Consider the following 130,970-nt stretch of genomic DNA (forward strand, 5'->3'; position numbering starts at 1 on the left):
GTGGACTCTCTGGTATCTCATAGGTGTGAAAGCTTTTCCATGGTTTGGGAATTTTTGTCCCATTTCTTCCTGGATTTGAAGTTTTTTGCCTGTGGTTGAACTCAGAGAAGGCATAAATGGAGGGTTTCTTTCTCACACACATCTCTTAAACGTGTTACCTTTGGGATTTGGAGCTGTTGTCCAGTTGGTTGAACTTGGCACCAGAATTCAGGAATTACATTGGGATGAGGTTATGAGAGGAACATCCCTGGGCCATCACCACAGAAATTTCATTCCCTCACAAAATCAGGGTTCAAGTAAAAACTTGTTTCTAATTTAGATGGAACAGACCCCTACTGCAGGCCCTGAGCTTCACTCATTTTCCTTGCTGTGCTCCCATCTCCCTCCTGCACAGTGAGGCATGTTCTTATCCCAACCCCTCCTCCTGAATCCAGGTTTTTTTTTGGACACCAGGGCTGGTTTCCTCCCATCTCAGCAACACCGGGGTACAAACAGGGCCCGTCATTCCTTCACAGACACGTTAGAATCACCTAAGCCCTGCTTCCTCCTGAAACCTGAGCTGGTCCCACCCAGCAAAGCACTGGGGGGCTGTCCAAAGGTGGAAGAGGGAGGACCTGCCCTCACATCCCTATGGGAAGTTTGCCCATGGAGAAAGCTTGAAAACCCCACAACTCTTTCCCAAAAGCTCAATTCTAAGGAACTTTTTTCCACTTCCATTTCCATTTCCAGCTCTGAACATCATCTCTGGGGACAAACACACCCCAGAGCTGTGACATGAGTCAGCTCAGGTGGGCTAAGCTGCTGGATTAGCACTTTCTGGATTCCTGCTCAGGTGGGAATGCTCAGAGCCTTTTCCAGTCCATTGATCCATCCCAAACCTTTCACCAGGTACAAACTTTTGACTTGCAGCAGAATGAAGCAGCAGTGAATATAAATGGGATGTGGAAAGGTTTTTGAACAGATGTTTTAATGGTCTGTTTGCTGTTGTGGTCGGAGAGAAATTCCCTTCAATTTCAGGAGCTGGTGGGTAGAATCCCACTCCTCTGGCCCTCAGCTGGTCATTCCCAGGGAGCAGAAGTCTCCAGGTAATGTCCCAGCTGGTGCAGAGTCTCCTGGGAGCAGGGACGTGGGAATCACCTGTAAAACAAACAAATCTGTCTGCATTTCCAGGGTGTTTTAGATGTATCTGGCACTTCCCTGTGAGGGTGGGGAGGCCCTGGCACAGGGTGCCCAGAGAAGCTGTGGCTGCCCCTGGATCCCTGGAAGCATCCAAGGCCAGACTGGACAGGGCTTGGAGCAGCCTGGGATAGTGGAAGGTGTCCCTGCCCATGGCAGGGGTGGCACTGGATGGGCTTTAAGCTCCCTTCCACCCCAAACCAATCCAGGATTCTCTGATTCCACAGTGTCAGTCCCAGACCTCGAGCTTGGCTGGATCTGGGCACGAAACCCACCAGGGCAGAGCAGACCGAGCTCAGGCAATGTGAAATTCAACCAACATATTTTACACCCACACCACTAAAAATACGCCGCTGCCGCCAACTCTTCATCTGGAAAGAGGAACCACTGATGTCGCTGTGTCTTGGATGAGGCACAGCACTCAAGTCCTGACCATATTTAGCCATAAGATCATCTCCCACGACTTCACAGAATCATGGAATCACAGGATGGTTTGGGTTGGAAGGGACCTTAAATCTCATCCAGTTCCAAGCCCCTGCAAAGGGCAGGGAAGCAGGAATTTCTGCATGAGAGCGGAGTTTTAGAGAAAAATCTTCTGGCCAAGCGCCAGTTCTGCTGTTGTTATTTCTCCCTGCTATCTCCATACCTCATTTCATCCCCCAATTTGCTGTGTTGAGTTACTCAAGGTTGCTAAAACGCTGTCATGCTAAGGAGGCAGCAACAGGGAGGAAATTATGTCTCTACAAAATGCCCCACACAGCTGAAATCAGGCCACCTATTTAGGTGTCAGGTTTAGGTTTTGTCATTGTAAGCACAGAAACTTGAAACATTTTGCCCAAATGTGTTGAAAGCCATGAAGACATTAAACATTATTCATGGAATAAATATTCATTTGCAGGAAGAGGGGTTTTTTTTTAATGCATGAATATTTCAGGCAGGGTGTGCAGTTGCTTGAAGGAAAAGGTGATCATATTCTGAGTGCTGTTTAAATAGTTCCTAATATTAAGGCTATCAGGAATTAAAGGTATCAGGACACTTTAAGATTTAACCATGGAATAGAATCCCAGGATGGTTTGGGTTGGAAGGGACATTAAAAATCATCCAGTTTCAACCCCCTGCCATGGGTAACTTCTGCTTAAGTTAAAATCCTTCCTAAATTTTCTTTAACTGCTTATTATTAGTGAAAAATTCCCTCAGAATCAGTCCTCAAACTTTCCCTCCCAGCTGCTGTAGCACCATCACTTTGCTGATCCATTTTAACCACAAATGCATTGCACCTGTTGCCCTGAACACCAGAAAATATCTTTATTTTATTCACAGGTCCCGTCGGCTTCTTCCCTTAGAAAACTCAATTCCCTGTCCCAGCAGCACATTAAGACATCGCAGCTTCGCATCTCCAACTTTCCCTGGTTCAGAATTCCCATTTTTTGAGGTCGAGTCCTGGCTGAGCCTGTGTGGAGCTCTGGTACCATCTAGTGTTACTAGGGGAAGCCTCAGCTGCTGGATGTGGCTTTTCCTCGCTGATGTCGCGACAGAAGGTGGCGATTGGGGTGAGGAGACGCAGTGACAGCATTTCCTCCTCCAGCAGGACTGGAAGGGGAACAACTCAGAATCACAGAATCAGGGAATATCCTGAGTTGGAAGGGACCCCAGGGATCATCCACTCCAGCTCCTGGCCCTGCACAGAACCACGTTTCCCTGCTCTTCCCCTCGTGAGGAAGCTGCAATGAGTCTCCCCTCTCCTGTACTGGGTGTTCCTGGTGTAACTGGAGTAAGGGACAGCTGAATTATTGTGGTTACAGTGGAATTCTGTAGTGGTCTGGGTTGGGAGGGACCTTCAAGATGGTCTCATTCCAAACCCCTGAACAGACTTAGTTCCCTCAGCTCCTCCTCCTATGGCTTCACATCGAGGTATCATCTTTGTCTCACTTTTTTGGACGCTCTCTCACAGCTTAATATTGTGTATTCTGGTGACCAAAACTGCTCAAAATATTCGAGGTGAGGCCAGCCCAGTGCAGAGTGTGGTGTGGGGGGTGCTTACTAACGAAGTCTGTGACTAATTACAGTAAGAACCAATCAGGACCTGGAAGAATGGGTGTGGGGGTCACACTAATTATTTGAGTAATTGCTCTTCATGTCTACCGTGGCAACTAAATGTGAAAGGACCAATCAGCTACTGGTAGAAAGGGTGTGGGGGTCTTCAGTAGTTACAAGAGAAATGGATTTTAATATTTTCATTAACGACTAAATGTGACAAATCAATGAGGTTCTGGAGGAATGGGTGTGGGGGTTTAAGAAGCTCAAAGCGGGCAGGTTTGTAGTCGACTTGAGCATGGTCTGAACTTCAGGGGGAAACGTGCAGACTTAATAGACTTGTGAGTTTTAATTTCATCCAGGGTGGACTTAAATCTAACTTTAATCGTCATACAACGCGTGACGGGGGGGGCGGAATACGTATTAAAGAGGGAATATATAATATTTAGGACTGTACCTTTCTACTACCCCGGGCAAGGGGGAAAGGAGGAGGGAAACTAGGTCGGGAAATGAGGGTGAAAGGAGGCTGGAACTCCACAGACCCCACACAGATATGGCGCACTGGACTCTCTCCTTTATCCGAATAAAGCTGATTTTTGCAGGACTCCTGTGCCTCTTGGTGGACACTGGCCTGTCCCAGGGGGATTTCCTGCACAGGCTGGTGCCGCTCAGCGCGGTGTGCAGGGGGCACCTGATGGGACATGACAGCTCTAGGAGCACAGGAGCCACAGGGAGAGGAGCCGCAGGGCGCTGCGCGGATGCCGATTTTGTGGAGAATGCACGATTTATTGAAGCGCTTTATTTACAGCGTTTATTTAAGCTGTGACAGCCTCCCTCACCGTGCCCTCACCAAACATGGCGGGCGCCCCGCAGCCCTGAGGCAGCGCTATGAGGGCGGAAGGGGCGCGCGCGGCCCCCCCCCCCCCCCCCCCCCGGGGTCACCGTCCCGGAAGCGCTCGGGTTTTCAAAGAGTGGCGGGAGCGGGAAAGCACCGGGAGCTGCGGGAGAACACCGGGAATTCCGGGGCAAACGGCACGGCCGGGGGGGCTCTTGGGGGGGCGGTTGGTCGGGGGGGTGCGTTGTGGCGGTTGGGAGGAGGCGGTTGGGGCTGGGGGGGGGGCGAAGGGTCTGTGAGGGGGTGATCGGGGTTTGGGGTTGTCGGAGGGAGGGGAAGGGAATGGGGGCGGGGTGAGGTGGGGGGTGTTTGAGTTTGGGGAGGGGGAGAGAGGGAGTAGGGGGGTTGTGCTGGGTGTGACCGGAGTTCTTGTTAACAGGAGTTGTTACCGTGGAATTCTGGAATGGTTTGGGATGGGAGGAGTTTTAAGCTCCTTTCCTGTCAACGAAATTCGGGAAGGGGAAAAAAAAAGCCTCTAGCACTGTTTGTAGTGATAGAAAATCAGGCATTACTTTATTCTGGCCAGGATATGCCACGGAATCATATTCCATGTACGATGGCTTTTTATTAGACTTTCTGCAGATATATACAGACAAAACCCAAAGCGATTCCCGTTCATTGGTCCCAAACTGAAAGTTGTATCATTTCCAACAATGCAGTGTCGTGGACAGGGACACCTTTCACCATCCTAGGTTGCTCCAAGCCCTATCCAACCTGGCCTTGGACATTTCCAGGGATCCAGGAGCAGCCACAGCAGTTCTGGGAACCTGTGCCAGGGCCTCTCTGCCCTCACAGGGAAGGATTTGTCCCAATATCCCATTAACCCTCCCGTGTCAGTGGGAGCTCATTCCCTTTGTCCTTATTCCACTGCCAGTTTCACCAAACCCACCAGAAGAACAGCACATCTCATATTTTAAGGATTTTTTCTTCTTTTTTTTTTTTTCTCCCCCTCTCCTTGTTTTTAGGGTTCTCTCAGCTCTGGATGGAAGCTTCAGTGGGTTTTGAGCTGCTGAGTGCACTGAGGATGGAACATCTCTGTCTGTAGTTCAGTTTACCCAACAGAGACAAAGAATTTGGGTCTTGGATGAGTCTTTTTCTTCCCTTGTTGAGGAAAGCACATTAAAAGTGTGAATGGACAGTCTCTGTTACCCTGCTTGCTGCCAAGTAGTTCCAGTTTGGAATTTAGTGGCCATGTGGCCATCGGAAAAGGAGGAGGAAGAGCAGAACATAATCCTGATCAGTGATGATGAAGATGAAGTGGAGGGCACCCAAGGGAGTTCTGTCCTGTTTGTAGAGCCACAGGGTAAGAGCTGTTCCCTTGCTGCTGCTGCTGGAGTTCTCTGAAAGACTTTGGGAGTAAACTGAATTAATTATGAGTTGTGCTTAAAATCTGCCTGTATGCTGCACAAGTGAATAAAACCAGGTGGAACTTCCCAATTATTAGGCATATCTTTGGTGGCACTACTTTAAAGGATGCTGCTGTGAAGTTTTAAAATGCTTCAAATTTAGCTGAGACTGAGCCTTTCAATGTCAGCTGGGTCCTTTCTGATCTCATATCCTCTGGTTTGATAGTTCATGGAAGTTCTGCGTATTCTTCTGTCAAATCCCAAGGAAACATGTGCTTTAAAGTGTTCAAAAAGTAAATATCAGTCATTTCTAAGGAAATTTCAGCTACCTTCACACTGGTTTACACCTCCTGCTCTCTTTACTGCAGAGGAATCTCGCCTGGAAGAGAAGAAATCAGAAGAAATGGTGGATGAGGAAGAGGATTTAGTGGTTACCTACTGTAAACAAGCAAATGTGATGCCTCATGCAAGACACGACTGCACCACGCACCCCTTTGAGTATGTCCAGGGCTGGGCAGTTCCATTTGGGGTCTCATTTTCCACATTTAGTCCCTTTTGTCATTAGCTGGAAGCAGCAGTAGAGCTGGATAAGGCTGTGATTTTCCTAAATAACCTTCTGGTTTTCAACCTTGCAGGAGAACAGAGTGTGATACTTGCTCCCCCCTTGGGAAAAATGCGGATATCTGTGACCAGTGCTACTGCTACATCTGTGACAAACTGGCTGCTGAGGTAAGGGGAGGGCACAGCTTGCAGGGAACAAACAATTCTGATGTGGATCAAGTGAGAGCTTTAGACAAGCTCTGCCTTAGGCTCAGATTTTGGCAGCAGCTCCGCTCAGGTGACTGCACCTAAATCACTCCCACGTTCTTAGGGATGGCAGGTCGGGTCTATGATAAAATGAGTTATTTATTGAATAGACAGGAAAAAACAGACAAAAGGCTTTAAACAGTTACTTATTACACAGGATGAAGCAAAGAACTACAGCAGGTTATGTAAAGCAGTGCACAGTATCAAGGCAGCTGTATTAAAGCTACCAAAGAAACAGGATAGGTCAGGAGTCAGTGTAACTCAGCAGCAGATGTGTACACAGAGTCCTTCCCTCAGCCCTGCAAGGAGGAACCACAGAGCAGCGTCCCAACTTTGGGCAGAAGGCCCCAGGCGCTCAGGGAGTGTGCAGAAGATGTCTGCTTTGTGAAAGTTGGGTGTAGCTGTTGCAGTTTGTAGAGTGGAGTGTGTGTCAGTCAGAAATTCCAGCTTCTCTACACCTGCTTCCACAGCAAGATGTTTATTGTCAGCTGAAAGCATCAATCCCATGATGCTGAAATAACTCCCTACAAGGCAAGCTGTCCTGATTGAGTTATTCCTTAATTAGCAAACTCAGTGTGGAGGAGGGGAGATGCCCTGGGTTATTGCAGCAGCTGACAAGCACCAGGTAAACTCTCCTGTGGCAGGGGGTTGTCCTGCTACACCTCCCACTATCCCAGGCTGCTCCAAGCCCCATCCAGCCTGGCCTTGGACACTGCCAGGGATCCAGGGGCAGCCACAGCTTCTCTGGGAATCTGTGCCAGGGCCTCCCCACTCTCACAGGTGGAGTTAAGGGCACTGAGAGAATAAGTGATACAGGAAACTTGATTAAGAGTTCCTCATAACTCTACTAAAAGTGTGGTTCTGTTGGGGTTTATTTTTAATCTGGGCAGTTGTCGCAGTACCCATAAAATATAAATAAATGTATCTCCTGTTTGCTTTGGGCACACGGTGCATTTCATAAAATCAAATTATTAAATCAGGTATTTTTTTTTATAATGGATTAGAGAAATGTCAGCTTTTTAGACTGTCCTAACTAGAGTTAGGAGTAGAGGGAATTACGTGTGGGTGGTTTATTTGCTTGGATCTTCTGTGAATTTCAGAAGACTTTGAGCTGTGAGCAAAGTTGGGGTGAACATGCAAAGACAAGGCTCTGTTCCCAATTTCCAGTGGGGAGGGTGCCAGCCCTGAGGGTCTCTCTGAAGTACTCAGCAATGACAGGTAATCAATAAGAGGTTTTTTTAATGGTTGCCATGATAGCAAATTGTTGCCTGTCAAAATATTTCCTCAGGTGGGAGAAGGATGAAAGGAATTGTAACCCCTCAGTCAGTGAAGCTGAGGGGTAGGGTATGAAAATGCAACAACCTCTGCTTGTTTTTTGTGTTTTATGGCACAGTGCCCGCACTGGACAACCCCTTCCCTGTGTCACTGCAATGCCCACAACAAAAGCAACTTCTGGAAGGCCCAGAGAAACTTTGCCCTGGCCGGGGTCCTGGCCACGTTCAACCTGGAGCTGCTGGACCTCGACGCGGAGCTGCGGCACGGGGGTGGGTGCTCTGCCCCAGGCTGGCCTGGGGACCTGGGGCTGGAGAACACCTTGGCTGCTCCACACCAATCCTTGGGGAATTTTTAAGGAGCAAATTGCTGTGCCTGCTTTCTTTTTCCATGCTTGGACCAGGTATGGGTTTGCAGGTCCAGATTCCTGCTTTTTCCCCTCTGAAAGGATCACAGAATGGTTTGGGATGGAATGGAGCTTGAAGATCATCTCATTTCAATCCCTGTCCATGGGCAGGGACACCTTCCACTATCCCAGGCTGCTCCAAGCCCTGTCCAGCCTGGCCTTGGATGCTTCCAGGGATCCAGGGGCAGCCCCAGCTTCTCTGGGCACCCTGTGCCAGGGCCTCCCCACCCTCATAGAGAACAATTCCTTCCTAATAGCTAACCTAAATTTTCCCTTTTTCAGCAACAAAGCTTTCCTGAGAAATAAAATTGAGTGCAAACAATTTGCTAAATAATTTCACATGGGGAACTTTTTCTTTTAGCTTTGAAGAAACAGATGCAAAACTCTTAATGCAATTTTTTTTTTTTTGTCTTTTCTCTTAGGAGATCTTCTAGAAAAATTTATCAAGGAACTTTCTGTAGCATATAACAAATACCTAACAGGAGAAAGGATGCGTCTCCCAGGACAGGAATGCTTCTGCAAGTCAAAGCTGCCCCCTGGGCAGTGCAATGTCTGCAGCTTACAGAACATGGAGGTCGTGTACACGTAAGTGACAACAGAATTGGGTTTGTCATGGCAGCTCTGATTTCTTTAATGAATGACAGTCAGAACTGTGGCACTTGAGACAGAAGAAATAGAGTTGAGAGAACTTACTTGGCCAGCAAGATGTTAAATTGCACTTGGCTGTAGTTTAAAATCCCTCTTAAATGTGTCTTTAAATAAATCTCCTGTGCTGTACAGGACACCTGATGATCTCTCACTGTTATAACCTGGGAAAGTGTGAACCTAAAGCCTGGGCTTTGGGGTGGGTTTGGATGGGATATTGGGAAGGAATCCTTCCTTGAGGGGGTGGGGAGGCCCTGGCACAGGCTGCCCAGAGAAGCTGGGGCTGCCCCTGGATCCCTGGAAGCATCCAAGGCCAGGCTGGATGGGGTTTGGAGCAGCCTGGGATAGTGGGAGGTGTTGGGATTGGAACTGGATGATTTTAAGGTTCCTTCCAACCCAAACCATTCTGGGATTCTGTGTTTTTACTGATTTGTTTCTTAGAATGAGTTTCACCTCAGTGTTAAAAGCCTTTAAAATCCCCAAAGTATTGGTTGTGCAAGCACCTTCTCAGAGGGTTGGAGATCCTTTGAAGGCAGGGCTGGGCTCTTGGTTGCTGTCAAGCTGTAGGATGGCCACAGTTACTACTTGTTTAGGTAGTCCATCACTGCAAACCCCTGATCTTACAGGCCACTTGACTTTCTCAGGTATTCTGATGTTTTCGAGCTGGTAACAAGATTTTTAAATCAGGCAGAACAAGAAAGCCCCAAAGCTGCTGCTGTCATGCTCCTGGGAGCAGCTAAACAGATTGCCCTGCACAAAGACCCTGCTCTGTAAGTACCCGGGCCCACAGAGAGTGGGGATCTGCCTTTTTTCCTCCAGGGGAGGGGAATTAGTGAGACAGTCCTGGGGTTTTGTTTATTAGGGGTGAGCGGTGTAAAACCCCCAGCGTGGGCTGCAGCACAGTGAGAGGAAGATGAACACACTGAGGGAGAAGTGGGATTGGGTACAGGAGGGATTTGGGAGAAAAGAGGTTGAAGGTTGGATGTGAGAGGGAGAAGTTAAGCAGCAATGAATGTTTGAGATCACTTTAAAAATCCCTGCCAAGGGGATCAGCAAAAGCCAGACTTAATAGTAAACAGCAAAGTTGGTTGGCGATATTCGCTGTACTGCTTTCAGGACAGTTTACACACAACAAGGGAAAACAGCAACAAAACCAAACGTAATCCAGGCATTCAAAAAGGGAAATGAACTGAGAACTACCGTGGGGACTGTGTGAGAGAAGGAATAGTGAGGGCAGAGATAAAAAGGAACAGGGCCTTAAAAGCTTAACAGCACTCACACTTACCAGTACTGTAACTTAACTTACACCTTAAGCTTAACAATTCAACAAAGAAACAGCACTCAAACCTAACTTAAGCTTAACTTAAAAGTTAACCTTAACAATTTAAGAGGAATAACACTTAACAGCATTTAACCTAACTTAAAACTTCAAAGTTACACTTGGCAGCTCAGCAAAAGAACGCTTTTCAACAACACAAAGAGCTTTGCTTTGCAAAAACCTGAACATTTTGGGGCTTATATTCAGGGGGTTTGGTAAAAGAGAAAGAAATGATGTCTAGATTGGTTTGACAGGCCAGAAGCAGCAGCTCCCCTGCAATTCCTGCTGAGGAATTACCCAGGATTGCAAGGAGCAGGCTGGATTTGTAATCTGGGAAGGTCTTTCCTTCTACACTGACAGTGGTTGAGCCCTGCTGGAAGCACTGGGAATTTTGCACTGTGTTTTGCACTTTAGCACTTGTTTCACTCTTTGCAGTAATTTTCATCAGCATGCCAGCTTCCAAGACATTTTCTTCAACAGTTGAGTACAGAGAAGGGGAAAAGGCAGGAAAAGAAGCCAGGCATTAATTAGTGCTGGTTTTTTCCTGTCTTAGGAGCTGTCAGAACCTTGGCCACACTGCTTCCCTAAGGATTGCTGTCCCATTTCTGTTCCAAAGGTAAGATTGGTTTCTTTGCTGGCTGCAAACTTTCTGCTTGGCTTTAAAATTTTTTCCAGATGACAAATCTTGTGTTCAGGGGCACATGGGGTGTTGTGGGAGGCCAGAGCAGGTTGTGGTTGTTGCACCAAGGAGTAAATAGTAGCTGGGAGAGGTCACAGCAGCAGCCTGGCAGCACTGGGATGGAGCGTGGAAAAGTTCTTCCAGAGGCTGGAGAATGAGGACACCCAGCTCCCTTGGCTTAATTCACTTCCCATTTTAGCTCTATCCTTCACCTTTCCCCCCAAATTGACTTGCCACAGAAAGCTGATGAGTGAAGAATTAACTTCTTTCAAACCCAGTTCTGTATTCTCACCTTCTCTGGAACTAATGACAAATACAACCTAAATCCTTCAGCAGCTTTCATTTTAAAGTGCTGTTCTTGATTTTTATAATTTCTTACTTGGAAAGAACAGGGGGAGAGTTTCTTTACTTCCCTCCCAAAGTTTTAAAGAGTAAACTCTTCTTCCTTATCTCCACTTACCAGTTAATACAGAAACAGTTCCAGTAGCAGGGAAGGTGCAGGAGCTCAGGTCCAGCACAGTTTGAAGTGTTTCCTGTACAAATTCCTTGGAGATCTTTGTTTTAAAGCTTAAAGCCCACAGAACCTAGGTTTTAAAAATAACAGCACAAGAATCATTTCATTATTCACTACAAAACTTAAAGCAGAAATTCACAGATCCAAACAAAAAGAAACCCAAACTCATGTAGTTTCCCATATGATTAAACAAGAAAATTTGTTAGTAACTCACCTCAGTTTAAAAGACTCTTTTTAAATTGTTTTTCTTCTCAAATCACAGAATCACAACCCGACTTCAGAGGATGCTGGTGTTGTGTGACTTTCCAAAAATCCTCTATGAAAAGTTTGTTGCATTTTTTCAGTCCATCTCCCTTCCCTGCCACTGTTACGCCTTCTCAAACAGGTGAGTTCTTGGGCCTCTAAATATATTTGGATCCAGTTGCCTGTGGAATGTTCTTCCCCTGATAATAAAAGTGGGAGCATTTTAGAGGAATATTTCAGTATTTGCTGCTTTCCCTGTTTGTTGTTTGATGCTGTGACTGAGCTGTGCTCCCTAAAGTTTTTTTTCCCCCAGAATTGAGCTGTAAACCCCAAAATGTTTTATTAATCAAACTTCACGATCCTTAAAGGAGATAAAGTGATGTACAATCAAAACAGTTAAAACTGACTTTCTTTTTGTCTTTCCAGCTTGAATGTTGTGCCCTGGGACCACGTGTTACTGACCACAGTTTTAAAAGGCCAGAACCCAACTGGGCAGAGGAGACAGAAAGGAAGGAAAATGTACCTGTGGGAAGCACTCCCTGTCGTGGAGGCTCGAGTGGAGAAGCTGCTGGACAAAAAGAAGTGAGATTGGTTTGACTTTTTCATTTTGGGAATTCAGTTCCTGTATTTTGGCTGCTCTAAACCTCTGCACTTTGGGGAAACACAAAACAAAGATTGTTTTATATTTTTTTCATCTCCCAAACAAGGCCAGGAGCCTTTGGAAGTTTCTCAAAGCCATTTGAATGCCTCAGGACCAAAAAAAGATGGCTGGAGTTGGCCCATTTCTGTGTTTCCATAAACCCTGCAGGTTTTGCATTTTGACTTTTCAAACAATTTCTCTTCATGACAAGTAGAAGACAGCCAGAAAAATGTGTTCTGGGTCTTCAGAGGGCTGTGCTCCAGAAAATCCAATATTCAAAAGAACCCAGTCCACTTAAAGAATTCAAGTGAAAGGCAACCTCTGGTTTGATTTTGCCAGAGTTGAGATAATCTGGGAATAACTCCTAGGAATTTATTTCCAGCTGTCTCTTGCTGCCAGCTGGGTTTGTATCCTGCTGTGCAATGTCTCTTGTGTGGGAAGCTCTCCTGCTTTGCTTCATTCATTGTAGGAAATATTTGACCTGTGCAGAGTTTTGCACTTTCTTCCCCTTCCTTCTCACCTTCTGTTTTTCTCCCCAGATACAGAGAAGTTGTTCGGTACCTGAGAGCTGTGAAATGCAATGAAAACCAAAGGTAAATGGCTTTTCCCCCCTCTCTTTTCCCCCCTCTCTTTTCCCCCCTCTCTTTTCCCCCCTCTCTTTTCCCCCCTCTCTTTTCCCCCCTCTCTTTTCCCCCCTCTCTTTTCCCCCCTCTCTCTTTTCCCCCCTCTCTTTTCCCCCCTCTCTTTTTCCCCCCTCTCTTTTCCCCCCCTCTCTTTTCCCCCCCTCTCTTTTCCCCCCCTCTCTTTTCCCCCCCTCTCTTTTCCCCCCCTCTCTTTTCCCCCCCTCTCTTTTCCCCCCCTCTCTTTTCCCCCCCTCTCTTTTCCCCCCCTCTCTTTTCCCCCCCTCTCTTTTCCCCCCCTCTCTTTTCCCCCCCTCTCTTTTCCCCCCCTCTCTTTTCCCCCCCTCTCTTTTCCCCCCCTCTCTTTTCCCCCCCTCTCTTTTCCCCCCCTCTCTTTTCCCCCCCTCTCTTTTCCCCCCCTCTCTTTTCCCCCCCTCTCTTTTCCCCCCCTCTCTTTTCCCCCCCTCTCTTTTCCCCCCCTCTCTTTTCCCCCCTCTCTTTTCCCCCCTCTCTTTTCCCCCCCTCTCTTTCCCCCCCTCTCTTTTCCCCCCCTCTCTTTTCCCCCCCTCTCTTTTCCCCCCCTCTCTTTTCCCCCCCTCTCTTTTCCCCCCCTCTCTTTTCCCCCCCTCTCTTTTCCCCCCCCTCTCTTTTCCCCCCCTCTCTTTTCCCCCCCCTCTCTTGTCCCCCCATGTGTTGTCCCCCCCTCTCTTTTCCCCCCCCTCTTTCCCCCCCCCTCTCTTTTCCCCCCCTCTCTTTTCCCCCCCTCTATTTTCCCCCCCTCTCTTTTCCCCCCCTCTCTTTTCCCCCCCTCTCTTTTCCCCCCCCTCTTTAGTGGTCAAGCACAATCAGATCTATCCATACATCCTATAAAAACCTCATCCTAATGAATCCCAAACCTTCGTTTCCTCTTCCCAGGCTACGAGACCTTCAGGATATGATCCCCTTCTACCTGTGCAAAACTGGGAATTTCCTGGATGCTGCCCATTCCCTGCTGTTCCCTGTGAACAGCCTGGCCTCCTGCTCTGCCTGCAGGATCACTCCCTGCCAGTTCAAGGTTTACCTCAAGATATTCAGGACAGGCTGTGTTCCCTCTGGGAATGACATGCTGGAGACAGGGCCCTGGGTTACAGCTGGCAAGTGTCATTTCTTCCTTCCTTGCACTGAGAACTTCATTACAGCTTTTAATTGGCACTCAAATGAGTGACATTCTGAGCCCAGCTAGGAACTGGGTGAGGGTGGGGAGACCCCTGGATCCCTGGAGGTGTCCTAGGCCAGGCTGGGTGGGGCTTAGAGCAGCCTGGGATGGTGGAAGGTGTTGGGTTGGAACTGGATGAGCTTTGAGGTCCTTTCCAGCCCAAACCTTGAAAACACCAGGCAGGAAGGATGACTTTGTACTGGAGGATGAATTTATTCACTCAAAGTACTCATTTTGTCAGCTGTGAGATTCTGCTGAAAGCAAAGTAAGAGAAAGCATTAAAAGAAAATCTAAAGCCCTTCATTCCCTCCCAGCGTTGCTGCTGTCAGTGGGGGACTTGGCTTTATGTCTCAGCCATGACCTTGAGAAGAAAACTCCCTGCTGGGAAATGTTTCATCATCAGAGTCATTAACTCAGCCTCTGATAATTGTCATCATCTGTCCTGGGGATTGCTGCCTCTCAGGGTGTCTTCTGCCATGAAAGATTTATTTGGGAGTTGTTCCCTACTGGCAGAATTTTTGGAAGTGTGAGATCCCCGAGTGTGGTGTGATGTCCACAACAAACACTTCCTTTGGGATCACCTGCTGGGATGGCTCGGTCTGGACTGTGTCCAGTTCTTTGCAGCTTTCCAGAACTGTGTTTTGTAGTTGGGATTTATCTATTCTCCCAACAAACCTGTGTAAAATAGCTGTAAACACTTGGTGTCTCTGTGAGGTTCCTGTAGAAACAGATTTGTGACTAAATTAATACCCTATCTGTGATCCTGCTGTGGAGTTATGAGGGGTAGGGAAGATCTGGGTTTGATTCTTTTCATTTCCACTCCTGCAGGCTCTCCCCTGAAGAACAGCATGCTAATGAAGCAGGCACTCAAACTGCTGTACAGCAGCAAGGCACTCTACAGGAATGTGAGTGAGGCCAAAATTCCCTCTTCTGTCCTGTTCCCACTCCTTGAGAGTGCAAGGATTTATTCTGAGACCCCTTTTCTCTCTGAATTGTTCACCCCTCTGAACAGATTTCACTTTGTAAGACAAAAGTTGTGTTGTTTTCCAGGTCAAATGTTGGAGTTCCTTCATCATGATTTTGGGCAGTAGCGATTTGCTGGAAAAGAGGGGGCACCTCCTTCCCTTACCCTTGGAAGAGCCCCCACTTGGCTTCCAAGAGGTACCAACCAGTGCTGGGAGGTGGGAGAATCTCTTGGCTTGGGTTTAGACAAGATTCCACAGGATGTGGGAATTGGCTGCTTCTCCCAAATGCCAAAGTTAATTTCCAGTGCCTCGTGCAGTGCTGCTGTGCCAAGGGTAACTCTGCAGGCTGGTGGGATTCAGGAATGTTAAAGGCAGCTGGAAGTGGGTTCGTTCTGCTCCCAGCTCAGTGCCTGGAACTGATTCTGGATCTATTGAGATGGATCAGATCATAAAGGGCCTGGAGAAGGAGGAGTGGATTCCACTGCCAGAGGGCAGGGAGAGATGGGATATCGGGGGGGAATTCCTCCCTGGGAGGGTGGGGAGGCCCTGGCACAGGTTGCCCAGAGAAGCTGGGGCTGCCCCTGGATCCCTGGAAGTGTCCAAAGCCAGGTTGGACGGGGTTTGGAGCAGCCTGGGATAGTGGAAGGTGTCCCTGCCCATGGCAGGGGGTGGCATGGGGTGATTTTTCCAACCCAAACCATCTTGGCCCTACAAAAATGAAGAGTTTATTCGATAGGGTTTGGTCGGTGCTGGAGAGCCTCAACTTCCCCTGAGTGTGATGTGGAACAGGGACCATCATCTGCAAAAATACTGAAAAAAATCACTGAAAAGCACCTTAAACCCCCATCTCTGGCCCTGTTTGGGGTTTGTCTGGGGAGGATCTGACATCCTCCTCCCTCCTGTCTCCTTGCAGCGTGTGCTGGCTGCCAGTGCCAGCATTTTGGAGGATCTCAGGGCTGGAGTTAATGTCTCTTTACCATCTGCTGTTTTCTCTGCTCAGGTGAGTGATGGCAGCAAGGCAATTTATCCCTTGTGCTATATTTAAGACACAGCTGCAGTGAAAAATGTTGGGGCATTAAAAAAAGCTTTTAAGAGGGGCCTGGAAGGTATTTTTTGGGAGGAGGATCATTTTAAGATTAGCACAGTCTAAACTCTGGAGCAGATTTGAAGGTGAGAGCTGAGAGTCTGTTCTGCTCTAGACATCTTCAATCCAGGAGGAGTCTTTATCCCTGTCCAAATTTATAGATTTATAAAGGAGCAGGGCTGGAAATAATTGATTGTGTCTTAATATCTCCCAGGGTTTGGTTCAAACAGGACGCTGTCCTTTGGGGCTTGTCTCAAAACTCAGAACTGCCCAAAAGTTCTAAATTTCTTTTCAATTAAGGGTTTCAAGTATGTGGAACGTGTTTGAAGGTGGCAAGAAAAATACTCCATATTCAATGCAGTCATCTAAGGAGCTGCCTTATTCTTTTTCACTTCTTTGGAGGAAATTTTAGTTTATTCTCCAAATACGTAACTCCTGAGCTGAATCTTTTCCCCTTTAATTCCCTATTTCTGCTCTTGAGCTGATTTTTTTTCCCCTTTAATTCCCTGTTGCTGCTGCTGCTGCGTGAGATTTCATGTTTCTGTGAGCACTTTGAGAGCACCAGAAATAAATGCTGCAGAAACAAAGTCCCTGTTCCATTCCCATTTTTAACTCTTGGTACGGTTCTTGTGGATTTGTTGTGTGGCCTCCAAGCTCTCTGGCCGAACTGGAATCACTCAGTGCTGGTTTTAATGGATGCAGCGGATAAATAAAGGGAAATAGGTTTTTAAAGAATTTCTTTCCTTGTTGCTGTGTCTTGTGTAGCTGGAACACGAGGCTTCTCTCATCCTGGCAGTGCAAGCAATGCAACAGATGCTTTATTGTGAGCTTCCCCACCTGACTTCCTTCTTAGAGATTGTTCTGGCTTTTGGGGTGAGTCCTGGAAACTGATTCCTGTTCTAAGACATCAAAGGAAATGATATTAAAAATCTCCATGACACCATCCTGGAGGTTTTAGCCACGTTTAACTTGGCTTTGCTTCGATTTTTATGTCATTCTTGACACTGAGGTTAAATCACTGACCATATTTTGTCTCTTCCCAGAAAAACTTCTGGGCTCTGAGGCTGTTGCTGGACCAACTTTCCTGTGAGGAGCACATCCTCTGTGGCACTGCCAACCTGCTTTTGAGGGATTTGAGTCAGGAGAAAGCCATGATGCTGCGAGTGTGAGTCAGCCCCTGCTCCCATTGCCTGTCTGACCACGGAAATCCAGCAGAGGGCTAATCCCGAGCTCCTGGGAAGCCAGGCACTTGGGCTGAGTCAGGGATGCAAATCCCAGGAATGCACAGGTGGAGCTGTCCCAACAGCTGCTGGTTTTGTCCTTCAGGTGGCAGAACCTGGGCCCCCAGTACGTGGGGGAGTTCCTGTGCCTGTTCCTGACGTGCAGACACAAGAGGATGCAATCCGTGGGGCTCTTCACCCTCAACGTGATCATCGAGAACCTGCACATGTGAGTGGCGGCTGCCCCAGAGCCACCTGCAAATCCTGCACTTGCACCACTGGGGGGGGAGTTTTTATCCCTCCCTGTTCTTAGCAGTGGGAAAGACATGGAATATGATGGGTTTTTGGGGAGATATGGAATTATTCCTGTTGCAGTTTCGCAGTGCTTAATGTTACGGAAAACGCATTGGGAGCTCTTGGCAATCCTGGCAGCCGTCAAATGAGGAGATTTTAAATATCTCTGTTGCCACCAACAGCCAAAATTCCTTGAGTTAAGGCTTAGAGCAAAGCAGTTCCTGGGTGTGACACTGGATAAAACTTGCTTTAGAGAAAAGCAGCCCAAAATGTTTATTCGTGTGTCTCTGCACAATCACTCTGGGTGTGCAGGTGTCTTAAACTTGGAACAAAAATCAGGTGGTGGTGAGAGCAAACCCCCAGCAGAGAGGAAAGATTTGGGAATATATTGATGCTCCTAAAGGGAGAAGAGCCCTCTTGGCTCTGCAGCAGCTCAGAGCCTCAGTGGGTGAGGAAACTACACTTTTTCAGAACTCTGAGTGCTTTTATAAATGATATATATTATAAATGATAATAAACCAGTGAAAGCACTGTCTGTGTGGGATCCTTGCTCTCCTGCATCCTGCAGGGAAGTTTTAGAGTGATAGATTTCAATATATTGATAGAACAGTTGGTAAAATCAATTGACTCTGTGGTTGGGGGGCAGAGAATTTGCTTCTCTGGCACTTAGGAGCTGATGGCAGCAGAGAATTCCCCTCTTGGTTACTGTCCTACGTGAAATGATGGATGTGCCATCCTCACTCACTCATTGTGCACGAGCTAAGCTGCATTTAACTAATTTACAGTTCCATGAATTTTCCCTTTTGGATTTCTTTCTTATCTTTCAGCAGTGAGCCAAGAGAATGTGATGAAATTCTCTTTCTTCTGGTTTTTGTCTTAATTATTTTATCTTAATTATATCTGAAACCACCTTGGTTTGGAACTGCATGAGAATTGTTGGGGTTTTGTAGATTTTTGAGTAATGCAAAGCCAGGAGTGGCTGCACCTGTGGCCAGCTGTGTCCCTGAGAGGGAGTAAGTGGGAATTTCTCTCTGTTTCAGATGTTCCTGGATTAAGCAGCTCTGCACCTTTTTCCATGACTCGGTGAGTATCCCAGTATTTGTAGGAGTTAACAGCAAAGCAGATCAATGACAGGGATATCCCTTATCAATGAGATATGGAAATGCATCATTTTGTATAAAAAACCATTCCTGAAGGGAACTGATTGTGTTTTGTCTCTTCCCAGGGGTTGAGGCAGCTCCCCTTTGGCACCACAGTTCACCACGAAGTTTCGAAGTTCGTCAGTGCTTTTGAGAAACTGTAGTTCGGACAAAACCCTCGGGAATATTTTCCAGTTGTTTTCTGTCCGAGCAGTCTGTTCCTGGAGTTCCTCGGGTTTGCTTTGGTTGTCACCTCCAGGAACAATCAACTAAGAGCTCACTTTCCTGGCTTTGGAGTGGGAACAGAGCCATTTTGGGGAGTTTCTTGCAGTTCCACATATTAAGGAGTTGTTGGAAGAGGCAGCAGGTTGGAGTTGTTTTCAGAAGTTGATCCATGGGGATCCTGAGGAAAGCAGGGAAACACGGATGGAGCAGGAAGCACCAAAGAGTTTTTCCTCATGTTGGGGCACAAACCTTGCAGGAGGCAACTGCTGAGAGGGAAAAGCTTAAACCAGGAAAACAGGGAGTTTAAAACTCCCTCTGCAGCAGTTTGGGGTCAAGTGCTGTTGGCACACCTTTGATTTTGGGTTTAATTCTAAACCAAGAGCCACTCTTGAGGCTGAAAGATAAAACTGAGCTTTACTTTCTTCAAACATGAAAGGTTAAACTGAGCTTTACTTTCTTCAAACAACCCCAGTGAAGGAGGCCGTGGGGCAGTGAAGAGCTGAGTTTATGTGTAAATAATCCAGATTTCAGGCTGGGCTTATATTTTCTGCTGAACTTAAGGTTTAGATTGGTGCTGGTGGCTCTGTGCATTTCCCAAATCCTAATTCTGGTGGGAATTTTGAGTTCACTCTGAGCTGGGCTGGTGAAAGAACTGTTTGGAGCCTGGTTTGGGCTGTCTGCCCCACTGGGATCCCTCTCTGCACTGCCTGGGCAGGCAGGAAAACAAACCTTAATATGTGACCAACTGCACTTTGCACATTTCCAGGGGGTTGGGGGCTTTGGCAGCTCTTGTGAGCCCCAAGTTTTGTACAAAAAAAAAAAAAAAATGCAGCTGGATCAAAATTTGACACCTTGTTAATTAAAACTGTGCAAGTTCTATTGTTGCATCGGGACTTTGGGTGGTTTCTTGCTTGTTTGCTTGATTTGGGGTGGGATTTCTGGGGTTGGATTTTGTTTGGGGTTTTTTTGTTTGTTTGTTTTTTTGAGTTTATTATTTGGTTTTTGGGAGGATTTTTAAGTCCTGTTTTTTGGGGGGGTTGGGTTTTTTGTAATTGGTTTTTTTTTTTTTTTTTTTGTTTAGGGGATTGGGTTTTGGTTGGGTTTTTGGGTGGTTTGTTTTGTTTTTTTTTTTTTGAGGAGTTGGGGTTTTTGGGTTTGTTTAGGGGTTTTGGGGGGTGTTGATGGTTTTTTAGGAAGTTGAGGGGTTTTAGGGGGGAGGGGTTTTTTTGGTTTAAGGATTTTTTGTGGGGTTGAGATTTCTCTTTGTGCTGTGGTTTTGGTTTGGGGGTTTGGTTTTTCTTTTGAGGTTTGGATTTTTTGCTTTGGGTTGGACTGGGCCAGGGTGAGTCTCCTCCAGATCCCCCCATTCTAGAGGTGCTTTGTCACCCCTTCCAGCCTGGATTCCTTTCCCCTGGCACGGAAAAGTCTGGGAAGTGCTTCTTTCCTGTAAGTAAACACATCTCCATTATTTATCCCCTGCTGAATTTTAATGTCTTAGAGCAGCCCTATGGATCCTATAGATAATGATTTAATCTTTTATGGATGAGAAAAGCCTTTTCTGGAGCTCTGCACTTCACTTTGGGCTGCTGGGGAGCATCTCCCTGAGCCTGGAGTCATCCTGAAGGGAGGCTGAGCTTTGCTCCAGGTAAAGCAGAGAGGAACAGAGCTCATTAAAAATGGAAAAGTGGCCTTTGGAGCAGGAAATGGGCCCCTGGAGCTGCCTCATCCCAATATTGGAGCAACCACAGCTCTGCTGCTTCAGCAAGGGGCTGCCAAGCAGGAAAGAGCAGAGCTGTGAGGAAGTGTCTGCACCAAAAGTGGAATTTCACCAGAAAATGGTGAATTTAGGGGATTTTCCTCAAGTCAGGAGTGGGAATGTCCTCAGCAGCTGCAGGGGAGGGCTGTGCCTGCCCTGGCTGGGGGGAGCAGTGTCCCCTGTGCTGGGTCTGTGCACACCCTGCAGCACGGAGAGGGTCCTTAAACACTAATTGCTCACGTTTCTAATTAATTGCTTCAAATTGCAGCACTTATGCCAGTATAGTGAACAGAAATCCATCCACTCTTGGCACATTTAAGAAACATTTCCACGGAGTCCTGCCCTGGCAGGGCTCTGACACCCTCAGCCCAACACCTTCATCTGCTGGTAGAGGCTGTGATTGGTGGCTGGCTCTCCGTGAAAACTCTGGAATGGGGGATGGAACATTCCTGGCATGGCACAAACAGGAGGGAGCTGGGAAAGGGGCTCAGCCTGGAGCAAAGGAGGCTCAGGGGGGACCTTGTGGCTCTGCACAACTCCCTGACAGGAGGGGGCAGCCGGGGGGGAGGTGACAAGGGACAGCAGGAGAGGGAACGGCCTCAGGCTGTGCCAGGGAAGGCTCAGGTTGGATATTGGGGAAATTCCTCCACAGGAAGAGCTGGAAGGAAGGCAGAGCCATCCCTGGAATGTTCAGAACAGGAGGGAATGTGGGCTCTGGAGCAGTGACCAGGTGGGGGTTAACGAAAGGTTGGACTTTGAGGTCTTTTCTAACCTGGGCCTCCCCTGGCACAGTTTGAGGCCGGTCCCTCTCCTCATGTCCCTTGTCCCCCCCGGCTGCCCGCTCCTGTCAGGGAGTTGTGCAGAGCCACAGGGTCCCCCTGAGCTCCTTCTCCACAGGCTGAGCCCCCTCCCTGGGCCCTGCCCCGACGGTGGCACCCCCAGCACCCCCTTCCCTGTCCTTGGCCCTAAATAAGGTGGGGACAGCGCTGAGCCGCGGGATTGAGTCCCTGCCCAGCTCCCTGGGATCACAAGGACTTTTCCAGCTGCCCTCCCAGCCAGAACTGCTCGGCTTTAATACCAGGACTATGGAAAATGCCAGATTAACAGATGGCTGCGCTCATTAATATTGCAGAACTGGGGGAGTTCATCATTCTGTAATCTCCAAAGCCCGGGGGGTGGCGAGGGGAATGCTGGCCCCATCTGCTGCTGGGGCTGCACCCTGAATCCCTGGAATCACACACCCTGCTCCTGCCTGGAGCTGCTCCTGGAGCATGGGATGGACCCCAGAATCCCTGGAATCACACACCCTGCTCCTGCCTGGAGCTGCTCCTGGAGCATGGGATGGACCCCTGAATCCCTGGAATCACACACCCTGCTCCTGCCTGGAGCTGCTCCTGGAGCATGGGATGGACCTGGATTCCTAAATTCCCTGTCCCGCTCAGCCCCGGCTGCCGTCAGCTCATGGAAAATCCCGGGAATCCAAATCCCGGGAATCCATCGCCCATCCCCGCGGTGACTTTGCCGTTAAAGCCGAGCCTTTCCCATGCCCGGGGAGGCAGCGCAGGGATTGGGATGGATGCCAACATCGGGATAATCCCTGGGATCGCGGACCCCCCGCAGCAGCCGCGGGATTTGGGATGTTCCCAACAAAGCAGATCCCAGGGTTTGCCCCCACACAGCTCCATGGATCCCGGCTGATTCCCAGCCTCTGGCAGCCTCCCGGCCAGGAGGAGCCCGCTGGCTCCAGGAGGCTGCCCGGGAGCTCTTCCATGGATCCAGTGGGAATCCAGGGCTGGAGGGGAGCCCAGGGCACCATCCTGCTCCTGGCACTTCACGGGGGCAGACAGGCGACATTATTTATTAATATATTTTAATATTTTATATATATAAATGTATCCTATATATGTCCTATAGGATGCCTCTTTCAGTAAACCTTTATTTATGTTTATGTTTATAATTGTTTATATTTATGCTTATATTTATGTTTATTATGATTCTTATTATATTTATTTTTATATTTATTTTTATTTACTATTTATATTTAGATCTATTTTATATGTATATATTTATCTTTTCATATTTACACATGAATGGAAACATATCTGTATACATTGTACATATATATGTATTTCTATACATTATATATTATCCAGACTACATAAAAAGCATTATAAATCTGATCTAGAAATGGGATCCTACCTACATAAACACCTATATGCAATAGGAATTTATTTTCCACTGCAATACATATTTTTATATATATATATATATATATAAAATGTGTATGTGTAAATATAAATATATATATATATACACACTCTCTGGTCTTTGTATGTGTGTATATATGCACATATATTTTATATTATTATATATACTAAAATAAAATATAATTTATATAAATATGTATATTACTTATTATATAAAATATGTATTATTTAAAATAGAATTATATATAATTAAAAATAGAATTATATATAATAAAAATACCAACCCAAACCATTCCTTGATTCTGTGATTCTCTTATATATATAAAATATGTTATAGTAAAATATATATATTATGATATTACTTATTCTATCACATTTATAGATATGTAGTTATATATACATATAATCTTACATATATGTTATAATATAGAATATATGATTTTTATTATTTTTTATATCTATTTCACCCTTGTTTCATCTCTTCTCCCAGGGAATTTGGTCCCTCAGGAATCCAGCCCCAGCTGGTTTGGGTGGAATTAGCCCAACCCAGCCCAGGTGTGATGCGGGGACACAAAATCCTATATTAAATGCGTATTTATAGGATTTATAGGTATATAAATATCACATATTGATTCCCCTGGGGGCGATTTGGGTGGGGTTTGCTTTGTGCAAACCTTGTTTGGGATTTTTTTAAGCAACAACTTTTACCCAAAGTTTATTTTCAATACGTTAATGGGGGGGGGGGGGGGGGGGGGGGGGGGGGGGGGGGGGGGGGGGGATGTCACACCTCTGTTTTCCCATCAGTTATTTGGCTTTAATCAATTCCCAACTCTTCTGGGGTTTTTGTCCTTCCCTACAACTCCCCCGTCAATAATTCTGTAACGCTGCCCTTCTCCCCTCGCACTGCCCCTGCCCTTTCACCCGCCAGATGTTCAGTCCCAACTGCTCCCTTTTGCCATTTCTCCTTCTTTTATTTGTTCCCTTTTTTTATTCCCAGCCCCTGTCCAACCTCTCCAGCTCCTCCAGCAGCAGGAAAGTGGGAAGAACCACAAGATCCAGGGGCAGCAGAGAGGGAAAGCCACGGCAGGGACGCGGGCAGCAGGGATGCGGGCAGGGATGCGGGTAGCAGGGATACTGGCAGCAGGGATGCGGAGCCTCCCTGGGGGTGTCCCACACCCATCCCCTCCTTCCCTCCGGTCCCTCCGGATCGTGGGGAAGCCGGGATAACCCAATTCCGGCGCCCGGCCGCCGCGTACCAGGATGTGCCTTCATCCGGGGCGCTCCAGCGGAGCCAAATCCCCCGGGAGCGGCGGGGGGAGGACGCTCCCGTTATCCGGCTCCAGCCGCACCAGCCGTGCATTAATAGATTATCCCGAGCATTTGGGATCGCCAGGAGCCAGGGAAGCGCTCGCGGGAGGAGCACGGGCAGGGCCAGGCCGGCGGACACGGCCCCGTTTGCCTCTGCTGCCGGCATTCCCAACACAGGTGGGAGCGGGACGCGCTGGGAATCTGCCGGGATGGCTGGAGCGGGATCGGGGTGCTGCTCCCGGGGAGGCCGGAGCGGCCATGGGGCTGATCCCGCTCCCGGCTGGAGTTCTGGGGGATGCCAAAGCTGGGATGGAGCGGGGCTGGGATGGAGCCGTGCCCGGGACAGGATTTCACCTTCCCAGCACCTCGAGCCCTTGCCTGACCTTCTGCCGGAGCTGGGGCACCCCTGGGCTTCATCACCCCGGGCTGGGGAAGGTCCCCTTGTGCTACCAGTTTTTGGGGTGGCACAGGGTGCCAGGTGCTTGTCCCCCCAGCTTCTGTGCCTCAGTTTCCCCATCACACCCGTCCTCCCCCTGGGGCACTGCTGGGGGCAATGGGGTGGGGGATACAGACGGGTTTGCTCTGCTCCCCAAATCAGCGCTGGCCACCCCGTGAGCCGTGTCCAGGGCTCATCACCCAGCGTGTGGATGCCTCAAATCCCTCCTGGTCCCGTCAGAGCCGTGGCCAGGGAGGAAAAGGACAAACTCCCCCGTTCCCAAACAGCCTCTGGCTGCTGTTTGCTGCTCCCCACCCCGAGCCATGCCACCACCCAAATTTCAGTCAAATCTGGCTCAGTCCCTGGGTTTTGCATGAGAGGGGCACCGGGCAAACTCTGACTCAACCAAAACAACCCCAAAAGCTCCTGGAGCCTTTGACCGCTCCATTGCGGGGCTGGAAACCTCCCCCAGAGCCTGGGCCACGCTGTCCCCATCCTAGGGGATCCTTTGGGGTGCAGACTTGAGGGACCAGGGCAGGACAAGGCACCAAAATCCCTGTTCCCAGCCCAACGGAGCCCTCGGAGAGCGCCATGGACGAGTGGGATCTCCCACAGTGGAAAAAAGAGGTGGAAAGCCTCAAGTACCAGCTGGCCTACAAGAGGGAGATGTCCTCCAAGACCATACCTGAGTGAGTGGCTGCTCCCCTTCCCTTCTCCTCCCCACCCTCCCTCCCATCCCTGTGTCCCCAAGAGCCGAATCCACCCCCAATATCCCCCCTCAAAGCCCTGGGTGCTCCCAGATGAGATTTTCCCTTTATGGATCTCTAAACCCTCCAAGCCCCAGGGGCAGAACCCCCCTGCTGGCCCCAGAGCCCCCCTGTGCCGACCCCTTTCCAGTGGTGGCTGGGATGTGGCAGCACTGTGGCACCTCCTGACCTGTGGATGACCCCAGCAGCCCCCCAGGGTGCAGATCCCCCCTTTCCAGAGCTTTCCAGAGCTCAAGACTCAAAACCAAAGTCATGGATGGCTCTTTTCCCTCCCTGCTGTGTCCCAGAGCTGGGAACACCCCCATTTCCACCCCCCCCCCCCCCCCCCCCCCCCCCCCATCATTCCCAGTGGATCAGGGCCCATCCCAGGTTTCCCCCCACCAGAGCAGGATTTACCCCGGCCCCAAATCCCCCTCTTGGCTGCCCTGAACCCCCCTGGGGCTGTGCCCACCCTCCCTCCCCTCTCTGCAGGTTTGTGAAGTGGATCGAGGACGGCATTCCTGAAGATCCCTTCCTGAACCCGGAGCTGATGAAGAACAACCCCTGGGTGGAGAAAGGCAAATGCACCATCCTCTGAGGGCTCCCCCCTGCTGAGGGGATTTTCCATTAGTTAGTTCCAATTCCAACATGAGAACCTGAACAAAAACCCTGCCCTCACCTCGTTTCTTCTTGTTTAGTCCTAGAAGGGGTTTTAGAAATGGGGGGGACGTGGGGAAAGGCCCCTGGGATGGGGCAGGAGCACAGCAAAGACTGCTCCAAGGTTTGCTGGGGTTTCATCTCGCACTTCTGCCACCAAAAAAGGCAGATTTTGCAACTTGTAAAGAAGCTTTTTATAAAAAAACCCCTTTTTCAGTGATTTTTAGATACTTTTGTAGGATCTCAGTTTGCAGTAAAACAGGCACATCGGGCACCTCAAGCTTTATTAATGAAATAAACAGAGCAATAATTCATTATGAATTTTTTTAGAGATATTTTATTTCTTTTTTTAAACAAAATACGTGGGTAATACAAAACTCTACACCAAGATCATGGCCACACACCCCAGCCAGGGGTTAGAAAGCCAAAAACCAGCGGATCCCTTCACTTTCAGCTCCAGAATTCCTGGCTCCCCCCCAGCCCTGCTAGAGCAGGTCCCTGATGTAAAGATTCCTCCTGACAGCGTTGGAGAAGCCCTCGTTGAAGCGGAACCAGACGTCGCTCTTCCCCACGGCCTTTCCCATCTGGCTCTCCAGGGACTCCTCCTTGGACACCTGAGGGGCTGCACGAGGAAAATCCACCTCAAAAATGTGCAGGAAACCTTAAAATTACAAGCTGTGCCCTGGCTGGAGAGGGGGGATTTGGGGAGCAGGGAGAGGGCTTGGAAGGGTAGAGCTGATGATTCCATATCCCAAATCCTGCAAAGCCTCCAGCACCCAAAATTCCCTTTGGCTGGGGCCAGAATCCACGGATTTGCCCACAGGAACTCCCTGCCAGCTGTGCTGGTGTCTGTGTGTCCAACCACACCACTGCTGTCCCCTGGGGCTGGGGCTGAGGGACAGGAGCCCCTCTTTGCTCCTGGCACTGGGAATGGGGAGAGCCCCCAGTGGCACCCGGGGCCCCCCTGTCCCTGTGCCACCCACCTGGGGCTGGGACCCCCATCCCTGTGCCACCCACCTGCCACCCCCTTTGTCCCCTGTGCCACCCACCCAGTTCTGAGGCCACCTGTGTTACCCACCCGGGGCCGTGGCCGCCTCTTTCCGCTGGAGTGGCCTCCCGAAAAAATCCGTCTCAGGCTGTGGGAAGCAAAAAGCAGGAATGGAGTTGGCTCTGGAGCACCTGCACTTGCAGCTCCCGCTCAGAGAGGGACAAAACCATGGCAGGATCGTTCCTGGGCAAGGCTCAGCCACCCCAAGGCACTTCTGAGGCGAGCAGGAGCTAAATGTAAATCCTGCAGGAAGGGCCAGTGGGCTGGGAATGCAAACGGCATTCAAATTTGTGGGAAAGACAAAATTGAAGGCTCGTGTGGGCTTTTACACTCAGGAAAGGGCTGGCAGCTGAGCCCTGGAGAGGGGCAGAGCCAGGGAATGATCCCTGCTTCTCCTGGAACCCAAGGATCCCCAGGGTGGGATCATTCCAGAGCAGCTTTTCCAAGCTGCTTTCCCACAGAGCCCAAATTCAGCTATTTTAGCCCAAATCTCCATAGCTCTTCCCTCCCCCCACCACGAAAACTTCCCAGGACGCATCCAAAATGTCACCCAGATCCAATTCACCCCAATCCCAGAGCTGCCTTGATGGGACACACGGAGCTGAGCTGGGCTATTAAAGGAAACTGGACTAAAAAAACCAAATTCCAGTGGAGCCAGGGAGTGTCTGGCAGCCCGGGAAAGGGCTGGTGGGAACTGGGGCAGGAACTGGGGCAGCAGTGGAGCCCCTGACCTTGTCGTGCAGCGCCGCTCTCCTCACGATGTGCTCCAGGCGCTGCTGGTGGTTGGGGGACCCCGCTGGCTCCGGGTCCCCTCGCTCCTCCCCGAGGCCATTCCCAGGATCCTGCAGGGAGGAGACACCTGAATGAGGCTCCCCTTGGTGTGTCTGAGCTCCAGGGTTGGGCACTGAGCATCTGCCACCCCCATCCCAGCCCGCCCTGCTTGCTGCCAGGTTGGATTGCAATATCCCATGGATTTTTCCATCATTTTGTGCCTCGTGGGATCACCCCCAGCTGAAGGCCCATTCCCTGGGACTCCACATGTAAACAAGGAGCCTTCAGAGATGTTTTTGCAGCTTCTCTTCATCCCACACATCCCCCAGGAGCCCTTCTCCTGCTCCAAGGGGCTCCCAGGGATTAATTATCCCGCTGGCACCAGGGCAGGGCAGGCAGTGGCTACACCTGGGATGTTTCTCCACCTTTTCCACCTGTTCCCATCTTTTCCTGCCTCCAGGGCAGTGGGCAGAGCCACTCTGGTCCTCCTGGGGGCTTTAGGACCTTTGGAAGTGCAGCAGGCAGGGAAGAGTTCACCTCCCACACGGATAAATACAAACCGCAGCCAAAAATTCCCACCTAAAATTCCCACCTCCTCACAGCCCTTACTGGAGAGTGGAAAGGTTCAAAGCTTTAACTGCCTCCAGAATTCCTGCAAAAAGCTGAGCCCTGCAGCCCAGCACAGCTGTGCAGGGAACCAGCTGCAGCCAGGGGGGTTAATCCTGGATTTCCACTCACGGAGCCAAAGCCACCGACTGCTTTGGAAAAAACCACATCCCTAAGGATTTTCTCCACATCCCCAGCCCTGCCACCCCTTTGGAAATCCCCACCTGGCCCAGGCTCCGTGCCTCCGTCCTCCTCATCTTCTCCAGCTCGATCTCCCTGGCAATGAGCTGCTTGGCCTGGTAGCTGAGCTGCCTGCGGGCCGGCAGCGCCGGGAAGCGGCACACGGCCTCCACATTCCTGCAGGGAACAGGGACTTGACACTGAAAATAACCCAGCACTGTGCAGCCTGGGAGCCCCAGCACCTCCCAGCCCTGTCCCTCCCAGCATCCCAGCGCAATTCCAGCCACGCTGCCTCAGTTTCCCCCGTGCAGAGCCAGGGAACTGCGGGAATGGGAATGTGGGAGGGATTCCAGGGGTGGAATCTGGGTGAAAGCAGAAAGAGGGAACTGCAGAGGGTCTGTGCTGGACAGATTGCCCTGAAAAGCCCATGGGCACAGCAGCAACACGACCTTCACAGCCACCCCGAGGTGCCCCTGGGGACAGGTTTAATGGGAATCCAGCCAGGAACAGTAATTTGGGATCGTCAGAGCAGCGGGATCCTTAACAAGGCTGGGGGACCAGGTCTGGAGTTAGGCCTGTTTCAGTATCCCCAGCACTGAGGAGCCACCAACCAGTCCCTCCACCAGCTCCCAATATTTCATGTTTATTCACTATTTATTCCCTGATTATTCCCTATTTATTCACTATTCATTCACCATTATTGCCCCTAAAATGCAGGGAGCAAAGCCCCGTGTCAGGGGGCTCTGCACCCAATCAGAAATCAGCTGTCACACCAATGATTTGAAAAGTTTTAAAGAAAACCCCACAGGTTTTGCTGGTGACATCAGAGGTGTTTGCCAGAGAGATGCTGGGACACAACTCCCAGGTGCCACTGGGATGTGCCCAGGTGGGTCAGCCCTGTCCTGCCACCAGCCCCTCCTCTGGTCAGAGACAAAGGAAACTGCTCCCTTCCCTTGAATCCATTAAAGCTCAACCTGCTCGGCCTCAGCCTGAGGGAGTGATGGGGCAGCTGGATCACACTGGGCATGCAGCAAAGCCCAGAGTCCCAACTCCTTCCTGAGAATCATCACAGAATCCTGGAATGGTTTGGATTGGGAGGCATCTTAAAATCATCCAGCTCCAACCCTGACACCTTCCACTTGTTCCAATCCCTGTCCAACTTGGCCCTGGACCCTTCCAGGGATCCAAGGGCAGCCACAGCTTCTCTGGGAATTCCATTCCAGGGCCTCCCCACCCTCCCAGGGAAGGATTTTGACTCCCACACCCTCTACCCAGCCCTGGGACTCACGGATCCAGCTTGAAGGTGTACTGGCCCTCAGGCAGGCGCTCCTGCAGGTACGTGAGGTTATAGGTGAGCATGGTGCTGATGAGCTCAGCCAGCTGCTGCTTCTCCTTCAGGCTGTAGAGCTGCGTGTTCACCTGGCCAGGGGACAGCAGACAACTTATAAACCCTGAACAGCCCAAGCACAGTGTTTGTCTCTGGGTGAGGAAGGACCCAGATCAAATTTAGCTCCCTCTCAGGGACACACATCCTTCCCAGAGCAGGGACAGACCCTCTCCTGGGTGGGGGTGACTCTGACACCTCCCCAAAGCCCTGCTCAGCCAAGCCCACCCCAGGTGGGGCCCAGGACCCCTCCCCACAGTTGGGCACCTCAGCACCCCGTCCTCAGCTTCCCTCCAGCTTCTGCACCGTGACATCAAACCCACCCCAAACCTGGGACAGAGATCCGGGATCGCTCATCAGGGTGGGGTTTGCAGAGGGGTCACAGCAGCCAGGCAGGGCCCCCAGCAGGGACAGGGGCTGGGGACACTCACAGGCCGCAGTTTGGGGGCAATGATGTCCAGCAGCAGGCACAGCACCTCCAGCACCAGCGCCTGCTGCCCCGCACGGCTCCGGGCGCTGGGCGCGATCCCCGACACCATGGACAGCACCAGGTTCTGCATCTGGGTCAGCTTGGCCAGGGCCTAGGGACAGGACAGGGCAGGGCCAGCTGAGCCAGGTGTCCCTGCAGGGGCAGAGCTGTGGCCAGGCTGTCACCCTGCCCTGCTGGACTTGCCTCGTGCTGGCTGCTGGGATAGGCCAGCCGGGGGATGGAGGTGGCCGCGAAGAGCAGGTGGAACAGCACGGGCAGGAAGGGCAGGTACCGCAGCAGCTGGAAGTTCTGCCCCTGCAGCACCGCCCGGCCCAGCAGGTCGGAGAAGCCCAGCCACTCCAGGGCCAGGCACACGGAGCCCAGGCTGGAATCCCGCACCTTCATCTTCAGGAAGTTCTCAAACAGGCCCTGGAAGGGGATCTGGGATCAGAAGGGTGTAGGGTGCTCCAGCAGAGCACCTCGCTGGGATTCTGAGCTTCCCGCTGAGCTCAGCTCCAGCACCCGGCTCCCCCCCTCACCTGGGCCAGCTTCTCCTGCTCTCCCGAGGAGATGGAGAGGTGCAGGATGTGGTGGAAGCGGTGGGAAGAGGAATTGAAGCCAGCTGAGCCCCCAGGGTGTGACAGGTCCTCATCCCCCAGCAGGAGCTGGGCTGGCAAAGAGGGGTCCATTCCTATCCTGTGCCTGGAGAGAGCCCGAAGGGAAGAGCTGAGGGTTTCCCAGTACTGAAGGGGCCAGCAAGGAATATTTGGATCCTGGGACACTGCACTGGAGGCAATGCCAATGCCGAATTATTGGGAGCTAAGTGGAGTGGCAAAAAAGCTTTAGACTGAGAGAGGAAAGGTTTAGGTGGGATATTGGGAAGGAATCCTTCCCTGTGACAATGGGCAGGCCCTGGCACAGAGTGCCCAGAGAAGCTGTGGCTGCCCCTGGATCCCTGGGAGTGTCCAAGGCCAAGTTGGACAGGGCTTGGAGCAACCTGGAATAGTGGAAGGTGTCCCTGCCCACGGCAGGGGTGGCACTGGGTGGGCTTTAAGCTCCCTTCCAACCCAAACCATTCCAGGATTCTATGATGGACACAAATCTCCTCAAAAAGCTGCTCTCCAGGACCTTGCAGGTCATGGAATTATAGAACATTGGCCCAAGCCCCATCCAGCCTCCCTCAGACACTTCCAGGGATCCAGGGGCAGCCACAGCTTCTCTGGGAAATGGGAATACCACCGCCCCAAGCACTCAGCAGATCTAACAAACCCCTCCTTTTACCTCTGGGCCCTGGGGAGCTGGAAGATCTCTTGCCAGATGGAGAAGAGCCCCTTGTTCTGGTCCTTCAGGCCGATCCTCATGGTCTGCACCACCTGCACACTCAGCTCCTTCTGCCCTCGGCCGTGCAGGAACTGCAACAGGAGCGAAGGCATGGAGATCCCAAAACCCCTGGGAAAAGCTGGACACAGCGACCCCCCTCCTCCTCTACGTGTAGGGTTAAAAACACCCCAGGGAACAGGGCAGATGTTTCAGGGATCTGCCTGGAAGGGAGTTTTGTCCCCTCTGTCCCAGTGCGAGGCCGGAGCTGCAGCAGGAGCATGTCCCCAGGGCCATCCCTGTATCCCCAGAGCCATGGCCATGTTTCCAGGGCCATCCCCGTGTTCCCAGGGCCACCCTGGTGTCCCCAGTACCTGCAGGGTGTTGATGCAGGAGCGGATGTCGTTGTCCGTCTTCTCGCAGAGCGCCAGGAGCGCGCCCATGTCCGCCCGCATTCCCTGCCGGAGCGCGATCTGCGGGAGCGGGACAGGCCTCAGCGGGGAGGGGACACTCAGCCAGGGGGACAGGGGGGCCCTGGGACACCCCAGACCTCGCTGAGGCGCTGGGCGAGCCGGGAGGGAGCGGTGCGAGGGAAGCTGAGCAGGAAGGATTGCTGCCGGAGCGGGCGCAGGGCGGGCACGTACCTGGGGGAGGGAAACACGGGGGTCTGAGAGAGCCCAGCAGGGAATTCCATTCTTAATCATGGAATTACTTAGGCTGGAAAAGCCTAGAGCACTGAGTCCAACTGTTCTCCCAGCACTGCCACCATGAAATGATGTCCCCAAGTGCCACATCCACAGAGCTTTTAAATCCCCCCGGGGATGAGGACTCCAATGCTGCCATGAGCAGCCTGGTCCACTCAATACTTGACCATCCTGTCCATGAAGGAATTTCCCCAATATCCAACCTGAACCTCCCCTGGCACAGCCTGAGGCCGTTCCCTCTCCTCCTGTCCCTGTTCCCTGGGAGCAGAGCCCGACCCCCCCCCCGGCTGCCCCCTCCTGTCAGGGACTTGTGCAGAGCCACAAGGTCCCCCCTGAGCCTCCTTTGCCCCAGGCTGAGCCCCTTTCCCAGCTCCCTCAGCTGCTCCTGGTGCTCCAGCCCCTTCCCCAGCCCCATTCCCTTCCCTGGATACACTCCAGCCCCACAACGTCCTTCCTGTCCTGAGGGACCCAAACTGACCCCAGGATGTGAGGAGCTCCACTCAAACAGAGACACCACCAGCAGCCACCTCCTGTCTGGGGGCAGGGTCCGGTGTCCCTGTCCCCCCCAGGCAGGTGACACTCACTGGTCGTTGCAGATGCAGATGATGGGCCGCAGCAGGATTCCCCCCTCGCGCCGCCGCCGCCGCCCCGCGCCTGCCTCGCCCTCCGCATCCTTCCGCTGGATGATGCCCAGCAGCACATTGATGGAGGCCTGGGGGGAAAACAAAGATGGAAGGGATGGATTCTTGCCCGTGGAACAGAGCAGAAGCTGTTAATGGGGTGGTATTTAAGGGGTTGATGCCGAAGGAGTCAGTCCAGGTGTGCCGGGCTCACCGCGGGCGCGCCGTCGATCTCGTCGATGATGAGGCAGTTGGGCCTCTCGTGGGAGCCCAGCACCGACCTCATCTGGGTGGCGGCTTCGATGCGGGTCCGGAACACCTCGGGGCTGCGGTCATCACTGTGAGGGGACACGGGGATGGGTGAGTGTGGCACAGGAACACCTCGGGCATGGGGACACCGCCAGCATCACCCCAGGGACACCATCACCCCTGGGACAGCATCACCTCCAGAACAGCATCACCTCCAACACGGCAGCAGGCGTTGGCTCCCCTGGCACCCGGGGCTCCCCTGGCACTCGGGGCTCCCCTGGCACCGAGGGCTCACCTGGCACCGAGGGCTCCCCTGGCACCCAGGGCTCCCCTGGCACCCAGGGCTCACCTGGCGTTCATCTCCACAGCGTTGTACCCTGCGTGCCTGGCGATGACGTGGGCCAGCGTGGTCTTACCCAGGCCAGGGGGGCCACAGAGCAGGGCCACCTGTGGCACAGAGAGGAGGTCACCCCTGCAGGCAGTGAGGCAGGGCATCCTCCATGGAGGGGACGAGCCTGCTCCTCAGCTGGTGGCAGGAGAGGGACCCACAGCGACATCCCCTCCTGCTCACCTTGTATTTGGGTCTCTTGTGCTGGTCCAGCTCGGCCTCCAGAATCTCCTCTGTGAGCTGGACCTTGGTTTTCCACTTGCTGGGATGCTCCTTGGGATGGCTGAGTTGGGGATGAGCTGCAGGGCTAGGCTTGGCCTTCTTCAGAGCCTTGTCCTTGCCGAACACCACCGTGTCCCACAGCTTGAGCCACTTCAGCAGGCAGCGGTTGGTGTACTGCAGGGGGGGGGCGAGGAAAGCAAGGAAAATCCATGAACACTGGAAAAAATCCGGCTGAGGACAGAGGAAGGCTCTCCTTCATGGAGGAGGCTGCTCAGGGTTCCACCTGGCATCTCCCTGGGACAATGTGGGAACGCTTCCCTTCCCAGCTCAGCCCCCATTCCTCAGGGAAATCTGGGATAAGTCACATCAGCCCCATCCCTGCTGTCCCTGATTCCCTACAAAAGTTTTACTATTCCCAAAAAAAATCAAAATAGCCAACAATTCCTGGCTAAAACCCTCCCAATCCTTTTCGTCTCATTTTGGTCACATTCCATAGTTTCTTTAGTCAGAACATCCACAGCCTCCAGTGACAATTTGCCATCCCAACCTGCCAGGGACTCAGGACTGATCCCAGGCAGGGCCAGCACGGACACAGCCCTCCAGCCAGCACTTCTAAAGCCAATTCCTGATCCCATGGCATTAAAGGAGAGTTACAGAGGTGCCAACCCCACCCATCCCAAGCCCCACTTATCCCAGCACCTCACATCGTCACTGAGCAGCTCCATGTAGCGCCGGGGCATGAACTTGTCCACCCAGAGGCAGTGGGATGCAGATTCTTCCTCGGCTGCTGGATCCGTGTCCATGCTGGGATCCGGGCTCTCAGTGCTGGGCTCGCTCCCAAGGCAGCTGCAGGAAGGAATTAATTTACCCCAACCACCCAGGGAGTCACGGCAGGGCTGGGAATTCCACCCAGACTCCCCAAGCTGGGGGTGATGAGAGCAAAAAGGCTCCTTTGCTTGCAGGTCCCCAAAATTGATCCCAAAAGAGCACCTAGGAGTCAAATCTGGATTGGAGTGGGATTTCATCCCAACACCTCACCTGTTTATGATCTCTGTCAGCTGCTGTGAGGCCTCCAGAACCTGCCTGCGACGCTTGAGCACAAACACAGAGAGGGGGGTCAGAGACAGCCCCCAATCCACAGCTGGGGGAGCAGGAATTTGGAAGCCAGCCCCGTGGCCAGCAGGGGTGGCAGGAACAGGGGAAGGTCAGTGGGAGATGCGGTACCTCCTCATCCACCTGCTCCTTCAGGTAGGAGAAGGGCACGCCCAGCAAGTGGAGCGGCCTGCGAGCATTCCAGCCCAGGGAATCCGGGAGCTGCAAGGACACAGCACAAACAGCCCCTCCTCAGCCACCTGGAGGCCACAGAGAAGCAAACCCAACCTTCTGATCCCTCCTCACCTCCACCCCCGTCCTGCAGGGATCATCTCGCAGCACCAGGAAGACCCTGGTGCCCTCGGTGGACGTCACGTTGATGTAATCCTCCAGGATGGGGGGTCTCCTGAGGACCCTCTTCTTTTCCAAGGGTGGTGTGGTCTGCAGGGGGCTCATTCCACTCATCTCCAGGTGGTTCGAGCTGGAAAACATCAATTCCTTCAGTAGGGCAAGGGCCCTTTCCCTCGCTCCTGTTAAAAATGCGGTTCAGGGTGGCCAACCTGCTATTGTGGGGAGCAAGAGGCGCCTCTGGGCCACCATCCCAGGAGACATCCGGAGCCAACTCATCGTCTGCGCCAAAATCGAGCTTCTTAACAGCCTCCAGGCGCTGCCGCTTCGGCTTCGGGGCTGGGAGAGACCAGGAGGGAGGAAGGGGAGAAGCATCACCGATGGACGGTGGCACCCATGGGATGCTCCAGCACCCTGCACCGCTCGGGGCGGGGGGACAGGGGTGAGCAGCACCGGGGGAACCGGGTCAAACCTACTGCGTGGTTCGGGTGCTGGCGGGGACACGGCCGGGACACAGTCCCGGTGCCTCTTCTTGGCATTGGTGTCCCCGGGAGAGTTCCCGGGGGAGGCGGGCTCCTCCGGCGGCTGCCTTTTGCCCCGGAACTGGGAGGTTTTGGGCCCGGCGGGTGGGGATGGCTCATCTGCAAGAGGGGCCAGACCACGGGGCCGGTCACCGGAGAGAACCCGCAGTAGGCGCGCAAACCACGATCCCGCCCGCTCCCTCCCTCCGCCGCAACCGCCTCCGGTCTCAGCGCCGCAGCAGCGCCCACCTCCCAGCTCGGCCAGCACCTCCAGCTCGGCGGCGAAGTGCTTGTAGAAGCCATCCTCGGCTCCATCCTCGGCCCCGGCCTCGGCGTCCGCCATGGGCCGCACCCGCCCTGCCGCCGCCACCGGCCTCGCGCCCGCCGCGCTTCCGCCCGCGCGCGCCGCGGAGTCGCCGCTGATTGGCCACGGCGCGCGCGGCGGAGGCGGGGCCGGCGCTGATTGGGCGCGGCGCGCGGCCGGACGCAGCGGGGGCGGCGCTGATTGGACGCGATGTGAGCGCTGCCGGGAGGCGCTGCGGGTGCGGGCGGGGCCGGGGCAGCGGGGGCGCCGCGCGGGTCCCTCAGCAGTGTCCGGGGTCAGCTCCGTCCTGTCTCGGGTCAGCTCCGCCCTGTCCCGGGTCACTTCAGCCCTGTCCCGCGTCCTCTCCGCCGTGCGTGTCCCCGCCCCGCGTCCCCTCCGTGCCGTGCCCTCCAGCGGAGCCGCCGCGATCGCGGCTGGGCTGCAGCGGGGAGCGGGGCGAGGCCGATCGCCGCCGTGGGGATGGGCAGAGGCGGCACCGCGCGGCTGCGGGGCCTCCACGCGTGACAGCGGGACAGGGATGGGCCATCCACGCGTGATGTCGGGGCGTCCCGGGACAGCGGAACAGTGCCGCAGCCGTGCGGTGTGACAGCGGGATGGCCGCGGCTGTAGCGCTGCTGTAGCATCCGTACCGCTGTGGGACCTGCATCCACATGGTGTGACACCGGTGAGGCTGGGGGACACGGGCAGGGTGACAGCGGGGTTGCAGGGTGACCCTGGTACCTCAGCAGCACCGGTACATCTCCATTCCCTACTGCGATATCCCTCCTCCAGGCCCTGCTCCCTGCCCGTCCCGTCTCTCCGGGACTGCTGTGCCCACCCCACAGCTGCAGCTCTCGCTCCACTCACCCCAATCCCCCCCGTCCTCTCTCTCTCCCCTGCAGGGCACTGGCCATGGAGCCGGGCACCATCGACAACCTGTCCATCCTGTACCAGAGCTCCGACTTCATCGTGGTCAACAAGCACTGGGACCTGCGCATCGACAGCAAGATGTGGTACGAGACGCTGACCCTGCAGAGCCAGCTCAAGCACCGCTTCCCCGAGCTGGCCGACCCCGACACCTACTACGGCTTCAGGTGAGCAGCTGGGCACTGAGCCCGGCTCTGCTCTCAGCTGGGGACACTTCTGAGATCCCCAGGATGCTCCTCAACCCTCGTGCTTCCCAGGTTCTGCCACCAGCTGGATTTCTCCACCAGCGGGGCCCTGTGTGTGGCGCTCAACAAAGCGGCGGCAGGGAGCGCCTACAAGTGCTTCAAGGAGCGCCTGGTGACCAAAGCCTACCTGGCCTTGGTGAGCCCTCCGTGCCACGGCCTGCCTTGGCCTTCTGCTGTGAGGGAAATGTGGGGGAGGTGAGGGTGTTCAGCTGGAGAAGAGAAGGATCCAGGGAGATCTTAGAGTCCCTTTTTCAGAGCCCTAAAGGGGCTCCAAGAGAGCTGGAGAGGGATTTGGACGAGGTCATGGAGGGATGGGACACAGGGAATGGCTTCCCACTGCCAGAGGGTGGGGTTAGGTTGGATACTAGGAAGGAATTCTGGCACAGGGTGTCCAGAGAAGCTGTGGCTGCCCCATCCCTGGAAGTGTCCAAGGCCAAGTTGGATTTGGGGTTTGGAGCACAGTGGGATAGTGGAAGGTGTTCCTGTCCCTGACAAGGACTTGGGTTTTGGGAAATGGGTGGACTTTAAGGTCCTTCTAACCCCACCCCTTCTGTGATTCCATGATTCCTGTCATTGAGGGGTGGGTGAGGGCCCAGTTTCAAACCGTGTTCCTGCCCCCAGGTGAGGGGCCACGTGAGCCAGAGCCGGATGACGATCCGCTACGCCATCGGGAAGAACACCACGGAGGGCATGACCCACATGATGTGCATTGAGGGGACAGAGGGTGAGCAGCCCCATTCCCTGCTCTGCCCACACCCCCTGGGATATGCTGGGGGATCACAAACACCCTGTGGATCTCGTTGCAGGCTGTGAGAATCCCAAGCCGTGCCAGTCAGAGCTGATCGTGCTGGAACACGGATTCTATAGCGGAGACCCCGTCACCAAAGTGCTGCTGCAGCCACTGACAGGTGGGGACAGGGGCGGCTCTGGCACAGAGCAGAGCCTGGAAAGGGATGAGGGAAGCTGAGAACTGCCATGCTCAGGGTTCTCTGCCTCAGGGGACAAATGCCATTAGGTGCACCCTGAAGGAGGGGTTCAGATATTCCCTGTCCTTGATTCCCACTCTCCCCCCAGGGAGGACTCACCAGCTCCGGGTTCACTGCAGCGCCATTGGCCACCCCATCGTGGGGGACTTCACCTACAGCCAGAGGCAGGACAGCAATCCCTACAGGATGATGCTCCACGCCTACTACCTGCGCATTCCCACCGGGAAGGAGCTGATCGAGGTGTGCGCGCCCGACCCCTTCGTCAACGCCATGGACAGCAACTGGGTGCCCCAGCACGTCACCCAGCGGCTGGAGGACATCATCCAGGAGCTCAAGGACAAGGGGACGCAGAAGGAGGAGGAGGAGGAGGGCCGGGAAGCCGAGCGTGCTGCCGGAGAGGAGGAAGCGGGGAGTGAAGGCAGGAGGGAGGAGACGGAGGAGCAGCGGGCGCGGTGCGAGCAGTGGTTGGCTGAGTGGGCTCTGGAGTGAGCACAAAGCACATCCCTGCACTTCCAGCTCCATCCTTGTCCCAGTGGATCCCCACGGAGCCCAGCGCTGACTCCACACCTGCACTCCCTGTATGGCTTCCCTCGCTCCTGGGCTGGGATCAGGCAGATTTTAGGAGCGGTTGAGGTGGGGTTATTTTGTAACATCCGTCATCCATCTGGCCACGGGATGTGCCTTTCCCAGTCCTGGGCCTCAGCAGCACAGTCAGTGTCACATTCCAGCTTAGAGTGACCCCAAAGCTTTCCATGCCTGTCCTGGGGCTCAGGCACAGCCAGACACTGCCTTTGCCATGGACATTCCCAGAACCCCTCTGTGCTTGGATGTGGAATTGCAGCCCAGCACAGGGAGGGGAGAACGTGTTGGGTGCAGCTCTGGTGTCTGTGTCCCCCATTCCCACTCCCTTCCCTCCAAGCTGCTGTGTCGTGTGGGAGGAGGGAGATTGGGGGCTGGAGCACAGCCTGGGGACACTGGCAGCCCTGCAGTCCCGGGGTGTCCTGTGGAACTGGACTGGGATGGGCATGGAGAGGTCCCTGCCCCTCACCCCCTCCCTCCCTCAGCCCACCTGGGGGTTTTTTAAAGGTTTGGTGAAGGTGAAGGTATTGATACCAATGGATTTTAAACTTTTTTCAATTTTCTAGGAAAAGAATCTAGTCTTTTAGGGTTTGTAAAATACGGGTGGTCTCAGGAATGAGGTATTTTTAGTACTTCTGTGGTTGGAGAGCCAGCAGCCCAAAGCTTTTTTAATGGATTTTATTATTCCTTCTACTAGCACTGCCTTTCCTGCTTGTATCCCTGCTGAGACAGGTCAGGGGACACGAGTCCCTTTCTGCTCACCCACATGAGGAGGGATAAGTGTCCTGTGTTGGTCCTGTGGGGTGGCTCCTGCCTGGCAGGTTTCCAGAGGGTCCTGGAGGCAGGTCCTTCAGGTGGGCAGTTGGGAAAGCTCTGGAGCAGTAGGAAAAGGATAAAGCTGAAAGAAAGGCTGAGAACTGATGGGAAGAGCAGGCAGGAGCTCAGCTTTGACAGATGCCAAGAAATTTCCTTGGAAGTGCCCTTGCTTTGCTGGTCATCCTGCTTTGCTTTCCCCTTTGCATCCTGCTCATCCTCTGCAGCCCTTGGGGGACGTTTGGAAATGAGGAGAACAGGACAGCTGGGGAGGGACAGAGGGGCTGGAGCCACACAGCCCCAGCCCAGAGGTTTCAAGGACCACATCAGCACATGCCCAGAGTTATTGTCACCTCACCAGTCCCATCCCATACAAAATGCACCTGATGGGGTTCACACAACTGATATTCCCACCCTGAGGGGGAATAAAAAGTCACAGGCCTCTCCTTGTGGATGAACACACCCTGCAAGTCACCAGAATCCCGGGGGGAATTGGATCACCTGTCCCACGTATCCCTTCCTTTCGTGGCTTGGTGCCACCACTGGAGCGTGGGGATGGCCTGAGGTGCCAGCCTGGGCACTGGGTGGCACCGAGGGCTCTGAGCTGGTGCCAGAGGGCTCGGGGTGGGCTGAAGGAGCAGGAGCCCCTTCTCCTTGCTGCCAGGCCCCGTCCCTGCCCGTCCCCTGTGCCGGGAGGGGCCGGGAGGGGGCAGGCGGGGCGGGCAGGTCCCGCAGCTGGGAATGAGCACAATGAACGTGTTTGCCAAAGAACCGCGGGGTGATGCGCCCGGGAGGTGCTGAAGAGTGACAGGGGACATTTGCCCGTCACAGGAGGGACTCGGCGTTCCCGGAGGCCCCGCTGTGGGAGCGGTCCCTGCTGGGAACACAGCCGGGATGAGGGGTGGGGACATGGGGATGTAGATGGGGCTGGCACCCCGAGCCCACCCTGTGATTGCACCGAGGAGCCCCCACACCCCACTCTACCCTTCGTGTGCTGCTTTTCCCCAGCACCACAGGTAAATAGGGACTTTCCTTACCCGGCAGAGGAGGTTTTCCAGGCGCCCTTCCCGGGCGTTCCGGGGCCGTGTCCCCGTCCTGCTCCCTCCTGCCCACGCGGCTGTGACCCGTCTCGTGCCCCGGGGTTGTGGCATGGCTGTGATGTCCTGTGCACTCTGCAGTTCCTGTGTTGGTGTATTTGCTGTATTAAACGTGTCTCTGCCCTTCGCTCTCCGGTCTCTGGATCCGTCCCGCGCTCCCGGGGGCTTCCAGGAATGAGCCCGGACCGGCCCCGCGGGAGCGGCCCCGGGGCTCGGACCCGGCCAACCTGTTGTGTGAGCGGCAGAATTCCTGCCCGCCCTGCTGGAACTGCCCCGGCCGAAACCGCCGAGATGAGCGGCTCCAGAGCCCTCCCGGGTTTGGTAACAGGTGGCCGGGGCTGATGGAGGAAGTGGGGCAGGTGTCACTGCCCCGTCCTGTCCCTGCCTGTCCCCAGCCACTGGGATTGTCCCAAACCAAAGAGCAGAGCAGGAGAAAAGCTCTTGATTTGGGAATACTGCCTGGCAAGGAGGTGGGGAGCAGCCCCAGGGCTGAGGGGGTTTAGGGGGTGCACAGGGAAAGCTGCCACCAGGAACGATCCATTGATGGGATGCTCCAAGGGCCAGAGCCCCTCTGTGCTGGAACCAGCCTGGGAGAGCTGGGATTGTCCAGCCGGGAGAAGGGAATGCTCCAGGGAGAGCTCAGAGCCCCTTCCAGGGCCTAAAGGGGCTCCAGGAGAGCTGGAGAGGGACTTGGGAAAAGGGGTAGAGGGACAGAACAAAGGGGAATGACTTCAAACTGACAGATGGGATACCGGGAAGGAATTCTTTCCTGTGAGGGTGGGGAGGCCCTGGCACAGGGTGCCCAGAGAAGCTGTGACCCCCCTGGATCCTTGGAATTGCCTAAGGCCGGGTTGGATCGGGCTTGGAGCAACCTGGGATAGTGCAAAGTGTCCCTGCCCATGGCAGGGAATGGCACTGGATGAGCTTTAAGGTTCATGCCAACCCAAACCATTCCATGTCTCTGTTATTTCTATATAACACAAACAGGTTGGAGCAGTGGGAAAACAGATTGAAGACCCAAAGGAATTATTTGCACTCTTTAGGACAGGGAGATTTTTTTAAGATTGGGGGATTTTTTTTTAAGATTATGAACCTGACATGGGCAGGGAGCAGCTGGTTGAGGGGAGGGAGCTTTCCCAGCCCACCTGGCACAAGGAGATGCAGTTGGAGCCCAGTGTGACCTGGGACCTTGGGCAAATGCTCCTCCACGTGTTCAAGTTTAAGGAGGATCCTCCTGTAGCAGCTCCTGAGGGGGTTTCGGGGCCAGTTTTGATCTCCACAGGAACACAGTGGACACGGTGACCCCGATGTGTCCCTGCCCTCCTGCTCCAGCCACCTCTGTCCAGCCAGCCTGGGGCAGGGGCCGTGTCCCTCCAGCAGCCTCATAGCAAACAAGTATCTGTAATTTTACCGCCCCAAGAGGAACTACTTTCACAGCAAATCCTTCCAAAATAGAAACCAGCAACACCCGTGGGCGTCGGCCCAGCCCTGGAGCTGCAGGACCAGCTGGGAGGACAGGGCTGGGGACAGGACACAGCCTGGAGCTCCAGGGGTGACAAACCCTCATGGCACTGTGCCAGCAGCTCAGTGAGGGCTGGGACCCCCAAACTTGGCCGAGAGGGAGGTGCAGCCCTGCTCCAGCCCAGCCACCTGCTCTCACCCTTCCCTTTTCCTAGGATAAACGCTCAGATCACGTTTGTGCTCACGGCTCCCCCAGGCTGTCATCCCCGAGCCTCGGGAGGGATTTGATTCCTTTGGTGTTGGTCTCCTTCTTCGTGGCATGTGCTGGACAGCATTTTTTGGAGCACGATCAGGGAAAAAGCTGTAAAAAAGGGAATGGGATTGGCTGTGATCTAGGAGAAAAGGAGAGGCACAAGGGAAGCACCTCCCAGAGAGTGCTGAGCCCATCACTGAGCACTCATCTGTTCTGCACCCCAGCTGCCCTATAAAATAAACCCCTAAACAGCTCTAAAGAGCTGTTCACCCCTCACCGGGAGCACCTTTATCCCCCTCAGGAGCACAGAAACTCCCAAACCAGAGGAGCTTAACTCCTTCTGGGTTCACTTTGGGTTCACCTGAGCCCAGAGTTCTTCCTTTACCGAGGAATAGGAAACAACCCCAGACCCAAACCAGAGAGAAGGAAAGGAGCCTGACGAAACAAAGTTGAGAAACTGCCCCGTCACACCCCATGTGCGGAGCAACAGCAACATCCCCACCCTGCACAGATAAAGTGCCGAGTGCTCCCGGCGCTGCCCAGCCCCTGCCCCAGCCCCGGGAGCACCTTCCCGGCCGAATCCTCCCGTCACGGAGCCAAACCCCCTGGACAAGGAGGAGGACGGCTCAGCACCGCCACGGTAGGATTTGGGGGGCGACGGGGGGGAATGAGATTATGGGGGGGAAATTGCTTGTGTTGAGTTCAAACAGCGATAACAGATTGCTGTGGGCAGCCCCGAAGGAATTGCGGGAGCAGGGATTGATTTTCTATCAGGGGATCCCCCTGAGGGCTGTAGAGTGGTGGGGAACACCTGCTGGGCTCCCTCACTGGGTTACCCTGGGTTTCTCCCAGTCTGTGCTGGTGAGGAGCTGGGGGATGGAGTGAGACCCTGTCCCTGCAGGAGCGGAGCACTGGGTGTCAGAGGGGACAATTGTGGAATTTCTTTTAATAATGGGCGGGGAAAGTCCTGTTTTCTGTTATATAGGATTTAAAAATCGCTCCCTTGGTCGCTGGGGGTCTGTGCAGCCTCACGGAGTTGGGGTGGGCACACTGAGACCCCCTGACCCCACAGCTCCGGCCCCAGGGTCGGATGACAGAATCAGCCCCAGGACCTCCAGCACCTTCCAACGATTCCAAGTGTGGGATACGGCTCTCCAGACCCGCTCCAAGGACAAAGCCCCGGCACCAGCACCATGGCACCTGCCACTCTCGGCCTCCGTAAGTCATCCTGTCCCCCACTCTCGGCCTCCGTGAGTCACATCCCCTGGTCCCTGGCACCAGGGATGCTCCAGCTGTTCTGCTCTTCATCCCAGTCCCGCTCGGTTCGGCACTCCCAGCGCTCTGCCTCCTGCTCCCCTCAGCGTCCACAGGCTTTTCCCGGGGACAGACCTGCACAGATTTCCAGGGATAGATTTATCCCTTTTTGTCTTCCATACCCACCTGGAGAGAGCCAGTGTGCTCGGGCTGGGGGCTGCTCTCTGCACAGTGATCCCCAGCATTTCCTAAACATGAAATCAGCAAAGAAAAGGCTCTTCCCAGGCTTTAAACCTGGCTCTGCTTAGAACAACCCCGACCAGCTGTACATAATTCATGGATGTTTCCTAACCTGCTCCTGCTTCCTTGCAGGTGTCTCCTCAGACCTGGTGAAAGCCGCAGCGGTGAGTCCCTGCCGGCTCCGCTGGCTCCCGCCGTGCCAGGGCTTCCCAAAACTCCACAGCTGGTGCTGGAGCTGCCACCATTCCCCCAGTGCTCAGCTCCAGGGACGCACAGCCACCACCTCCCACTGTCCCCCTGTGCAGAGCGTGGCCCTGTCTTTGTCCCATTCCTCACCCACTGCCCAGCAGCTTCCTTTCCCTGCTCCCAAACCTGCTTCAGGGAAGCAGGGACAGACCCACCAAAGCGTCCCCACTCCTGAGAGTGGCTGTGGTGGCTTTTGTCCCCACATATAATCCAGAGGCTGCAGCAGTTCCTGTCTGTGGCTCACGGGCAGCAGACTGAGTGCTCCAGCCGGGTCAGATCCCATTCCTTGCATCTCAAATCCCTTCTTCCCATTCCTTGCTGGGGCTGAGCATTCCCCATCCTCTCCCCAGGCTGCCCTGATCATTGGAGCCGTCCTGGCCAACGCTGAGCATCCCCAGTAAGTGCTAGCCCCGGCGGGGGCTCTGAGGATTGGTGGGTCCGGCGGGGTGAATTTGCGTTTGTCCCCACATCTGCTGCTGTGCCGGGTCACCGGGGCGGGGAGGATTTACAGCCCTATGCAGCCGGTTCCGCGCTGGGATTCCGGCGGGTTTTGCTCCCGCTGAGACACAAACACACCGAGAATTCTCCTTCCCTGACGGGGATGCAGCGGGAGCCTCCCCCCGGCTGAAATCCAGGCGCTGCTGTTTCTCCCGCACGCAGATCCCGGGATATGGTGGGCACCCACCCGGCTGTGGGGACGGCAACACCCTGGCACTGATGTTAGGGGACATTTTAATGACGCCCCCCGTTATTCCCACTTACCGCGCGCAGCCTTGCTCAGGGCAAAGGGCTTTCCCAAGGGAACTAGTGGATTTGCCCTCCAGGGGATTTTGGGGAGCTCAGGCGGGTGCTGAACCGCAGCCTCCCATTCCCGCAGCTTCCCATCCTCGCTCCCGGTGGAATTCCCGTGCATCCCGACCAGAGACGCGCCCGCTGCCGACATCCTCGCGTTCGCCCGGGGATTGCAAAGCGAACCAGGGGAGCTGAGCAGCGCCCAGGTGGGCAGGGCAGGAGGGGGCTGCAAACCCCACAGAGCCGGGGGGTGCCAGGGGTACCGGGGGGACTCTCCCCGCCTTGGCATTGACTAGCCCGGTCTCTGTGCCCAGCTCTCCTGCCTGGCCCGGCTCCTCGCTGCCAAGAAACTGACGGCCGATTTTGGCAGCTTCCCACCGGACCTGCTGCTCTTCTTCCAGTGAGTATCCAGGGGTATCCTGTGGGTTTGGGGTGGAATCCCAGCACCCAGCGCCCGCTGGCGTGGTCCCTGCACGCCCCAGAGAACCCACCTGTGGCTGTGGGCACTTTCCAACCTGCACAGAGCATTCCCAGCCCCGTGGATCCCCCGGCTGTCTCTCATCTCTCAGGAGCCACGGGGCTGGGCAACACCATCCTGTGCCTGAGACCCCCCAGCTCAGTGAAAGAGTTTAAAACCCCCGTACCCACCAAAATCCCTCACCCCGCTCCCCCCACCACTCCTGGTCCCCACAGCCCGTCCGAGGTGCGCGCTGGCACCTGCAGGGAATTTTACGCGCGAGCATCCCGCGGGAACCTGGATCTGCTGCCCCGGGGCTCATCCCGGAGGAGGCGGCTGCTCCGCGGGGCACTGACCTGCCTGGTGAGTGGGGATGGCACGGGGGGCGACCAGGGACCCCCAGCCCTCACCTGGCGCGGTACGAGGCTGGTTGGTCTCTCGCAGGGAGTGCGGGGCAGCCGCCTGGAGCCGCAGCAGCTCGGCAGCCTCGGGGCGCTGGTGTGTGACCTGGAGCCGGCCACCATCCCGGCCTCGGGTCCCGCCATCCTGGACAACCTGAAGCTCTGCCCGGCGCTGACAGGGGCACAGCAGGACGCCCTCAATGCCCTGCTCCTCACCGGGGACACAGCGTACGGGTGAGGAACCTTCCTGCTCCTGGAGGGGTGGGCATCCACGCGGGTGCTGAGCTGGTCCTTCTCCTGCTGCCGCAGGGATCCTTCAAGCTGGAATTTACGGACTCTGCAAGATTTGGGGCCGCTCGTGCTGGCGTTGAACCAGACCACGCTGAGTTTGGTGGCCGAGGTAAGGTCCCTCCTCGGGGGGAGATGTCCATCAGCCAGGTCAGCTCCGAGGCTGGGGGACCCAGCACCCTCTGTCCCTGGGCCCTTTGCCCCCCGGTCCCAGCACCCTGTGCCCCCGCAGGCAGCGCGGGAGGATTTCAGGAGGAGCATCGTGGCCGCCTACAGCAGCCAGGGACATTCCCAGCGGGAGAAATCCCTGATCCTCCTCAGGGCCTTTGCAGCAGCATCAGCTGCCTCGCACCCCAGGCTGAAGCGGAGTGTGGACGTGGACTGTGAGTGTTTCCCTTCACTCTCACCAGTCCAGAGCTCTGGGAAGGGAAAATGCCCCGGGGCTTGTTGGCATCTGGGGGCTCCCAGAGGGACCAGGCAGAAATCTGGGGTTCCCATAAACTGGGGAAGTGGGGAAGTGTCCTTATAGCACGGTGGGGGGGTTGCTCTTACCTGGGAGCAGGGATGTGGTGGCAGCACTCGGGAAGGAGCTGGGACAGTGGGACACTCCCCAGGCAGGGCCAGCACCAGGGCAGGACGCTGCAGGATCAGAGGATGCTCGTGTAGGGGACATGGAGCGGTTTTAGTTGCTTTTAATAAGCACAACTGGGCTGCAAAACATCACCGGGTTCTTCAGGAATAACTTTAAGGAATGAGAGCAAATGAGGCACCTCCGTGGGCTGGGGACCAGGGGATGGGAGGAGGATCCACGGTGGGTTGAGCCACGTTTTTGTGATTCCCTGTGCTTCACCAGAGCTCTTCCAAGGGGCTCTGAGCCCAGGGCCAGGTGGGAAGGGGACACACAGGACACACACCCTCTGTCTGATACAGTTCCTTGCCCTCAGCCTGCCTGTCTGAGCCCATCACTGTTGACTGCATCCCCTTCCTCACCCCTGAGGAGCTCAACCTGCACCTGAGTGGTGATTTCTTAATAAAAAACCTGGAGGCTGTGCTGGAACTGCCACTCATCACAGAGTCTTTCAAGATCCTGAAAAAAAAGGTGGACCAGGTAAGGGGTGACACAGGGCAGGAGCCCTCCAGCAGCATGGGCACAATCTGGGAGGGGCAGGATGCACTGTGGGAACAAGGATCAGTGAACACAGGGATGAAGGTGCCCGAGAGGGTCCTTTACACCCATTCCTGCCCTATTTTCCCTTCCCTCACCCTCTTTCCTGCTCCACGGGCTGGGCTCCACAGTTTTTCCCGTCGGGGATCCCGGAGGAGCAGCTGAAGCGCTTGGGGTTTCTGTCCCGCCTGTACACGGAGCAGGAGATCAGCCAGTGGACACTGAGATGCAGTGACACCCTCTCAGCCCTGCTCAACCCCTCGGAAGGATGGTGGACGGATTCCCAGGTAAATCCATGGCAGCAGCAGCAGGGAATGGGTGCTGGGGAACACAGACTGGGCTCACCTGTGCCCCAGCCTGGCTCAGGGTGAAGGCGTTGTGGGGTTTTGGGGGGTTGGTGGCACTCCCATGCTTACCAGGAGCATCTCCCTTCCCTGCCCGTATCCCCCACGTGCCCTGTGCCCCTCAGCTGCAGCAGCTGCTCAGCAGGTTCCTGGCCCTGGGGGGCTCCCTGACCGGGCCCCTGCTCCAGCAAATCGGAGGTGAACACCTGTGCAAGCTGCAGGAGGAACAGATCCAGCAGATCCCTGCTGAAGCCATCCGGTGAGTCGCTTTTCAGGGATGCTGGCCAGCCCTGGGGAGGTGGGTGCTGGGATGGAAGACCCGCAGCTCTGTGTGGATCTCCCCACTCCCAGGCAGCACAGTGGGATCGCTGTGTTCCAATCCCAGACCCCACCTGAGCACCAGGACGATGAGGAGGGACAACCCACTCATCCCTCCCAGCCACCAGAACACTTTTATCTGCAATTTGGGGTGCTGCTGACCTGTGCCCCTCCCTTCCAGGACCGCTGGGTCGTTAAACATTTCTCTGTGCTCTCAAACCAAGAAGGAGCAGTTCTACAGAAAGGCCCGGGAGGCCTTTGCTGGCCTGGCCAGCACCCCCACGCCCTACTACTGCAAGATTCAGCCATACCTGGGTAGGTGCTTCCCCTCCACCCTCCCTCCCACCACCAGGTTTGGGGTTTCTTCTCAGCCACAGACACGTCTGACAGTCTCCAGAACCTCTCCAAATCCTCCCCAGCAGTGCTGGAAGAGTTTGCACATCTCCAGGTGTCCCCTATGCTCTCTTTAAGGTGGAGCGCCAGCAGAGGATCTGAAGAACTTGGCTAATACTGGTGTGGCCATAAACATGGAACTGGCCACCTTCCTCACCCTAAATCCCAAGGAACTGCAGGTAGAGCCCCGGGATGGTGCTGTCCCTCTCCCCACTGAAGGGCAGGGCTGGCTGAGGGCTGAGTGGGGAGATCCGAGACCAGAGCCCCATCAAATCATCGATTCTCCACTTTCTCCCCTTTATAAATTTTCTTTAGGAAGTTTTAGCTGTTCTGCAGCCCCGTTAGCAAAGCACTTGGGGCTGTGAGGGTGAGGGAAGGGGCTGTTGTGTGTGTGTTGCAGAAACTCAGCGTCACCGACGTGAAAAATTTGCTCGGGAAAAATCTCCCTGAGCTGAAGGAAGCTGAGAACAAACCCTTGGTGGTGAGCTGGGTGAAGACACAATCCCAGTGGGAGCTGGACTGCGTGCTGGGCATTGGCCTGCAGGGAGGGCTGCAGGAGCCCACGGGAACTGCCAGCCCTGCTTGCCCCACCACCCCGGCCAGCATCACCTCCACGGCCACTGTCACCACCTCTCCTCATCCCAGCACCTCAGCCAGTGTCACTGTCCCCACCCCCACTGCCATCACCAGCCACTCGGCCCCTCAGCCAAGCACAGTCCCCCCCAGGACCCCCACCCCGAGCACTCTGAGCCCACCCCCCCCAGACACCCCCACATACACTGGGGGTCCCACTGTCCCCACTGCCACCCCCACTGCCCGTCCCGCTCTGACCACCAGGGCCCCCTGCTCCACCCACCAGGGTCCCACCCCAGACAGAGCCACTGCCCCTGCTGTCACCCTCCTCACCACTCTCCTGGCCCCCAGCAGCCCCAGCGCCGCCCCAGTCCCTGCTGTCACCTCCAGGGCCACCACCAGCGCTGGTGTTGGTATTAACCCGGCTGGCACCACCCACAGCACCATCACCCCTGTCCCCAACCCCTCCTCTGCTCCCACTGCCACCCCTGTCCCCAACCCCTCCTCTGCTCCCACTGCCACCCACAGCACCATCACCCCTGTCCCCAACCCCTCCTCTGCTCCCACTGCCACCCCTGTCCCCAACCCCTCCTCTGCTCCCACTGCCACCCACAGCACTGTCACCCCTGTCCCCAACCCCTCCTCTGCTCCCACTGCCACCCACAGCACCATCACCCCTGTCCCCAACCCCTCCTCTGCTCCCACTGCCACCCCTGTCCCCAACCCCTCCTCTGCTCCCACTGCCACCCACAGCACTGTCACCCCTGTCCCCAACCCCTCCTCTGCTCCCACTGCCACCCCTGTCCCCAACCCCTCCTCTGCTCCCACTGCCACCCCTGTCCCTCACTCCACCTCTGTCCCAGCTGCCACCACAGCCCCACACACGAGCCCCTCTCCCCACAAGCCCACCCCCATTCCCAGTTCCACCACCTCCACCCAAACAAGCCTCAGCTCCTCCACGGCCAAGCCCACCACCCCGCCGTGCCAGACCAGCTCCCCTCCGGGATTTCCCAGCCCTTCTTCCACCACCAAACCAACACCTGGAGGTGTTCCGGAGTCACCACGACCAACATCCAATGGACACATCAACCTGCAGCCTGAGCCTGGTAAGGTGGGAATGTTTGGAGCTGGGAAAGGCTTGGGAATGATGGTGAGGACAAAGTTGGCTGACCCCCTTGTTCCTGGCTGGATTCAGTGCTGGGGACGTGGCTCTGCCAGCTCATGTGTGCTGTGCACCTGGAGAATCCCACTCCCTGTGTTCTCTCTCCAGGATCAGGATCCAGGCTCTCCTCCTGCCTTGTGCCCGTGCTGGCAGCCACCATTGGGAACATTCTGCTGCAGGGACTGCTCTGACCCCACACCTCCGCACCACCCACCCACCACATCCCTCCCTCCATCCCAATGAAACAGCACTGGGAAATTCCCTGCTGGAAAGCAGAAACCCAGGAAAGGAAGAGAATCCATCCATTTGATGCCAGCATAGCATTTGGTTGTTATTTTTGAGGTTGGGCAGTGAAGGAGGACTGATTTTTCCAGCCCAAAGAAGCCACACTTGTCCTTACTAGCGATTTACTCCCTGTAGTACAACCACCAGCAACACTGACTGCTCTGCCAAGGCAAGAACACTGAGCCCAGCTCCACCAGGGATTTCCTGTCTATCCCATCCCGCTGGGATCTGCTAAGTAGTGGGACAACTCAGGGATCTGAGTCACTGGTGGCCCAGCACCGCAGCTGAGAGACCCCCAAAATCCTATTTAACTTTTTTCATTAACTGCTTTTGTATCAAGGTTTGTTCAAACCACACACAGACTCTCACGGGATGATTAGCTGGAGATAATTTATCTTGATTACTGTTCAGTGCTATACAATAAAATATCAATCAACTATTTTTTCCTAATCCAACGTGGTTTTTGAAGTGTTTAGTGCTTTATGGGGAAGTTTTTCCAGCATAAATCCAAAGTCTGCAGTGAAGGACAAATCTGTTCCCTCTCTATAAAGCTCAGATAATGAAGAATGATGAGATATAAAATAAATAAATCCCTTTTTCCCTCCCAGACTCTCCTCCTGGAGGAAAGGGGGAAGGAAGGAGCTGGATGCAGGTTGCACTGAGGAGTTTTTTTGGACAGATATTTCCAATGAGTGGGAAAAAAATATGGAAAACCTTGTACAAAAGTCCTTTCCCCTCCACATGAGGAATCTGAGAATGGCCTCAGCTCTCAAGTGTTGAGCAGCCAACCCCAAAGAAAAGTAACAGGCAGATCCTGGGATTCTGAGCACTTAATCTGGGGGGATTGCAGCAGAAGGAAGGTGAGGGCAGCCTCAAGGAAGAGCAGACATTCATCCATTTGCTTCTGGCATTTTTACTTCGTTCCAGGATTTATTTACAAGAAGCTGGAAAACTTCACTCCCACCCTGAGGTCTTGGCAGTGTCACGAGGTCAGGCTCTGAGAAATGTCACTTTTAACCTGCAGGACTCACCTTTAAACCCAGCAGTAAGATGTGGTTTAGCAGTGGTTTGGGGTTGAACTGGGCTTGGGCTGTACCAAAGGCAAAGATCCTGCTCCAAAGAGTCTGGAATCTTCCCTTCAGACAGAACTGGGGTTTTTTTATCAAGGGATTTGAAAGCCATAAGTACCTAAAAGTGAGTCCTGGGCTAATCCCAGCTGCTTGGAGCTCCAGGTCTCACCCCAGGTCTCAGAGCAGGGCACAGGCTGTTCCCCCTCATCTTGGTTCCTCATGGGAGGAGATGGTCAAGACAAGATGGACACCATGAGGAAACTGAGGAGCAGGGCATGCAGGAGGTGAAATGCCATGGCCACGGTCCCCAGAGGGGCTGAGGACACTGCTGGAGGACAAAGAGGGGGTTAGAGCAAAGAAATCAGTGACTGAACCACTTCTCCAGAGGAAAAACATCCCTCTGTGCCCCATCCAGGGATTCTCTCTGCCTTTCTAACCATGGCAAACACCAAGCCGAGTTTGGGGGTTGGAACTGGAGGATCTTCAAGTTTCCTTCAACCCAAACCACTCTGTGATTCTGACTCGAAGCCCAAATCCAACAGGCCTGAGGAGGAAGGCCTGGAAGTGCTCGCTCATTTGGGATATTCAGCCAGTGAGGCTGCTCCCAGTGGGATTCCAGGGTTGCTCCTCATGTTGAACCCAGAATTTGCCCTTCAGGGCTTCAGGCTCCTCAGCAGAGCTGAACTTGCCGCCCCAGTTTTACTCCTTGCTGCAACCCCAAAATAAACCTTTAAAGCCCAACCATGAGGGGTCCAAAAAAATACCTGGGAATTTGGGGGTGATGATGTTGATGTAGCCCTCCTGCATGCCCCCTGTGAGCCCGATGTGGAGTTTGTCCAGCTCCGACTGCTTCTGCACCTGGATCCATTCCCGGACAGGAGTCCTGTACTGCCACTGGGCCAGCTCAGGGAGGTTCATCCCCAGCAGGCCCTGAACCTCCGAGGGTGTGAGGCTCTAGGAGGAATCACAGAGCAGGGATTAGGGCTGGGAAGGCAGGGATGGAAATGACCCCGCTGGCCAGGGAAATGATGGGGTTTCCATTGGGAGAAGGGGGAAGAACAAGGACAAATTCCCATGAGCGGTTTCACTGGGACAAGCTTCCCTCAGGATGTGGTGGTTCCACAAGGGCTCTTTCTGTTGGCCTCTGATGCCAAATGTCCTACACTCAACTGGCAGTCCCATCCAGAAATCACTGGGATTTCTGCCCAGATTGGTGACATTATTTGTTGCCTTGTCTGGAGATCTGCAGTCTCGTGGGCCTATCCCCTGCTCCTGCTCCTGCCACTATGAGGACGTGCCCTGTGGGGTATGCCCAGCCTCTGTCCTGGAGGGAGGCCTGCTGAGATCAGGAGATTGCACAACCTCCCAACAGCACCCCTTGGAAAAGGCAGCCACCCTTCAGTTACAGCGAGAGAGGACACAGACTTGTGATCCTCTTGGATCCTTTGTAACCCATTGGCTTTTACCCTCTCACACCCACCCCTGTACCCCTATAAGATCAAGCCCTCTGCCCCTGTGGGACTGGAGAGCTCGTCCCTGGCCTCCCTTCATGGGGTGCGGGCTAATAAAGCTGCCTCATGCAGAGCTGCTAAACGAGCCTCCCATCTCTCTCCTCCTGGTCTGGCCTGGAGCAGAGCAAGAGCTGAAATCAAGAGCTGAGAACCACCAAAGAGCTGTTAACCTCTCTGCAAAGGCACTCCGGTGGCTGAGGGAACTACACGGACACCGGGAAGACGGTTCCTCACGGGACCATCTCTCTGGACCAGTTACGGTTTCCTGGGTCTGAGCTACAGACCCTACACCAGCTACCACACTGCCCTGAAGAAATTCCACCGGCTTTGCATCCAGCTAGGACTCCAAATTATATTTTTTAAAGAATTTCAGGCCGTTTCTCTACTTTCCATTGGTCTAACATCACTCTAGATTTGATGGAATCGCTCCTGATTTCCATCAGTGGACAACACAACCAAACCCAACCGCTCAACATAACAAAATGCAGGGAATTAAAGAATTCCAAGGTCCAGCTCACCATCAGAGACTCTCTTCTCAAAGTCACAAACGTGCTCACGTTCATGTTCACGTTGCCCTTGCTGAGAGCCTTGAGATCCGCAGCAGGAGCACTCCCTGGCACCAAAGCAAGGAGAATGTCAAGAAAATCAAGGTCCCAAAGGAGCCGTGCTGGGTGTCTGCACAAAATGAGGATTTCTCCACAATTCATTAGGCTGGGGCTGGTAACACAGTCAGGTTCAACTGCAAAATACATGGATGCTCCTCCTTTTTTTATTGGGAGTTATTTTGTTGAGCATTAAAAATCTGTGACAATGCCAGTGGAAAGAGGGGTGAGAAGAATTTGGAAAAATTCTTGGTTTAACATGGAAAAAAAAAAATCAGTTTTGTGACATGAAAAAGGGCTGTGAGATAAATCCTGAGTTTGATTTTCCCTGTGATGGTCTGGAAACTGACTTGGGCAACTTAAAGCAGGCACAGAATCCTTCAATAATATTTTATGCCATCTACAGGTTGGAAAGACAAACTTTTAACAATTTGGCTTTGAAAATTCCCAAATTTTAGATGGATTATGAATGATTATCATTTTGTTTTATTATTATGATTATTGTTTTGTTATATTTGGCTTGTGGCCAAGAGTTCTCTTTCCCCATAACATTCTGGTTTTTTACATACCCAGGTAAGGTAAGATCAGCTGATAGTAAGCAGGTAAATGGTGCTGGTCAGAGAAAGCCTTTTTGGCTTTCTCATATAAGATGTCCTTTGTCTCCTGTGAGCAGGCTGAAGGATCCAGAGATGCCAACCTGCAGAAAAATAAAGATTTTGAGTAAAAAAAGCTTTTATTATCTTCAGCCTGGTCAATTTTCACATATTCTGAGTGTTTCTCTGGGGTTCTCTGCACAGCACAGGTGATCCCTTCTTCCCAGATGTAGGGAGAAGCTGAAAAGAAAAAGAATGGCTCAGTTTCCTGCTGAGAATTTGTCCTTCAAGTGATGATGGCTCTGATGGTGCCCAATAAATCTGTGTGCTTGCCAAGCTGTAATTAATTAATTTCATTTACCAGTCTTTCAGAGGAATCTAAACTGGAAATGCTTAAAAACCACGAGGATGTGGCACTTGAGGACATGGTTCAGTGGCAACCATGGTCCTGGGTGATGATCTGAGAGGCCTTTTCCAACCTTAACCATTCAGTAATTCTATGGAATTAAATGTAATTAACTCTTTTGCAGATGAAATCATGCACAGAGTCAGATCTGCTGCCAGCTGAGCTAAAATAGAGTTTGATTGGAAATCTGAGCCCTGCCTGGCAGGACGGAGATCAGCAGGATGGGCACCAGCAGGTTTTAAACTCTGACACAGAGAGGGTTCTGAGATGCTTCTTAAATTTCCTTTCCCTGAGAGCAGAAAAAAGGAAAAAGCACTTGCAGATGGGAAAGGGCTTTTGGAAGAAGCCAAGGACACCCCAGTTTTTGACTCACTTGAGGCTGGGGGGGTCGATGGCCTTCAGCTCAGTGGCGTTCAGCAGGCACACGTATCTCTTGCCGATGGCATTCAGGGCCGTGGCATTCAAGGCATTGCCCAGCCCCACGTAGCGTTTAATTGCTGCTGAGGCCTGGAAACACAATTAATGTGATGAATTTAATTGAATCAGAACATGTGGCTTCATCCCCAAAAGAAACACGTGCAATAATTACAAAAATAAAATGGAGTAACTTCAAATCATTCGTTTGGGCCTCGAGGATGGGCGATGACATTGTGGCACCAAAGATGCTTCAACCACCTCAGAGCCCACTCAGTTAATCCTAAACCAGCCCCCAAACCAGGAAAGCAAAGCCAAGCCCCTACCAGGGAATCCGAGGGCTCATTTTTCAGGAAGGCAGCCAACGTGTCAGCTGAGCTGATCTTCCAGGTGGAGATTTCCTCCGGGGTGATGAGGGGAAGGAAAGGGCTCAGGTTGGAGAGCAGGCTTTCAGGATAACCATTGGGATACATCTGTGGAGACACTGCTGTTATGGGTACAGAGTGGGGCAGTGGGGCTGAGGGAGCTGGGGTTTACTCTGAGGGAAAGGGGAAATGATGATTTTAGTGCTGTTTTCAAACTCTCTAATGGGAGATTGGAGGGAGGATGGAGCCACGTTCCTCTCAGAGGTGCCCAGTGAAAGGCTGAGGGGAAACAGGCGAGGAAAACTCAGATTAGATCTAGAAATAAGAAATAAATATTTTCCCAGTAAAGCTGGCCAAACCCTGGGAGAGGAACCAAGAGACAGTGGAGTCACATCCTTGGAGATCCCAAATTCACCAGGTCCTGAGCAATCCCATCAGTGGTAATTTGACATTTTAGGGCTGGTATTACCTCATCCAGGTATTCCTTCAGCACAGCCAGCTGTGGGACGCTGAAGGGGTAGGTGGGGAGCTGGGACAGGTGATTTTCCAGGGAGACATTCCGGAGGCAGGCGTGCAGCTCCTCGGGGCTGTAGAAGGCGGGCATCAGGTCATTGTTCAGAACTGCCTCAGTTATCTCTTTGTCAGGTGGGCAACCTGGTGAAGCCATGGCAAACTCAGGGTTAAATTAAATCCTTTCACTCCAAGCTTTGAACCTCAGAATCATTTTGGTTGGAAAAACCTCCAAGATTGATCTGTGCCAGATCCACACTTTGTCACCAGCACAGAGCACTGAGTGCCACGTCCAGGAGTTCCTTGGACACCTCCAGGGATGGGGACTCCAAACCTCCCTGGGCAGCCCCTGCCAAGGCTTGACAAGCCACGGGCTCCAGGTGACCTCTGATCCCAGTGGGAATGCCTCTGGATCAGAGGGAGCTCCCCTACCATCCGCTCGCTTGTGCCGGCGAGGCAGCAGCTCCCCAACAACGGTGCCCAGCTCTGCCCTGGACAGAGGGGAATCCCAGGCAAAGTTTCTCAGCCAAGTGGTCAAAGCATTCTGCAAGGAAAAGGGATCATCAGGGGGATTTGGGAATCCTGGATGTGCCTCCAGCACAACCCCTGCTACTCCAGGCTCTGAGCCCGGAGATCTGGCCTTGCTGAGCCAAAAGCAATTGCTGAAATGTTCCAACTCTCCCTATCCCCCAACCCGTCAGTGACTGTAGCTCTTCACAAAGCACTGAGAGTTATTCCTGCTCTTCTCACAGTGACAGGAAGGGGATGACAGTGACCTGGATTTGCAGTTCCAGGTTGTCAGCCCGAGGAACCCTCACTTCTCACAAACCATCATCCCTTTGGCACCAGACTTCTTTTAAAAGGAGAAACTGCTGAAAGCAGACTGGCTCAGCAACCCCCAGCATATTTCACCCAAACTCCAGGCCCCAGGAGTGCTTCCCAAACTCCCCAGCCCTGTCTGAAGAACTCACCTTGGGAATCTGCTGCAGGATGCTGTGACCCAGCACAGGGATCAGCCCGCTGAGCTCACTCAGGGTGAAGGCTGACCACGCTGCAGGAGGCCTGCAGACAAAAATGAGCAGGGATCAGCTCTCAAGGAAGAGCAAAACCAAAATAAACACCTTAAAACACCCCAGGATTATGTCCTCGTAACATTTGACATTAAGAAAACACAGGGATTAAATCCTAAAACACCTGCATCACTTCCTGCTGCCCAAAACTTCATTGCAGCAGAGCAGAAGTTCTCAGGGACATGAATCAGGGCAGCTGGGTGGGAAAATGGCCTTGAACAAATACATTCTTTTCTTAAGCATGGAACCCAAAGAATTTCTGTTGCTCACTATGGCTCAATTCAGTGCCAAGATCACGGGGCAACTGTTACAGGAAGGAAAATATTTTGCTTCCGTCTGTGTTAGAATCAGGAATTTATCAAACATCTGTCACTGGACAGGTAGAGGCAGAATGTTTCCTCAAAGTCTGTGCCTGACAAACAGCTTGAACTCACCTGTGATCACCAGGTCAGCCAGAGAGTTTGATTAATGGAAAAATAAACAGAAGAAAAGCTTTTATAACTAGAGCAAGAGAGACAACTTATTTTTCAGGAGAATTTCACCCAGGCCTTTCAGCTGAAATAATTTCAACTAAAACAACATAAAAGACCCAATGGAAAGCTCAAAAGCAATAAATTTTTGGGGTTTTGATCAAGGTGGTTAGCTGGAGTTCACTCAGGTCTTAGTAGGACAATGGGTTTGATTAAGAAAACAGTTTGGTGATGTTCAGGAGAAAAACCCATACCCAAAGGTGGTGTTGCCACTGCTGATGACATCCCTGATTGCCTCTTCTTGGTCAGGCAGGAAAGATCCACACTGGCTCAAATCCTTCAGCAAACTCCCACCAGAACTCCTGATGTATTCCCCACCCAGGTCACAGACCAGCCGTCCCAGAATCTCGGCATTTTCCTCATTGATTTGTGTGCCAGGGATTTTCTGAAATGAAGGCAGAGGCATTAACCGGGATGGAGCATCCCTGGATCCCAGCCCCTGCAGGGTCCCTGTCCCTCCCCACGTACCAGACACGCCAGAGCCTCCAGGAGCAGCTGCTGCCTCCGAGGGGCCTCTCTGGGCAGAACATCCACGTTTGCCTTCCCAACATTGATAAAGAACTGGCTGCAGCTCCCTGTGGCTGCATAGTCCGAGGGGCTGGAAAGATAAATGCTCCATGAATTCTAGGGAATGAGAGCAAGCTCAACACAGAGTGTCCGATAAAACATCTTCCACACCTGCACACTGAACTCCAGGGGTTGTTCTTCCCTAGTTCTCTTCTAGTCCACATTCTTTAAAAATCAATTCTCACCTTAAGGAAACTGTTGTGAGAAGCAGCCTAAAACTCTTCAGGGTTTTGATACAGAACCACAGTGGGAAAGCAGTGGAACAAGGAAATCCACTTTATTCCCTGTTTTCTTTGATGTCGTAAGGGAAGAGCACATTCAGAGGCCTGGGAATGCTAAAACTTGGCCTTGGACACTTCCAGGGATGCGGCAGCCACAGCTTCTCAGGGAAATCTGGGCCAGGGCCTCCTCACTCTCACAGGGAAGGATTTCTTCCCAATATCTCATATAAATCTACCCTCCTTCAGCTTTCTGCAATCCCATTTTTTATTGCCCAGAAAGAGGCCTAAACAACTCTGAAATCAAACTTCACATTACCAGCCTGGTTATAAATTAATCCTGCTTTTCCCACAAAGTACGAAGGCAACACCATGAAAAGCACAGCACAGTTACCTTAAAAACAGCAACAGGTCTTTAGGGTAACTGTCCAAATCCTTGGGAATCCCATGCAGTGTCACCATCTTCAGTAAGCAGCTCAGCTGGAAGGACACCAGAGGTTGCATCAAGGTGAGAAACCACCATGAAACAGAAGAAAAAGATAAAATAAAGATCTTACTCTGCTCCAAAGAAAGAAAGGAAAGAAAAAAGGTGAAAAGAGACGAAAATTGGAGGGTTTGGTTCCCTGAGAACCAAAGTGGGTTTGGACTTCTCCTCTCTTTGGGGAAATCCAGAACTGTGGGAGGGACACCCAGGACATTTGTTCACAGGAATGAACCCACAGGGATCCTCCAGTGCAGTTTCTGCCCGGCCCAGACACCCCAATAACCCCTGCTGTGCCTGTGCCACCCTCTGGGGGAAGAGCCTTTCCCTAAAACCCATGCTAACCCCCCTGACACATCCCTGTTCCAGCCCCTTAACTCCAAGTGTTGTTCTGGCTGAACAATCCCCTTTGGAACCTTCAGGACAACATCAAACACTTGGGAATGCTGGAACTACCTGGTCCTGTCCCAGCCTGACGTTCTTCTTCCTCATGACTTTGGCCAGCTCCTGAAACCTTTCTGCTCCCACAGCACTGGCAGCTGCACAGGTGAAGCCTTGGAGGACAGACTGGGAAAGCCTGGAGATTTCCAGAAGGAAAATCAGAAGGGAAAGGCCTTCAGGAAGGTGTATTCAGAGCAGGACACTGTTTTTCCAGATATAAATCATGGTTTTAATCATTTTCATCTCAAATATATCAAAAGATACATTAGCCCCTCTAAAAGAATCCCTGGAACTGTCCTGTGGAAGGCTGGCATATTCCCTGATTGGAAATGCCTTCCCGAGGCAATCTGGAGCAAGATTCCAGGTGCAGCCTGAGCCAGAAGCATCATTTTAGAAAGAAAATGTGGCCTCTGGGTGTATTTTACAGCTGAGCCCTGGTAAATCTCAGTGTTCCATGTCTGTGTTTGGGTTCACATTTTATTTCCCATCTGTTTCTATGGATTCAACAGGGTGGATGTGCCATATGCACCACAGGAAACATGGGAATTGCCAGGAAAACACACAGAAAATGGAAGGAGAGGAGGAACATCTCTACCTGCTGAAGTCAGGCTCTGCCTTTACCACATCACTGAAAAACATGGCAGCCTGGGAAGCAAAGGCAGAGGTCAGTGGTTTTCCAGGAGAAACAGCTCCATTCCCAGGTGGATTTGTGGAATCCATGGCCCCACAGAGGCCAGGGCTGGCAGGGAGGGGAAGGAGGATCCCACCCCCATTACCTGCTCTCTGGTCCACGGTTTATTGTTGAGGTCCTGCACATTTGGCTTCTCTTCCCCAAAAACAAGCAGGGATTTTGGAATATAGCTGGCCAGAGCACTGGGAATGAGTTTAACCAGCTCAGCGGGGTGGCCAACACTGGAGGAAACCTTTAAAACACCCAACAGAACAAACCATGGAAATCTCACACAGTTTTAGTCCAAATCATGGCAATATCAGAACCAGAGAACTGTTTAGGCTGGAAAAGACCTCCAGGATCAAGTCCAACCTTGAACTGATTCTGCTCCATTTATATTCTTTCCCTGGGAACATTTACTGGGAAGTAGTTTCTGGGACCACCCCGTAAAACAAATCACTCCTGCCCATGTCCCCAAGAGGCTGAGCAGGCCAAGGACATCAACACAGGCCTGGTGACAGGACTTGAGTCACTTGTCCTGCTGCCACCCTGGCTGGCCATGACAATTCCCACAGCTAATGCTGTCTGGATGTGCAGCTGTGTCACACCTGGCCCCAGGCAACCAGTGCCCCCAGTCCTGCTCCTTTGTGAGGTCTGAAGAGGAAAAACGAGGTCACCTTTTCCACCAGGGTCCTTTTCAGAGCAGAGGGCAGCAGGTCCATGTGCTGGGTAAAGCCAGGCAGCTGGAGGGCCTCCAGGACAACTTTTGGGGGCAGGCTCCAGAGCGTGCTGCTGTTGAGGCCACCCACCAAACTCCCCAGCTGTGCCAGGCTCTGTCCATCCAGGATCTGCAAGGGAATCCCAGAATAATTTAGGCTGGAAAAGACCTTTGAGATCCTCAAGTCCAAGCGGTGCCTGATCCCCACCTTATCCCCAGCCCAGAGCACTGAGTGCCACATCCAGACATTCGTCGGACACCTCCAGGGATGGGGATCCCAAACCTCCCTGGGCAGCTCTTTCCAGTGCCTGACCACCCTTCCCATGAGGAAATTCCTCCTAGATTTGTGGGTCTCTGTACCTGGTAGCCAGAGCCGAGCAGTTTGTTGACAATAGCCCTGGACTGCTCAGCCTTCCAGCCACGGACACTTCCCAGGGCAGGAAGAGCTGCTTCCAGGTACTCCTCAGGGATGCTGTTCTGGATGCTGGACACAGAGAGCCCCAGGGCAGCCTGGCCCAAGGCTCCCAGGACTGCTGGAGAGAAATCCTCCAAGTTCCTCACCAGGAAAGATGCGACCTGCAAAGGCCCCACGGAGACAGAACAGAGTCAGGGGAGCAAGGACGGGAGATATTGGATCCCACAGCCTCTGGAGGTCTCTTAAATCCCTGGATTTCTGCCTCAGGTTTTCACGCTGAAGCCTGTGGATGGACCATTTCCAGCACTGAGAATTGTGAGGTGATGAAAACCCAGCCAGACACCACAATAAAGACACGAGATGACCTAGAGGAGTGTGACAGGAGGGGACACACGAGCTGGGCCTCAGCCCCGCCAGGTTTTGCGCAGGTGAGTGAATTCCCAGGGGCTCACCTGCAGTTCCTGCGCTGCCAGGGAGGAGGGAGCTCTCTTTCCAGGCATTCCCTTGGTCCATGGGCAGCTCTTCCCGAGCCTCTGGGCCACACCCAAAGCCTCCTCCCTGCTCAGGTTCCTCACTGCCGAGGGGCTCAGGGAGCAAATAAATCTGTCTGGGAGGCTGCAGGGAGAGGAAAGGAGAGGCTGCCAGTGAGAGAGTGGCTCCATCAGACCTTTCCCCCTTTTCCAGAGGGTGCTCTTTTCCAGGCACGTTTCCCCTGACTCCTTTCATCTCAGATGATGCCAGTGCTCCAGCTCAGAGAGCTGAAAAACTCTGGGTGTGCTGCTGGCCATCAGCTGGAGCTGGCACTGCAGGGAAACCATCTCCCAGGAAACAGAACTTGGGATCTAGCCCTCCTCAAGACCAAGGGCCGTGGGATTCTTTGAAAATGAAACCCTTAATTAGAAAATTAATGGAACCTTTCAAGAGGTTTAAATGAAATCCCCACTCAGACTCTTGCTGTGTCACAGTCCCATGCTGAGCCATCCCAGGAAATCAGATCCCGTCAGATCCATACCTTGACAGTGGAAAACCAGGAGCAGAGGTCAGGAGGAAGGTGTAGTACCGAGCAGTGTCCCGGAGCAAGGTGAGGTTCCTGACCATCTCCACATCCACTGGATCCCTGGCAAATTTTTGAAGCTGAGGGTGAAGAAAAACAAAAAGGGAAAATAATTCAGATGGATCCTTCAATCCTGACAGTGACATGGGTTTTTCACCTGGGTTTAAAGTTGTGCTGAGGTTTTTTTTTTGTTTTCAAGTAAACACTGGGATCTTGATCAGGTTTGGGGTTGTTCCTCTTACTGACTCCAGTTTGCTCCCTGCAGGATTCCCTTTGTGAAACCAACTCCTGTGCAAGTCCCTCATCACGTGATGGGGGAAAATAATTGCAGTGAATGTTCACCTCAAATTAACAGGAGAAATATTCCTGCTGGCAGCATTCCAGGAATTTCAGGGCCAGGTTGGATGGGGTTTGGAGCGCCCTGGGACAGTGGGAGGTGTCCCTGCCCATGGCAGGGGGTGGAATGGGATGGATGAGTTTTAAATCCTTCCAACCCAACCATTCTGGGATTCTGATTTTGCTCAGGGCAGGATTGTGACCTCCCAGGGTCTCCATCCCAGAAGGCTGCACTTACCGTTGGCTCATCCCCAAAAAGCTGCAGGTCCTCCATGGTGGCGTGCTCCAGAAAGGATCCAAGATAATTCCGAAACCAGGCAGTGGAATTCAGACCAGGAATGGCCTCACTGTAGCATTTCTGGCTGGATTCTGCAGGCAGAAAAAGAGACACCATCAAATTATAGCCTGGGTCATTCTGGGGGTGGAAGAGGCTTCAGTCCATCAGGGAACTTGGAGAGCTCCCTGGTCACACCTTCCGCTCAAATCCACGTGTTCACACCATGGGACAGGACAAACACCTCGGGAAAGAATCCCAGCCCCCCCAAATATTTCATCCCCAGCCTCTTTCTTCCTCCCTCCAAATCCACCAGAAGCTTTTTGCAGGACGTTCAATCAGTGCATGGAAGCTCCTGCCTGGGTCCCTTTCTGAGCCAGATTCAACCCTCAGAACCAAACCCTGCACCTCCTTTTCCCAGCAAAAGCAGGAAATGCAGTGAATTTAAATCAGCATAGCCCTGACTGTGTTGATTTGTAAAAATCTTATGCTAATAAGGCCTTCAGGCAGGGACACGATTCCTGAATCCACTAATTACCAATATTCCCAGCCTGTTTCTATTGGAGATTCACAAAAACCCTGTGAAACCCCAGCCCTGTGACAGATCCCAAGGAAATCAGATCATTTACCATCCTGGATGAGGAAGTGCTTGATCCCAGTGTAAAGATTCCTCTGCTCCTCCACAGGAAGCTGGGAATAGATTCCATCCAGGGCAGCGACTCTGCACACGGATAAGGAAGGCAAACACCTCAAATGTTGCTGAGGTCAGGGTTGGGCTCTCACAAAACCCACTGATATTCTCAATCCCATCCTTTTCCAATGTGATTTTCCCTCACAGGAGCCCCCAGGATATCCCAGGATGCTGCTGGAAATGGGCCATCCACAGCCTTCAGCAGGAAAACTGAGCCAGAAATCCAGGGATTTAAGACATCCAAGGAGGGGACATTCCTCACTTACACCAGCTGGAATTCCTCACAGGACACATCCTTGGCACGGAGGCAGCCAAAGACCTTGGGCTCCACCAGGAATGGCTCAAGTCCCTCATGGACCCACTGGGCCAGCACTGGGGGGCTCTCAATGCCAGGCACTCGCAGCATCCTTTCCCACAGGCCATTCATGAGGATCAGGCTCCACTCGAGGGAAAGGGGCACGTGGGAAAACTGGAGCAGGAGAGGTGAAGAAACCCCTGAATTCCAGGGAATTCTAACCAGACATCAACATAAATCCAAGCAAATCTGAATGCTAGGAACAGAAATCGTTGGCTCTTTCCAAAATAAGGTAAAAAAATCAGGGGGTTTGAAATAAAGCCTTGTCCTGGAGAACAAACAGTTGGATTTGGGAATACTCACCCGCTGGCTGAACATGGTCAGGGAGGCCAAAAGCTTCTTGGCATCATATTTGGAAAAGAACAGAATGGAATATTCTGGATCGACGGCTGTGGCAGGTTTAGAGGCCAGGCAGGAATATAAGGATATGAGGAAATCATCCTGAAGGTCCTGGAGCCAAGCCCCCTGGGAAAGAAAAGGGAAATGCAAATGAAGATGATAAAGGATAGGTCATGTTTAGAGGTGAAATCACCTTCAGGGGGCTCACCCATGCCTGGGCATTTGGGAAGGGATTCCTCCCTTGAGGGGGGTAAAACACTGGCACAGGTTTTAAAAGCTTTATCCAAAAACCTCCCCCCCAAAATTGCCATTTGATCTAAGTAGAAACTTCCATGAGAACTCTCTAATCCCCAAACATTTTTCAGGGAAACAGTTTACAAACAGTAGAAGACAAAAACAAAACCAAGAAGAAAACAAACACCAAAAAATCCCAAACCCCACAAAATCCCGCTCCCCCCCCAAAAAACCCCCACTGACAAATATTTACAGAAATGCCATCTTTTTGTTAGAAATATTTACTGAAAAACACAAATTGCTGTCAATTTAATTGCGATTACTGGCAGCAACTTAAGAGACAATGACAAAAGCAGGAAAGAAAGTAAACCAGGAATATTCCAGGTGGCGTTTTCCAGACTGCAACCACTTCTAATTGTGTTTTTACCCCTTTTAATTGTGCTTTATCCCAGTGGCCCAGGGTGACTCTCCTGCAGAGACTTGTTCCAAAGCTGTGATGTCAATTTTTAAGAGCCAATTTGATTTGGAAAGTTCCTTTTTCCCACCTTCCTTCTCGCTTGGGTGGTTTGGAGAAGGGAATCCCCACTTCCAAAAGCTCTCCGTGGTGTTTTGGCCACTCCTGAGCCCCATGGCACAGAGCAGGTGTCCCGTGAGGGGTGGCACTGCCACACCTCGGGGTTGGGGGTGGATGAAAACCCAGACTGTTCCACCCACAGCCACCACTGGGGCTGTTTTTAAGCCAGAAGTGACAGAATTCCCAAGGAAAACAAATCCCAGTGCCACGGGAAGCAGGGGATTTTCCTTACCTGTGCACAGGCGAATTGGCCAAAAGTGAGGCTGCACGGGGACGTTTGGCCTCGGGCCACCTCCAGGAACTGCTCCTGGCTGGCACTGGGAGAAAGCAAGGACAGCACTGGGAAAGCTGCAGCAGCTGGGGTAGGATGGGCTGGGAATGGGGGAAACTGGATGGGGAGCTGGGGCAGGACTGGGTGGAAGCAGAAGTGATGGGGAGCTGGGACAGGGCTGGGTGGGGATAGAACTGGTGGGGAGCTGGGGCAGGGCTGGGTGGGGATAGAACTGGTGGGGAGCTGGGGCAGGGCTGGGTGGAAGCAGAAGTGATGGGGAGCTGGGACAGGACTGGGTGGGAGCTGTGGAAGAACTGGATGGGGACAGAACTGGTGGGGAGCTGGGGTAGAACTGGAGGGGGTAAAACTGGAGGGGAGCTGGGGCACATCTGGATGAGGGCGCAACTGGATGGAGGTACAACCAGTAGGGAGCTGGGCACCAAACTGGATGGGAGCAGGACTGGTGGGGCACTGGGGCAGAACTGGGTGGGGAGATGAAAGCAGGACTGGCTGGGGACAGACCTGGATGGGGATAGAACTGGAGGGGAGCTGGGACAGAACTGGAGGGGGACAGATCCAGATGTGAACTGGCACCCCTCAGCAGCCCAGCTGCAAACCCAGCCCAGAGCACATCTGGCAAGGATATATTGAGTGCCTGAGTGTCCCTGAGCAGCGTTTTGCTGGCTGATTGTTCCCCCAGGCAGGGACAGCTCTCCCGGGAAGGATCCAGCCCTCCCAAAGCAGAGCAGGAGCAGAGCCAGGTGGCTCAACCCATACAGCAAACACAGAGGGACAAAGTGACAGCACAGGATGAGGATTGCTGGCAGCAGCGACAGGGGAGAGGTGGATTGTTGACCCTCAGGTATAAAACAAGATCAGTGGAGGTCTGGAGTGGAGCTGTTTGAGCCCCACTTGGAGCCAAGATAAGCTCAGCACCAATCCAAGGTTCTTGGCTTCCTCCCCAGGGCCCGGCCCTGCCTTTCTTTGTCCTGCACAGACACAAAACCCCAGGCAGGCACTTTCCCTTCGCTGTTTGAACAAGTGCAACCAGAGCCCTCCCTGCCCTCAAAAAAGGGTTCAGAGGGATTTTTTTTTTTTAACCCGAGAAACCAGAATGACTCCCAAGGAAATGCTGCCACAATCATTTGTGGATGGCTCACATACCTTTGCACAGAGGCACACACGGCAGATTCTGATTCCCAAAACAAAAAGAGAGACAAAGATAAGGAATTGTGAGAGGAATTGGCACACAGAACCCTGTCTGAATTTTCCTGGTGGAGGATATTTGGGAAGAAACTCACCATTGATGGGGGAGCTAGAGCACTGCACCAGGAGAAAGAGAAAAGAGATGTGTTAAAAAGGGGTTCTAACATTATCTGTGATCACTGCAGACAGACAGGTGGGAGCTGCAGCCATTTGGATTGGGATGTGGCCTGAATCAAATCCCAAATCCAGACCTCCCAGTCTGCTAAATTCATACAGGTTACTGCTCTGTATCTCAAGCAGCTGGAAAGTGCCAGGTTATCCCATCCCTCAGGCACGAGGAGGGAATGTTCTCCCGATGATCTGAGCACCGTTTGAGTGTGGTTCCAGAGGAAGGGAGGGTTGGAACAGGATGACCTTCAAGGGCCCTCCAACCCAAACCATCCTGGAATGTTTTGAACACACGGATTTGCCTTACCAGCTGTGTCCCAGCAGCAGCTGCAGCAGCTCCCTGCCACCCTGGAAGACAATGAGCCGTGGTTTTAAAGCAAACCCAGGACAAAGTTCATTCCCACCGCTCAGCCCCAGCCATCCCTCAGCTCCCTGCAGGGTTTTAGTGCTCATCCTTCACCCAGAATTTCACACTCTCCTCCCTGCTGTGGTCCCTGAGGGGTGACAGACACGAGGTCCCCCTCTGCCCCCCCAGCTCAGCCTGGCTGTGTCCAGGTGACACGAGGGATGTCCTGCATCTGTCCCCAGAGAGGGACAGCAGGGGAACGACAGAAACAACACTCAGGGGACACTCCTCTCCAGGATTTCTTTGCTCCAGAGGCAGGGATCAGCTCAGGAATCACCTCAGTTATCATTCCATGTGCTTTTAGCTTTGCAGCTTCTTGCTCCTTACAGTGCCCCCACATGGGAATTGGAGCCTGGCCTGTGCTGGATTTCACTTCTTTCTCCCGCTAATGCCTCAGATGGATCAAAACCCCTGTGCTGGTGTGGGAACCCCAGTGCAGGACAGCTCTCCCCCAGTCCTGCCCCAGAGCCTGGCAGGGATTTACCAGGAAAAGTCAAACTGCTCCTTCTTGGCAGCTCTGCACAACCCTCCACCCGGCTGTCCCTCATTTCTCAACTTCCAGAGTGATCCTGATGGCACCTTCCATCTCCCTGCCAGTGCCCCAGAGCTGGGAAGGTGGGAAATGCCAGGGTAGGAACCCAGGAACAGCACACACGGGATGAACCCGGCAGGAGGGTGATTCCCTGAGCCTGCCACGCTCAGCATCCCTCATGCACAGAAAAAAGGGAAAGGTGGAGCTTCCCAGTGTTCCTGGTGGGACAGAACGAGTGGAATGAGAGCAGGGAGAGGCAGGGGACACAGGGAGGGGCGGCTGCAGCTCCACAGCCACGGTTGGATGGCACAGGGTGATGGAGGAGGAGGGCAGTGCCTTTCCTGGGTGTGGATGTGTTCACAATCCCAACAAACTGCCTTAGGGAGGGATCTAAAGCAGCTTGGATGAGTCCTTAATTAGCACAACACCTTTCTTGATTACCAGCTGCTACACCTTTGTAATTATTTAATTAATGGAGGACTGTCACTAATTAACGGACAAAGGAACCTTCCCCTAATGGGGTCCAGGAGAGCTGGAGAGGGACTTTGGACAAGGGATGGAGGGACAGGAAAAGGACAAATGGCTTCAAACTGCCAGAGGGCAGGGCTAGGTGGGATATTGGGAAGGAATTCCTCCCTGTGAGGGTGGGGAGGCCCTGGAATGGATTTCCCAGAGGTTGCCCCATCCCTGGAAGTGTCCAAGGCCAGGTTGGACGGGGCTGGGAGCAAGCTGGGATAGTGGAAGGTGTCCCTGCCCATGGAACTGGATGAGATTTAATGTCCCTCCCAACCCAGACTACTCTGGGATTTATTATTCAATATTCAATCAGTTGTGATTATTCCTCAAGGGCTTTCCCAGAGACACCTGGATACTCCAGCAAAAGGAACAGGGAGCAGACAGCTCTGAATAGACAGAGGAGAATCAACCCCATTGCATCTTCCCACCCTGTTTATCACCAAAACGAAAATATTTCACTGACAGATCCAATAGCAAACAGGATAATGAAAGGCTGGGGATGCAGAGCAACCACCAAAGTCACATTCAGTGGTCTGCCAGCACCATTTCCCCTCTTGAGGATAATCTCTGGCATGAAAAACCCTCCTGGGACACCCCTCCCTCCACAGCCAGACTCACCCAGCAGGAGGAGGAATCCCAGCCCTGGGAGCAGAGGAGGCATTTCTGGACAGGTCTTCAGAACACCCACAGAGGTCACCTTCGTTCAGCCAGGAAATTCCAAACAGCAATAAATTAATGGCAAAGCCAACTCAGAGGAGGAAAGTCAAAGGTGGCTGTGTCACGTGAAAATCTGGATGTGCCAACACCCTTCACAAACCCCAAAATTAGACCCAAAAGAGGTGAAAAACTCCTGCAGGGTCGGGAAAGCGCGGGGAGAATTTGGAGTTCATTAAGGCAGCTCATTAGTGTCCACGCCCTGAGCCAGGTCCGTGGTGGCAGAGGGACAGAAGGTGGCACAGCCTGCTCGGAGGGGACCCTGTGACACTCACCTGTGGCTGCTGGTCCCAGCTAGGCAGGCTCTGGGCATAGCAGGCTCCTTTTCACTGAGCAAACCAGGGTGTGGCCCTGCCTCCTCCACCTGCATCTCTGTGGGATGGATTCGGAGCCCTGGTCACACCCTGAGCCCTTGAGAGTACACACGGGCTGTAGGACAAATAACCGGGCTGTTTGGTAATGCCTGGCATTCCTAGGATACAGCAGAAGCTGGATTCCCTCCCTGCCCTGCACCGGACAAAAATCAATCTGTGCTCAATCCTCCAGGAGCTCAGGGAATGTTTGGCACCAGGGAATTTCAGTTCAGGAGCTTGAAACGGTTGGAATTTCTTGAAAATCTCTGCGTACCCCAATCATCTCCACCTGGGAAATCCCGAAGAGAAATACATGGGAGTTCTGTCAGCCAGTCAGGCCGTGGAATGGGATGAAGCTGTGCCAGGGGAGGGGTAGGATGGGTATTGGGAAAAGGTTCTTCCCCCAGAGGGTGCTGGGCACTGCCCAGGCTCCCCAGGGAAGGGGCACAGCCCCGAGGCTGCCAGAGCTCCAGGAGCATGGGGAAAATGCTGCCAGGGACACCCAGGGTGGGGTTGTTGGGATGGATGATCCCTGTGGTCCCTTCCAGCTCAGGACACTCCACTATTCCACATCACATGGATGTCAGACTGCGAGCTGTTTCTTTGGACACTTCAGGGTAATTTTACATCCTCAGATTTGGAGAAATCACTGTTTGGTCGCTTTATTGGTCCAGACAAGTTTTTACAAAGCCCAGTTCTTTGTAAGGAAAGGGCTTGCCCATTCCTGACCACAAATAACTCCTGTTGGTGTCACTGTCACCTCCCAGCACCACCACACCCCCACTTTTCTCAGCACACTTCACGTCCTTATCAGCTCCTCTGGAATTAGCACAGCAGCCAGTCACAAAGGCAGCTCATCTGACTCAGAGGATCCCCAGAATTAGCGTGGCTCTCACCAACACCCATCCTAAGCCACCCAAATCCATAAAAATCATCATCATTCTGTAATTTGGCCAATTCACAGAGTTCAGAGTGAGAGGCCTCTTCTCCAGGATACCCAGAGGAGGTGTCCTGGAGCAGGATGGGGATCCTTCCCTCAGGTTTCAACTATCAAAGCTCTGGTGTTTTGCACCTTTTGGAAATTCAGCTCTCCAAACAGGCTGTCCGTGACAGGATCAGATGGAAAAGTGCTGGATGGGGAACTGCTGGAAAATCTGTGGCTCCATATGAGAGAAACAAAGGCTCTGCCACTGCAGCCGGACCAGAGTCATGGAATGTTCAGGGGTTGGCAGAGATCATCCAGTCCCTACCCCAACACCTTCCACTATCCCAGGTGGCTCCAAACCCCATCCAACCTGGCCTTGGCCACTTCCAGGAATGGGGCATCCCTGGGAGAGGTGTCCAGGACTGCCCAGCCCACCCCAGAGGTGCCACCAGGCCTGCACAGGTCTGTGAGGGGGATTTTGGAGCTCACCTGCAATAAATGATCCCCTTTAGCTCAACACAATTACACACGAGCCCTATCTCTGCCTCCTTTCCCTCTGCAAGATTCATTCTCCCAAAAAACCGATCCCAATTCTGCACCAGGATCACCAACACACAGCGCTGGGTGGGAGGAGAGGCTGTGGAAAAGCTGCGGAGGGTGGGATAGCCCCAAAATGAGTCAGAGCCTTCCCAGCCAGGCTGGCTGGGCTTGGGTAGCACCAGGCACGGCTCGAGTGTCCTGCAGTGCCCCTGAGGCGGGCAGTGACTGTTCCTGTGCTCAGCCAGGTGTGACAAGGGACAAGAAATCCTCCCCGATCCCACCTCCAGCAGCACGGGCACGCCCCGTGCCGGGCAGCCGGGACAAAGGGGCTTTGTGCTGGCTCAGGAAAGCCGGGTCTAACCCTGGCTCGCCACAGCAGCCCTGTAAGGCTCAGGCTTTGCCCAAAACCAGTTAAACGACAGCAAAATTCCTCAGGCCAGCACCACTCACCAGGACATCCCGGTGCCCTCCTGGCATTAACCCCAAACGTGGCCCAGAACCTGGAGAGGTCTAAGAACGGGAATGACAGAGCAGAAAGGGAGAAAGCTTCAGGAATAAAAGCCAAAAGGGGCATTGAAAGATTAAAGCCTTGCAGGTGCTGTGGAAATTGCTATAAAGGCTCAAAGAAAAATCCAGCTGTGCTAAGGGGGCAGAAAGGCAAAGGAGGCTCCTGGAAGCACTTTCAAAAACTCGAATTTAATTTTATGTTTGTTCATTGTCTCTTGAAGAGAAATCTGTCAGGGCCCTGCTGGGGCAGCACAGCCCAGGTATGAGAAGAGGATTTGGAGACAGGTCTAAAAGGGAAAGTGAACTCATCCCGTGTCTCGTGTCCATCACAGATCCCTTCATTACGTGAGTCCAGGAGTGAATCTCCCGTGGAGATGCAGCAAAATGTCCAGACAAGGTAAAAAATCCTGGGAAATCTGGGAGCAGCACATCAGGGCACAGCTGCACTGTCCAAACCTTTGGATCAGCGACTGACACAACAGCAGCTTTCAAAAGGTTCTCTGGAGGGAAAACCAGAAGGAAGAAGGGAGACATGAAGGTCAGTCCCAGCCCAGAGCAAAGCTCCTCTCCCTGCAGGGCCAGGAGCAGAGGTTTCCTGCTGGAGCCTGGGCGGTGCCCGGAGGTGCCAGAGGGGGACAAAGGGACACAGGTGATGCCAAACCTTTGGTTTGAGGAATAAACAACTCCCAGCCCACAAAAATCACCTTGTTAGCACAGGTCATCCCTGGCACTTGGCTCTTCCTCTAATCCTGCCTGAGAGAGCTCAGCTTTAGAGGGACTCAGCACACGGAGGAAATTCCCCAGTATCTCAAAGTCTGGGTGAAACTTCTCCCTTTCCTCTCCAGAAGCACAGACGAGGAGGCTCTGCTCAAACCTGCCCACAGGGAGAGCTGTGACCGCAGTGACCCGGCCAGCAGAGCCCAGAGCAGATCTGCTGCTCCCCCAAACCCCTGTCCCCAGCCCTGGAGTCACCCAGGAGAGCTCTCCAGGTGCTCATCCCTGGATTAAGGGTGGATCAGGCTCACAACCACCTCACCTGGAGCAGCATTCTGTGCTGGCAGCCTCACAGGTGTGGGGACAAGGCACGAGATGCATTTTTCGGAAGACTCATCCTGGATTTTCCTCCTGAACCTGCTGTGGCAGGGCTGGGAGGGACAGGGGTTTACCAGCAATGGGGGACTGGGATGTTCACAGCATTTGGGGCCGTTCCAGCTGCCACCTTTCCCTGCAAATGCACAGATTCTGAGCCTGGCACAGACCTGTGGAAGGATGGGCAAGGTCAGACCAGCCCTGTGACCCCATGGGTGACGCAGGTGCTCGTTAAATGTCACCAGCAGAGAGGTTTTTATAAACAGAGCAATATTTGCTTCACTAAGGAGCTTGTGTCACTGTTTGCTCAAGCCTCCAGTTACAAGCTGGGAATATGGGAAAAGAAACAGTTTTGGCTCCAAGGTGCTGCTGAGCCCACACCCAAAAATGCCAGAGGCGTCAGCAGAGCCTGACACTGAGGGTTTGTGTTTCACAGCTCATGCAAGACCGTCTGTCCCAGAGAACGAGGGACAGGACAAGAGGAAATGGCCTCAAGTTGCACCAGGGGAAGTTTAAATTGGAGATTAATAAAAATTTCGTCACCCAAAGGTTTGTCCAGCCCTGGAGTTACAGTACTGGAGGGATTTAAAAGCTGGATTTGGGCACAGGTTTTGGTGGTGGCCTTGGCAGTACTGGGGGAATGGTTGGATTTTGAAAGGTCTTTTTAAACCTCAGTGATCCTGTGACCCCACCCTCAGCTGCCTGTGCCCCCTCACTCGAGGGGGCTTTTAATTTGCAAAGAGAGAGGAAAGCCAGGGGTCTAAGAGGCGTTTTCCTACTGCCAAACACTCCGACCCCTCTAAAACCCAATCCTGATTTATCCCCTGCTGCGGGAACTGCAGAGCAAACCCTGCCCTGGCCACACAGCCCTCCCACGGCTGCCTCCTGCACCCTGAAGGAAGCATCACAGAGACAACGAAGACACAATTAAAAGGCCAAACAGCATCAAATATCCATTTATGGCTGGAATGAAACCCCAACCGTTCCCCTGTACCTTCCTGGAGGTTTACATGAGATTTTCCTTGGTTTCTCCCTCCCTTCCTCTCTCTTCTGTAATATTTGCATTGCACAAGTCGAAAACCACCTACAGCTACCACTCCAACCTTGTCCCGAACTGCAATCCAAACAAGCTAAAAAAGGAAAGGTAATTGCTCTGACGTCTGCTTTCCCTCTCTCCCGAGGTTTGGTGACCCAGCAGCCTCTCTAGAGAGCAGAAATGTGTTCAGCAGTGCCCCAGCCCGACCTGTTCAGCATTCCTTATTCCCCAGTACCAAGAAGCTCCAAGCGAAAGATCTCCTGTAGGAGTCCAGCACCTGGGAAGAGGCTCTGGGCGTCCCCAGGTGCTTCTCACAGCAAGGCTGACACCTGGTGATGTGACAGAGCAGCTTAACATGTGCAGGTGTAAATGTAAATATAAATATAAATATGTACACACAGGAGTGTGTGCAGAGTCACCTGCAGTGGATGCCAGGCCCTGCACAGCCCAGTCATGAAAAGCAGAACAAAACTCAACTAAACCCCATCTCTCACTCTCCCTGAACTCCAACTGTTCCCAGCCCTAAATCCTGTCCTTAAGCACCCCCTCAGCACCCGGCTGTGCCGACACCTGCGGGGATTTACCTCAGGGGAAGAACGGGAAGGTTTAACCCTTTCATGCTGCACGCAGGGTCCGATAAATGAGCAGGTACCCAGCAGGAGCTGCCCCACCATCCCCGTCCCAAACGGGACACAGGAGCCGCAGGGGGAACGTCACCTAATTGTGTACCTAATTCTCTCAAATTATATTATTATTCTTATTATTATTACTATTAGCCTTTCAGAGCCTGAAACATTCGCTGGGATTTAATTTTGGGGTTCCCCTTGAGGCAGGAGAGTCTCAACAGCCACCATGGTGTGCGTGAAAGAAGAGCAGCTACCACCAAATTCTCCTAGCGCTGACACCTTTATATTTGTTTAGGACGCCAAACGACCTTCTGCATTATTAGTTTATTCCAAAAAAATAGCAAACAGAGCAAAAATACCCGATTTGATATTACAGTTGCGGCGCTGTGGCTGGCCTTGTTACGACGGTGTGGCGGCTCGCTTTGCGGCGGTGTGGCGGCCCCGTTGTACGACGGTGTGGCGGCTCGCTTTGCGGCGGTGTGGCGGGCCCGTTGTACGACGGTGTGGCGGCTCGCTTTGCGGCGGTGTGGCGGCCCCGTTGTACGACGGTGTGGCGGCTCGCTTTGCGGCGGCGATGGCGGCCCGGTTCAGCGGGGTGCTGCAGCTCACGGAGCTCGACGATTTCATCGCGCCCTCGCAGGTGGGGCCGCGCCGGGGCTGACAGGGCTGGGGACTCCCGGGGCCGGGGGTTCACGAGGCTGCCAGGCCCTGCCCCCGCCGCGGGACCCGCGGGGCGGACCCTGGGGAGGGCGCGGACCCAGCCCTGAGGGGAGGCGGGGGGTGCCACCCTCAGCTCTCTTTGCCCCTCGCGCTGTCGCCGCACGGGGACCGTGCCCAGCCCCCTCAGACCTCTCCCCTCTGCTGTTGGGAATGGAAAAAGGGATAAAACCGAAGATTCCGCGCTGTCCCTTCCACCACCGCGCAGGGCAAGGCTCCGGAGCAGCCCGAGATCTTGGAGCAGCAGCCGAGCCATTCGCAGCCCGATCGGGAATAGCCAGCCCGAGCCATTCCCAGCCCGATCGGGAATAGCCAGCCCGAGCCATTCGCAGCCCGATCGGGAATAGCCAGCCCGAGTCATTCCCAGCCCGATGGGGAATAGCCAGCCCGAGCCATTCGCAGCCCGATCGGGAATAGCCAGCCCGAGCCATTCGCAGCCCGATCGGGAATAGCCGGCCCGAGCCATTCGCAGCCCGATCGGGAATAGCCGGCCCGAGTCATTCCCAGCCCGATGGGGAATAGCCAGCCCGAGCCATTCGCAGCCCGATCGGGAATAGCCAGCCCGAGCCATTCGCAGCCCGATGGGGAATAGCCAGCCCGAGCCATTCCCAGCCCGATCGGGAATAGCCAGCCCGAGTCATTCGCAGCCCGATGGGGAATAGCCAGCCCGAGCCATTCGCAGCCCGATCGGGAATAGCCAGCCCGAGTCATTCCCAGCCCGATGGGGAATAGCCAGCCCGAGCCATTCCCAGCCCGATGGGGAATAGCCAGCCCGAGCCATTCGCAGCCCGATCGGGAATAGCCAGCCCGAGTCATTCCCAGCCCGATCGGGAATAGCCAGCCCGAGCCATTCGCAGCCCGATGGGGAATAGCCAGCCCGAGCCATTCCCAGCCCGACCGGGAATAGCCGGCCCGAGCCATTCGCAGCCCGATGGGGAATGCCGTGTGCTGTGTTAGTGTGGGGCCTCCCCGGTTAAAGTTGGAGCCTGGCCGGGTTGCCTCGCAGGCGTTCGGAGGGAGTGCACAGCGTTCGGGAGGGAACGGGCAGCGAGCAGGGATCGGCTCTGCTCCTGTCGGAGGCTTCAGGCGCTGGGAAAATGCGGACTATTCATCCTGGATGTGTTTGCTGAGGAATACAGCAGAAAAACCGAGCCGAGATGAGATCAGTGGAAAGGGAAATAGCAACCCATGTTAGTTCTCCGTGTAGGACTTGGGTTTCCGAGGGAATTCTTCACGTAAATAATGTGCTCTGCTTTTGTGTTTCAAGGGAAGAATCAGAATGAGTTGTTCCTGCGAGGCTCTGAATCCTGCAAAGCGTAGCAAAAATGGATTAGTTTAGGGGGGAAACCTCAAGCTGGCAGAGGAAGGATGGTGAAAGGCAAAGGAGAAGTGGGACATGGAGTCACGGGGTGCTTAAATAACAAAACCTGCACAAAATGCAGAAAACCCCTTGGGACTCGTGCTGGGACACCAGAGCGAAGTGGCAGCAGCCCAGCCAAGCTCCTCAGAGACCCTTCTGTCACAAAATAAAACCTCGGTGGCAGCAGGCGCACGCTGGGCACTGACCACACCTCCACGGGCTGGGATCTGCAGCCAGGAGTCAGGATTTGCTCCCAGATTTTGGGGAGGAGGAGGAGGGGGAGGACGGGGCTGGCCAGGCTCTGTTCCTGCCAAGGCTCCAAAACCAGAGCTGAGTTCTTCAGAAAGAGCAGCAGAATTATCCTGTGGGTTTGGGATGATGCTGGAGAAGTGTTCTTCCTGTACAAAAGGGGTGAGAAGCCTTTGCTTTGACATTTTTCTTACAGTGCTAAGAGAAACTCAGAGAAAATGCAGCCTGTTTTGAGGGGGAGGAACCAGGGTCACTCCAGAACCGGTGTTCAATCCCTTTATTTCTGTTCAATGCCCTCTCCCTTGCTCAGCTCCTCACTTCCAGGCTTTGCTGCTCTTTCAGGAATGCATCAAGCCTGTAAAAGTGGACAAAAAGCCTGGAAAAGCAGCAGCAAAGATCAAAATTGAAGCTGATGGAAGCTATTTCCAGGTCAATCAGGTATGTGGGGTCTTTTGTTCAGTGGGGTGTAAAAAACCCAGACAAATGAGTGTATTTTAAGTATTTTAGTCATGTTCATCCATTTAATTCTTCAAAGAGAACCAAGGTGCTGCTGTCAGCATTCTTGTATCTTTTTTTCTCTTTAATTTATAATCAATAATTCCAATTTTGTGCCACTTTTGTGCTCTGAAACACTGCCATTAATTACTCATAATTACTCATAATCATATTAGTATCAGAGCAGATAAGCTGAGATTGTATTAAACTTTAATTTATAAGCATTTCAATTTATAAATTCATTTCTAAGCAGTCATTTTATTTTATAATCAGTAATTCCAATTTATTCCAGTTTTTTATGCTCTGAAACACTGCCATTAACTAGTGATGATTTTCAGTATAAGAGCAGATAAGCTGAACATTTTATTTCTTTTAGCAATATTTAAAGATTGGCAGTTCCAGGTTGTTTGAGACATCTTTTGTGCTCACTCACAGAGAGATTTAACCAAGATATTTTAAATAAATCTTGCAGTGTTCTTTTAAAAATAATATTTCAAAGTCTTTCTTTAAAAGCTTGAAGAATTCAGAAGCCTCCTGCTTCCAAAATTCAGGCTGAGTTTTTCCTGTTTTCACCAAAAAAAGTTGGCATTGCTCAGTTGACCAGGCTGGGAATTCCTCTAGGAATGGAACTTTGAACTTTAGGCAGATTTTGATGTTAAAAAAAGGGGATACAGCACTTCCAAAGGAGTCTGGTTCCTTATTTTGAAACTTTAATAGCACCTCATTTCCTGGTCTGTTCCTGGCTTTATTGAGGAGTGATGATTAGAGGAGAATCTCTTGGGAAAACCAATTTATTCAGGGCAGATATAAGGAAAAATATTCCCTTCCACTGCCTGGGATGAAGTTGGTCTGGGATGAAATCCCTCAGCAAATTCCCCTTTCTGTGCCAGGTAGTCCCATTAAAAGCAGCAAACTTCAGGGGACTTTGTCCTCATCTTACTAAAAATAAAGGCTTTTTTAAATGATAAACCAAAGGCTTCAAAAGAGCATAATTTTCATTATTATTTGCAGTAAAGGGAGGGAAACGGCTCCTTAAATTCTGTGCTGGGATCAGAACTGAGCCTGCTCTGTTTCTTTGTAGGAGGGGGAGGCACAAAGGCTGGAAAAGGCAAAAATCACCCTGAACGATTGCCTGGCCTGCAGTGGCTGCATCACCTCAGCTGAGAGTGTTTTAATCAGCCAGCAGAGCCACGAGGAGCTCTGCAAAGTGCTGGCTCTCAACAAGGTGGGTCCCTCTCCCCTCTGCAGAAAATCCACAGGAAAAGGGAATTTCAGAGCCCTGAAGGATCCCAGGCTGGTCTTGCTGCACTGATGTGGTTTATTCTCATTTTCTAAAGAGTTTGGAAGGATTTAATTAAATTTAATTTCATTAAATTCCTGCCTCAGAGTGAGTGTGGGAGATGCTCTGTGGTGCTGACAGTTGTGCCTGTGCCACGTTCATTTGGGATTGTTTGGTTTTATCCCAGGCTGCTGCTGCCAACGAGCAGAAGCTGGTGGTGGTTTCTGTTTCACCCCAGTCCAGAGCCTCCCTGGCTGCAAGGTGCAAACTGGGGGTTCTGGAGACAGCAAAGAAGCTGACCACGTTCCTGAAGAGCTTAGGCAAGTGTGGGATTGTGTTCTGAGGGGACTCGGGGCTGAGGGTTCAGCACAAATGGATGGGGTTTAACCCCCACGTGGATTCCAAACTTTCCACAACTTCAGTCATGTAATAAACTTGGAGTGAGGGAGGGAAAGCTTGGAAAAAGGAGGGAGAGGGATTTTTTTATAAGGGCAGATAGTGGCAGGACAAGGGAAATTATTTATACTGCCAGAGGGCAGGGTCAGGTGGGATATTGGGAAGGAATTCTCTGTGAGGGTGGGGAGGCCCTGGCACAGATTCCCAGAGAAGCTGCCCCTGGATCCCTGGGAGTGCCCAAGGCCAGGCTGGAGCAGCCTGGGATAGTGAAAGGTGTCCCTGCCCATGGAACTGGCTGATCTTTAAGGTCCCTTCCAACCCAAACCATTCCATCATTCTATAAAACCTGTAAAGAACCATTTAAAAGAACTTTACATTTTAGATTTCCATCTCTCCTGTCACTTCTACTCCTCTTGCTGTGCTGAAAACTGTTCCCTCTCAACTGCAGGCCTTGGTGCCTGTAACCAAGTTTCACTCTGGTTCAAGTGGAAGTTTTTGTGTTGTATTTTGCTGTATCCTGTGGCTTTAACCCAGCTGCTGTCCTGCCCAGGTGTGCACTACGTGTTTGACACAACCTTCTCCAGGAACTTCAGCCTCCTGGAGAGCCAGCGAGAGTTCGTGAGACGCTTCCACAAACAAGCAGAGGACAAAAAGGCTCTGCCCATGCTGGCCTCTGCCTGCCCAGGTATGGGTTCAGTTACAGCTGCAAGCAGAAACCCAGCAGCTGCTCAGAAAGGTGGAAATGGAAGTTTTTACCTGCAGGGATTATTCTCTTCACAGCACAGAGATGTTGGTGTTAAAGCAGTGGTGAGACATCTCTAAAATGAATTTGGTGTTACAGTTCCTGTGCTTTTTGTGCTGAACTGAGGCTGAAAATGGTTATTAATGCACGTTAAACCTGGGGTTTGGGGAGGCTGGGCAGAGTAAAGGCTGGCTTCTTATTTGTTCATTTAATTTGCTGATTCTGCTCCTTCCAGGTTGGATCTGCTACGCAGAGAAAACCCACGGCAGCTTCATCATTCCCTACATCAGCACCACCAAATCTCCCCAGCAGGTCATGGGCTCCTTGGTCAAGGGCTACTTTGCAGAGCAGCAGGTAAAGCTCTAAAAATGCTCTTCTTAATGGAAAACTCCTCAAATTGGAGACTTTAGGCTGAACTTTTAAAAATTTTGCCTGTGTTACACACGTTTAAGGGTCAATATTGCCTTGCAGAAGGCAGCAAATCATTCTCACTTCTGTTCTAGCTAATGAGTAGTAATTAGGGCATAACACTTAGCATGGGCTCATTAAAGCCTCTGGATTATTTGGGAAAGCTGAGGAACTTTATTTCTCAGTGTCTTTGTGCTCCTGTTGTTTAAAGCTGGTGAATAATTTCAAATGAGTGACCCCAAGCCAAGGCTGCAGTCGGTGCTTACGTGCAGATCCTGGCTTGTCTAAAAATGATCCCTCATTCCCATCCTGATGGATGTTCTGTTTCTGTTCTTAGTCTGTAACCTTTGGAATCTTTCCAGATGGGAGCTGGATATCCACAGGCTGGAGTTTAAACAAACAGCCTGGATTTGGCCGGGAAGGAGCTGCAGCACCCAGTGGGATTTATTGTGGGACGTATTGGCCACTAACGAGCAGTGCTTTGACACTTACATGAGGCAGATGCTGGCAGCTGCAGATTTGGGACAGAATTTGGCAGCTTCTGGGAATATTTGGCACAAGAGACTGAAACAATGGCCTGGGGTCAGTGACCTGTTTCCTCAGGCTGTGCTTATTTCGTGCATGATCCCGAGGTTCTTGTGGGACTCCAGACCATGGCCTGGTTGCTGAGCAGGGGCTGAGCTGTGGGAGCAGGGAGGAAGTTTATTCCCTAATGGCTTAATTAGGGATTGGCTTCTCTGCCTGACCTTGGATCATTGCACTGGAGTGGGGGAAACTTCCCGGAGCTAAAGGGAGCCTCAGGAAAGATGGAGAGGGATTATTTCCAAGGGCGTGGAGTGCCAGGACAAGGGGGAATGGCTTGCCACTGCCAAAGGGCAGGGTTAGATGGGATACTGGGAAGGGATTCCTCCCTGTGAGGGTGGAGGAGGGGCTGGGATGGAATTCCCAGAGAAGCTGTGGCTGCCCCTGGATCCCTGGAAGGGTCCAAGGCCAGGTTGGACAGGGCTTGGAGCAACCTGGGATAGTGGAAGGTGTCAGGGGTGGGACTGGATGGGCTTTCAGGTCCCTTCCAACCCAAACCATTCCAGGATTCCATGAAACCTGTGAAGGACCATAAATGCAGGCACTGACTGCAGCTGAAATTGGCTTCTAGGGGTGAAATAATTTCATTTATGTATAAATATACACAAATACTCAGTAATAGGGGGGATTGTTCCAGGGGCATTGAGGCATTTCTACCACTCTCCTTTGCTCCTGGAATGCAGCTCCCTGAGGACAGGGAGGATTTTGGCTGCTCCAGCTGCCCAGCCTTGTCTCTCTTGCAGCACCTACCCCCTGACAGGATCTACCACGTCACAGTCATGCCCTGTTATGACAAAAAGCTGGAGGCCTCCAGGCCAGACTTTTTCAACCAGGAATTCCAGACCAGGGATGTGGATTGTGTCATCACCACAGGTAAGCAGATCCACAGGAGATTCCCAATTCCAGCGAATTCTGGGAGCCTCAAAGTGTTCCCTGGCTTTAGTAGCTCTTTGCCTCTGAAAGAGGTTGGATATTGATCTATATTTACATTTTTATAGTGCAAATCATGCCCTGGTACAATGCAGATGCAGTTTAGGGACTGCTCTGTGGGGTTTGTTTTGCTGTATCCCAAAAATAAGAGCTCTTTGTGCCTGGTTCTGCTCTAGGAGAAGTGCTAAAGCTGTTGGAACAAGAAGGAGTGTCCCTGCCAGATGTAGATCCTGGTCCCCTGGATACCATGTAAGAACAAAATCTCATTTCAGTCATGTTCTCTTTCCTGCAGGATTGAGAGAGTTCAGAATTTCCTTTTTCCTGCTGTTTTACACAAGTGTGTTTGCACTTGGTTTGGTTTCTTGTGTCACTTGAACCAGTACAGCTGGGAGTTTAAATATTTCATGTACAGAATATGGTGAATTTCCACTGGACAGTCACTCCAGCTCCTTTCATCCCACAAAAACCTGCTGCAGGCTTTGGGAAGTGCGAGATTCTGTCCCAGTGATAAAAATTTCCTGAAGCAAAAGCTATTGCTGTGCTGTCCCTGCTCCTCATTACCAGAGCTACTGCAAAGATCCCAGAAGGAAAGCAGAAATAACAAATATTTAGGTCACTGAGTTAATCTCCAGGAGACTGTTGGTAAAAAATGACACTTAAGACATGTCAGATGAGCCTGGGGTTGTTGAACTGAAGAGGAACATCTGGTCAAGGGCCAGCTGCACACACTGGGGTGGGGTGGAATCCCATTCTGTGGTCTGAGGTGACAGCAGGGCTGGTTCTGCACTGAGCACCCAGAGCTGCCTTTGCTTCCTGGTGAGAGAAGCATTCCCAGAGCTCCTGGCACATAAACACCAGAAAGGTTCATTAGCAGCACCTCTCTGAACTATACAGGATGTTTCATTATAGAATATGGAATCCTGGAATGGTTTGGGTGGGAAGGACCTTAAAATCATCCAACCCCAACACGTTCCACTGTCCCAGGTTGCTTCAAGCTGTGTCCAACCTGGTCTGGGACACTTCCAGGGATCCAGGGGCAGCCACAGCTTCTCTGGGCACATGTGCCAGGTGACACAACTCCCACTGGCACCACGAGGCTCTGGAGCTGGTTCCCAGGAGAAAGGGAAAAGCTGGAGCTCAGCAGGAGCTGCTTTTTGGCTGCTCCCATTGTCCTGAACCCCCTGGAGCTTTGTTTTATCCCGAATCCCTGAAGTTGCTGCTCTCTCCTCTCCGCAGGCTCGGCGGTGCTGCAGCAGAGGAGCTCAGCACCCACCGTGGCGGGGGCTCGGGGGGGTACCTGGAGCACATCTACAGACATGCAGCCCAGGAGCTCTTTGGGATCCACGTGGACTCAATCCAGTACAAACCTCTCAAGTAAGAAGCTGAAATCCTACAGAAAACTCAATTTTTCTGGAATTCTCTGTTGCTGTGGGGCCGAACCTTTCTTTGCAATGTTAAACATTTCACTTCCAGGCCTGAGAGCTGGCTGCTCCCTCCCCCAGCTGCTGAGCAATAAATCAGCCAATTCCATGCAGCCCTTCTCAGGGAGAATTCCAGCCCCTTTCCCACGCTGGAGTTTGTGAATAATTGAGAAGGCAGAGCTGTCATGGAGTTGGGATTCCTCACCTGGGATCAGGCCAGTCAAGTAGATTTGTCACTAATTATTGATCCCAGAAAACCTTGGGGAGGGGCTTTGGGGCTCTGTTTAACTGTAATGAAACAGGAAATAAATCATCTGAGTTTGGGCCCTGAGGCTCGTCCACCTGAGATTCCTTCTGGCCTCCCAGTTCTAATTTAGTGTATCCCTTGGAATTAATTATATCCCTAATGAGCAGCATTTATGTTTAGGATTCCCTCATTTAGGAAGCAGAAAAAGCAGTCTCAAATACTTGATAAAAATCAAATTACTTACTTTTTTATCAGGAGCAGGTATTCCCACTAACCTTAGGAATCTGGAACCCTTCAATCAGGCTTTGTTCCCATGTTTTACGATCCGGTAGAAGTTAAAAATCCCCTCGGGGGCTCCGTTAATATTGGCTGAAGGAACTCAGGTCTGTTACAGGGAAAGGCTCCATTGGCTGAGCTTTATCCAGCACAGGTGTCCTTCAGCAAACTCTGCTCAGGTGCTTCAAACAATCCTGGAGAAGGCTCTGGAAGGAATTCCTTCATGTTTCCTTTGGATGGCACAGAACTAGGACAGCTCTTAAATGAGATTCACAAAGAATTTGGGTTTAGCACGGGGCCCTTTGAAGTTTAAAATAGAAATTCATTTGGAGAAGACATTTGCTCTGCTCTGCTCCCTCAGGAACAAGGACTTCCAGGAGGTGACCCTGGAGAGGGATGGAGTGGTCCTGCTCCAGTTTGCTCTGGCCTATGGATTTAGGAACATCCAGAACCTGGTGCAGAAGCTGAAACGGGGGAAGTGCCCCTATCACTACGTGGAGGTCATGGCCTGTCCCTCAGGTGAGGCTGCCCAGGGGCACATCCAGGGCTGGGAGGAGCTCCAGGGAATTCAGTGCAGGAAAAATGGGTGATTTCTCAAACTCTTGAGAGGTGTGACAGCCACAGCATCACAGATCCAGAGCTGTGTGTAGATTTTCCTACCTCTAAGCCAGTAATTCCTCAGGATTTAAGGAATTGCAGCTAAATTCCATCACACAATTGATTAGTGGCTTCTAAGGAAGATTTCCTGAGCTCTTTGGTACCTGAGGGGCTTTTTCCCCTAAAATTGCCCAAACATGACCATTACACGTTCAGAAAATGCTGCTGTGGCTGGTGGAGAAAGTCACTTCCTACCTATCTTATCCCATTTTCCTTTTCCTGCCTGCTTGGCTCCCTTGGGATGTGCTGGCAGGGAGCAGGGGCAGCCTGAGCCCAGCCTGGGCTGATGCTGAGGGGCCACTCCTGGCTCTTGGAGCTGCTCCTTCCCAAGGATCCACACAGCTCTGGGAGCTTCCCCCTGCTCAGCCCAACTCCCAGAACTTTTCCCTTTCCTTCGGCTGAGCCCCCAAGGCTGGACTCACCTGGACTGGGCTCTGGCTCCGTTCTGGAGGCAGGAGATAAGAGCTGCAGCTCTGGCAGATTCCCAGCTGGAGCCAGCCCAGGATCTCCCAGCCCCAGGGCCCTGCTGCTGAGAGATAACCGGGGGTGAACCTCAGATCCTGAGGTGTTTTCATTCCTGCAGCTCTTTGCAGGAGCAGAGGAAATCAACTGGAATTTTTTTAGGATGGTTTTCCTGCTGAAGCTGAAGTTCTTGATCCTTTTTTTCCCCCAGGCTGTTTGAATGGAGGAGGGCAGATCAAACTGGAGGGGGAATCCAGCAAGGAGGAGCTGCAGCAAGTGGAGAGGTTGTATGAATCTCCGAGGGCTGAGATTCCCGAGGAAAACCAGGCTGTGGGGGAGCTGTACAAGCACTGGCTAGGAGGCTGGGGCTCAGAGAAGGCTCTGGAAGTGCTGCACACGGAATACCACGCCGTGGAGAGGGCAAACACTGCCCTGAACATCAAGTGGTGAGGGCTGCCAAGCCCAGGCAGACACTCAGTGCCTTCTGAACTCACATTTGGGATTCTCCAAGGACTGCTGGAGCTCTGTGCAATTCCTGCCTCTGGCACTGCTCATTCCTTCAGCTTTAGGATGAGGGGATGTGAATAAACCCCAAAGTCTGACAGAAAACACATCAAGAGAGGCAGAAATGCAAACCAGGCTGGAAGGACTGACCCTGCACTGCTCTAACAGCCCCATTCTTGCCAGAATGGAGGAATTCCAGGATTTAAAGTTCATCTCCAGACTGAGCTTTGTGCCACATCCCAATATTCCTCCCCCAGGCCTTGCTGGATTGTCACAGCACTCAATTCTTTGGCTGCCTCTGCTGCAACATCCTCATTTCATTAGAAATGGTCTCATTAGGCCTGGAGTTCTCACATCGCAGTGCCCTGCAGCTTCTGTGCCCTCAGAGGGGGGATCCAAAGCCTGGGCTCATCCCTGGGGCTGGATCAGTGCCTGCTGGAATGGGACTGGAGTGAATGCAGCAGAAAATCCTTGTAATTTCTTTTCCTTAAATTATAGTAATTTATACCAAGAGCAATTACATCTCTCTCTTTTCTTCCCAAACACACAGCAGGGAGTCACAGAATTGTCCCACTTAGCCACCCTCAGCAGCCACTCACTGAGGGATAATATCCCTAAATCCAGACAAAACAGGCAGTTACTAGTGGATAACATCCCTAAATTATGAGAAAATAATTCCTGACCTTGTGACTGGCAGGAACCAAAGCCTCCTCTGCACTTTATTCCAATGAATCCACAGAGCACACGATGATTTTCATGTTTTTAATTAAAAACTTTCCATTTTTCAGGTGTTGCTGATCGTTAATGACCTCACAGTGTTCTAAGGCATCAACCTCCCACTGCTGCCCCCTTCCCACCCTCCTGAGGAGCAGATTGGTGCTTCCAGGGAATTCCCTTCTCCATGCAGGGATTTGTAACACCCAGGGGTTTGCTAAACCAGAACACATCTTTGACAGGGAGAGGCTCGAGCCTGGAATGCTGAGACCATGGATCAGTGCACAGCACAGTTGGTGTCTGCTGAGCACGTGCACATCAGCCCAGAAATGCACAATCAATTAAGCTAGACTAGCTGGAAATTAAATAATCAGGGCTCTACATTTTGTCACTTCCCCAGTTCCCAGGTCACCAACACAAACAGAGGTCACTGAAGCTACCCAGGACACCCTGGGATCCCTGTTCTGGGCATTCTGGGTGGCTCTTCCTGCCCTGGCACCAGGAAGAGCTGGAATCTGTCCCAGCTTTGAGCTGTGGAACAGGCTCAGGGTTGGTTAAACACACAGGAGCATCCCTGCTCCCAGGATAAATCAAATTCCAAAGGAACACCCAGGCGACATCCACAACTCCAGCATTTCATGTAAACTGAGGAATTCAGGCCATGGGACCAAGGGAGCTTTTGCAGCTGGATAAATCCTTCCCCTTCCATGGAGGGGAGTAAATCCAAACTATAACTTAAGGAAAAAAGAAAACCTTGTTCTAGTTTGTAGCAAAGGAAAAAGCCCCAAACCAGACTCCAGTGGCAACAAAGAAGTTCACAGTCCACACATGAAAAACCCTGAAATCAACTCTATTCCAGTGCTGGGAGCTGCCATGAAACCCTCATTTTCTCCACAAAAAAAAAAAAAAAAAAAAAAAAAAAAAAGGAATGACTTTACTGGTGTAAAGTGCCTCCCACACCTGCAAATAAAACTCTGCTCCTTTCTCAGCTTAAAAATAAGTAAAACACAGCCCTGATTTTGCACAAAGTGAAGGCTGGGGAGGCCTGGGAGCCCCAGCTGGTCCCCGGCCCAAGGACAAGGCAATGTCCACAGAGTTGGCACCAAGTGTTTTCCAGTTTTTATCCTGGAGAAAGCAAAGAGCAAGGCATGCCTGGCAGCACTTTGGTGTTTGCTGCCTAAAATCTGTCCCACCTGGGAAAATCCCTCCCAAAGCCAGAGGGGTTGGGGCAGATCGTGGACACCCCATGTGGTCCGAGGGCTTCCGAAGGCAGCGACTGGGTCACAAATCCCTACACAAATCCCTTTATGACCTACTGGAAAAATTGGGAAAAAAGGTGGGACAAAACCCCACCCAAACCCTGCTGTGATGAGGGTTTTGTTAGCACAGGGCTGGAGTTGGGTGGGTACCAGTGACACCAGTGGCTTCCCAGCTTCCCATGGGGATCCAAGCCTCCACCCCCATCCCTGGCCTGAGAGGGGCCCAGGGTGGCTGGAGCAGGACAGGAGGGCCAGGAGGGCTGCCAGAGGTTCCAGAGCTACGTGGCTGCATCCCACAACCCCTGGGAATGGGATGCAGCCCCCAGGCCTGGCAGTGCAGGCAGGGGAGCCTGGTGGTCTGTGGGGCACAGCTCCACCGTCCCGGAGCATTCCAACTTTTCCTTGGCTCCCTTCTGTGGCCACTGGGCTGCAGGACGTGGCAGCTCCTGCACTGACCCCAAAATTGGGCGTGTCCCCTGCTCCAAGCCATGTCCTGACCCTCTGCTGGCAGCAGCCACATCCCAGCACCAAGGGGGGGTCACCACAGCCTGGGCTCTCCAAAGGTATCCAGGTGCTGCTCCACAGGGAACTTCCCAGGCCCGGGGAGCCGGACATGGTGCCGGAGGGGGAGCAGAGCAGCCTCAAACAAGCAGGTTAAAAACACAAACCAGTCCCCAGCTGGGAGTGAATCCATGCTGGGCACAGCCAGGAGGGAGCCCTGGCACCATGGGGACGTCACTTCTTCTCCAGGAAGGGCCCGAAGAGCCCCCAGTCAAAGGCCAGCATGGCCTGGGGGTTGGGCCTCTCCTTGGGCTTCTTGAAGTTGTCCCTCTCGGAGCGCAGCATCCTCAGCACCTCCACAGGGTCCGTCCTGCCCGTGAACCTCTGCACAGGCTCCTCCCTGCAAGGACAGCCCTGCTGTGCCCATGGGGACAGGATGGGACCCCCACCCTGCTGGGATGGACAACGGGGGCAGTCCCATCCTGTGCTGGGCCCTGCTGGGGCACACGGGCAGTCTGGGCTGACCCCATGTCCAGGCTCCCTCCCCTCGCTTTGGGCTCGGATTTCCCACCAGTTCATGAGGCCATCGGGAAAAGGGATGATGCTGGAGGGGAAAGGGGAGTGGATTTTGGGGCAGGGCCCCAGCAGAGCTTACGTGACCCGCAGGAAGGGGTTGTACAGGAACTCCTCCTGCAGCGTGGAGGGCACCGTGGGCAGGTCCTCATCATCGCGCTGCTGCCGAGGGAGCAGAGGAGTCCAAATCCTGCTGCCATCCCACACCCTCCAGCCCCTACCCTGGCACAGGGGGCACAGCCACTTACTCTGGCCCATGCCAGCTTCTCCTTCACCATTTCATTCTCTGGCTCCACCTTCAAGGCGAATTTGAGGTTTCTGACAGTGCATTCATGGCCACAGAAAACCTTCTGCAGGAGACAGCCGGCATCAAACCCGCTCCCAGTGCCAGATCCGAGCCCCCTCCTAGCTCCAGGAGCCCTCCCCAGGCTGGGAGGTGTGGGACACTCACCGTGTCCTTGGGCAGAGTCCCCAGGATTTGGGTGAGGTTGGTGTGCATCTGCTCCGCCGTCCCCTCAAAGAACTGCCCGCAGCCCCCCACAAACAGGGTGTCACCTGTGGGAAAGGGGGCTGGGCACTGAGGGACCTCAGTGCCAGGGATGGGGGTGCCAGGGGGTGCTGGGATCACCCCAGGAGCTCTGAGTGTGGGGGACAGGCAGCACACAGGGAGTGTGTCGCCAAACCCATGGGGGGCACATGGGTGGGTGGGATACCTGAGAATAGAGCCGGAGCATCCGGGGAATCGTCCTCCCACATGAAGTAGCACATGTGGCCCGAGGTGTGGCAGGGGGTGAAGAGGCACCTCACCCTGATGGCCCCAAACTGGGGGAGAGAGGGTCAGGATCCCACTGAAGGGGACAAACAGGCCCCCCCAGACCTCTCCATGCCCTGCCTGGAGCCCAGCAGGTCACAGATCAGATGGGGGGTTGGATGGGTCCAGGTGTGCCTGCTCTGATGGCATTTGGAACCCGGCCCCAGGAGAGGGTGGGATCATCCAGCACAACCCCAAACAGGCTGAGGTTGGGATGAGATTTCTCCTCCACCCCAGCTTTGAATCCGTGGGGCCACATCTGCAACTGCCCCAGAGCACAAAGAGCCGAGCACGGCCCAGCAGCACCAGCCCCACTGGGGACCACGGTGCCACTGGGGACAGTGTGACCACCCCACTCTGCTCCCCACTGGGGACCTTGGGGACCACCAGGCAGGACCCGTGTGTGGGGTCTGAGCCCCGAATGTCCCCACACTCCTGCAGCCACGCACCGTGAGCTCCTGGCCATGGGTGACCTTGTGCGTGAGGGCCCCGATGCGCTCGTCAGCACCGAACACCTGCAGGCCGGGGAAGAGCTGGGCCAGCTCCTCGTTGCCCCTGGCGTGGTCCCTGAGGGCAGAGGAGGAGATTGGGAATGGGCACTGTCCCTATGGGGACATGGCCGCCCCGACCCAGCCGCACCTACCAGTGGTGGTGGGTGGTGAGGATGGCCCTGAGCACCACGTCCTCCTTCCTGATGATCTCCAGCAGCTGAAAGGGACCCAGAGCAGCGGTGAGTGGCAGAGGAGGTGACACACACACACACACACACCATGGCCATGTGGCACCGGGCAGAGGAATCCCCCAAAACCCCGTGCTGAGGAGCCGCAGGGTGACGGTGGGACACAGGTGTGACCCTATCGTGCAGAGTGGAGCAGGTGGATGGGAACAGATTCCCTGGGAACAGTGGCATTTGTGGCCGGTGCTTTCTTAGTGGAGGCACAGAGTCACTGCCACTGGCCACAGCGAGGGCCACATGGCACTGCCAGCCCCGGCACGGCTGCCAGGAGGCTCCGAGTGCCAACTTAACATTCACGACCAGGAACAAACCCTCGGCTGCTCCCGACTCCGCTCCTCCAAGAGGAAGGAAATGTCCGAGTCAGCACCAAACGCTTAAAACCCGCGACAGCGCTCGCACGCTGAGGGGGTGGTACAAGGGGACACGGGGCAGAGGGACACGGGGGTCACAGCGACCCCGGCCGCTGCCTTCCCGGCTCCTGGGAAACGGGACTGGGCACGGGAAACCCGCTCCAAAGGGCTGTTTGGGGTTATTCCCGCTTGCTGTGGGGTCTGCAGGGCTGCGGCACGGGGAGGGAACGGCTGAGGGAACCCGGGATCCCCGCGCGGCCCAGGGCAGGGGGACAGGGATCCGCACCCCACATTGCATCGGGATGGAGGGGTCTGTCCTGCCGGTGGGATGCTCCATGTCCGCACGGATACCTCCGGTGTGGGGCCACCGCCCCCACGAGGGACACGCCACCCACCCGGGGGGGGGCCCGCTCACCCTTTTGGGGACCGCGGCGTCCACGGCGACGGCGTCGCGGGTGCTCTCCTCGATGACCAGGTACATGTAGTTGTCCTCCAGCACGGAGATCACCTTCACCTTCATGGCTCGGCTCCGGCGCCGCCCGGGGACACGGCGGGGACACGGCGGGGACCCGCGGGTGGGGGTGGGGGGGGCGGCCCCACGCAGCGAACCGGGATCGGGGTGCGGGACCCCGGCGTGTCCCCAGCGCCACCCCCGGGCGGTCCCGGGGCGGTCCCTGCCGTGCTGCGGGGCGGGTCACGCAGCGTGGGGCGGGGAGAGCCCGCACGGCCCCGGCCGCTCCCCCTGCGTCACCCTGTGTCACCGCGGGGTCCCACGGCACGCCCTGACACCCCCGGCGCCGGAGGAAGGAGGGGTCCCAGCCCAGCCTCCAAAATCAGCCCCTGCTCCCAGTGCCAGCGGGGTACAAAGGGAGGGATGAGGGGCTGCTGGCGCTGGGGACACTGGTGGCACTGGGGGGGCTGGTGCCCAGCAGGTGATGGAAACACCAGCGGGGGGAGAAGGTACAGAGTGGTCCTGGACACTGGAGCTGCTGATGGGGGGTCTGGGAGGGGCTCTGCTCCAGGGACAGGAACCCACCCCGAGCACAGAAAGCACCAAAGGCACAGGGGGCAGGAGCACAGCTGAGCTGCGGTGCCGTTTCCAGCCGGACACAAGTCCTGGGGCAGGGCTGATCCGGGCCCCCAAATTGAATTGTTGAGGTTAGAAAAGGCCTCTTAGAGTCCAACCATTCCCCCAGCAATGCAAAAGCCACCACCAACCCATGTCCCCAAGTGCCACATTCACATGGCTTTGCAATCTCTGCAGGGATGAGGACTCCACCCCTGCCCTGGGCAGCTGTGCCAGGGCTGGGCAGCCCTTTCCAGGAGGAATTTCCCCAATATCCAATCTGAACCTCCCCTGGCACAGCCTGAGGCCGTTCCCTCTGCTCCTGTCCCTGTTCCCTGGGAGCAGAGCCCAACTCCCCCCCCGGCTGCCCCCTCCTGTCTGGGAGTTGTGCAGAGCCACAAGGTCCCCCCTGAGCCTCCTTTTCTCCAGGCTGAGCCCCTTTCCCAGCTCCCTCAGCAGCTCGTGGTGCTCCAGCCCCTTCCCCAGCCCCGCTCCCTTCCCTGGACCTGCTCCAGCCCCTCAGTGTCCTTCATGTCCTGAGGGGTCCAAATGCCACTTGTGAGGAGGGAATGGCACTCACAGGCACCAAACCAGCGCTGAAGCTGCTCTGTTCTTCTTTCACAAAAATGCAGCTTTCACAAGACCTTGACTAAAGCCCCTGAGGTTCCCAAAATGCTACACCCACTCACCCCAGGATTAGGTAGAAAGACACTTCCAGTTGGTTGACCTCAATCTCTAGTACAAAACCAATAAATTAATAAATCTGTGAGTTAAAGAACCCCAGTTCTCCTGAGTGCTCTGTTTCCAGCCGTTATTTATTTCCCCTCTGTCCCAGCCCTCAGTACAGTCACATCCACCAGTACAGTCACACTCTGGTGTGGCAGCACAGCATTCCATGAGGCACCACAGCTTTAGGTATCACTTTTCTTTCTGAACTACATAAAATTCAGCATTTTAAAGCAAAACAAGAGCTGGTGCCACCCCACAGCCCTGCTCACCTGGGGACAGGTAACAACTGCTCCCCTGCCGCGTCACTCACAGGTCCCCAGATCTGCTGCCAGGGTCTCACCACTGCTCTGTGGGACAGTCACTCACCTGGAGTGGCTGCTTCTGGATTCTGAGCCATCAGACAAAGCCCTGCTCGGTTTGTGGGGCTGGCACAGGTCACATACAGGTCACAGGGAAGAGCAGGCAGCGGGCTCATGCAAACAGGCTCGGGACTGAGGGTACAAGCAGAGCAAAGCCTGGGGAGGTCCCTGCAGCCCATGCCAGGGATGAGAGAAGCTGGACGGCCCCACGAGCCAGACCACCCCGTGGAGCTCCCAAATTACACCCTGAACCAGCACTGGCACAGCAGGTCTGTCCCTGGGACTGGTTTTAGCAGAGCCAGAAGCAACATTCAGAATGTTGAAGTAGCAGCATGGAAGAAACATTGAAATCTTCAGCTCCTGCATTTGGTCTCTGCTTTAAACAAAGACATCTCAGTCCCACCTTCTGCATCCACATCAAGCTCCCACAAAAATAACAGGAGCTTCTTCCTAAACCTCCAGGTTTGATCCTTCCCAGCCCAGCCTCGAGTCTCACACCAACACGTGCACAATGATCTGCAGGTGACATGGGACAGCTTGAGAGACAGCAAGAGGAGCATAAATATTCTTCATCATAATATAAATATGCTGTAGAACATCTCAGCAAGGGCAAAGTGCTTTTTTTTTTCCTTAATTAAGACAAAATAAAAACCTAAATAAGACTTGTCTCAACCACAACAGAAGATTTGACTCCTAAAACATCTGAATGGTCTAACTGATGCTTGAACTGACATTAAAGTGATGCAGGCAGTGCTCAGTCCTTGGGCACTCGGAAGTTGTCCTTCTCTTTCCTGATGGCCCCCATGGCCCGGATGGGGTCGGTCTCCCCAGCGTGGTCCTGGACTGACTTCTCCCTGCCAGGAGGGAAGAGCAGGGACAGAATGAAATCCCAGCTGTGGAGGCACCAGGATCAGGTTTCAAGGCTGCACTTCAGGATCAAGGACTGGGCTTTGGCACAGCTCATGAGCCCTGGTTTGAAGGTTCAGGGGCAGGAGGAAATTGCACTTCGGTGCCCCAACAGCATCTTCTGCTGGATGAAGGAACAGGACACAACAAAGCCTGTTCTGTCTGCTGAGCCAGGGAATGATGCTCACAACCCTCAAATCCAGGAACCTTCTGCCAGGACAGCCAGTGAGAGTTCTTGGAGGCATCCAAACAGGAATGTGGGAGGCAGGAGAGCAATTCTCACTTGGACACCACCTCCTTCCCACACCCCCTCCCACCGCCAGGGCCATTCCCAGCCCTCAGTGCTCCCTACCTCACTCGCATGAAAGGGTTGTAGGTGAACTCCTCGGCAATGGTGGAGGGGATGGTGGGCTCTCCGCTGTCATACTGGGCCTGGAACAAGGGAGACAGTGCTGCTCCACCAGGAATTCTGGGGAACAAGGAGTGTCCTGTACAGAACAGGGAGTTTCCAAGCAGGGAATGTCTCCCCCAGAGAACAAACTGCCTTCTCTGGGCACAGCCAAACCCCAGTCCCCTGGAACACAGCATCCTGCAGCTCCTGGCTCTTAACTCCCTCTGTGTCTCCCCAGCATTTTCTCCTCTCCTCCATCTCCCCAGCAAGACTCTGTGTCCAGGAAAGTGTCAAGTCCAGGGGAAGGATGAACAGCTCACCTTGGCCCAGGCCAGCTTTTCCTGGATACTGGTGTTATTGGGTTCCACGTGCCGAGCAAACTTGAGATTGTTGATGGTGTACTCGTGGCCACAGTAAACTCTCTGGGAAGAGCAAGGGACAGTGACACCGGGGGACCCCAAAGGCACCAACAGGGAGTGCCAGGTGCCATCAGCACAGCAGGAACAACACAGTCAACCCAACACCCTCCTGGAGGGTGCCACTGGAGACAGGCACAAGTGCTAGCACTCAGGAGGCAGGACAAGCTGCCAGTTTCACAGATGAAAGAGCCCCATGTCCCACCTCAGCAGCCTTTAATGACTAGCCCCTGCTCTTTCCCCACAAGCACAAACACATTTGGGGCAGGCACTGCCTTCCCAGAGGACTGCAGCTATCCAGAGCTCCCAGGGTAAGCATTCATTCCTTGCACACACGAGAGAGTCTCTCTGAACAGCAGCGTTTTCTCTGATGGGTGTGGTGGTTTGGGCTGGCTCACGCACAAAAGGAGAGGTTTGTACCGTTTTGGGGTCCAGGCTGCCCAAAATCTCGATCAGTGCCTTGTACATCTCATCCGGGGTGCCCTCGAAGAACTTCCCACAGCCAGCCACGAACAGGGTGTCACCTGCAGGGGTGACACGGCATCAGGCCCACACCAGACCCCCCACACCCAGCTGAGGGCTCAGTCCTGCCATCATTTCCTCTGCACAGCAGCAGGAGCACGGGGACAGCCAGGCTGTGCCACTTGGTGCCACATACACACTCGTGGCAAACGTGGCTTGTGAGGCAGGAAACCCCAGAGCCTCGCCAGGCACACTCTGCCAGCACCTCCCTACCTGTGGGCAGCCCCTGTCCCCTCCTGTCCCTCCTAGAGGGGACAAGGAACACTTCTTCTTTGCTGTGAAGTTGAACAAGGATGAGTTGCCTCTGTTTTCTCCCCAATGTTCCCTAAAATCTTGTTTAAGCCTCTTTCTCGTCCATGCAGGAGCTGGTGTGAGCTCTGGAGAACACAGGGATGAGGCACAGCCTCAGGGAAGGGGAATCCTACTCCCCAAACCAGGATCCAGACCCTGGGCATCAGCAGTGGAGCACCAGCCCTCTCTTACATCCCTGTTCTCTCCTCTCTCTGCTGTTAGATGTGAGCACAGATACATGGGAAAGCAACAGGGTTTGGGGTCAGCCAGTTTGGCCTGAGACAGGAAACCAACAGCTCTTTTTTCCAGGAAAAAAATGCTGGATGTAGGATTCATCCAGGGCTCGCTCCTGATGTTGCCTGCAGGGTGTCCAGCCCTGCTTCCAGAGGGGTTTCCCCAGCTCCACCTACAATTCCTACTTGGAAAGGGGGCCAAGCTGTGGACGTTAAGCAGCTGCCCTGGCAGGAAGGGACGGACGCACATCCAGAGCCAGAGGCACCCAGGCAGAGGGGGAGTTTCTATTTTTGCAAGGGAACCTCCCAACTCCTCACCTGTAAAAACTGCAGGTGGCTCGGAGCTATTTGGCTTAGTCACATAATAACAGATGTGTCCAGAGGTGTGACACGGCGTACTGAGGCATTTCACACTTAGAGATCCCACCTGGGAAGAAGGCAGAACACTAAAGCTGAAGCTGCTGTTTGCTGGCAATCGCATGGTTAGAAAAGAACTGCAACTCTTAGTGCTCTAATGGTCCTAAATTTGCCCCAGTCTGGCCAGGAAGCACCAGCTCTGCTCCTGGGAGAGCCCAGGGAAGGAGGTCTGTGGCAGGGACTGGGAAGGGAGCTGTTTCCTCCAAGCAGGTGTCCTGACAAAGGGAACTGCCAGATCCTTTCATTTCCATGCAGAGGGACTCAAAGCCTGGCTGGCAGCAAGAGCCAAGAGATCCGTAGCAACAGAGAATCCTAAACAAAGCTAATGAAGCACGAAAAAAGCTCCAAACCAAAATGGAGCTGAAGGGGAGAAGTGGATGACACTGAGGAAAAGGGAAGGATCAAACACAGCCTCATCTGCCCACCTTCCCTGTGCTCTCTCCTTTGCTGCTGCCCCTCCAAGGGTGCACCCGAGGCCAGCAGTGCCATTCATGCCTGCCTGCACTTTCCACAGCAGTTTGTGTCACCTGCCAGCTCTCCTGTAAACAAACAGGCTGCTCCCAGCCAGGCCTGCTGCTTCCAGCCAGGAAAAAGCCACACAGGCAGCTGGCACGGCTTTCCTCACCCCATATTCCAGCCGTCATTCCCACAGGAACACTTGGATTTGTTCAGTGCTCACCATGCTCCCGGCAGAGCACAGTCCCTGTCCTGTCACACACCTGCTCTGCTCCCCCAGATAAGGCAGGTGCCCAGCAGCACAGGGACACCCAGCATGTCCCACGTGCCTCAGTGCTGTCCTCCCACAATGATCAAAACAAGGCAGAGCGGCCACAGTTCAAGGGCTGGGAAAGGGGGAAAGCTGCATTTAAACCATCCACCACATCCCAGGGGTGTTCAGAGGTCCCAGACTGCCCAGCTCAGGTGGGAACACACCTGTGCAGCTGTGACACAAAGAGGGGATGCCCAGAGTCCTGCAGGTCCCTCCCTTTACCTTGAGAGCTGTCAGGTGGGACACTCTCTGTGTCAGGGCCCCCACCCTGCTGTCCCCCCCGTACACGCGCAGCCCCGGCTCCATCTTCACCAGCTTCTCATTGCCTCCAGCATGGTCCCTGGAAGAGGAAAAAAAGGGATTTGGGCAAGAATGAACACAAATTTAAGGTCATTGATAGTGCAGTGGTAAGCTCCAGGTGATCATTTCTGATCCACCCCTCTCCCAGGATCTAGCACTCCTTTTATCCAAGGGTAGGCCACGTCAACACGAGTGGAGATCTTTTCTCCAGTAATCAGGGCAGTGGGGGGCGGGGAACAATCCAGTCCATCCCCAGTTGGGAAACAGCAGCCTTAGGGGCTCACAGTAACCTCTCCAGTAACTGGGGCAGGGAAGGAATGGGGTAAGTGGCAAATGTGCAATCCAGCATCCCACAAAACACCACGGAGCAGGCACACAGACTCCCCACAGCTCAGCACTCGCTGTGCTGCTGGTTTGTCCAGCTCAGGGCTGTTTGTTTCACTCTCCAGCCACAGAGGTGGCTCCACTCTGACCCATGGAGAGGTTATTCTGGTTCAGCACTGCTACAGCCAAACATTCACTTCACACCCCTGGCAGAGCTGGTTTGCACCTGGGGTGATCCTCCTGCAAGTGCTGACTGCAGGACGCCTCACGGGCCTGTCCTGGCACCTCAGCACAAATGTGCTCCCTCCCACACCCCACAGCTGCCTCCACACCCAGTTACTGCACTGGCTCCCTGGAAGAAATCAGGATTTTAAAGGTGAAAGGCACTGACACAGAGCTCATGGCCTACACAATGCATCGGGTCAGAGCAAGGCCAAAGGAATGAGCTCTCATCCTTCTCACACCTCAGCTGCTGCTCAGAGATCACCTTGATCCAGAAGAGCAACAGCTCCTGGCTGTGTTTGTGTGAGGGATCCAGGACAGGGCAGTTACCAGTGGTGATGGGTGGTCAGGACAGTGGTCAGCTTCACGCCGTGCTTTTTGACTGCATCCAAAACCTGCAGGATGAGGGCACAGAAGGAGAGTTACACCTCCCATGGAATGAGCTGGCACCCCCCCTAGTGTCACCTGGACATGAGGTGGGAGAGCCACACCAGCAGTTCTGCAGGGAGCTCATCCCTGTCCAGGCTGGAGTTACAGGGAAGGACACGAGGTCTCTGATGCAGCCAGACGTGACCAAGCCCCAAGTCCCATTTCCTCTTTTTTGCCCTACATCAAATTAAGGCCAAAATCCCAAAACAGGTCAGTAACCCCCAGAGTGAGTGAGGGACACAGTAACCCCTGGAGTGAGTCCTGGCTGTCCCTGTGTACAGCCAGTATTTCCTGCCTTTCCCCCACTCCTGAGTCAGAGTGTGGCTCATTCCCTCCTGGATGCAGCAGCCTGGAAGGACATCCCAGAGCCAAGGCAGCGTTACCTTCTGGGGCTGCACGGGGTCAACTATGGCAGCCTCCTTGGTGTCCTGGTCGATGAGGAGGTACATGTAGTTGTCAGTGAGAGCTGGCAGGATTTCCACCTTCATGTCGACCTGGGTGACTGTCTTGGGCTCCCTCAGCTCGTGCTCTGTGTGCAGGAACTTAGCTCGCAGCTGTGCTGGACCTGGGCACCCAAAAACAGCCAAACCTCAGCCGTGGGAGGGAGACAAGTGGGACAGGGCATGGTGGGGCCCCCAGCTCACAGAAGGACAGTCCAACCTTGTGGGCTGCTATGTCCTTCAGACAAGAGGAGCAAGGCCACCACAGGACAAAGCCTTGTGCCCCTCAGGGCTCTGGTGCTCCACAGCTGCCCTGAGAAGGACAGGACACTTTGCTTTCCATGCAGGGAAAACTCTGTACTTGGACAGAGAGGAGATTTCAAGGGGCAGGAAAACAGAATGGTGCTGGCCAAAGGTCAGCCTGGGACAGTGACTTTGCAAAAAAAAGCACAAAGGGCATGTTACAGCCAAAAAACAAAAAGGAAGAAGGGCAAAAAAAAGGAGAAATACAGAAATACACACACTGCTCCAACAGAAATATCCAATTTGTTATCTGGGGAAATGTCATCTTGCACAGCACAGGGAGAGAAGCCAGGCTCTGCAGGGGAGCAAGGCTCCCTACCTGGCCAGGTAAGAGGCACACACAGGGCTCTGGCTCATGCCTGCCCTGATGCAACACCAGTGCTTCCATGTTTGCTTTTGGTTCAATGTTTAATCAGATCCAAGAAGCAAATTCCAGATGCAAATAACCTGGGCCCCACTGCTTGATGCACAGGTACATAGGTCTTAAAGAAACAACCAACCCTAAGAGGTTTTACTGTGTAAAGTAAAGGAAGGGAAGCAAAGAGAATGAAGTCTTGCATTGCTGGGGCCCTGCAGTTCAGACTTGAGCTCTAACACTTGCAGGGAAAGTGGCACCAGTCCCTGCAGGTCAAGAATTGTTGTCTGAGCATCTGTGAGGTGTTTGCACACCCCCAGAGATGCCTGCGCCAGCTCAGACACATTTTATTCTGCACCACTGACTCTCCCAAAGGCTCCCGACCTTCCTGCTTCACCTCCCTCAGTGCCACAGGGAGGGGTCCCCGTGCTGGCAATCACCTTACCCCACTGTTCCCAACCAGCTCAGCCTGCCCACCCCTGATAAGAGCAGCTCTGCAGGAGCCCCACAGACCTGCAGCTCCTCGGGCTGCAAAGCCCAGATCAGGCTCTGCCTGGAGCCACGGAGCTGCTCCTGCTGCCAGCCCAGCCTGGGCACGGGGAACTGTCAGGGCCCTCTGGCACAACTGTCCTGCCCAGAGCTTCTTCCCCTTCTACCTCCACCATCCCTGCTTATGCAGGAAGGGAAATCAGAGAAATTAAACACAGTGCTCAAAAAAAAAAAAAAAAAAAAACCCAAGGCACAACAGAACAGGCACACATTGGGTATTTGATGGTGCAGACACACAGCATTGAGAGAAGCATCCCTACCTGCAGAGTGTTCTTCTGGAGAAGACTCCTTTCAAAAAAAAAAAAAAAAAAAAAAAAGAAAACAAAAAAAGCCCTTACTATTTTTTGATAGGAAAAAAAAAATGCCCAAAAAACCACTGCTCTCCAAGAGGCAGCACTTTTGGATACTGTCAGCCACAAGAGTTATCTACACCGGGTGCTTGTTTGCAGGCCTGACACCAACTAGGAAAAAAAATACAACCAAACAAAAGAAAACCCAACCTTAACTTCAACTCAAAGGAATTATTCACATACTTAAAATGCTTCTTTCCTATGAACCATCTCTAACCTTGGCCCAGATCCCACGGGCTCTTTGCCTGTGCAATTCACAATTCTTACCAAACAAACAAACAAGCTGCGCCACATAAGGAAATGTTTTCCAACATGTAATTTCAACAAAGGAATGAGAAAACATCCACCAAGAATGAAACTCACGCGTTGTGAGTTGCCATCTGCAGCTCAGCTGCACCTCCCCAGCCGGCCCAGGAGCAGAGCAGGGAGCTCTCACGCACTGCTGAGACCTGTCCAGCCCAAAGGAGCTCCCCGGGTGATGCTCAGCCCCTGCCCCGGCCCAGCACTAACTCAGATCGCTGGCACACACACAGCTCTGCCCCAGAATTAATGCCCAGTGACTTCATTCTCGCTCAGCTTTGTCCCACGTCCCTCCTGACTGAACGCCTGGAGCAGAGGAGTGGGAGAGCAGCCGTCAGTAGGCTCTGAATCACCCACTTGAGCTTCCTGGAATGGTTCATTAGCACAGCTGGAGCGACCAAGAGGAAAGGCTTTGCAGCTGGAAGTGTTAATGTCTTCACGGAAACGCGTCCGTGCTGGGGACTGACCGCAGGCAGGTTCCGTCGGAACCGGGCTGCTTCGTGCACTTCCTCCAGAACTTTTGAGGTTACTCTTTTTATTACATAAAAGAGTCGGAAATTCCTGTTTCAAGCAGGGCTGTCACTCAGAAATGACTGCACGCCCGTCCCCTTTGCTGCCTCACAAGAACCACGTTCACTCCTTGCACGCAGGGAGTTTTTGGATACCCAGCGAGTTTGTGGCTCCAAGAAAGTGGTCCGAAGCCAGGGCAGCTCCCACCCCCCTTCAGCCTGCCCTGCCGGCAGCGTGGAAGGGGCAGCGTGATCCCCGTGATTCCGGGAACTCGGGAGCTGCCACTTCCTCGGTTTGACATTCCCACACTGCAGCAGCAGCGTGTCCGCGTCTGGCAGATAACCCCCAGGGATTCTCGCTCATTACAGCCATGTCTTAAAACCCAAATGATGCAAAACCATCTGAGGAGACTTCCCAGAGAGCCCAGGCTCTAAGTCTAGGATAGACTTTGAGAATTTAGGCCCGAAATGCAAACGCGAAGCTCGGACAGTCTAGGGTTTGTTTCCATCACCAGAACAACCTGTCACCCGCCGAACCCAGTCTGGACGCCAGCCCTGGCCCCCATCCTCCTCCTCCCTGAGCACTGACCGGCGCTTTGGAGCCCCGGAGCTCCGCAGGGCCTCCCCGATGGGCTCCGGACGGCACGGCCCTGGCTGCAGCCGAGCAGGTACTGCCCTACTCGGGCTGTGAGTCAGCGCGAAGGCCGGGCACGCCCGGAGCCGCGAGGCACAACCCGAGAGCCCCAGCGCAGCTGCGGGAGCCGGGGCTCCGCACGGCCCCGCTCCGCCGGCCCCGCGGCCCTGCTGGGGCGCACCCAATGCACGTACCGGCTCGGAGGACGGCCCCGAGGACGGCCCCGGCTGCCAGGGCGGTGCCGAGCCCCCGCCAGCCCCCGCAGAGCATCGTGCGCCGCGCCCCGCCCGCCCCGGTTACCTTGTGCTGCCCGCCCCGGGAGGCGGCGGCAGCGCCGGCACGGCCCGGCCCGGCCCGGCCCGGCGTGCGCGGGGGCGGTGCTGCGCCCGCCCGGCCCCTCGGCCCCGGGCCCGGCCCCTCGGCCCGCCCGCTCACCCGGCGGAAGAGGAGCAGGAGAAGCGGCAGCGCCGTGCGGGGCACGGCAAGGACACGGCAAGGGCGCCCGGGAGGCTCCCCGCGGCCATGGCCACCTCCAAACCCCTGTCCCGCTTCTGGGAGTGGGGCCGGAACATCGTGTGCGTGGGGCGCAACTACGCCGAGCACGCCAAGGAGATGGGCAGCGCCCTGCCCGCGGAGCCGCTCTTCTTCCTCAAGCCTTCCTCGGCCTACGTGCGGGAGGGGTCCCCCATCGTGCGGCCCTACTACTGCCGGAACCTGCACCACGAGGTGGAACTGGGGGTGGTCATCGGGAAGAGGGCCCGGGCCGTGCCGCAGGACGCGGCCATGGAGCACGTGGCGGGCTATGCCCTGTGCTTGGACATGACGGCCCGGGACACGCAGGAGGAGTGCAAAAAGAAGGGGCTGCCCTGGACCTTGGCCAAAGGGTTCGGCTCATCCTGCCCGGTCAGTGACTTTGTGCCCAAGGAGAAGATCCCAGACCCGCACAAGCTGCAGATCTGGCTCAAGGTGAACGGAAAGCTGAGGCAGGAGGGGGATACCTCCTCCATGATCTTCTCCATCCCTTACCTGATCAGCTACATTAGCCAGATATTTACCCTGGAAGAAGGGGACTTGATTCTGACGGGGTCTCCCAAAGGAGTTGGGTCCGTGGAGGCCAATGATGAGATAGAGGCTGGCATCAGGGACGTGCTGTCCATGAAGTTCAAGGTGGCACAGCAGACACGGGGATCCTAATGCATGGATCCAGCCAGGAGCCTGCCTGGCATGAGGACATCTGGGAAATGAACACTTCCATGCCCCCGGGTGCCCAATGGTCTGCCACATATCAAAGGCACGGAACCCAGGACCCCAGAAGGCATTTCACTGACACAGCCCCATTTCCATGGAGGCTTCAGCAAACTTGGAGTCCAGCCCAGCCTGGAGCAGGTGGTGCCCAGAAGCTCCAGATTCCAAAACCGTACCTGGGAACTGGCAATAGAGACATTGGGGAGGGGAATGGGGCTGGTCATCCTTCTGTGCGTGCTTCTCTTCTGCTGATGCTTTGAGCTTTTCCGGTGTATTGCCTTAAAACAAAAACTGTTGATCAAAACAATTCAAATAATGATGCAGGAGCTAAAGCTTGACCATACTGTGGGAAATCAGAGATGTATGTGTAGATGTGCAACGCTAAATCAAGAATTGCAGCTTCACAAAGAGTTTCTCTCCTCTACAAGAGAAAGATGTTTGATTTTTTTGATTAATTTCATTATTCCCCCCTGCTTTTTTCAAACATACAAATTAAAGGAGGATGGCTTTTCCTCCCACTCCAAGGGGCGAAGGCAGCAGGAAGTGTGCCAGATGTTTGGCAGATTGGTTTTTGTCCTCAACTGAGCTTTAAATATGTTCTGAAATAATGAAAATAATGCAAAAATATCAAGAATAAAGGAGCATATGGGTAAAGATCATCACCAAACTTGTCTTTACTTTGACTGATTTTAATATATTTTTAGTGAAACTGTAACTGCAGCAGTTGCTGTTACCCAGTGCAGTGCAGCAGTTGGAGTTTTTAAGTATTTCCAGCTGCTGAAAGCCACACTGGGTAACTTTCCCATTTCCAACTCCAGCTGATCTAACACTCCCCACCAGTTTGCATGACAGCAAGTTCTCTTTCAATTCAACAGAGCAAATCGTAAAATATAATTTAAAAAATCCTCCCCATGCAAACATCAAAACTTACCAATTTCAAAGGTTGCGCAGAACTGGCTCATTTCTAACAAAAACAGATGGATTTTTTTTTTTTTTTACATAAATGCAAAGCACCAAAGTTAAACACTCCATTTATCAGAGCCAGATCTTAATAACTGCTAGGAAAAGATTTTAAAAGTGGGGAGTTTTACAGAGAAAATTCCTGTTTCCCAAAGAGAAGCACCTCTGTGAGAGCAGCGTGGTGCAGGGTGCTGCACACCACACTGGGAGAAGAAAGCAGAACACGGTGTAGAATTTAAATAGACATTAGGGTGAGCAGTTCTGGAAGAGGAAGGATGGAATTAAGTGTCTGTACTGTTTGCATTTCCTCCTGCCTGTCAAACATTCCCGTCTCTGGCAACAGCAGCAGGGCATCATTTGCAGTTTGGTCTCCAGCCCTGGGTATTGACAGGACTGGGATTGAGTTATTGGAAACATTCCCTTCAGAATGGGAATTGTTATGGCCGGAAAATGTTGAATCGTTTATTGCTACAACAGGGATGCTGTGACCCAACACTGACAGCATTTTTGGGGTCTTTTCACCCATGTGAGTCAGGGATGCAATCTGGGGTTGCTTATCAGGATTTCCTGTTTCTGTGGATGTTTTCTCTGTGCCATGTTGCTTTAAGGGGTAGGGAGGGCACCAGGGGGATCCGAGTTCCCCAGGGTGTCCTGGCCTAACAAACCCTTTGCCCAACAGGGGGGATCTCCCTCTGTTTGAAATAAGCCGAGTCCCAACATGCTCAGAAGGTGAGAATGTAACAAATACAGCAGCATGAGGGGAAGCTACGGACAGGAATATATTAAAAATAGGAGAAAAATACATGGAGAAAGGCACAGTGTTCATACCTGGGTTCTTTAAGTCCAGCTTTGGTGAACGGAGTCCTGCTTACAGTCTCAGCTTGATTGTTTGCTTGTCAGAGGTCACTGCTAATTGATTACTCTGCTCTAATTAGACTTAGTCTGCCCAGGGGGGATCACTCCTGCTGTTGCCCAAAGTTCCATGTTTGGCCTCACCAAGGTGCACCACAAACACAGGCAATATTTCAAGGGGGAATTCTTTATTTCTTTAACAAAAAAGCAGCAAAGCAGTTAAAACCACAGAAGCTCAGCAGATCTGTCTTGACCTATTTGTTATTTCTGATTTTTTCAAAGATCTCAGCTGAGTGAGGAAACCTTCCAGCCCTCTTGGAAGGGGTTGAATTTGGTAGAATTAACTTTTAAGCTGAGGCCCAAGTACACTTTTAAAAGTGCCATCACCCAGAAATATGAACTCAGAAGCCCACTTAGAGGTATTGTAACGTGCACTCCTTCTTTACCATCAGAACAGACTTGGCAAAATCCAACAGCAGCAGAATTCCATCTCTAACAACAGCGTGAAGGAATTCTTTCCTACCATTTATTAATATTTCCAATCTCTTCCCAACACGCTCTGACTCGCCTCTACAGGATCTGCCAGTTTGCAGGAAAGAAGATTCACTTTTAATCCAGTTCTCCAGTTGGGTGACAAAGTAACCTGGAAAAATAATTAAGGATCTTTGTTATCACAGCACCTTGATAGAGATTACTTTCAGATGTCAAGAGCATGTTTGACAGATTTATTTACATCATTTCCTGTATGAGTACACACATACCTGTCACTGCTGAAGTAAAACACTTCCATTTTGTCCTGGAAGTAGGGAAAGAGAGTGGGGAGATGGGAGAGTAAGAAGAGTTTGGCCAAAAAGAACAAGTTTAAAAGTGAAAAACAGCCACTGTTTTAAATTAACATTAAATACTAACTTTGAAATAAATCTTGCTTCGTTCCAAGAGGAGTTGCCATTTCAGTGCAGTCTTCTGGTCTTCTTCCAGCATGAGGAATTCATGGACCTGTTAACAGGACACCACAGAACACTTCAGCAGGTAGTTAAAACATCTCCACAACAGAATGATGATAAAAATAACATCTTACATATTTTTCTGCTTTAACGTGGTGTTTGGTGTGATATATATACCAGGAAAGTCAAATCAACAAGAATAAATTGCAGGGTGTTTGAGAATCGGAGTTAGGGATTTCCAGCCACGTTCTCAGAAAAGCAGAGTTCTGAATTGGATGTTCACTCTTACATTGAACACAATTCTTGTTGACAGCTGCTGATTTCCAACTTTTGCCTTGTCAAACAGCTCTGTGTGTGTCCATCCATCCATCCATCCATCCATCCATGCCATTTTTGTAACTCTTGTACACACACAGAGAACATTTACATATATTTGTAATTCTCATCAGGCTCCACAGCTCAGCTCAGTAAGAACAGCCTGATTCACTCCTTACTGTGCAGCCCAAGGTTTCCTCAGCTACGCAGTCAGACAGGTAGCAGGAACGCAGGGTGCCTGTGTGATCTGTCACATCCACCAGGATGTCAAAGCTGGCAAAGGTGGACTTGCACTGTGGAGAGACATCACTGCAGAAGGTGCAAGTGTTTGACACTTCATTCACGATGAACCGGCAGATTGAGCTGAAAGAAGGAGAGAATTCATGCAGATATGCAATTTATTCTTCCTAAAACATTTTTCTAGACTCAGATTTCCCAAGACACTTTGTCTTTAAAAAAATTTCTCATCTCCTAAACTCATGAGTCTGTCTGAGACAAAGTGGCCTCTTTCTTCTTCACTCTACAACCACAAAGAGCAAGTCCTTCACAGAGCCCGGAGCAGAAACCCACATGGCATCCTCCAGAGGAGTTTTATTTCTTCTCTGGGACTGGACTAAAATATTGCTCCATCTCATGTGGGTCTGGGCAAGAGGGACAAGCAGTTTTTAGCACAAATTCCAAGTGGGCAGTTGCTCACCATCTGTTGCGCAGAACTTTGGACACGTTCTCATCGATGTCCAGGGTGGAAATGTAGCCGTAAATAATTCCATGGAGAGGGTCCAGTTTCCCATCACTCTGGAGAGCTTTTTCTTTCAGCTGTTCTACTGTATAAACATCCACTACAGTCTCCACTACGAGTTTAAAAGACACGTTAAGTGTGTCTGAGCAAAAAATGATTCAGAAGAGCAACAGCAAAATGGATCTTAAGGCAATAAAAAGGAGATTTAAAGTAGCAGAGAAGCCTCCCCCACCCCCCCCCAAAAAAAAAAAAAAGTGAAACAAAAAGGGACTCAGATCAGGAATATATCTCTTATTTAATCTTTGTATCTTCCAAATGGAGTTTTTGACAAAAGCTTTCCCCCTCAATCTTCCATACTTATTCCACACAGAAGGAACACACCAGAGAGGCTGCAGCTGGCACAGGCAGCTGAAGATACTTAATTGATAAAATCAGGGACAGCCTGATAACTACAGTCCAAGCTTTAAATATTCAGCCAGGCTGTACCTGAGTTTTGTTTCTCTGAACACACAGAGCAGGAATTCTTTCAGCTGCACTATGAAATTACATTGTGCAGGTAAATAAAATCAAATATCTGTGTCCATGCTTACAGTTAATGGTTTCATTTGCCAGCTCCTTCGCTGGGTTGGGCAGAACTCCTGCCTGGGCACTCTCTTTGATGAAGCTGAAGAGAACATTTGCTTCTGCTGTTTCTGAAGATGCATTTTTAAAAGTTATTAGTATATGTTGCATGTAAAAATCACAGCATTTTTATATTTTACAAGTTTTTATTCTGGTGGCACCAACACATTGGAATTAGCCAAGATTTGCTTTTCTCTTTTTTATTTTAACTGTTAGTCCTGCATGGAATAAACATATGAAGGAAAATAATATAATTTTAAAAATAAAATAAAAGTAGAAGCCAAAGGCATTGGTCATCACATAGACAAAAAGCAAGGGGTTTTATGAGAAGCAGGCAGAAGAAATCACAGTTCTAATAGATTAATTAATGCATTTTAGCCCAGAATAATTACTAAAACCAAAGAAATGCTTCAGCAGCTCTTACCTGGGTTAGTTGTAATGATGGTTTTGGATATCACAGTTGCAGTCATGCAGTTCCTAAATTTGTCAAAATTGATTCTCACATCTGATGCGAATATAACTGTGCACAAAAACGCCCCCATGTTACTGTAGAATAAATGTCACATTAAGAACTACAGTAAAAACATAAACCAGACTGTTTTACCTGTTTCTTGGGGGATCCAACTCTGTGCCAGCTGGATGGATTCATTATCCCAGCTAAATTAAACAAAAGTGGATGTATCGTAACATTTTTCAAACAGCACTCAAACTGTTTCGTACTAAACTACTAAATAATGTAGTTGTAATCAAAATGGCCAAAGGGGATATGACTCCTTTGTGACACGCATGGCATTGAAATTCCGTGTGCCTATTTTATCCCATGCCAAACAGGAGAAAATAAAGATGGGTTTCAATGCAGGATATACCTGGGGAAATGCTGTATTTCAGCTCTTATCAAAGTCATTTCTAGCTAAAGCAAACCCCAGTTAGAAGAGCTGTTTGTGAGCTGGGCTGTGCTGGGTCAGGCTGATTGCTCAGTTCCCTAGGCCAGATGCTCAGCCACTTCCCAACAATGGGATCTTTGTGACTGGGGATGATGAGACTGGAGTGAGGTCAGACATATCCCTCAAAAATGGTAATTTCATGGTCTCTTGATAAAATCTCATTCAGTTCCTCCCAAATTTGGCTGGCAAGAACATAGCCAAAGCACGGATTTGTTCTGGTGGGTTTTCTCCTTAATCCTTGGAAAAAGATTAAGATATTTCCTTTTTATCTAATATTGCTCTGCCACCTCTTCACTGCTGAGCTCTGAAATACCCTGGCAATGCCCAAGTCCCAGCACTGAAAGAGAACTGTTGGAGGAGCTGCTCCAAATTAACCCTGAGCTGGAGGATTTCACCCCAGAGATGCTTGTCTTGGGTTTGTGGGTACAAATTGTGTTAAACATCCCATGATAAACATCCTTGATGATAACACAGTTCCTAGCTCACAGTGCAGGCCAGGCTGCCTACTTCCCTTGAGGGAACAAAGGTCACTGAAGTCATTTTTTAACCACCAAACAGCAATCCCAAGGCAAGGGAATACCCACACACCCTGGCACATGGAAAAGCCACAAGTTTATTGAACAAATGAACTCTGGGCAAAATGCAAGGGTTCCTCTGTAAACAAGGCACTGTTTACAAGCAGGGATGGGGTAGGTGGAGTCGTGTTTGTAAACAGGCCAGAGTTTGAAAATACAGCCAAAGTCGTATCAAAATGTTTCTGCATTATTTTAGATATTTGAAAACTATTTTAAAACTGTTTCAACCTATTTCCACTCCACTTGCAATTCTGCTTGGCCTTAAACATGGATCATGCTCTTCTGTTTCCTGCCCTCCTGTTTGTGGAAGAAACACAACAGCCTTTGCAGCTGCTTTTAAATGCCATTTCCTGAATTAGCTCAAATGTCCTCATTTTTAAAAAGGAATTATTTGGAACTAAGCTTCATTTTGCCATCCATGAGCCAGCAGGCTGTCAGCAAGCCATAAAACGATGCAAGATATATAAGGCCACTCTAATGACTCTCTTTTTAAAATTCTTTTCAGTGTACATTGCTGCCTCATCTCAGTTGCCTCCTAAATAACAATATATTTAAATTAAAAGACAAGCTTATAGTTAATTAGTGTGTGTTATAGCTGATTTCTTTACCTGTGCTTGAATGAATTTGAGTCTTTTAGAGAATTAAAGAATATTTTACCATACTATTGGGAAAGACCTCTCTGTCTCATCGTACAGCTTTACTTCACACCTCTGTCCTTTTCTTTTGTCTGAAGTCATAAAATACTTTGGCTCCCCAACCTTTAAGAAGAAAGAGAAGTAGTCACTTGTCCTCTACTCAGCGTTTAGGAGAATAAAACTCATAACCTAGAAAATAGAAAGGTTGGAAAAAAGGGGGAGAAACTGTCTAGACTACTAAAAAGAGGATAATTTAATTTTTCCCTTCATTTTCTTGCTAAAAATCTCATCAAAACATGTGTGTGGATATTGTCACTCGGCTGCCAACCTGAGCAAACTGAGCCCTGGCCACTGTGAGGCCCAAAATCCATATTGACACATATTTACAATGAAGTTACTCATGGCAGAGCAGAGAAATTGTCCTCACTTACTGACATTACAGCTGCCAGCACGTTGAGGACTCTCCCATGGAGGCTTTGTCCATTTGCCACGATGTCCCCCAGGGAATAATAATCCTGAGGGTCCTTGACAGGCAGGTGCAGCAGAGACAGGAGTCTGGTGTCTGTGTCGTAGCAAGAAGAGGTTTTGACCACGGAGTGATTTTCACTGAGCAATAATTTGTAGCAACTAGAACAGAACCAATCACATGGATCAGCACTGCACTCACTGATGCTCAACAGTGTGAAATGTTTAATTCATAGGAAAAACCTCATTCCATTTTAGTTTTTCCTAAAGGTACAAAAAAATTCTGGTAGGTTTTACTCAAAGAAGGAGATTTACTCTGTTTAGTAACAAAGAACATTATTGCTTTATGACCATCTATTTATGAAATATATTCTCCTTTGAGATTTGACCAGACATTGCTGAGCACAAGAGGGAAGGTACAGCTACACAAGAAGGAAAACACCAAATATTTCTACCAATTTTCATGTTGCTGGAAATTAGAGCAAGTCTTAACTTTAATCTTTCTAGAAAGAACTACCACGCTATGCTTTAAATTTACCTAGGAGTTACAGGGTTGAATTTTTCTTCTCTTTCTGCTTCCTTTGACTGAATTAAAGGATTTTCAATTGTAACTGAAATAAAACATTGAGAAGTAATGTTAGAAATTGATTATAGATACAATTACAGATATTCTTGTGTGTATGCTCTGCATGCTCACAAGTTTTACCCAAACAACCACGGGCAGCAAAATCTTTCTATTAACTTAAAAAGATAGAAGCACATCCTGTAAATAAATACAGGATTTTTGTTGTGGTTTTATGAGCAATCATAGTCATGGCTATAACTGAGGGAAGACAAACACCGAATAGCTTTACAGCTTATTTTGCATCATTTATAATCACATAATCATTTATAAGACCCCAATATAATGTAAGATTTTACACTGATTAACTGCAGGCCAGATCTGAGCTGCTGCACTCAGTGTGTTTCTGCCTGGTCTTTTTGTTGACATATTTACTGGGCTAGAGTTTAAATCCTTGGAATCTTGCTCCTTTCCTCTTTATACTCAACAGAACCGAACAATTTGTTTCCAATTAGGCTGTTTGCTGAGTCCTCAGAGCAAAACACAGCAAAGCCACCAGCACGCCACTGATTTACATGCAAACAAACGTGGTAGGAATAAAGTCCAACTTACCACAGTCACCAACTCTGAAGCTTTCTGAGAGGGATCTGATGTATTCTTCTCTGCCCCAGGACTGGACATTTATGAAATAAGTTGGGGAATCACGAATGGTAAAACTGAAGGTGTATCTTTCAGTCCCAATGTCTGCAAAAATAAAGAGCACTGTAGCAATTCCTCAGCACAGCTTGATTTCTAACTAGAATATGTGTACAAAAAACTACTATTTTGAGGTTTTCCCTGGATTTTGGCATGAATTTTCTCCCACTAGAGGCCAGCAGGTGGTGCAGGAAACACGGTGGTGTTTGGGAATGGGCTGCAATTCCTCCCTATACTTGTACTTCTCCACCTCGCCCTTAACTTCAGCCTTCTCCCCGAGCTGGAATGGCTCTCCAGGACTGGAGGTGCTCCCTGACAGTGTCTGTACCAACCCTGACTGTAGATTTGTTATTTCAATATACAATTAATGCTGTATTAACAACATATAATTCCCATTTTTTCCCAGATGAAGCTGTTGCTACTCAGGCCAGAAATTACTTGTGTCACTTCTCAAGACAGGTCCTCAACATTCCTGTTTTAAGAGAGAACGAATATGAAGGCACTAGATCCATTCCAGCAGTATTTATGGAAGAGGTGGGTTCATATGGTTCCATCTTCAGAACATGAAGCCCTTCCATGACAGAGTTTTTCCAATTTCTAATTTATATGGTTTAGCCAAACCAATGCTGCTCTTTCATCTTGGTTCTCAAACACACACGATTTTTTTTTTTTTGGTGCATTTTTATTTTATCCATTTTACACTGAGAAATCTGTTTATCATTTAAATATTGATTTTGGTCATCTCTGCCAAATTACACTGTTGAAGGAAATCAAGTAAAAAGAGTTTAAAGAGACTGTACTTTTTCGGTCTGGAAAGCTTCTGACATCTGTTTTCCCAATAACCACCCCGATTACATTCTGAAAAATAAAAAGATTGTAGAGTACAAGTATTAAACCCAGATGTAGATGATGAATTGGATTTCATGGAATTATACTCTGCTGATGATAATAAACATATTTCTGACTGGTAATCATTTTAATCTATTTATTCCACAGTACCGTATGAGCTAAAGAGTAAAACATAAACACACAAGTTTACTTTAGGCAAAAATTGTGACTAATAAAAATATTAAAATAAATACATCTGTTTCTGTTTGTGAAGAAAATGGGAGGACAAAAGTTCACCCCAAACCTTCACAATTTTGGCTGTTCTACAGCAATCTCTCCTCAGGTAGGCAGCAATGTTGTTGTTTCATGCTCTCTGCACAGGTCTCAGATCTCCTCAAATGCTCCACGAAAAGTCTGGGCAGGATTTATTTCACAGTTAAATGTCCAAGGTTTTCCTGGCTGTCGGCACCATGAGCCACACGTGTGCACCCACAGGAGGTTATCCTGGCCTCATCCAAGCAACCTAAATTTCTACAGGTGCCTCTCTCTTGCTGTCTTTCAACTGACTCCAAGGGAGCTGAGGCGAGGAACTTTTCTCTTAATTCAAACCAAAATCAATCTTATTCTGCTTTGCTAAACCTGTATTTATTATGGAAAAACATCCTGTTCTCAATTGTCAAACACAACTACTGGGAGCAAACACACGTGTAGATATCATGTCATATCATATCATATATCATATCATATCCTCGCTGTGTGGTGGGTTGTTATTGTTTTTCAGGTGGTCCTAAAAACTGTGAGAGAAGAGTTTTGCAGTGTTAGTTTGGTATTTAAGAGGTAAGCAAGGAAAGTTAGAGTGGGACAAGGACTGCAAGGAGAGACTGACAGTGCAATACTGCCAGGATCCTTCAAAACATGAAGCATTCCACATCACTTCCATTTCATAGAATCCTGGAATGGTTTAGGTTGGAAGAAGCCTTAAAGCCCATCCAGTCCCACCCCCTGCCATGGGCAGGGACACCTTCCACTGTCCCAGGTTGCTCCAGTCTGGCCTTGGGCACTTCCAGGGATGTGGCAACCACAGCTCCGTCACACATCCCCCTCTCGCAGTACTACTGACTGTCTCATTCCAGCAGAATTCCAGAGCCAGCTAGGAAGGGCGGGGTTACAATTCAGTAACCCACCCAGGATTAATTTTGTACCTATTCACGAAGCAGCGTGACCTGCCTGAGTTCACTGCAACAACATTGACACGTGCTCAAAAATCAGCTCTCCCGTTCCCAGTTTCCTTGGAATCACTAGAGGGAGCACGGGAACTGCCTTAGGCTGCAGGGATGGAAATACTCAGTAAGAGGGCACTTGTGTACAGCAGTGTAATATCCCCCTTTCAGACTAACCGAATACTTTATGTCCACTGCATGTAGTGATTCTGATTAGGATTTTGTTTTTCTGTTTTGGGTTTTGTTTCTTAATTTCAAAAAAAATCTATTGAATCAGAGTGCAACATTCCCTGTATCTCAGCACCAGTCAAAAGAACTGACGTTTAGGATGAGTGCCCACAGAAATTAGGCTGATGTAAATATCCAGTTTCCCAAAGAAATCTGCTCCGGCCCTGCTGAAAATGTGTTCACCTCTGTGTCTCCAACACCAAGCCTGCATGGGGAGCTGGCAGAAGGAAGGGATCTGGCTAGAAACTATTTTGGACTAAGGAAGGGAGAAAAACTTCCAGAGATCATTTCCTTGATCAGCTCATTGTGCAACTGCCCAAGCACTAATTTCCCCAAAAGAGGAGGGGAACACAGCCCCCCCCATGCTGCCTGTTTTGGCAGAGCACTGCTTAAGGCTGCTCAACCAACTCATGAACACACTGCAAGTGTTTACACTTGAATCTCTTTCACTTTTTAAAATAAACAGCAAACGAATAAACCGTGACATTTTCATACTTCAAATTGTGTGTTCAGCTGTTTTAACGTCCTAACACAACACACACTGATCATTCCATCATGAATTACTATTTTATAAAAACACTTTCGTTACCATGTGTTGCTAACTGCAATACTCAAGATTAGCTTTATTTGTAAAATAAAAGCTTTGAACTGGGTTAGTGGATCATTATTTGGGAGGAACTGTTAATGACAGGTTAAATTAGCATTGCTAAAGATCAGTTTGGATCAATATGGCTGTGAGGGGATAGAAAACTTCTCTTAGATCATCCCTTTTCTGTGATTCCTCTTACAATTTTTTAAAGTAAGTGAGAAAAGAAAATTGTGCCATCCCAAATAAAAAGCTGTGGGAATGGGAAAACGCTGTGTTTTCACTCTTTTCAGGAACATCACGACTTCCCTGGGGCAGGGGAGGGGGGATTCTGCCTCTCTGCTCAGGTGAGACCTCACCTGCAGAGATGCCTCCAGCCCTGGGGTCCCAGCACAGGAAGGACATGGAACTGTTGGGGTGAGTCCAGAGGAGGCACCAAAATGATTGGAATGGCTGAAAGAATTGGGATTGCTCATCCTGGAAAAGAGAAGCTTCAGAGTGACCTAATTGTGGCCTTCCAGTGCCTGAAGGAACTGACAAGAAACATAGAGAGAGTCAAGGGATGGAGTGACAGGACGAGGGAGAAGGGCTTCACACAAAGAGAGCAGGGTTAGATGGGCTATTGGGAAGGAATTTTCGGCTGTGAGGGTGGGGAGGCCCTGGCACAGGGTGCCCAGAGAAGCTGTGGCTGCCCCTGGATCCTTGGAAGTGTCCAAGGCCAGGTTGGACAGGGCTTGAAGAAACCTGGGACAGTGGAAGATGTCCCTGCCCATGGCAGAGGGTGGCACTGGATGGACTTCAAGCTCCCTTCTAACCCAAACCATTCTGTGATTCTACAAAAACCTGCTTTTTTATCCCAAAGAAACAGAAACAACCTTGCCATGGAACTGTGAGATTTTTACCCAGTTCAAACACCCTTCAGCAAGAGCTGAGTGTGAATAACCAGGGCTGTGTCATTGGCTCAGAGGCACTGAGCACTCCAGGATCAGGCCCTGTGTTCATAGCGTGCTGTGAGAGGCTGTTGAGGTCACAGATGTGTTGTGGCTGCATAATGCTGACTCTGTAATGTCTTTAATAATGTCTTCACTAATTCAGCATCCATTTAAAGTGCTACAAAGAAGCCTCTGATACATTGAATTGTCCGGTCAATATCTGTGGTTGTGGTACCCACAGGCTGTGGACAACAGCAGCATCAATTTTCATTTTGCTGCTTTGCACACAAAGAAGGGAAGGTCCTTTCTACCCAACAATTGCACTAATGCTATTAGTACCTAAATACACATCAATTACATAATTTTGCAGTAATATAAGACAGTCAGATACAATTTCATCTGGGAACAAAAGGACCATGGCTGTGAGACTTACAGGACGAGCAAGGTTTGGATGCAGATCTGAAAGTGCAACAAAGTCCCGTGCTGAACGAGAATGAGCCATTCTTTATCTGAAACTTGAGGAAACTGACTTAGATTTTGTAAAAATCCAAACAAATCACTTAAGACCATTCACAGCGAGAATAACAAGTTAGTTTTTAACATAAATGTTTTGACCTAATAGCATCTGTTTTCAATAAGAGGCATTTCAAACCATCTGAAGTAGACAGTTCTTTATTGTTTGGATTTGGTGATGGAAGTTATGAATTTTACAGTGACAGCTCTACCTAAGCTTCTCAAATAAAGGCCTGTAATTTTTATTTATTATTCATCATTAAATTACTCCATTAGCACCAGGCTCTGAAAAATATTTACCCTCCTTCTCTCTGGGAAGTCCAACTGAATTTAATGAGGCAGTTCATATATAAAAGGCAATTTATAGGTGAGGAAAGAAAAGTGTTGGGTTGCAAAGCACCTTTAATTGAGGTTTTGGACTTAATATTAAACTACTTTAAAATGTGAGTTTATTCCTTCCTCAAAATAGAAAAGTTCTGGATTTATTAAAGTAAAATTAGTGACAACCAGTTCTTTTCAGGCTGCCAACGTGGCATTTACTGCCCAGCCCTGAGAGCACCCGGGTCCTCTCTACAGATGCCAAAGTGGGGCCATGGGTGCTTTGTTAGACCCTCTGAATGCCTCTTCTTATTTCATGGGTACCTCAGACACATTTAGATACTTAACAAAAAGTTGTCAGATTCTATTTTTTGTTGTAAAAGGAACCATTGCATTGTCCAAATCTTAATAACCTTTAATAGGAGAGAACTGCTGACATTTTTCAGAGGATGCCTGTTCAATCTTTATAACAAAATCCTGAATGGCTTTCACAGTCTTTATACCTGGAACCTCATGTGAGAATTGTTAACCATTTCATCAGGCATTAGGATAAAAATCTGTTGAACTAGAGAACAAATAAGCCTACATTTTAAAGAAAAATAAGCAGTTATCTGAGAACCAAGTGGTTTCTCTAAAAGAGCATTTCAGTCTCACAGAGAGACAGCCCAGGTTTGCCTTACAGAAACTACTGAACAATGGAGTCTCAAACCTGTTCCCATCCCATTAGATGGAAGAATTTATGTTTCGTTTCGTAGGAAGGTCACCTCAGCATCCCTCCAAGGCAGAGTAATATTCTCACCTCAGAAGAAGTTAAATATTGTTAACTGCTGTACCTCACACCAGCTGGGTTGCATCAAAGGAACCAGCACCAGGCACACCTGTATTGGAGGAAGATTAAAATGGTGATTTAGTATTTTAAATGCTCTGGGTTCTGATAGCTGGAGCAGAGCTGCTCTACTCAGGGACCCCTCAGCTCCCTCAGGAGCCCCTCAACCTGCTCAGGTGCTCCTCAACAACCCTTCAGCCCATCACGAGCCCCTCAGCCTTCCTCACACACCTGCCATTCCCCTCAGGTGCCCCCTCACATACCCTCAGCCTTCCTCACACACCTGCCATTCCCCTCAGGTGCCCCCTCACATACCCTCAGCCTTCCTCATACACCTGCCATTCCCCTCAGGTGCCCCCTCACATACCCTCAGCCTTCCTCACACACCTGCCATTCCCCTCAGGTGCCCCCTCACATACCCTCAGCCTTCCTCACACACCTGCCATTCCCCTCAGGTGCCCCCTCACATACCCTTCAACCTCCTCCTGGACTCTTCAGCCCCTCAGGTGCCCCTCCAGCCCTTCACAGACCCTCCAGACGCGAAGGAGACAAAATGGCGCCGGCGCAATGGCGGGAAAAGGGCTTCCCGCCTGCTCCTCCCTCAGGGCCAGCACGGGCTGAGGGGAGACCTTCTCCCATCCCAACACATTCAGTGGGGTCTCCAGCAGGCCTGGAGTCCCTGGGCTTGAAGAGGTAACAACAGGGTTAGATGGGGTATTGGGAAGGAATTTTTGGCTGTGAGGGTGGGGAGGCCCTGGCACAGGGTGCCCAGAGAAGCTGTGGCTGTCCCTGGATCCCTGGAAGTGTCCAAGGCCGGGCTGGACAGGGCTTGGAGCATCCTGGGATAGTGGAAGGTGTTGGGGTGGGACTGGATGGGCTTTAAGGTCCCTCCCAAGCCAAACCACCCTGGGATTCCATGACTTACCAGATCAGGAATTTAAAGTCGGATTCATTCTACAAGTATAAATGCACAACACACCAGTGAGACAAAACAAATTTCAGAAATCTCTGGAGAAACCATTCCCTACTTCCTTTTTTTTATGGTTAACTATATGGGAAAAAAAAGTTGCAGCCTGTATTTTACAAATTTATCAAAATTTCTGGTTTAAAATATTATTTGTATTGATTTGCACCCAATACTCCTATATTTTCAGGCTCTGCAGAAGGCTGGCTTGAGCCATTTTCTCCATTTATATTGGAAATAAAATTATATTTTATAAAATCAATACCCTTCACTTCTGCGTCATAAAAAACTTTGCTCCTGATGAGTAATTTTATAACCCCAAGGTCGCAGCTATTGGAAGTTTTTAGCATAGCCTGACAAATTCTCTGTGTTGACTCTGTATTACAGGATCTTTCATTTCTTCAATTAAACAGCTGAAAATGGATCCCACCTGTGCTCTTGTATTTATTGTGTCACAAAAGTCCATGATAATTATCCCGTGCTGATGACGGGATGCCAGGGAACCGACAGCCTGGGTGGGGGCGGTTTTTTTAGGTCACCTTTTATACAGTATGGTCCATGGATCTAACTTTATTTCATAGGTTTGAATCTCCACTTAACAGAATACGGCATTTTTTTCTGCCAGTTCTGTTGTTTTCGTTATCTCAAGCTAATGAACAAGCAGAAGATAATGAGGCTGGTGATGGGATCCTAATCAAATGGGAAGGAGAACTTGGACACTGGCTGGGAGATGCTGGCGAAGGTACAAGTCTCATTCTTACAGCGATGACTGCAATGCGAAACAGGAAAAAAAATCCCTGAAATGAGACCTGTGGGGTGTCCACTGCTGCTGAAGGTAACAAATCAGGGTCACAGGTCAGGGTGTTGGAGGAGCTGAGCTGGCACTGTATCTCAGCAAGGTTTTGGTGGGACACAAGCACCTGCTGCAGTGGAGCCTTGCAGAAGCCACCAGGATCTTGTGCTGCTGCCCAGCATGGGCAGGTCACCACTTCCAGTGGGTTTTGTCCAGGTGGAGCTGCTTTTCTCCCACAGGCACAAAGGGCAGGTGAAACCTGACGCTGCCGTGTCCCCTCCAGGCCTTTATTCCATTTCAAAGCCACCAGAACAAGGGTGCTGTTGTGCCTCTCCTCGGCTCCCCCGTAGTAATCACCGGGTGGGTTTGCTTTGTGGTCTGCTTCCACTCCTATTTTCAATGTACATTTGGGGGAAGAAAAGCTGCTTTTTACTTTCCCAGGATAGCTCCTGCTGGGAAGACGTTATCAGGGCCATCGTGACAGGATGCACAAAGGCAGGGGACAAAGTGGGACTGGGATTCTTTCCCTCTGAGATGTCTGATTAGATGCTGAATTTCTGACTTGCAGACACTGAGCCAAGGACACATTTGATGGACGTGCCTGTCTCAGGTGACACTGAGAATTCTGCCACTCATACAGCACATGGCACCTCAGGGGACAGTCGGGGACTCGGACTCCTGTGGTTGCTGCAAAAAAATAACACCTTTTTTGGTGCTTATAACAAACAAATGTCTAACCTGCCTTTATCCCTCTGATTTACAATACCAGCTGATTCTCCCAGTTAGGAATTTTTAATACAAACACTGGAGAGCATCTGCAAAAACAAGTGTTACTCAACTTGTATCCAGCTTTACTCAAGCTTTCCTCCTCGGCTGACCTCAAAGTGGTCTCAAAAAGAAATCAGCATCATTATCTCCCATTGACAACTGGGAAAACGGGGGCAAGAGAAAGGCCAGAAGCAGTTTCCTACGGTCCGTGTGCCACACAGAACCTGCTGCCCACTCCAGCACCAGTCCCCATGGGAGAGCAGCAGTGTTAATGCAGAGTTTTTCTGATCTAGTGCTCGATCCCTGAAAGCTCCAAGTGATTTTAACTCTCCAGCACTTCAGCGGCACTTAGCACTCTGCCGATTCAACCTGTGATTGGCAGAGCCTTCCCATACACTGCTGCAAATAGCCCGGTCCCTGCTAATTAGGCCTTCATGAATAGATTTATTTAAATTACACTCATTGGCATGGTCAAGGAGTGCAAATGCCATTTCGTAATTCACTTTAGCAGTTTGTGACCATCAGTACACCTTTGCATTCAGGGGAAGAAGTCCAGCACTAGCAGGGACATTTCAGAAATCATTTCCAAAACCAGAGCAATATAAAAATATTTGCTCTGTACATTTTCTGCTGCCCGCAGCATTTACTGAGAGGGCTCATTGAATATTTATACATCCTTAGACCCAAAGAACTGTAAAATGGAGAGGGCAGACGTGTAATTTTATGTAATTGGCTTGACTGAATGCATTAAGCAGCAAATTATTAAAGGTACTCAGTGTTCAGTGGTTTTGGCTGATACCTGAACTGGCGGAGCCTCGGGAGCGCTGATGGAGTTAACGATGGACATCTTCAGCAGCAACAATGCAGGTGCTGATGCAGCCAACAGGTGCTCAGCGTGTTCAGGGATATTTAATCTAAATTTCTCCCCATCACCCCAGCGAGTCTTTGTTCAGCTCTCACTCCACCCTGGTTCTCCCCATCCTGGTCCCCAGCACTGGAACCATCCCAGTGTTGTTTCGGTGGGATTTCCTCACTCCGAGCAGCGCCACGACCACCTGCAGCATGGAAAAACAAAAATCCAGAGCTTTGTTGTAAAGTTAACATGACCCATGTCTGGTTCCCACCTAATCTGGGCTAATTCTGCCTTCTCTGGGCTGGGGCAGATGCCAAGACCTGAGGCTGGTGCATGCACGTGGCAGCAGCACGAGCCTGCAGGGAGCTCAGACCACAACACGGGTGTGAGCAAACAGGACCATGTGCCAAGGGCTCTGCTGGGGATGCCAACAGCTCTCTCTGCACAAGAAAAGCTCCATTGCTGGCAAAGACCAAAAAAAGGGCTTTTTTTAAGGTGTAAATCTCTGTGGGCCATGTAGCTGCTCGTCCCACGGGCAGGGAGGGAATGGCATCCGCAAGGCTGGAGCCTGGCACGGCATTGCTCCTCTCCCTCCAAGGCAGTGTCTGGGTGCCTGTTCATCAGCAGGCTCAGTTCCTCGTGATTCCATCACTAATGAATCCCTTCTGCAGCAGTGGTGGAGCATGAACATCACGCGACAGACACAGCACAACCCGGAGAGGGACACGAGCCATTGGCACCAACCCCCCCACCAAAATCAGCTCCCCTCAGGTGCCAGGGCAGAGTTACAGCACAATAGAAACACCACAGCTGAAATCTAAGCTCTTCTGGATCATCACTAAGTAGTTATTTTATTTTCAGTGAATAATTAGCAAAGAAACTTATCCCAGAACTAACCATTCTCTATAATTTTTGTACCAAAAAGGCAGAATAAAATGCCCATATAGGAATTCACTGCTTGAAAACAGTGACACAAGGCTTTTTTCTTCAATTTTCTCACTGTTTTGAAGCTCAGACTTTGACCAAGATTTAAAGCTCTCAGTCTGCTGTTTAACTTGCCTAAGACTACAAAAATTCAAAACGCTTCTTTTTAGAGCCTTCAGGCTATAGAGAATAACTTTTCCTGCACATAGTTCCAAAATAATGTGAGCTCAGTGAAATGACTTGGATTTTCATCACTTTCTCCAAGACCAGAATTTCCTCCTCCCTCTCTGAGCAAACAAGTGATGAATATTTTCCAGCAAAACATCATGAATTAAAACATACAACAATTAAAAATAGTTTTAGTGACAGCTCCGTGACACAGAAGAAGAATGCATTGAGGGGGGAAGAAAAGAAGATATTTAGCATTGTTGGCTGCTATTCAGACACTTCCAGCCATTCAAATCCATGAAACCAAATCCAGATTATATCTGGATTTCAGTTTGAGACACACGATAATGAGCAATACCAATTAGGGGACATGGGATGAGCATCTCCCAGTGACAATACTGGGAAAAACCCTTCTAACCTCCAGTTTCCAACCAAGTCTAAAGCTTGATCCTTGTATGTGCAGTTCATAAGGAGGAAAACTTGGGTATAATTCCCAAAGACATATGGAGGGGGCTGTAAAAGAAAACTGGGATCATAGAGTAATTTGGATTTTTCCCTCACCACAGAATTCAGTGAAGGAAGCACCAGAGAAATCCAAAGGACCCATCCAAGCTAAACTTTCCAGCACAAGTCCACCTTTGATCTCCTGGCTGAGCATTTGGCCCTGGCCTGGCAGTGGCAAGGCTCCCACTGCCTCCGAGAGCCAGGACTGCATCCAGCCCTTCCGAGGGAATCGTGTGTCAACATTTCCACAGCCCTCCTGGCTGCCTGTCAGGCAGCTCGTTAGAAAACTCCTGCAGACCCACACTGACATTTGGAGGGTTTATCCATTAGAAAAACAAAACCTCCCCTCAAAGCCTGTTCAAAGTGCAAAGGTACGAGACTTGATCAAAACAGGACTGGATCACGAAATTCTCCCTTAAGAAATGAACACTAGAGGTCAATCTAACAACTTGTCCCGGAAATATATATCCCTGGAATAAAATATTACAGACTTCTGCATGCTGTACAGCTCTAACTACCTCCAGACCCACTGGCTTGGCCCCGTGCTTCAGATCTGACAAGGGTTTCTTCTGTTCTTTTGGGTTTGCTCTTGTCTTGCTCTCCATTAGTGTTTCCCTTCTGGAGCTCTCCCGTATGGTCGCTGTCTCGAGTCATGGCACTCCCTGATGCACTTAACTCCCTGTTTATGAAAGCAAAGGGAGGATTGGCACTTGTGTAAGGAGGCTGGAGGCCAAATGTGTCCCTGATGGAGCTCTGTGCAGCTCGAGTTTGATTGAGGATCAGGGCAGGAGCAGAGGAGCAGCTGTCACCTTGCAGGTGAAAAACCCTCCAGCTCAGGATCTCATGGATAAATATGGAATGGTTCGGGTTGAAGGGAATCTTAAAGCTCATCCAGTCCCACCCCTGCCGTGGGGAGGAACACCTTCCACTATCCCAGGCTGCTCCAAGCCCTGTCCATCTGGCCTTGGACACTTCCAGGGATGGGCAGCCACAAATGCATGGTTTCAAAGAGGCAACAGGGAACTGGGCTGGGATGCAAGGGATGGGTTAGGGAGTTCCAGACCTCAAGTCTGATTCCCTTCCAGTGCATCTCCCATCTAACAGCAGTGGAATGACTTCATTCCTGCACCTCATGCTTCCTCATCTCTTGCACTCAGGTTCTGAAGCACCTTGAGACTGCAAACTTCCACAGACTATTTATGCTTAAAATCAGTTTTGGTTGGGCTTTTTTTACTTTATTGTTCTGAAATGCCCAGTATTCCGATTCCATTGAGTTTCTTCCTCCTCCTTCCCTGCTCTTATCACCAGAAATAAGACACAGACCTGCTAGCCTGTTTCAGCCTCCCCATTGCCACCTTCCTCAGCAAATCCCGAATTCCATCCACAAACGTCTTGCCTCAGCACAGGAGGCTGCCTCCACTGGGAAAGCCAAGGGTGATCCAAGGCACAGAAGTCAGGTCAGACAAAAGCTCAGACCCAGCAGAGAGCGTGTTTAAGACAGGGGGAGTCACTCGTGTGCTGCCCCCTGAGCTCATGTGCGAGTGCTCTGCTGAAGTGGGGCCAAATCGCGGCTCTTTCTGCCTGCAGCCGGATACTGTAGCACCGAGTAACGCCGAGGAGTAACATTTATTCACACACAGGGGCTCTGTGCTGCGGGGCTGCCAAGCCCCGGCCCCGGCTGAGCTTTTCGTGAGCGAGCAGCCAGAGCAGAGCTCCATATGGCAGTGCCGGCTCCTCACTCAGCAGCTCTCCTGCTGCCAGCTCCTCACTGCAAATGGCCCAGCGCAGCAGAAATGCTCCAGCTCCACCTTCGTGTTACAATTACCTTTCAAAACCTGCCAGATGAATTCCTTAAAATTCTTCCAGGGAGTTTCTTGCTGCCTGGATGACCCCGGCGGTTCTGGCTGTGGCCAGCGATGCTCCCCTGGGGCAGCACCCAAGTCATTCCCAGGTAGAAGTTTCTCCCAGGGCATGTCCAAAGGGTGTCCAACCTTAGTGCCCAGCTCTTCAGAGCCCAGGCACATCCAGAAGATGCCACAGAGGTGATGGAAATGCCTCATTTTCAAGCAACTTGGCCCTAACACAGAGCTGAAGCTAGTGTAGGGATGCATCTCTAAGCCTTTCCCAGATGATGCAGGCACAGGAGAGATCTAGGGGAGGTGTGAGCATGGTTGGGCCAGCTGTGTGCCACTGGTTCTCTTCAAGGCATAAAAACTGGGCAGAGCAGAACAGGAAACCTCCATTTTTGGGGCACTTGATACCTCGTCTTGGCAGTTTTTTGTCTATTAAAACGCACAAGATGCAATCCCTTGACCACAAGAGCTTCCCTTCCCAGTACCAACATTCATCCCCATCCACCTGGGAGGTGGTTCCCCCAAAGGCTGACTGCCCAGAGGCTCTTCCCAAGGACCAACAGCAGCAGCCCTCAATGCCATCACCTGATGGCTCTGGGCATATGGCAAAGCCAGCAGTGACACCAGAGGGGTGAAAGCCACAGCAGAACCTCAAGTGATGTGGTCTTAACCCAGGCAGGACCAGACTCAATCCCAGGTTAGCAGGGAGCCCACTTTTGGTTTATGGAGCCATTTCAGCCTCAGCCCCACCATGGCACGTGCAGTTCCTGCCAAATCAGTATCTGCGTCTTCTCGGTAAATAATTGTGTCGGAGGAACGTTAATGGGGCACAGTGCTCGTGGTGTCAAGGCTTTTTTTTTTTTTTTTTTTGTCAACGAAGCAAAATCATTCATTTTCCACCCCCTTCCCCCCCGGCAGCCTTCCCAAATGCACAAAATGGGCTCCAGACCCACCTCCTACAAGGAAATGAGAACCAGCCCCAGAGGATCACCCAGCAAGAAGCCTCTGTTCGGAGATCTGACGCCTCTTCAAAGCCAGGGGAGCAAATGTGCTCCTACCTCTGCTGATTTATGAGGAACGGCTGCGTCACCGATGCAGGGGAAACGCTTAAACGCTACCAGAGGGAAGGGAACGGAGCCCTGGCTGCCTGCTCTGAATAACCCCACTCTTCAGGAGAGTTTGTTTTCATCTATTTAGATCTATAGTGCATTTTAAAGGAAAACAATCAACCTGGAGACTGCAGCACATGCTGCTGGATGCTTCCCTCACTAGGAAAACAAACACCAGGGTGGCACTGCTGATGGCAGGCAGGATGTGCCAAGGAGGGCTCTTGAATGGCTCGTGGCACCAGCCAGCCTGGGACTGTGTCCCCACACACGAGGGGATGTGGGGAAAGCAGGTGGCTTCCCCGTGCTGGTGGGAAACAGCCAATATCCCCTCAGCTGGAGGCAGGAGCAAAGCCAGAGGCAGCGGCACCCCAGGAAAGGCAGGAGCAAGGTTTAAGTGAGGGGCGCAGCCCAGGGGTGTTTTTTCCTTCGTTTCTGTGTTGAAAAATTCTGGGTGTAAATCGTTCTATGTGTTTGATTTTAATTTCTGCTGCTGCCCCACTGTTATTTATGCTCTTGAAATATAACAGCAGGCACACGTAGAGTGTGGTGTTCATGAAATACAGCCCGCTGCCCAGAGTGTTTATCGACCAGTGCAGTAAATAATTCCAACAAGCACCACTCATCCAAGAGAGCAGAGACATGGATGAAGGCTGCCCATCTGCCAGGGCCCTTCCAGGGCTGCCAGCACTGCACAGGGCAGCCAGATCTGCTCCAGAAATGCTCTTTTCCATCTCAAATGAAGCCAAGAAAGCCAAGTGCAGCTCCCAAGTGGGTCCTGGTGGCAGCTGTGCCCTGGGCTGGCAGGATGGCCAGTGCTTCAGGGACATCCCTGGGGACATTGGAGGCAGCCCTGTGCCCGCCATGGGATTCTCCTAGTTAATGCCAGGAGTTTAGCAGAAAGCAACTGCTCGACTGCATCCAAGCTGAAGCAGAGGCACCCAAGGGGCACAGACACACCAGCAGCTGGATCCCCACAGCACTGTCAGCGCTCCAGGACAGCCAGGAGGTCACTGCTTGAAATAAAAGCTCTCTGCAAAGACCTGATTTGGTTTGATGGTTGAGGAGAAGGCAGCAGTAACAGCCCTGTACATACTGTCACTCAATTAGCATAGGTAATGTGTGTGGAATTTATTCAACATCTGAATTCTTGCTTTTTTTCCAGGGAAAAGGCCAGAGGGGACTCTACATGATGCTTTCATACAGAGCTGCGTCTCTCAGCTGTCCCAAGGATTTGCCTGGATGCTTTTCTGGTCCTGCAGCACAGAGAGCCCTGGAGAGCCCGGCACAAGGCTGAATAGATTTAGTGCTGCTACACTGGGACTCATTTATCTTTCTTCTGAGGTGAACCCACATCATCCTCAAGGACGGGAGCTCAACAAGCAGGGGAGGAAGATCTGAACCAGATCTTGACCTGATCTCACTCACACAGCTGTGCTGAACCAAACAGGGCTGATTTATGCCAGCAAGAAGCCAGTGGCCTGGCTCAAATCCATTCCCAGCTCCCTCTGCCACCAGCAATGCTGGTGCTGCCTGCCCACCCCAGGCAGACCTCATCCCGCATCACCAGCTCTCCCAGCAGCCCAGTGCAGAGCCATGAAGGGACATCAACACTCAGCTTCCATCCTGGCACACTCACACCAGACATTGCACCACTGACATCAGCAGCATGATGACCTGCAGGGTAAAATAAAGCCCCTCAGAAGGGGCTGTGCTGCAGCAGAGCCTCCCCTGGGTGTCTCAGGCCTGCCCATCCCTGCAGGGCAGCAGTGCCTGGGTTCAGGGGAGACCTCAGCACCACATGGTACCTGCAGGACTGACTGGAGCTCACAGCCAACTCCTCTGGGCTTTGCTGCCAAAAGATCACTGCTCAGAAGGGATAACCTTGCATCAAACTCATGTGTCAGCCACAAAGGCAGGCTGAGAGAACGTCCCTGATCAGGGATCCCCACAGATGCTGCAGTAACACACGCAGTGATGCTGCAAGCTCTGGCCCTGCCGGTCCCAGTTCATCTCGGGGCAGCATTTCCAAGCAGGGTGGTGCCCAGCACAGTACAAAGGGTGCTTTCAGCACTTTTACCCGTGGGCAATCATGATATCCCGATGGCCTCTCACCAGGGAACAGCTCCTTCAGTTTAGCTGGAGTCTGAGACTCCCTGGAAGCCCGGAATCCTCAGATCCAGGCAGCATAAGGTGCCAGAGGCTCTTCCTCCAGCCAAGTCCCTCACTTTGCAGCACTGCCTGCACACACCAAGGCCTTTTCCCTTCCCAGGCTCCTCCCAAATACCCCCTTGCTCCACAGGGAGACAGCAGCAATCACCCACTGGCCCCATTTCCAGCCCGGCACCTGCTCCTTCCCACCACCAAGGAACCTCTCCCAGCCCCAAAGCGCTGCAACACCTTCCACTCCCTGCAAAACATCCCAGCTCAACCCCAGGGCTGGAAGCACAAGTCACCCCCACACACCTGGAATCAGCAGGATGGGGGAACCAGCACTGCAGCACTCCCCAGCACCCCAAACCCCGCAGATACAGAGCACAGCCACTCCACCTTGGCTCACTCCCCGTGCAGGAACCGGCTGCCAAGTCCAGACTTGGATCTAGCAACAGACTTTTGTGCTTTGGCTCATGGATCCTGCAAACAAGAGCTTTAATCATTGCTTGCTTTTATGCACCGAGAGCCAAAATTGTCTTGTTAAGTACAGTAAGTGATCAGTACTCGCAGCACAGAACATTTCAATGGCTGCTTGCGTGGGTAATTATTACAGGCTTGCCTCTCTTCCCCTCTTGAGAAAAATTACGGAATGTGGAAATTATTGCGAAGCCTCTCCGGACTTGGAATGTTTTCCGCCGGTTACTTCAGCCTGTGCCTGGATTTTGCTGCCTGGTTGTGCCCCATGCTGAGGGATGCCCATCCCTGGGCAGGCTGCACCAGGATCCCAAGGATCTTCCGTAGGCAGCTTCGCAGCTGGGCTTTACTCAGACAGAATAATCCCAATATCTGTCCTAAAGTAACAGGAGGCTCAGCCTTGGCTCCCCCTGCCTGAGCACAGCACACATCAGCCAAGCCTAGAAAACATTGATTTAATTTGTTTTTCCCCCATTTTCCCCGTGCATCCCTAAATGGAAGCAGGGATCCATGCTTGGGATCCCAGTTGTGCCATGGCCCCAGGCAAGAGCCTTTCCCTCCCAGCCCTCTCTAATATTACACTATTAAAGTTGCCTTTTGGCTTTTATTAGGATTTTTTCCAGAGATAAAAGCAGGCTGTGGGAGCAGAGGCAGCCTCAGCACTACTCATGTCCTTGGAGCTGTCAGAGCAAGGAACCTCAAGCTGGGAATGCTGTGGCAAGGCTGGGACACGTGAAGGAGGAGGAGGATGATGGTGCTCAGCTGTGCATCCCTCCACCCCAACTTGCATGAAGGGACCAGGAGAGCAAACTGCAGGGATGCTCCCTGCTCCAGTGGTCAGGGGATACTTTTCTGGAAAAGGGGCAGCAAAACACTCTCAGCACGCCTGGAGTTGGCTTTGCATCACCTTCACCTCTGCAAATGCAGCTGGAAGCTGAAACCTTGGCAGGAGGTTTCAGGCACCAATAAATCTCCTGGTGAAACAGGGACAGGACCCCATAGCCCCCATCCCACTCTCACAGCCCGTGGGCAGCTCTGTTCTTGCCTCCAGGAGGATTTTGTACAGGGCACTTCTAGAATGGGATGGAGGAAGGAAAGGCTCTGGGAGGATTTGGGTGAGCAGATAAAGCTAAAAGAGGTGGGACAAGTCCCCAAGAAGTTTCAGCAGTAACACCTCAGGGCAGGTTTATGTGCACAGCAGTCTGTCCCCAGCTGGCAGGAGGGAAATGCTGTCACTCCAAAGCTCATTTCTGCCAGCTTATTCCAGCAGGAGAAACAGGACAGAGCCATCAGCTCCAGAGGACATCTGGGTGCCCTGTGGCACCCCCATCACCCCATTCCAGGATCCCACAGGAGCTCCTGCACTTCAGGTGTAGCTTTGCCCTCAGATCTCCCCACAGCCCAGGCTGGTTCCTGTCACTGATACCCACCCCAGGGCTGGATCAGCCATTCCCAATGCAGTGTCTGGGTGCTGGGTGACACACGCTGTCCCCTCCAGCCCCGGCACACGTCCCCTTCCAACTGCTCCAGGGGCTGCAAGGGCTGCGTTAAGGACGTTTGGGTGTTGCAACCAGCACGGAAAAATGAGCTTCTTCCCTGGGAAGGTGGAGGGCTCCTTCTCCTCTCCACCAGGGCATGGACCCGTTCTTCTCTGCTCCATTTTTCCAAAGGGGTGAGGGACCAGGACCCATCACACGCCCAGGGCTGACAGGAAGGGAGTCATTCCCGAGGAGCATTGCTTCTAAACACTCCAATATGGCAAGGCAATGTTAACCAGCTGGGAAAGCTCTTTAAAGACCCTTAATTAAAGGCTGGCTGTTGCACAGGCCCCTTTCCCATCCCCACCACGAGCGTTTCCCAGTTTCCCGGCCTCTCTCCCGCTGCCCTCCATCCCTCACACTTTCCTTCCCGCTGGCATCTGCCAGCAGCATGCTGTGGCTGCTGGGGGGGGTCTTCAGCAATCAGCCATCAGATGGAAGTTTGAACTCAGAGTAAAAGGAGAAAAAAAGGGGAAAATTCCCTCCCTGTTGATTTCCAGGCATGGCTGCCAGCATGAATGGCAGTGCTGGGGCAGAGCTGGCTGTGGGTAGCACCTGGCTAGTGATCTATACCACCAACCCCAGCCACAAAAACTGGGAAAAATGGGGCTGGATCAGCCCCTACAGCTCCATTCTCTCCTCTAATACCAGCTGTGGCATCACCGCGAGCCAGCCCCAAAGGCTCTGGCCATCCCCCTCCTGCTTGCTCCATGTGTCCTCATTCCCTGGGGAAGGAGCAGTGGTGGCAGTGCCCCATCCCACGTGCCCCCTCTACCCCACACTAATGAGAGATACACAGTTAGGGCCTGAGGCTCGTCTCCTGCCAGGGGAATCCTGCCAGAAAGGCACCCATTTATTCTTTCGAGTGATATAAATTAATCAAGCGAGGCAACGTGTTGCTGTTTCCAATCAGAGCATAAATTTGGCATTTGCACACGACGGCTGCACAGAGCCACACTGCTCCATCCCCAAACTCCACCCTGGCCCTGCAGCCCCCAAAACCAGCAGGAAGGATGCCCAGCACTGCTGGCAGCAGCCCCCACTTACCAGCCAGTGCCAGCTTCTCTTCCCTGAGCTGGGACAGCCTCTGCACCCTTCAGAGTTTTTATAGCCCACAGGTGCCTGGCAGCATGAGCCTCACCTGGGGACTGTGGTGTGGGACAGGTGTGGCCACACACATGGCAGCAGGGAATGGGAATGGGGACAGATGGGCCTTTTCAGGGATGAGCATGACTTTCCCTGTTAAAGGTTATAAACATTTGAGATGAAATGTGGAACTAAAAATCAGCCCTGCTGCTCTCCTCATCTCCAAACCCATGCAACAGCAGGGAAGTTTAAACCTCTTGCTTCTGGAGCTTTTTATTTTTCCCTTCCCTATTTTTGTTCTTTCCCTTCTGTCCTCCTAAATCTGGTATAACAGAAAAAGGAGTAATAAAAAAATTTTGGAAAGCTCTTCCAGCTCTGCTCTTCCTGGCTTATGGAGTGGAATGGAGAGGGAGGCCCAGAGCACAGGAACCACAAAACTTTGGATAGTTGGATTTTCAAAACAAAATTGGGGCTAGAAATGGAAACTTTGGTTAACAGAGACGGGGATGAAAACTTCATTTCATACTTGGCTGCAAAGCTGGATCTCCATCATCCTCTTGCTCTGGCACTTCCCCAATGAACCTGGTGCTCCAGAGGCATTTTTCCAGCTCCACAAGGACAGGGTGTTTTGCCATCATCCCCTGAGCAAGCAGTTGCCCAAACTCCCTCTGTCCCAGAAAACATCAGCACAGCTCAGCATCCTCTTGTTATAACTTTATTTCCAGATGTTTTGAGCAGAAAGGTCCAACAGTGTCACCTGTCCCTGAGCTTCTGTGGGAGTTTCAGAACAATTCCTCTTGGGATGGGGATCCCAGAGAAGCTGTGGCTGTCCCATTCCTGGAAGTGTCCAAGGCCAGGTTGGATGGGGCTTGGAGCACCCTGGGATAGTGGAAGGTGTCACTGCCCAGGGCTCCTGGGCACAGGATGGGCTTTAAGGTCCCTCCAACCCAAACAATTCCAGGATTCCATGACCCTGGAAAATGAAATGTCACAGTGGAGAAGTGCTCAGTGAGCACTGGGAGTTCCAAGGAATCTCTGCTCAAGCTGAACCCTCCACGACAGCACGAGTGGGACAGGGCTGCTGTCACTGCTGTCACCATCCTGCACCGAAACACTTTTCTTGGAAGCACATCGCTCCACTGGAGCTCTTGAAAGCACCACAAACGACCCCAAACTCCGCCGAGGTGGAGTTAAGCCTGTGCTTGGCTCAGAGCAGGAGCCGGGAGATTTCATCCCCTTCCTACCAAAGCTGCTTTTATTGTCTTGATCTAATGAAGTGCAGACTTCACCTGGACAGAGCCCTAAGTGGCTCCTCTCGGAGGCAATGAATACAAATACTTGACCTCGTGAGCTGCGGGGCAGCAATTAGTTTAAGCAGGGAGTTTGTGTAACACTTCAAAAGTCTTAATCCGTGCGGTCAGCCCTGGCACAGTATTTGCCAGAACCTATTGAGTAGTCTTAATGAGTCTGCAAAGCAAGCTTTCAATACATTTTGGGTCGCTTCAGATGCTTTAAATGGCATAGTCTATATGGTATTGTGCGGCTTTAGAAAGGGCCGGGCTTTAAAAAAGTATGGTTCCCTTTCACAGGGCAGACAGAAACCATCTTTAGAGCCGGGACCCTTAACGTTTTGCATATCAATATGGCTGGGGCTGAATGCAGTCACTCAGCTGAGAAATAGGATCACTATCAGCGTTTCCAGGCTTTCACAGGCACTTGGGAAACTTTAAAGCCCTTCGTGGAGAATAATTTGGTCGAATGTCGTGGCTGGAAACAAAACCTAAACAAGCAGAGTGCAGTCCATCATGCGGAGCTGCCAGCGAGGCTGACAAGGGGCTCCAGCCGCTCCGACATCCCACCCCCGGTGGGGCGGTGGCCGGGGGTCACAGGGCTGGGGGGACACGGCGGGAGGACCCCGCAGTGGGCATGGGGTGCTGAGCCCATCCCCGCCAGAGCTGCATCACTCTGAGGGCTTTGGGATTTCAACCAGCACAAAACCAGTCCTGGTTTCATCTCCTCTCACTACTCCTTGGCAATATCCCGCTCTATGCTGGTCACAAAGCCCCCAGGGACTGTCACCTCGATGGCCTCTCTCCTCACAGAAACAGGCACCTGTTCGCATTTCACTCCAGCGGCACCTTAAGCCTGTCCCTGCACGGGTCACTTGTCCCGGGAATGAACAGGAACATGCCCAACCTCACCTGCAGCCCGGAGCTGGGACGGGAAACAAACCTCACCTCCAGGGGCACAAGCGAGGTGCCAGGACCCGGGCTGGGGGCGCGGGGGGAGCTGTGCGGGATTAAGCACCAGGTGGGGGTGCGAAACCACACCGGAGCTGGGAGGAAATGGGATGGGGCCCGTTGTACATCCCAGAAGTGGTACCTGCGAGAGGAGAGGGAAAGGGAGAGGGAGAGGCCTCGGCAGCATGGTCACTCTGGGATGCAGGTTTGGGATGCTGCATGATGGAAGAAATCGTAGCCAAAGCATATTTGCAAACAATGCAGGGCCTGAGGGCCCTTCAAAATTCATAATTAGCTCATTAAAGAGACAAATACAAGTCACTAATAAGATCTTAGAGGTTAATTAAATGTTTTCCCCATCTTTAATTAAGGGAAAACTAGTTAGTGCAGATTAAAGTAATT

General features: G+C 52.0%; 11 protein-coding genes and 1 long non-coding RNA gene across 29 annotated transcripts; 6 read left to right on the forward strand and 6 right to left on the reverse strand.

Moving 5' to 3' along the window:
* Positions 1 to 5,016: 5,016 nt before the first annotated feature.
* LOC116451765 lies at positions 5,017 to 11,436 on the reverse strand. Its single transcript, XR_004243325.1, has 3 exons — positions 11,307 to 11,436; positions 11,039 to 11,162; positions 5,017 to 5,830 (listed from the first exon to the last, which is right to left on the reverse strand). It is a non-coding gene; the product is annotated as an uncharacterized LOC116451765 (long non-coding RNA).
* On the forward strand, positions 5,215 to 19,610 carry LOC116451761. Its single transcript, XM_032125487.1, has 19 exons — positions 5,215 to 5,408; positions 5,820 to 5,949; positions 6,087 to 6,180; positions 7,652 to 7,802; positions 8,359 to 8,521; positions 9,226 to 9,351; positions 10,453 to 10,515; positions 11,355 to 11,477; positions 11,762 to 11,917; positions 12,515 to 12,568; positions 13,511 to 13,728; positions 14,619 to 14,695; positions 14,841 to 14,951; positions 15,669 to 15,755; positions 16,605 to 16,712; positions 16,883 to 17,004; positions 17,166 to 17,288; positions 18,394 to 18,436; positions 18,579 to 19,610. Exons 1-19 carry the CDS (start codon positions 5,237 to 5,239, stop codon positions 18,654 to 18,656), a joined length of 2,199 nt encoding a protein of 732 aa, XP_031981378.1. The 5' UTR covers positions 5,215 to 5,236; the 3' UTR covers positions 18,657 to 19,610.
* Positions 19,611 to 23,908: 4,298 nt separating this feature from the next.
* GNG13 (G protein subunit gamma 13) lies at positions 23,909 to 26,148 on the forward strand. The gene is made up of 3 exons (XM_032125491.1): positions 23,909 to 24,165; positions 24,991 to 25,113; positions 25,663 to 26,148. Exons 2-3 carry the CDS (start codon positions 25,016 to 25,018, stop codon positions 25,766 to 25,768), a joined length of 204 nt encoding a protein of 67 aa, XP_031981382.1. The 5' UTR covers positions 23,909 to 24,165; positions 24,991 to 25,015; the 3' UTR covers positions 25,769 to 26,148.
* Positions 26,145 to 36,135, reverse strand: CHTF18 (chromosome transmission fidelity factor 18). The gene is made up of 22 exons (XM_032125486.1): positions 35,996 to 36,135; positions 35,702 to 35,866; positions 35,438 to 35,564; positions 35,184 to 35,358; positions 35,010 to 35,099; positions 34,824 to 34,876; positions 34,490 to 34,631; positions 33,747 to 33,959; positions 33,525 to 33,622; positions 33,141 to 33,264; positions 32,891 to 33,018; positions 32,153 to 32,246; positions 31,977 to 32,075; positions 31,567 to 31,697; positions 30,825 to 30,987; positions 30,490 to 30,714; positions 30,248 to 30,397; positions 29,721 to 29,851; positions 28,477 to 28,609; positions 27,607 to 27,717; positions 26,906 to 26,963; positions 26,145 to 26,449 (listed from the first exon to the last, which is right to left on the reverse strand). The coding sequence occupies exons 1-22, from the start codon at positions 36,087 to 36,089 to the stop codon at positions 26,313 to 26,315; spliced, it is 2,841 nt and encodes a 946-aa protein (XP_031981377.1). The 5' UTR covers positions 36,090 to 36,135; the 3' UTR covers positions 26,145 to 26,312.
* A 68-nt stretch (positions 36,136 to 36,203) lies between these two features.
* Positions 36,204 to 40,824, forward strand: RPUSD1 (RNA pseudouridine synthase domain containing 1). Of its 2 annotated transcripts, none has more exons than XM_032126249.1 (6): positions 36,204 to 36,262; positions 36,953 to 37,144; positions 37,235 to 37,358; positions 37,844 to 37,946; positions 38,029 to 38,130; positions 38,297 to 40,824. In XM_032126249.1, coding segments are annotated over exons 1-6 (924 nt in total). In that variant the 5' UTR covers positions 36,204 to 36,260; the 3' UTR covers positions 38,698 to 40,824. The 2 variants fall into 2 exon arrangements, with proteins under 2 accessions (XP_031982140.1, XP_031982141.1); XM_032126250.1 differs by lacking the exon at positions 36,204 to 36,262 and adding an exon at positions 36,288 to 36,735.
* A 1,494-nt stretch (positions 40,825 to 42,318) lies between these two features.
* On the forward strand, positions 42,319 to 50,779 carry LOC116452131 (mesothelin-like protein). Of its 3 annotated transcripts, none has more exons than XM_032126305.1 (16): positions 42,319 to 43,051; positions 43,496 to 43,629; positions 44,502 to 44,548; positions 45,029 to 45,149; positions 45,258 to 45,343; positions 45,637 to 45,763; positions 45,845 to 46,035; positions 46,111 to 46,201; positions 46,322 to 46,472; positions 47,034 to 47,197; positions 47,386 to 47,541; positions 47,724 to 47,857; positions 48,098 to 48,231; positions 48,388 to 48,488; positions 48,710 to 49,988; positions 50,153 to 50,779. In XM_032126305.1, exons 1-16 carry the CDS (start codon positions 42,886 to 42,888, stop codon positions 50,233 to 50,235), a joined length of 3,165 nt encoding a protein of 1,054 aa, XP_031982196.1. In that variant the 5' UTR covers positions 42,319 to 42,885; the 3' UTR covers positions 50,236 to 50,779. The 3 variants fall into 3 exon arrangements, with proteins under 3 accessions (XP_031982196.1, XP_031982195.1, XP_031982197.1); XM_032126304.1 differs by having other exon boundaries at positions 42,325 to 43,051; positions 43,484 to 43,629; XM_032126306.1 differs by lacking the exon at positions 42,319 to 43,051 and adding an exon at positions 44,038 to 44,069 and having other exon boundaries at positions 43,513 to 43,629.
* Positions 50,780 to 51,222: 443 nt separating this feature from the next.
* On the reverse strand, positions 51,223 to 66,359 carry LOC116452132 (mesothelin-like). Its single transcript, XM_032126307.1, has 26 exons — positions 66,340 to 66,359; positions 66,203 to 66,230; positions 65,000 to 65,084; positions 63,924 to 64,085; positions 63,532 to 63,734; positions 63,204 to 63,295; positions 62,539 to 62,669; positions 61,923 to 62,044; positions 61,363 to 61,525; positions 60,856 to 61,071; positions 60,455 to 60,625; positions 59,884 to 60,030; positions 59,703 to 59,752; positions 59,123 to 59,243; positions 58,580 to 58,665; positions 57,869 to 57,998; positions 57,595 to 57,785; positions 56,772 to 56,862; positions 56,233 to 56,344; positions 55,760 to 55,944; positions 55,252 to 55,398; positions 54,885 to 55,018; positions 54,082 to 54,209; positions 53,429 to 53,523; positions 52,164 to 52,353; positions 51,223 to 51,727 (listed from the first exon to the last, which is right to left on the reverse strand). Exons 4-26 carry the CDS (start codon positions 63,936 to 63,938, stop codon positions 51,633 to 51,635), a joined length of 3,015 nt encoding a protein of 1,004 aa, XP_031982198.1. The 5' UTR covers positions 63,939 to 64,085; positions 65,000 to 65,084; positions 66,203 to 66,230; positions 66,340 to 66,359; the 3' UTR covers positions 51,223 to 51,632.
* A 7,830-nt stretch (positions 66,360 to 74,189) lies between these two features.
* Positions 74,190 to 85,166, forward strand: CIAO3 (cytosolic iron-sulfur assembly component 3). Of its 2 annotated transcripts, none has more exons than XM_032126041.1 (11): positions 74,190 to 74,296; positions 76,325 to 76,420; positions 77,559 to 77,702; positions 77,944 to 78,076; positions 78,703 to 78,837; positions 79,130 to 79,248; positions 80,628 to 80,757; positions 80,991 to 81,063; positions 82,051 to 82,188; positions 83,120 to 83,277; positions 84,089 to 85,166. In XM_032126041.1, the coding sequence occupies exons 1-11, from the start codon at positions 74,231 to 74,233 to the stop codon at positions 84,325 to 84,327; spliced, it is 1,431 nt and encodes a 476-aa protein (XP_031981932.1). In that variant the 5' UTR covers positions 74,190 to 74,230; the 3' UTR covers positions 84,328 to 85,166. The 2 variants fall into 2 exon arrangements, with proteins under 2 accessions (XP_031981932.1, XP_031981933.1); XM_032126042.1 differs by lacking the exon at positions 74,190 to 74,296 and adding an exon at positions 76,034 to 76,144.
* HAGHL (hydroxyacylglutathione hydrolase like) lies at positions 85,130 to 90,663 on the reverse strand. 4 transcript variants are annotated; one of them, XM_032126045.1, is made up of 8 exons: positions 89,741 to 90,662; positions 88,883 to 88,947; positions 88,689 to 88,806; positions 88,142 to 88,250; positions 87,880 to 87,983; positions 87,677 to 87,775; positions 87,511 to 87,590; positions 85,130 to 87,255 (listed from the first exon to the last, which is right to left on the reverse strand). In XM_032126045.1, the coding sequence occupies exons 1-8, from the start codon at positions 89,843 to 89,845 to the stop codon at positions 87,090 to 87,092; spliced, it is 846 nt and encodes a 281-aa protein (XP_031981936.1). In that variant the 5' UTR covers positions 89,846 to 90,662; the 3' UTR covers positions 85,130 to 87,089. The 4 variants fall into 4 exon arrangements, with proteins under 4 accessions (XP_031981936.1, XP_031981935.1, XP_031981934.1 ...); XM_032126044.1 differs by having other exon boundaries at positions 87,511 to 87,587; positions 87,677 to 87,778; positions 89,741 to 90,661; XM_032126043.1 differs by having other exon boundaries at positions 87,677 to 87,778; positions 89,741 to 90,659.
* A 528-nt stretch (positions 90,664 to 91,191) lies between these two features.
* Positions 91,192 to 100,494, reverse strand: LOC116452000 (hydroxyacylglutathione hydrolase, mitochondrial). 8 transcript variants are annotated; one of them, XM_032126066.1, is made up of 10 exons: positions 100,440 to 100,480; positions 98,607 to 98,634; positions 97,083 to 97,264; positions 96,601 to 96,665; positions 95,647 to 95,764; positions 94,557 to 94,665; positions 93,613 to 93,716; positions 93,097 to 93,198; positions 92,738 to 92,817; positions 91,192 to 92,333 (listed from the first exon to the last, which is right to left on the reverse strand). In XM_032126066.1, exons 3-10 carry the CDS (start codon positions 97,185 to 97,187, stop codon positions 92,234 to 92,236), a joined length of 783 nt encoding a protein of 260 aa, XP_031981957.1. In that variant the 5' UTR covers positions 97,188 to 97,264; positions 98,607 to 98,634; positions 100,440 to 100,480; the 3' UTR covers positions 91,192 to 92,233. The 8 variants fall into 8 exon arrangements, with proteins under 8 accessions (XP_031981957.1, XP_031981952.1, XP_031981958.1 ...); XM_032126061.1 differs by lacking the exons at positions 98,607 to 98,634; positions 100,440 to 100,480 and adding an exon at positions 100,334 to 100,426 and having other exon boundaries at positions 91,192 to 91,995; positions 92,212 to 92,333; XM_032126067.1 differs by lacking the exon at positions 100,440 to 100,480 and adding an exon at positions 100,095 to 100,286.
* A 52-nt stretch (positions 100,495 to 100,546) lies between these two features.
* On the forward strand, positions 100,547 to 102,046 carry FAHD1 (fumarylacetoacetate hydrolase domain containing 1). The gene has a single exon (XM_032126283.1). It carries the CDS (start codon positions 100,662 to 100,664, stop codon positions 101,331 to 101,333), a length of 672 nt encoding a protein of 223 aa, XP_031982174.1. The 5' UTR covers positions 100,547 to 100,661; the 3' UTR covers positions 101,334 to 102,046.
* A 1,321-nt stretch (positions 102,047 to 103,367) lies between these two features.
* On the reverse strand, positions 103,368 to 115,337 carry MEIOB (meiosis specific with OB-fold). 4 transcript variants are annotated; one of them, XM_032126281.1, is made up of 14 exons: positions 113,920 to 115,336; positions 110,493 to 110,550; positions 109,609 to 109,740; positions 108,973 to 109,045; positions 108,401 to 108,596; positions 107,992 to 108,092; positions 106,420 to 106,472; positions 106,240 to 106,335; positions 105,785 to 105,886; positions 105,153 to 105,306; positions 104,635 to 104,818; positions 104,106 to 104,192; positions 103,958 to 103,992; positions 103,368 to 103,839 (listed from the first exon to the last, which is right to left on the reverse strand). In XM_032126281.1, the coding sequence occupies exons 1-14, from the start codon at positions 113,986 to 113,988 to the stop codon at positions 103,806 to 103,808; spliced, it is 1,374 nt and encodes a 457-aa protein (XP_031982172.1). In that variant the 5' UTR covers positions 113,989 to 115,336; the 3' UTR covers positions 103,368 to 103,805. The 4 variants fall into 4 exon arrangements, with proteins under 4 accessions (XP_031982172.1, XP_031982169.1, XP_031982173.1 ...); XM_032126278.1 differs by lacking the exon at positions 103,958 to 103,992 and having other exon boundaries at positions 113,920 to 115,331; XM_032126280.1 differs by having other exon boundaries at positions 103,749 to 103,992; positions 113,920 to 115,337.
* Positions 115,338 to 130,970: the final 15,633 nt, after the last annotated feature.

This window comes from Corvus moneduloides, chromosome 16 (genome assembly GCF_009650955.1).
Source record: "Corvus moneduloides isolate bCorMon1 chromosome 16, bCorMon1.pri, whole genome shotgun sequence".
Taxonomy (NCBI): domain Eukaryota; kingdom Metazoa; phylum Chordata; class Aves; order Passeriformes; family Corvidae; genus Corvus; species Corvus moneduloides.

Excerpts from the sequence above, each read along its gene's own strand:
- LOC116451761 (XM_032125487.1), top strand. The coding sequence starts at position 5,237 with ATGGACAGTCTCTGTTACCCTGCTTGCTGCCAAGTAGTTCCAGTTTGG. Across the intron at positions 7,803-8,358 it reads CGCGGAGCTGCGGCACGGGG|GAGATCTTCTAGAAAAATTT; the intron begins GTGGGTGCTCTG and ends CTTTTCTCTTAG. Across the intron at positions 13,729-14,618 it reads AGGGCCCTGGGTTACAGCTG|GCTCTCCCCTGAAGAACAGC; the intron begins GCAAGTGTCATT and ends CCACTCCTGCAG.
- GNG13 (XM_032125491.1), top strand. The coding sequence starts at position 25,016 with ATGGACGAGTGGGATCTCCCACAGTGGAAAAAAGAGGTGGAAAGCCTC. Across the intron at positions 25,114-25,662 it reads TCCTCCAAGACCATACCTGA|GTTTGTGAAGTGGATCGAGG; the intron begins GTGAGTGGCTGC and ends CCCTCTCTGCAG.
- CHTF18 (XM_032125486.1), bottom strand. The coding sequence starts at position 36,089 with ATGGCGGACGCCGAGGCCGGGGCCGAGGATGGAGCCGAGGATGGCTTC. Across the intron at positions 31,698-31,976 it reads CCTGCATCAACACCCTGCAG|TTCCTGCACGGCCGAGGGCA; the intron begins GTACTGGGGACA and ends CTCCTGTTGCAG. Across the intron at positions 29,852-30,247 it reads TTGCCCCCAAACTGCGGCCT|GTGAACACGCAGCTCTACAG; the intron begins GTGAGTGTCCCC and ends TCCCCTGGCCAG.
- RPUSD1 (XM_032126249.1), top strand. Across the intron at positions 37,947-38,028 it reads GTGCATTGAGGGGACAGAGG|GCTGTGAGAATCCCAAGCCG; the intron begins GTGAGCAGCCCC and ends ATCTCGTTGCAG. Across the intron at positions 38,131-38,296 it reads GCTGCTGCAGCCACTGACAG|GGAGGACTCACCAGCTCCGG; the intron begins GTGGGGACAGGG and ends CTCTCCCCCCAG.
- LOC116452131 (XM_032126304.1), top strand. The coding sequence starts at position 42,886 with ATGTGCGGAGCAACAGCAACATCCCCACCCTGCACAGATAAAGTGCCG. Across the intron at positions 46,036-46,110 it reads ACCGGGGACACAGCGTACGG|GGATCCTTCAAGCTGGAATT; the intron begins GTGAGGAACCTT and ends CTGCTGCCGCAG. Across the intron at positions 48,232-48,387 it reads CAAGATTCAGCCATACCTGG|GTGGAGCGCCAGCAGAGGAT; the intron begins GTAGGTGCTTCC and ends GCTCTCTTTAAG.
- LOC116452132 (XM_032126307.1), bottom strand. Across the intron at positions 63,296-63,531 it reads TGTGAGGAATTCCAGCTGGT|AGTCGCTGCCCTGGATGGAA; the intron begins GTAAGTGAGGAA and ends ATCCGTGTGCAG. Across the intron at positions 53,524-54,081 it reads GCTGATCTTACCTTACCTGG|GGAGTGCTCCTGCTGCGGAT; the intron begins GTATGTAAAAAA and ends CTTTGGTGCCAG.
- CIAO3 (XM_032126041.1), top strand. The coding sequence starts at position 74,231 with ATGGCGGCCCGGTTCAGCGGGGTGCTGCAGCTCACGGAGCTCGACGAT. Across the intron at positions 76,421-77,558 it reads GCTATTTCCAGGTCAATCAG|GAGGGGGAGGCACAAAGGCT; the intron begins GTATGTGGGGTC and ends GTTTCTTTGTAG. Across the intron at positions 80,758-80,990 it reads GGATTGTGTCATCACCACAG|GAGAAGTGCTAAAGCTGTTG; the intron begins GTAAGCAGATCC and ends GTTCTGCTCTAG.
- HAGHL (XM_032126043.1), bottom strand. The coding sequence starts at position 89,845 with ATGAAGGTGAAGGTGATCTCCGTGCTGGAGGACAACTACATGTACCTG. Across the intron at positions 87,591-87,676 it reads AGAAGCTGGCATGGGCCAGA|CAGCGCGATGATGAGGACCT; the intron begins GTAAGTGGCTGT and ends CTCCCTCGGCAG. Across the intron at positions 87,256-87,510 it reads AACCCCTTCCTGCGGGTCAC|GGAGGAGCCTGTGCAGAGGT; the intron begins GTAAGCTCTGCT and ends CTGTCCTTGCAG.
- LOC116452000 (XM_032126061.1), bottom strand. The coding sequence starts at position 100,409 with ATGCTCTGCGGGGGCTGGCGGGGGCTCGGCACCGCCCTGGCAGCCGGG. Across the intron at positions 97,265-100,333 it reads CGGGGCCGTCCTCCGAGCCG|GTCCAGCACAGCTGCGAGCT; the intron begins GTACGTGCATTG and ends TTGGGTGCCCAG. Across the intron at positions 92,334-92,737 it reads AACCCTTTCATGCGAGTGAG|GGAGAAGTCAGTCCAGGACC; the intron begins GTAGGGAGCACT and ends CCCTCCTGGCAG.
- FAHD1 (XM_032126283.1), top strand. The coding sequence starts at position 100,662 with ATGGCCACCTCCAAACCCCTGTCCCGCTTCTGGGAGTGGGGCCGGAAC.
- MEIOB (XM_032126278.1), bottom strand. The coding sequence starts at position 113,988 with ATGGCTCATTCTCGTTCAGCACGGGACTTTGTTGCACTTTCAGATCTG. Across the intron at positions 108,093-108,400 it reads TGCTGGCAGCTGTAATGTCA|GTTGGGGAGCCAAAGTATTT; the intron begins GTAAGTGAGGAC and ends TTCTTCTTAAAG. Across the intron at positions 106,336-106,419 it reads TTGGATCCCCCAAGAAACAG|TTATATTCGCATCAGATGTG; the intron begins GTAAAACAGTCT and ends TTTTGTGCACAG.